Here is a 144,179-nt window from a genome sequence, read left to right on the forward strand (position 1 = left end):
AAAAAATGTTGCCTGAATAGTACAAATAGTGTTATTTAGGTTAAAAATAGGTATAAAATTGTAAAATAATAAGTTAAAAAGTTGTAAAAATATCTTTGCGAGTCCAAAATTTAATAAAACATGTTGCCTGAATAGTACAAACAGTGTTATTTTTGTAAAAATAAGGATAAGCTGTGAAAATGTTTGGCATAAAGTCAAAGTTTGGTAAAAAATAAACTCAAAATTAAGTTAAATAGCACACAGTAACATACATTTACTACCTAAATCAATAATCAAAGGGTCCTAGGTTCGTTACCCCGTGATAAAAGTGTTGTGCCTTGGAGGCAAACCTGAGCGGAATATTAATTGGCGGCGGAAACCGGTTCTACAAGCGACGCATAGCTTCAGAGATTTGACCCTTGCTGCGCATTCTCAGACATTCTTTGTTGTCTGGTTGAATCCCTCCCCTGCCCTACAGTATTGCATAGCTTTCCCCTGTTCTTGCGTACTGGTTAACCTTGGAAAAACCGGTTCTGAAAACCTACCGACGCGTTCTCTGATTGGTCAATCAGGTTCTTCCTTTGTTCTGACGTTCTGACGTCATTTGACCTTGAACGCACACTCCCTAAATTCCTTTCTCCTCTACCTGCGCGGAATATTAATTCATTCTCTCTGTCTACCTTCACAGCCGAGTCGAGATTCGGAGACAGTATTCTGTCTAGCGTGTTGCACCACCGTGTTTCATAATATAATGCAATTATTACATAGTACTAATTAATAACGTTGCATATCGCGGGTTCGAGTACCGAGACCGTTTTCTTTCGTACCATTACCAGCGTTCATAGCGGTTCATAAACCATAAACTCTTATTTTCAATATTATAAACATTAATATTATCGATTCCTACATTACATACTTTGCAGTAATGAATATAAAAACATATGCATAGCGTTTAGTACCTCTAATTACCTTCTATATACATATTTTTCATAAAATAAATAAATATATATTCATAAAAAGTTATAAACATGCAAATACATAAATGTAAAGTATTCTAAGTACTTGCAAATGAATTCTAAGTACGTGCAAATTAGTTCTAAGTACGTGCAAATTAATTATAAGTACATACAAATGAATTGCGAATATTAAATAGCGACAGCCACTAGCGGGGTCAGATACTACTATTAATATTAAAAATGCAGTTTCTTGGTTACTGATTGCTATATATCTTATGAAATCTACCTTGTGTTTTTTCTCGCTTCCATACAACTGTCTATCCTTTTGAAATGTTTTCCCCTAGACCATCTTTCTATCTGAATGTCGAACTTTCGTGCACTATGAAAATTTACCTTTTTCTTTAAATTCTAAATTATTATTATTATTACATGACATGTTACAAAGACGGTACAAGAATAGTAATATAACAGCACGAATTTTAGCTAATATCTAGCTTACGTGTACTTAAGATCGCCAAAATTTGCATAAAAACAGCTGTCCTAGCAAGGAAATTAATGTAAAAGAAGGTGATGAATTGAATATTTGCTGAATAACAAAAAGGGATGTTAAATCCAGTTGACGAAAAAAAAAGTTCCTAATTAATATTTCTGTACATAAATCTTCATTGATACTGTCATGCAAAGCCGTATGGTTGCAATAGAGTCCTTGTTCGGCAGGAATAAGTAACCCTCGATTATGCTAAACAAATATCTTTTTTGTTAAGCTAGAGCAAGACCCCATGCGGATGCAAGAAACCGTTTCTGCAAAAGTGTATGTTTTACGAAGCGAAGAAACGTGACAAAACCACCACGTATGGAAGGCAAACCTGCATTTATTTTATATTGCACATTTTCAGATCCGTGTCTCCTGAAGTTACAAAAATCCAAACTTCAATGACTTTTTTAGACATGCTATAGTTGAAAAAAATATGTTTCGATGCACCAAAAGTGCATAATTATTAGATTATGCATGTAACGTGTTATTGGGTTATTGGAATCAACCTATTTGTGTAAATTAGATGCCTCCCCGATGGCGTAGTAATAAAGCCGAGGTCTTGTAATTAAGAGTCCTCGCGTTTGATACCCAATGGAGGCACAAAGTGGACCGGATCGCACTTTAAACTGAAGGTCGGTTCGCAATTTAGAGTATTTGTAAATCAAGTGGACTTAAAAAAATACAATATCAACGTTAAGAATATTAGAATCCACTAATTCACCCGCAAGTAAGTCAAATTTCACATATTCCTCTTCATCCTTGTTCATAGACTTCCTGCAATACTCTTGTGCATGTGTGTTGCATCCCACCAGGTGCGAGAAATGTGAAGTGTTATTCTTTCCCTGTACTGCGTTCTCTCTTTTTATAACAGTAAGGCTAAATTCTCGTTTTATCTGAACTTTTAAAAAACGTGCAAAATACAACCACCCTTTCTCATGTATGTGTAAAATAATCCCACACTGTCTCAGAAAACCTCTTCCTATGATCAAATGGCGGAAACAACTCTCAAGTCTCAACAATTATAAATTTATGCTTAAATTTCCTATCATTTATACAAACAGTAGCACATATCATGTCCTTTGGTGCAACACTGTCAACAGGTAATATTACTTTACTCGTCCTAATAAATTTACTTCCAACCAGTGACGCCGCCAGGGAAATGTGACGGGGGAGGGGGGGCGGAAGGGGGCAACAAAATATTGTTGGGGTGCAGTCACATTAAAACGCCCGAAAACACTACATATGTAACATATATATATAATAATAGTTATAATAATTATTATTATTATTATATGCATGTATGATGTTTTGTGTTTGTCCCTTGTTTAGAGTGGACGTTTACTGCCTAAATTTTCTTGATTACGAGTTTATCTCCATATGATTCTATTTAATAAAGGCATTAATTCTTTTTTATTCGTAAGTTGCGTTGTCTCGAGTGGCCTATTTCAGTATTGGAAGACATTCATAATTTTATAATTCATCGTCTTTCATGAGATGAAACTAATGATATAAATATTCAAGTTATAAAGATAATAATAAAAATGACGAAAAAATGTGCTTCGAAGAGTTTAATTTCTTGCAAAATGAACGTGACGTTGGAAGAAATTAATCTTCTTAAGTATTAGAAACAATGAAAGTGACTCAGTGAAGTGCAATTCTCCTGTAGGAGAATTCTGCTGAATGTGCTTTGGAGAACACATTGCCCACCTTTGGTACGTCCAGGACTTGACATTTCTTCTGAATGCCAAGGACAGACAAATGATGCAGTTTGCATCCAGCATTCTGTTTCGAGCCTTTTCAAAGATTTTAAGGACGAGAAGGTTCTTTCACATTCACACGCTGCATTGGAAACTGGAATTGTTACAGAGAATACAACTATGTGAAATGTGAAATGTGAAATGCCAATTTATATTTTCCTAGGATTTCAAAGAAATCCATTAAGTGGAGTATTTTAGTGCCATCTTCGTAACGCAGAAGAGTTTTGGGCAAAATTTGTGTTTCTCATTTCAGGGAAATGTTATCACGGGATAAAAAATCTGAAAAAGAAATATTCTGACCCTGGCATTACTTACTCTTCCTCTACCACTCCAACGTATGTCTGTGCTACACAATTGCAGGCCCCTATGGAGTTCGTGGGAAGAAGTTCTTCGACTTTAATATGTACGAGAAAGAGCGAACCTGCCCGCGATGTGTTTTGAGAATTTTAAGTGTAATTTGCATTTTAAGTTTCAAGTTCAACACATTTCCGAATAACATCCCATTATTTTGAAATTAACTTCAAGAGTATCGAAGAAATTCCCTTTGTTAAGGTTTGCCTCAGGCTCATCATCTCGAAATTCAAGTCCCTGAATAGTAAGAAACCGCGACGAATCCACAACAACTGACATGTAGTGTCGGTTTTTCTCCGATCACCTTTGGTCCCGGGTTCGATACCCAGTGGAGGCACTTTAAACTGCAGGTCCAGTCCCGATTAGCCATACTGTGCATAAAGTGGACTTAAAACAACAAATCAACCAACCAGCCAAACCTTATATCATCTTTCAATGTATTTTACTAATTAGCGTTGTCACTAACGACCCACGATTAGAATAATCTGCCCGTACTACAGATGATGTTTTGTGGTCCTCAAAATATCCGTGATATTTTAAAACCACCCACATTCAACGCTTTCTCCCAGTTCTTAAAACTGTTTAAAACTTAGGTTAATCGCGACGATTACAGGACGTAAATGAATGAGAAATCACCTATGCCCAGGTAAGCGCTGGAATCTTGAACGAAAGTCGCACACACACATTCGAATATATACTAAAACAAATTTAGTCAAATTGGTATTATAAGCAGGAAAGTGATATCATGCAGAATACACCACTTTGAAAAGGTGAAAATTGTCATACTCTTATAAATGAACTCTCTTATTATTCGATATTTAATTATCTTCAGTTGGGGGCACGGGGGGCGAAGTGTCTGACTTGGGGCGCCCCCCCTTTGGCGTCGTCACTGCTTCCAACCCTCTAATAACTTCACTGCTGATAGCCTCAACTTCGAAATGGAAGCTTGCGTGTCGGCGAATAATACAAAGGACTTGTTTATCTTACAAGGGATTCACTGTCCTTCTTTCATTCAAAGTCTGCCGTTTTCCATTTCTCTCAGCTTTTCCTAGCAGCTGAAAATAATCCTATATAAGTGTCCCTCGTATTATTGTTCCTGCAAAACTTCCTGTCGGTAAGCAAAGCAAATTACAGAATTTTTATTGCCCCTCCTTTGCATTAACCTTCTCCTGCGTCTGGATTTATGGCACTTACCCGCTACTGCTTGTCAACCTCGCCCCTGAAGCAACGGTGTCCATTGTTCAAAGCGAAACCTCTGTCAGTGCTGAGCGGCGAAAAATAGTCTCGGAATACACCCTGACCGTAACCAGGCAGGGGGTGCGCTGAGCTCCCCCCCCTTCCTGGCATTGCTGTCAGCTTCCCACTGAAGCTTGATGAAAAACTATTTTGTGAAATTTGTTTGGTAACGAGTGAAAATGTAGACAGTAGATACTACATGTATTTTGCTCAAAAACTTGGCTAAATTCTCAGAATAAAAAGAACAGATACAACATTCGTTCATCTGATTTACAGAAAGGCTAATCGGGACTGGACCCACAGTTTAAAGTGGGATCCAAATCACTATATGCCTTCACCGGGTATCATACCCGGGACCCCTTGATTACAAGGCAACGACGCTATTACTGTACCATCGGGGAGTCCCCTCATTGAACAAAGTTTCCTCCTACGACAATTATACAGAACTTAGTTATCTTCCTTCACTTGAAATCTATTCTATTGTATTTCAGCCTCAGTATTTCGTTATTATAATCCAAGGAATAGTATTCTCCTTAAATAAAAATAAAAGCATTGGAAATAATCTTCAAACGGACATAAAATAATCGAATCCAACCACCTGTGGAATGCCTGAGGGAAACAACAATAATTTTCTCAACAAAAACATTTCCGAAATTTCCATAACATTCTAATAATTTGCAACCCGTGCAAATAATGTGTTAAAATCTTGTCGTGGTTCCCTGTAAACACTAAAATCACCAAATTAGTTCTTTCCAAATTTCCCGTATTTTCTCCTCCTCTTTTGCTCTGAGCTGCTCGGAGTGGGATAATGCAAGATTATGTGTCCCTAATTATCTCCTTCTCTTAGTCTTGCCAGTATCTTGGACTCCCTAAAAACTTTCCCAACAACTCCTCATCAATTTGTACTGCCATGTTTGCTACAATACTCGAAGGTAGAATTCTGTGTACGGTGTCAAGTGGATACCGTGACAGAGAAACGAAAATCGGAAGCGGAGGTAAAGCAAGGATGTGTTCTGTCACCCCTGCTCTTCACTCTCTATATATATTATATAGTGGCGTATAGAGAGAGTGAACAAGCAGATACCCCCAAGATGGGGACGACAAGGGTACCGGCGCTCCTGTTCGCAGATGACATGGTTCTGATCTCGGAGACAAATGCCGGCCTACAAAGGGCTCTGGACGGGTTGGAAAAATGCAGCAGAGAATTTAAACTGCAATTAAATCTCACAAAAACAAAAATTATGTTGTTCAAAAAGGGATATGTATATGGAAAAGACGAAAGGTGGACTTTCAGAAAGCAAGAAGTGGAAAGGATAAAAAGAATAAAATACTTGGGACTAGTTTTCACTATGGCAGGGACATGGACAAGACATATGCAAACGGTACAAGGAAAGACTGGTGTAATAACAAATGAAATAATTCGGACAGTATGGAAGTTGGAGAAATACGATATACATTGTGTGGAAAAACTGTATCGTACATTATTAATAGGGTCAATAGGGTACGGGAGGGAGATATGGGGAGCAAAGGGGGGCCATGTACTAAAAAGAATCCAATGCACATTTTACAAGAGGGCTTTGCATATCAGCATGGGCACTGCAAACTGCGGCGTACTACGGGAACTTGGACTGGTCAGGGAGCATACGTGGGATATGTTGAGAAGGGTTAAATACTGGGCGACATTAATATCGAGAAATGAGAACTCGGTAAAAGGGCAAGCGCTGATGGAACAGGTACATACAAGGGGAGGAAATGGGAACATGGGCGAAAGAGATCAGAGGCAAACTATACGAAATTGGACTGGGATGGATATGGGAAGGGGGATACGTCGACCAGGGGACATTGCAATTAGTGAAACAAAGATTAGAGGATATAGATAGGCAGGAAATAATAGCGGAACGTGAAACTAAGAGATCGCCCGAACTCCAAAGAAGGGGAGTTCCGGGAATGGGGACAAGTAGCGTACATCAAGAAGGTGAGCATGGTGGCAAGAAAGTGGTTGACATGGATGAGGCTGGGGGGATGGAGACACAATACAGTAAAAAAACTAGGAAGGGAGATATAAATGCGTATTACGCAATGGTAATGATATGCCAGAACATTTATTCTCATGTCAGGATACGCGCGTTCTGCAGGAGGAGAAGCTACGCAACATATGCTTGGAGAGAGTGTTCGAATCAATTGTAGTGCAAAGGAACATGGAACTATTGGAAAAAGTGGGGGTGTATTTACAAACACTTAGGGGGAAAAGAAGTGCTGTAAAGAGAAGGGATAAGGAAGAGGAATAAGTGTTAATTTACCAGAACTGCTATGTTAACATCTATACGGAATGTAACGGATAGTGTAGTCTGTAGGGAATCATAGTTATGTAATAAGAATATATGTAGTACGCACAGCCTATGGCTCGCTCACGAGATGAGCAATAAATAATTATACAATGTTTTCCTATTTCCTAATAACATTCACTTCTGTACAAACTTTGGTGTAAAAATTAAATAATAATAATAATAATAAACCCTATCCGTCGGTCCGTTTATCTTTCCAACCTATAGAGCTGAGACTATGTTTACAAGATAAATCTCGGACTCGGATACTCCACGATGTTTTGGCCCCTCCTTCCACCTTCTCTACCTGCCCTTTTACTTGATGTTATTCAGAATTGTTTTAGTATCTGGAGTGCCATCGTAACATAAAATTATTAATCTGGAATATTTTTTTTAAAAAAAAATGGGTAGTATTGCTGTGTTTCGAAAGAGTATTGAAGATAAGTTTAGGTATTCAATTCATTCATTACTCTCTCTAGAATAGTTTTCTTTTGACTTAATACGCGCTTATCAACGTTTCTAATTTAAAAAAATTATTCCAAGCAAACAAGTATTTGCAACTGATTAAATATTTAGCTTTTATTTTTTCGAGACATTCGAGACAGGCATTCCGTCTCGTCCCGTCTCGAATTTCAAAACGTTTGTCCCGTCCCGTGAGCAACACTAGTGACGATATGATGAAATTGATTTATGAACACTCACAAGTCCATGCCCAGGTCAGGATTCCAACGTGGGACGCCTGGTGTCGTAGCGCGATGTGATAACTAACCACTCTGCCACTGGGACCGGCATCTATTTTCGAAGCTTGGGTAATAAATTAAGAGATTATTGTGTTCGTTCATTTTTTCTGGTCACTCCAACATAGTAGTGGTATTTACGGTAGGGACAGCGCCGGAAAGTATGAACCCCCTCTCATGCAGATTTGCTACACTTAAAACAAGCTCAACATGCCCATATGAGCTTTTTGCTCAAGTGTGGAACCCCGTCTAATCCAAGATTTTTGTAAAAAATGCCTTCGAAAATTTTTCGGAAAGTATGAGAGGGTTCATACTTTCTGAAAAATTCTCAACATGCCTATTGCTCAAGTGTGGAACCCCGTCTAATCCAAGATTTTTGTAAAAAATACCCTTCGGAAAGTATGAATCCCCTTAGATTGATTTGTTTACACTTACAAAAGGCACTTCTGAGAGATTGTTGTCCATAAATTTGTTAAAAATATGCCCCTCTTGGGGCCACACTTAAAACTAGACCACCCACACACACATACCCACACACACACACACACACACACACACACACACACACACACACACACACACACACACACACACACACACACACACACACACACACATATTTATTTCCAGTTTAAGTTTAATTGATACCAGCTTCAATTTTAGAGATATTCCAAATTTGATAAGCAACAGCAACAGTGCCATCTATGTGCAAATGTCTGAACTCGGTGAACACTTGGGAACAAGTCAATTTTTTTCATTATGTCAATATTTTTAACTCTTTTTGCCAGTAATAGGGAAATGGTAGCAAGCATTAGACAAAGTACTTTGGAGCCGAATATATCTTTCTTAAGACGTCGTATATTACTAAAATATCTTTAATTCACATATTTCTCATACCGCTGTATCTTGTTCTATTAGGTTTGTTCAATAAAATTGCCTCTTCAAGAAAATTGCTCAAGGGCAAAAGAGGTACCAATAGGGCAAGCATACAATGATATGGGGATATGTGAATTGTTGGTTTCTTCGATTCAGATAAATGGATTGAATTGAAACTGGGATATTTTGCATTTGTTACATCCAGCTTGTTTGTTGTAATCTGTTCATATATAAAATCAAGCACCGAGAGGGTATAAGATCAATACTTGAACAATCTGTGCGCATGACGGCCCCAAAGCAATGGGATCGATACTTGGCACGGGAGTTCTATTGCCTGTAAATTCTCCCTATCAACTGATCGCCGCGGCGCGGTTCTCCCTATTGACATCGATTAGTTCCAGACAATTCCGCTTCCCCGGCGCTGAGGCATGGCGCTGCGGTATGGATTGCATGTACGCTCAGCAGAGAAACGGGATGTACGCTCAGAAGAAAGTACTTCAGCAAAAATATTAGAGAAGAGCTCATGTTTCTGAATGCACCCCCAACACACCCCCATACCTACCCACCCACATCCATACATATTTACTTCCCGATCCACTTCTATTGTATTATGTTGTGCAATATTAATTGATTAAATGGTTATGACATAATGTGATTATGTGGTGTTTTCTGATTGGTTGCTTATGACATAATGTGATTATGTATTACGTTTAAATAAGCAGTGTTTCTATTGGCTCTGTAAATCTATATAAGCCAGGGCACAGTGCAGATTCCTCACCTTTGCTGGATCGGCAGAGGAACCCACATCGCGGGGGATAGAACCTGAACAGGCTCCACCAAAGTATAGGAGACTTGAAGCATATAATTTGGCGGAATAACCCAAGTAAGGTCATAGAGACAATATACACTGATGCAATTTGGCAGGGGGGCCCCAAGAAATTGTATATAAATACCAAAGCCAAAAATATTAACACACATACACACCTACACACATACACACACACACAAAGCACAGTGCTGAACCCAACTGATCCAGCATAGAATTTTGAATTGAATCCCAGGAAATTGTATATAATAAACAACAACAAAAATGCCGAATCAAAAACATTGTAATCAATGCAATAAGAATATATCCAGCCCCAATTGGGCCAAACACCAAAAGATTTGTAACCCGGACAAATGCAGAACTCCCACAATAATTTGCCCCAAATGCCATGGAAAATACAGCATGCAATACTTCACATATACACATAAAGATACTTGCTCTGTACAGTCATCAACACAACCATCCACATCTGGTCTGAAAAGAAAGCACGAAGCACCTCTTAATGCCAGATCAGCAAAGCAGCCACGCTATGAACCCATCCGTAGCAGTTTTAAAGGCCAATTAAGAGATCACCAGTTTGTATCAGCGCCAAGATGTGGCATTGAGAATTTCTTGAACAGTAAAAAACCTGATCTGCAGGCAATTCTTAATGCACAAAATGGCTCTTATAAACTGTCCCTCAAATTGTATACACAATATAAGAAGCCAAATGGCACAAAATTTACACAGCCCCACATAACAGAAACTGTACCTGTATATTCAAATGCAAATTCAGACAAAATAATAAGCAGGTTGATAAATCAATTGAATATTAAACACTCTGAATTTGCGGCAAAAGAGTCCGGATGGAGCCTATGTGGCTCATCACACAAGTTATATGTCAATATTTCTGAATTCTGCCCATTACAAGGATCTACATATGTGCCATTACCTGCTAATATTAAAAACAGAAGAGCCGTGGTTAATATAAAAAATGCCGACCAGAAATGCTTTTTGTGGTGTATATTAGCTGCTTTGTATCCAGTTTCAAGGGATCCTCAGAGAATAACTTATTACAAGCAACATGAACATCTTTTTGACGATGCAATGGAGGGTTTGGAATATCCAATGTCTGTTCAGAATATTGATAAATTTGAAAAAAGGGCCAGGCACATCAATGGCAAGCAATTATCTATTAATGTATTTATTTGTTCCACTGGCAATTGCTTGATAGCACCTCTCAGAATCAGTATACTTGATGATGAATCTTCTGTTCCGATTGATCTGCTCTTAATTGAGGGGGATGGCACTTATCATTATACTCTGATACATAATCTTCAAGCTTTAGTGAGAACACAACTAGACAAAACTCATACAATATTTAAGTTGTGCAGAAGATGTTTAACTGTATTTGATGGTCAAAAAATGGTGAAAGGGGTTCGGGAAGAAAATGCAGAAATTGCCAAAAACAAATTAATTGAGCATCTGAAATACTGTGGCAACCATAAACCTGTTCATATGGTGATGCCCAATCCAAGTGAAAATTGCAAATTCAAAAAGTTTGAAGCCTTGTTGGAACACCCAGTATTTATTGTCTATGATTTTGAATCGAACCTCAAATCTCTTGCATTCTGCAATCCAGATCCTGAAGAATCCTCAATTACACCATACCAGTTACATGAACCTTCCAGCTTTTATTATATGGTTGTACAGGGTGGTGTAGCTAGTGAGCTGTGCTTATACATGGGACCAAATGCCGTCAAAGAATTTGCACATAGAATAGAAAATGAGTGCCGTGACATAGCATCTAACATCTTATTAAAATCAAAACCCATGTTGCCTTTAACAGAGGAACAGATTGAGGATTTCAACAATGCAGAAAAATGCCCGGTATGTGATTCTGAATTTTCAGATACAAATATCAAGGTGAAACACCATTCTCATACAGATGGTAAATTCTTAATGGCCCTGTGTAAAAGCTGCAATATTCAGATCAAGAGACCAAGATTTATCCCCATATTTTGCCATGGAGCATCCAATTATGATTTCCATCATCTGATCAGGTACGAAGGGTTTGACAAGCAGAATTTAAATATTTTAGCTGAAAATGATGAAAAATATATTGCCATTACCAAAATAATTAAAGTTAATGGTGTTTCTATTCAATTAAGATTTCTTGATTCTTACAGATTTTTATCTGCTAGCCTGCCCACACTGGCCAGTCAATTACCTGATGATCAATTCAAAATCACACGTGCTTCGTTTCCAAATCAGGACCTGAAATTAATTAGGCGGAAGGGTGTATATCCATATGACTATGTTACAGATTTTTCTAAATTTGATGAGTGTTCCCTGCCACCGCAAGAAGAGTTTTACAGCAAAATCAGAGGATCTGGAATCACTGATGAAGATTATGACCATGCTCAATTGTCGTGGAACAATTTAAATTGCAAGACATTTGGTGATTATCACATGGCATATTCGAAACTTGATGTGACCCTCATAGCTGATATAATACAGGCATTCAGAAAATCTTCTATGCAAAATTATGGACTGGACCCAGTGTATTTTTTCAGTGCCCCGGGCCTAGCATGGGCTGCAATGTTTTTCAATACCAAAAAGCAATTGGATCTGATCCACAATCAAGATATGTATCTGTTTATGGAGAAATGTATAAGAGGAGGCATGGTGCAATGTTCCCAGAGATATGCCAGAGCAAATAACAAGCATATGCCTGATTATGATCCAGCACGGCCATCAAATTATATACTGTATGTAGATGCCAACAGCCTCTATGGTCATGCCATGATGCAAAAACTGCCATATGCAGGGCTTGAATGGGTTGAAGATTTTAATATTGAAGATCTTAAGAATTTTGATGACCGTGAACATGGCCTCATCTTAGAGGTTGATCTGACAATTCCTGAAGATTTGCACAATAAATTTTCTGATCTGCCCCCAATTCCCGAGGTTCAGTGCTCACCCGGCTCCAAACAGAAGAAGCTCATGATGACTCTGGAGCCAAAACAGGGATATGTCACATATTACAAAAACCTCCAGTTCCTGATGAGTCATGGTGTTCAAGTGACCAAAGTTGGCAAAGTCTTAAGGTTCAGGCACTCAGAATGGTTGAAACCATACATTGATACAAATACAGAGCTTCGAACATCTGCAAAGAGCCAATTTGATAAGGGCTTGTTTAAATTGATGGTCAATTCTGTTTATGGCAAAACTATTGAAAATGTCAGGAAACATACCGATGTTAAAATAATTACTGACCCCAGCCTGAGCAAAAAATTGGTTGCAAAACCCAACTTCAATTACAGAAGAATTTATGATGAGCACATGGCACTTTTCAACATGAAGAAAACAAAGATTAAGTTTGATAAACCTATTTATGTAGGGGCTGTGATATTGGAAAGGTCCAAATTACATATGTTAACATTGTATTATGATGTGTTGAAACCTTTTTATGGTGATCGTGTAAAATTATTGTACATGGACACGGATAGTTTTATTCTTGATATTCAAACAGAAGATGTTTATCAAGATATGTCACAGCCTGAATTGTTTCAATACTTTGATACCAGTGAACATACAAAAATTCAACACCACCACAACAAAAAGGTGCCTGGCAAGTTAAAAGATGAGACGCTTGGTGATGTTATTGTGAAATTTGCTGGGTTAAGTGCCAAGATGTACACTTTTAAAACATGTAGTGCTGTTGTCAAAAAAGCCAAGGGCATTGGCAGAGTGACTGTTGACAAAGAGCTTAAATTTGAAGATTATGAAAATTGCCTCAAATCCCAGAGTTCAATCAAAACATCAGAATGCAGAATTCAGAGTGTGGATCACTTGTTGACTTCAAATATTGTAAGAAAAGTGGCTCTGGACCCACATGATGACAAGAGATGCATTTTATCATGTGGCATACATACTCTACCATGGGGGCATTGTGATTTGAAAAATGGCAAACAATGCCCAATTACAGAGCATGATTTGAAATAAATAAACATGCCTATGAACTTATTTGGGTTCAAAAAACAGGCTATTATGGAGCTACCAACACCACAACCCTCTTCTGATATGCTGTCTAAACTGAGTGGCTTGTTAATTATTCATATGAACAGCATACTTACAGATGTTGATGATGAAACAGGTAAAATATTGTACATATTTAACAATAATTTAAATCATTACCAATTACCTGTAGGTGGTCAATTGCAATTTATTACAACCCCTGAGGGTGATGTCAAGATTTCAGTAGGGAGAAATATTTATAGAATTAAGCACTCAAACATGGTTTCTGGCACTGTATATACTGTTTCTGCTGGTGACTGCTTATATATTGAGGTCCCGGGATCATATGACAAGCTTATACCCTTTTTTATAGAATTAAGAATCAGATACTCTATAATAAATAACCAGTAAAACAAAATGCCTAATGATATATTTGGCCATACAAGGCATGAAGATCACAGTGATGAGATTTTGATGCTTGATGTCAGAGTCAAGAAATTAAGAAGTGATTTACAAGCTTTACAAACCACACTCAATGCCAGTCTTCAATTAGAAATTACAAATCTGCAATCACAATGCATGGACCCTCTCCTTAAAATTGATTCTGAACTCAAGTTGTTGCTTCAGAAATATACTGATCTGGCAACATTAGATAATTTTCAAAGTTTAGAAGAAGCTGTAGCAGCTCTTCAAGCCAAATTTAAGACCCAGGCTACCAATTCTGAGCAATTGAAACAGCAATTGGAAGAGCAGATAAATAATGTCCAGGCACAGCTCCAAACAATTGTCAAAAGCATAAAATCACAGGAAGATTTTGATCTAGTGATTTCCACTCTAAAAGAACAGGTTCAATCACTCCAAATACCTAATCTGGACCCTCTGAACAATGCCATAGCCGAGGTTAAAGAAAAAATTGAGACACTTGAAAATTTTATGAACAACTTGCCATCTTCTGATGCTTTGAATGCAATAACTCGGAGTGTTGCAAATATTAAGCTGCAACTTGAAACATATGAAGATTTTGGAAAAATTCAAAGTTCCATAACCCATCTTGAAGGTACAATAGCAGCAGTGCAAAGTGATTTGTCAAATGTACTAGAATCCAGATTGCCCGGTATTGTAGACACACTTGTCAGTGTCCAGCAAAAAATCACAAAGCTTGAAAACCTCAACACTGAATCTGAACTATCTCATTTTCATCACTTGATTGATGATATCCAAACAAAGCTTGAAATTTTACAACAATCAACACCCTCTCAGGCAGATATAGCCCTGCTCCAAAATGCTATGCAAAATGTGGCTGATGCTTCTGAATTAAACAATGTGAAATTGGCACTTGAATTTTTGCAAAATACAGTATCAAATCTCCCTACATCACAGGAACTTAAAAATATTAAGAAAGCTGTGAATAGGATATTGAAATCAGAAGATATGAAGAATATCCAGACAGAGATCAAACATCTCACTCAGACAGTTGCCACTCTACCAACCAATCAACATATTAATGAACTGCATGCCCTGTTTGAGGATATCAGAAGACAGGTCCATGATCTTACTGCTCAAAATTCAAAATTGGCAGTTGTTGAAAATTTGCAACAAATTGTAGCTAATATCAAGCAACAGCTAGGGACCATGGAATCCAATCAAGCAAATGCTCTGTCTGTTTTTGCCACCCAGCTTCAAGAGATTGTGCAACAATACAAGAAAGTTATTGTGGACATAAAAATTAAGCCAGGCTATGATGATGTTGTTAGGACCATCAATGAGCACCTTGAATCTGTAACAAGCAGATTGCTTACAGCAGAAAAAGAAATAACAGGCATAATCGAGAATCCAAAACATACAGTAATTCTTGAATTGTACAGCATCCCCAACAAAGAATACGATTCACCATTTACACCAGGTGGCAAAATATATATGCTGTCCCCTGCACAATTTTATTACCAGTTTTTTGTTGGGGGCACATTGAGACCAATCAAGATCAAATATTGGCATCAACCACAGGCACACCACTACCCCACCTTATCAATAACAAATGCTGAGAACAAAGTGAAAATCACCAGTGTAGAGTTAGAGGATTTTACAGACCCCAATACATTAGAAACAGCCTATACTGAAGATGATGGCACTTTGGAATTTAAAATACAAATAGGAGACAAATTATATTTAGAAAATCCTGCAGTATCAGCTGCTGAACACCCCATAGTTGCAATATTCTTGTTTTCATATTATGTCTAGAGAAATTATTGTTGATGAATTACACAGACAGGCCAGACATAATTTTAAGAGACTCCCAGTAGTCACAAAGGGCATAGATGATTTATGGCAGAGCGACTTGATTGAGTTGTCAAGTGGACAGCTGAAGAACTTAGACAAAATCAACAAGGGCTACAAGTATCTACTCACTGTGATAGACACATTTTCAAAATTTGCCTGGGCTCTGCCACTCAAATCCAAGACTGGAAAATGTGTTACAGAAGCCCTCAGGACAATCATCAATCAGAGTGGAAGATCCCCGCGCTATTTGCAAACAGATAATGGCAAAGAATTTTATAATTCTGTGTTTCAACAATTTATTAAAAGCCAGTCAATACAACATTATTCGAGTTACAGTGACCTGAAAGCCTCAATTGTAGAGAGATTCAACAGAACCTTAAAAAATCTTATGTATAAACAATTTACACTTCAAGGTAATTATAAATGGATTAATATTCTTCCAGAACTTCTACATAAATATAACAACTCAGTCCATTCCACAATCAACATGAAACCCTCTGAAGTAACTTCATCTGATGAGCAAAAATTGATCAGGACTGTTTATTATCCTAGATACCAGCCAACAACAAGAAAGGCCAAATACAGGGTGGGTGATCAAGTAAGAATCAGCAAATATAAGCACTTATTCAAAAGAGGCTTTACAAGAAACTGGAGCACTGAATTATTTACAGTGGTTCAAGTTAAACCTGGGACCCTTAACACATATATAATAAAAGACCACCGAGGAGAAATTCTCAAAGGCAGGTTCTATGAACAAGAGCTCAGCAAAACTAAACAGCCTGACACATATCTCATAGAAAAAATCATCCGCAGAAAAGGCAACAAGTTATTTGTCAAATGGCTGGGTCATCCGGAAAACAGCTGGATCGATGCAAACAAAATAATAATATGAGCACCTGGGATGTTATAAAAAGGCTGCCAGAACCTGAACAGCAGAATAAGAGAAATGGCAAATTACTACCTGATAATATTAGGTGTCTTATTGTTGGGCCATCTGCTTGTGGTAAAACTACACTAATGGTTGATAATTTTTTATTGGCACCCAACTGGTTAGACTGGAAAAACAGGCACTTGTATGTCTTCTCTAAGAGCTTGGAACAATTAAAATATCAGCAGCTGATGAAGCTATATGATGGATTAGATATTGCCACTTTTGAACCAGATGTTAAGCCACTCCATGAATGTCTCGATAATTCTGTTGTTGTGTTTGATGACATTATACTGGATAATCAAAACAAGGTTAGAAATTTCTTTACACAGGGCCGACACAAAAACATTGATTGCTTCTACCTGGCACAGACTTTTTCAAAAATACCGAAGCAACTGATCCGAGACAACAGCAATTTTATATGTGTGTTTCATCAAGATCATACCAACCTCAAACACATACATGATGAATATGTAGGTGGGGACTTGAGCTACAATGATTTTTCCAAGTTTTGCAGCAGGTGCTGGAACCAGGACAGTTATGGGTTTGTCACAATTGATATGACAAGAACACCTAATACTGGAAAATACAGAAATAAAATCAACGATTTTCTAGACGTTGAAACATATATAAATAACCATGAAAAGGCCAATTATTGATGATCTTAAGTTAAGAGATTATCTTGTAAAAAGATTTAAGGGATGGAAATCAGAGAACCGGGGAATTTATGAAAAACACAAACAAACAGAACAGCCTGTAATTGATGCTATTAATAATTTAGGTAAAAATATCAAAACTGTTACAGAGCAAAATCAAGATTTGATCACAGAGCTTGTGCCTGTAGCTGCTAGGAACATATTAGATTATCCATTCACCCCACTTTCCAGTATTCATACACCTAGTCCTGTTGCTCCTAGAAGAATTGAAGCTACACAGGATCCTATTGAATTGGGTCTTCTTGCTCAAAAATATTTAACCACACCTAAAGACAATAAAGATGAGGTGTTTGGCTTATATGCTGACACAGAGCTTGATGGGAGCATCATACATAGAATTGGCAATTTCAGAGTAACATTTATGGGAGATGATATAATTGTATATTCAGAATCTCATCTTGGACAAAAAGGTGGTTTTGTTAAGTACCCCGGAACACCTGGATTGTGGGAACTGATGACTAGGAAAAGGCCTGGCAGCTATACAGATCAAGACTATGAGCACTACAAAGAAATATTAATAAAATCAGATGCTCTATACCAGAACAATGATCCCACACAAAAAAGGGTTAAGTCTAGCAGTGGAGCAAAATACAACAATTTAATCAAGCCCATATGGTCACAAATTAAGACTGGCAGTGGAATCAAACAATACAACACCCTGCCTAAAGAATTTGTATGGGTTGATGATGTCAGGAAACTTGTGGATAGGTTATTGGTGATAGCTGGGGAGGAAAATGCTGGCAACCACAATTTTTACAATGAAAAGGTTGGAATTATGGACATGATAAGCACAAAATTGTCTAATTTTATAGTGAATGACCCTAAGGGGATTGGATATCTCATAAAAATTATTAATACTCTACCACCTAAATTTTGGAATATTTCTGAGGGTCGGGGGCTGGTTAATGACATTATAAACAAGCTGCCATTTGAACTACACATTCCAGGCTATCAGTATTGTGGTCCAGGTACAAAATTGGATCATAGATTAAACAGAGGGGATCCTGGTGTAAATCCCCTAGATGCTGCTTGCAGAGACCATGACATAGCATACAACACACTTTCTGATCTTGACAAAAGACATGTTGCAGACAAGAAATTAGAAGAGGCTGCATTTGGTAGATTTGTAAGCAAAGATGCTTCTTTGAGTGAAAAAATAGCAGCATTGGGAACCACCATAGCTATGAGCACCAAACAAAAACTGGGGTGGGGGCTGTGAATATGTATATAATAAACCTACAATGAAGGCCAAGGGTGTTATGTATCAAATACCTTATGCAGGTCTTAAATCTCTTAAAACTATTGATAGCCTTTTGACCAAAAAGCAGCGCAAGAAAAAAAATTCTTGTATTGCAAAGGGACATGGTATGAAATTGTTGCTTAGTACCCCCCAATTAAAAAAATTACAACAATCAAGAAAAAAATCACATGTGGGGGGATTTATATTTACCATCCCTGCCATCTTAGCTGCTCTCGGGGCTGTTGGGAGCTTGGCCGGGGGATCAGCTGCCATAGCAAAAACAGTAATAGATGCCAAGAAAAATAGGGCAGAATTAGATGAGCAGAGGCGCCATAACCTGGCCATGGAGAAAAAAGGCAAAGGTGTTAAGAGAGCCATGAGTAAGTTTAAAAAAAACAAGAGCCGCTTACAAACCAAGATATTGAAGCTTTAATCAAGCCACTGGGCATCAAAAATTTTAGAGGTGTGTACATGTCTGATTCTTTACCAGAACAACCACTCAACAAAGAGTGTGGCATTGTTAATTTGGATGAGTACAAAAATCAGGGCACTCACTGGATCTGTTATCTTAAATATTTAAAAGATGAGGCATTTGTGTTTGATTCATTTGGAGGTGTTCCACCTGAAAATTTAGTAAAATATCTAAAATCAGCTAATCTTTATTACAATAATGCCCGTGTTCAAAACTTCAAAGATGTTAATTGCGGACATTTGTGTTTATATGTTCTCAGATATATGTCTCAAATAAATAAACCATCAATTGAAAATTTTCAAAAGGCCCTGTGGTATTTAAAACATCATGGGGGTATTCCATCTCACCAGCCAAAATTCAATATTGAAACTCAAATTGCATGATGATATAGTGTATCCCAAAACAATAGCTCTCAGAGCATTTTACGGCATGTACCTGATCCCTAATATTACACACCACAACAACACAATTGCAGTAGGGGATCAAAAAATTGTCATCACTCCAGGGCAATATAATCTATCCACTCTAAATGCTCAATTACCCAGAGGTGTAGTGTTAAGTCAAAATTCTGTCACTCACAGAGTAGAGATTGTATCTGCTACAGAAACAGTGGATCTGGGTACTATAGGAGAGCTGTTAGGATTTGAGAACAACACGAAACTTGAACCGGCCATCAAACACACTGCTATGAATATACCCAAATTCTTAGCCATAGAGACTCTGAATATTCACTGTAATGTGGCCGAGGGTATGATCACCAAATCAAATGGTATAGGCACTCACAAACAAACCGGCATCATTGCAACATTCAAACCTAATTCCGAATTTATGGAGCCGATCATCTACAATCCATCCCCAACATTATATTTTCCTGTGTGCCATAATAGAATAGATTATATTGAATTGATGGTCACTAATGAAAAAGAAGAATTAGTTGATTTTGCTGGAGCCACAACAACTGCTATCATAGAGATTAACATTTAAATAAAAATACATACAATGGAAAATATTGAGAGTTATGAGCTACAATCATTCCCTCCAAACAGGAGGACATTTGCAAATTTAAATCAACCCAACACAGAGATTGAGGTTGATCTTGATGTAGGGGATGGCTTTATACACCCCCACAGAGCAGATCTATACATCAAGTTTGATGTTGTAAAGCTCGATGGAACAGATTATCCGGCAAATTCAAATATAAGATTGGTAGACAATTTTGTGCCGCATCTGTTCTCTGAAATTGAGATCAGAAAGCATGGCGTTGTTATAAACAGAGTGGATTATCCCGGCATTACCTCCACAGCTTTGGCCACATTAAAATTATCCAAAACCGAGGCATCATACTACAAAATAGGCGGATTTGAGGCTGGTGATAAGATATTATCTAAAAATCATACAGTGCTGTTCCCTATGCGCCTGTTGCCAGGATTCTTCTCGGATTACAAAGATATTATGTGGAAGGGCGGGTTAAGAATTACATTTAGAAGAGCTGCAAATGATAATAATGCATTGATGAGGTACAGCACATTAAACTCTACAGGAGAAGCTCTGCCTAATACCTTACCAGATGCAGGCAAGTGCATTATTCAGACTATGGAGTTAAGAATCCCGGTTGTTGAATATGAGGCCAGTTATGCTCTGAAATACAAAGCTGATATAATAAAAAATCCACAGATTCCTCTGCAATTTTACACATATCAATGCGTACAGAAGCCCGCATCTGGCACATATTATGAGTTTGATGCTACAAATTCATTCTCCAGTATTCAATATGACATGCCTGATTTTGTGGTGGTACTGTTTCAGACTGGGAGACACAACAATCAGGAAAAAAATTCAAGTAAATTTGATAACTGCAACATCAAGAACATATATCTTAAAAATGGCAGAAATGAGGTCTTTCCTAGAGAAAATTACAATTTAGACATGTCCAAGGATGATTTTCTCAAATTATTTGAGGCTTTTTCGGCTTTCAAGAGGGTCACTACAGGCAATACTGACATGTATTACACGCCAGATGAATTCAAAGCACGGAGACCCATGTTTGTAATTAACACTTCAAAAAGAAAACAGGTTGTGGTTAATGACAGAACAAACATTAAAATTATCTGTGAATTCCACGAGGCATTACCCGACGACACCATATGTAGTGTCATTCTCATAGGTGAAAAATCATATGTTTATGATGTAAGAAATGAGAGAGTCACGGAGCAATTCTAGAGGTCCGATTCAAACACAGAAACCCCTTGATTACAAAGCAATAATACCAACACTTTGCTGTCAGAGAGGTCCCAGACACTCTACCAGCTTTGAAACCTCAACTGTATTATCAGCTAGCAGTGAATATCTTATGTGTGGGCAGTTGTATATATTTCAATCTTATATCAGGACTCAAACCCAAAGCCCCTGATTACAATGCAACAATATTAACACTTCTCAATATGGAATATGCCCACATTTTACTGGGTTCTGAGACCCTTATACAGACAAAATTGGATTTTGAACTGCCATAATATTTTCTAAGTCTTTGCCTAGGCTCATATTATCAGAATAGAATTGCTTTCAGCATGAAGGGGGTGCAGTTCATTGCCACTGTGTGAAAATATGTATTTTTATCTCAATAATCTTTGTTACACTTTTACATGTTGCAGACATGTTACACTTTTTCCCCTGTCGCACAGAAAGATTAATGGCCCCTTCAGTGAATCGTACAGAAAAATCATTAATGCTCCCTTCTAGCGTGTAGATTTTATCTCTTGCGTGCCGGCAAGGCATGGAGGCAATTAATTATGCTTACCCGCTCTTCTCATATTGTATTGAGCAAGTGGTTATAAAACATGAGAAAATAAGAAAACTGAGAAATTCAGTTTTTGTACAATATATTGTTGTAAAACACTTTTTACCAGGTTTAAGATCTGGGAGTTGTATATCAACTAGGAATAATTATTCTCAAAATCTCACGTGTGGAGATATTATTTTGCAACATGTATTTCAATCTATCAGGACTCGAACCCAGAGCCCCTTGTTTATCAATTAAACTTAAACTGGAAATAAATATGTGTGTGTGTGTGTGTGTGTGTGTGTGTGTGTGTGTGTGTGTGTGTGTGTGTGTGTGTGGGTATGTGTGTGTGGGTGGTCTAGTTTTAAGTGTGGCCCCAAGAGGGGCATATTTTTAACAAATTTATGGACAACAATCTCTCAGAAGTGCCTTTTGTAAGTGTAAACAAATCAATCTAAGGGGATTCATACTTTCCGAAGGGTATTTTTTACAAAAATCTTGGATTAGACGGGGTTCCACACTTGAGCAATAGGCATGTTGAGAATTTTTCAGAAAGTATGAACCCTCTCATACTTTCCGAAAAATTTTCGAAGGCATTTTTTACAAAAATCTTGGATTAGACGGGGTTCCACACTTGAGCAAAAAGCTCATATGGGCATGTTGAGCTTGTTTTAAGTGTAGCAAATCTGCATGAGAGGGGGTTCATACTTTCCGGCGCTGTCCCTACCGTAAATACCACTACTCAACATTCGTCCTTATCGTTGAAAGTAAACAAGAGGGATATAATATGGTGGTAAAAATAGAAAAGTTACCACACATGCCTGCCACGTGCCGAAAGAAACGACCTTCTTTGCTCGTTTTCTTTTTATATTTGTTTTAGAGCTAATGACAAAACAGAGAAAAGAAACGAAAAAATGAACAACCTATTTTCGTTCATGAAGGAAATAAATCGCCAGTTCAGAACCTGATTTCTTGAGAGCTCAAAATGGACAACAAATATTTTTTCAAGGCCGAATGACCGCAGAAAGAAACGCTGTGCTAATTCCTTGATGACTCATGGCTAACATTGCTCTTCTGACAACTGTGCAGCTCTTCCTTATCTTGGATAGAGTTTCGGCATTGACGCTGCAGTGTTTCCAATTCAATATCGGTTTTTGATTTTTTGTAAAAGGTGATGCCTCAGTGAGGCCTTACTAAATTTTTACACTGTACAAGTGTTATATATTAACATTAACTGACATCTAAATATATATTTGGTGTGCGAGAGTTAGCAAGGTTTACGTTAAATTTCATTACAATTACATAACATTACAAGAGAGAATTACAAATGGGCCAATGAACCACACACGTTACATCAACATTTTGAAGGCGCACCTATCCAACTTGTTGAAGATTATCGGGCTTACTGGTGGCTACATGTTCACCCTGGACAATGACCCGAAACTTTCAGCTCTCAACACCAAGCTGTGGTTATTGTACAACTCCCCACGCTTGATGCAAACAGCTCCCCAATAGCAAGACATTAATCCTATCGAGAATGTATGGCATATTTTACAAGAAAGAATCCAAGAACACCACATTTTCAACAAAACGACCTCAAGCGCGTTTTGTTGGACGAATGGGGGCAGATTACCCGACAAACAACAGATACCTTGGTGAAATCAGTCTCACAACGGTTGCAGGAAATCATCAAGAGGAAAGGGGGTCCAAACAGGTATTAAGGATGTCACACACACCAAATATTGTATGCCGCAAGTATTGCAGTTGAATACTTTTTTGAGCTCCAATTACGCATCTTGTCTTTCATTTTTTGCACTCCTTCTGTCAATTACTAAATGTGTTTCTTTTCTGTGTAGTTTGTACCTCAATAGTATGCACTAAACTTCTGTGCACAACTACTTCCATGTTCGTTCCTTTTCTGCTTGTTGTACGTGTTTCCATGGGAGGCCTGTGGTGAGTTGAATACTTTTTGAGTCACTGTATACTATATATCGAAAGCTAGAACAAATATAACTGTAACACTACTTACACCCTTGCAAGCTGTACTAATATATCAAAATTTATTCACGTAAATATGTTTTCCCCTATCTTTATTCCGTGCTTGAAATTTTCTCGTGCCCGTTGCTTGTCACTGTTTAGGATACCAATGTACCGTTACTGCCTTTTCTTGTTTCCTACCACACCATGTGTAGAACCGCGGCAGTGACCGCGCCTTCTCGAAAGAGGTAACCAATCACGTACTTCCATCTGCATGACGTGTAGGCACTTGCTTAGAGGCTAGCTACCCTCGTAGGGTTAATCCAGAGTTTCGTGACTCGCTATGTTCTTCGCACTTGCCATTTTGAGGCAAAAGAAGATGATCGTTACTCGAGGATTACCCTGACTCACGGATCCCAGAAGAGTCAACCCAGAAGTGTTCGTGACTGTAAATGGTTGGTTCTCCGGCATAAGCCCGTACGGTTCAAACGGCCTTGCGTCCCTCTCCAGCAGATGGCAGGCACGTTGATGCCGTTGTGGAGCTTTGCACCTGCACCACTAGTGCAGTTCAGGTGAAACAGATACGTCTGCTACATACAAAGAAAGCAGCCTTCCGAAGAGAAGCAGCGGCAGCTTTGAAAGCTGATCAGGGAGACTTACAGCTTAAAGTGAGATCAGGGGCGCGTCAAGTATCTGAGCGCTCAGCGAGGAACGTGATCGCTCAGCTACTTGACGGCCACATATGCGTTGCTCCGCGAGCGCTGCTCACTTAGTTGCTGAGCGAACTTGAACTATGCTCGCCACAGGTTTGAGCCACAGAATATAGCGTTCTTGTGTTTCGATCTCGTGAGGCAAAGGGAAGAAGAGGAAAACTGTATGAGGATGGCGGGCTGGAGACCATTGAGAAAATATTTATGATGAACGGCTTGCGATATGGCATAATAGAGAGGAAGTTCAAGTAACAGAAGGTGATGTAATATTCCAGTTTTTGTAATTATATTAAAATGAAAGTGTTGTTTATTCCAAATAATAAATATTAATAAATATACACCGTAGTTTTGGAAAGTTGTGAAAGGGTGTGAAAATTAAAATTTCGACAGTTTTGTTCACATCTACTATTCTATTTCCATAATTAACAGCTTTTGAAGCACCGAAATCTTGTCCACTCGACGCAGCCACATTGATCACAGATTATTCAAAGGCAATTGTATTTTGATCAATGAGTGAACAGTGTCAAATAAATTATCTGTCTGCTCAACGAGCTAAAATCTTGCTCAGCGAGCGTCGCTCAGATACTTGACGGGCCCCAGGACAGGACCGGTTCTAGATCCTTACGACTCGATCTGCTACAACTGAAAAAGCGCGCTCAGATTCCTTTGGACATGGTACGTCACGTCAAGTTATGCAGGATGTACCTAGACAACTGCAGAAATGCAGAAATGGTTGTCATCCAATGAACGTCATCTTCAAGTCATAAACCTACACATTTCTTCAACGGTGTAACGTATGTAATGATGATGACATCCTCTGTGCTATTCATTTCCATGATGGAATCTCTTGCAACAAAATTTATCTTCTACATGCTTAACTAACTAGCTAGCTAACTCTCTAACCTTCTTAAACGCGAAGGTTTATGACTGCAGCAACATAAGCCTTCATCTGTCCCTATCTTGTGCAAGATCAATCCAATCTTTTTCATTCTTACTGATTTTATTTAGGTCCATCTCAACATTATACCTCAATCTTCGTCTTGGCCTACCTTCTGGTCTCTTACCATCAGGTTTCCCAACAAGAATCCCATAAACTCTTCTTTCCTCTCCCATTCGTGGCATGTGGCCTGCGCACCTACGTCTTTTAGATATCATTATTATAATAATATCTGGACATGAATACAAATTATGAAGTTCTGAATTATGTAACCTTTTCCACTCACCTGTCTCTTCCTCCCATTTAGATCCAAATGTTTCTGAGGATTCTATTTTCAAATACTCTTGACTTATGTTTCTCCGTTTCAAAATTTTCCGTCTCTTTTAGGTACCTTTCATGTCATATACACACACACTAAAATATCGTTCATGACAAACTTGCAATACCAAATCTCCCCATAACAATTTTTGTTCATTATAAGAGCGAATCTTACAAAAATTAACTAGAACGAAATTGGTGTAAATCTCCTCATGAGCTCAAGATAAACGTTTGCCTATAGTTTTTGTACAACCCTCGCATATTAAGTTCTTGACGTGACCGCTTAAAGTTGTGATCGATGTTAAGTGGGTATTGTTTAGCTCCTTCTGTCGGAGCTTTGCTATTCGTATGCCACTGAAGATTTTAGTATCAGAAATGTTATTCCTTGCCGGATAGAAAAAGTGACACTTGTCCAACATGAGCAAATTGTATTGGGAAATTCTTGAAGCCGTCAATCCAAGGTGTCTCAGCAGTCAATAATTCCATAACTCTATATCTCTTCAGTACCGATATCGTGTGTCGAAAGTTCATGGCTTTTGTGGAGGGAAGATGATATCGTTGATTGAGAAAAATACAAACCATGTTATAGGTAACTAGATTGACAGCTTCTTACGACTGCCGGGATGAAAAGAAAACAGTTGTTCTCTTCATCTATCCTCCCTTCTCTCTCTCTCTCTCTCTCTCTATCTCTCTCTCTCTCTCTCTCTCTCTCTCTGAGTGTGTGTGTGTACTCCCACCAATTCGGTTCTTTCCGTTTTTCTTCCCTTTCTATTGTACTTTGTCCCTCCCGGTCTTTTTCTTTCTCTTTCTCTTCTTGAGTCTCTTCTCCTCTCTCTCTCTCTCTCTCTCTCTCTCTCCCTTTCTCTCTCTCTCTCTAACTTTCCATCTCTTTCTCTATCCACTGTTGTTCACTCTCTTCTTTCCTTCCTCTCTTTGTCTTTTTACGGCTATTTTATATTTCCATCGCCTTCTCTATACTTCTCTTCCTGTCCCCCTTTCACTTTCTTCTCTTTTGCCTCCCCGATGGCGCAGTGGTAGTGTCCTTGCCTTGTAATCGAAATGTTCCGGGTTCGACACCCGGTGGAGGCACATTGTGGTTCGGATCCCACGTTAAATTGTAGGTCCAGTCCTGATTAGCCTTAGACTTTAAACACCAACTCAATCAATTTATCTTCCCTTGCCTTCTCAATCTTTCACTTCCCTTTTCCTCTTCCCCTCCCTTTCTTTCTCCATCTCTTCCTCTTCTCTTTTCGCTCCCTTTTTCATTCTCTTCAACAACATACAATAACAATTTTTCAAACCTTATTACACGTTGCTTTAAGTGAAGAATTTTTACGAGATTTTTTTTCTATTTTCACCATTCCAAATTTTAGAACCTGGCGGATAGTTCTCACAAGCCCTCACGTTACCTAACAGCAACCCTGCCCCAATATTTCCAATAAATAAATACATGAAATAAATAATACATATATCACAACCGATATACAAGCATAGTGATTGATCAGTGTCGGGGCCAAAAAGAAAGCAGAGGTTCCCCCCTTCGATTAGGCAGCCCTTTTATCTTTCCCTCTACGACAAAAGGGGAAACTAGATGATTAGTTAATAGCTTTTAGATCAAATATGCATTTTCTCGGGCATATTACATGTGATTGCCCCAGTAAATATTTCCCATGCATTTTCAAAGACGTCATTTTGACTGATTGGTTCAAGATCTCTATTCGATCTGATTTGATATAATTTAGTTTATGTGATGTAATATTTCTGCCAGTTTTGGCTAATCGCAACGATGGAAATGAATAGTGATAAGATGGGATGAATAAGGAGACAATCAGAAACACAGACAGATGGACGACAAAACAGAAAGTCACAAAGGAATATACTGGCCGTGAGTTTAGACGCCAGATCCCTCTAGCCTGCAAAATGCAGTCCACGGTGTACTACGTGGAAATGAGGCCGATATTTGGGTGCTTGTGAGATAGCCGCTCTTTCTGGGTTCAAATTTAGACCAATGGGATATCTTGCTCTCTTTATCATCCATTTTATCTAATCATGACTCATCGTCGCGATTATCTTAAAGAAGTCAGAGAGGTTACGTAATCAAAATCCCAAACATTAAAGATACATCAAAATAAAAATTACCAACAGCACTGCTTGTGCAAGAAAAGCATAACATCGGAATGCAGTCCGCTAACACAAAGCCAAACTTCTTTAATGTCCCCATTGCGAAAAATACTCCCACGTACTATAAATTGAATTAGGCCCTGCCTGAATTTCAAACCGTTTCAGCCTCAAACTAAAAAAAAAAATGAACATCCAGTAGACGAAAATAGTTTCCGACTCCCCCGCCAGCACTTGAGTTGGTGCTGCAGACTCCTCGATTCCGCTATTTTGGTGAAGGGTCCGGTTTTGTAAGACACCTGATTACGGAATTGCATCCCAACGTATGAATAAGACATAATTTGGTTTTCCGCCGTATCTTGTTAGAGCTGTTAGTCGCCTTCTTTCCGCCTAGTAATCACAAGGAAAAGCCTGCTTTTCTTTCCGACACGCACTGTTGCCAGCGGCAATCATTCACTGTTTCCAATCTATCCTGTAAATCTTCGGTGGTTGAATTTTTGGGCGTGGTAATTAACAAGATTTGAATTTCTCGCTTGGGAACATCTCGACGTCGCGCTTCTTTGCGGTGAAAATGGTGGAAAGGGGGGGGGGGTGAGGATTCTCAAATTTAGAGAAGACGGGGTTGCCAGTATGTCTTCTAAAGGGAAACCGATAAATGTAATGAAGGGGAAAAAATACGATATCGGTCGAATTCTCTCTCTCTCTCTTACAGAATGATTGCCTTTAATTACATAAAGAAGAGAAATAATTGGTTTAGAGTTTTGTTTGTGATTGTGCTTAAGTAAATGCATACAAAACACACACACACACACAACGTTTCACCTTTCAGGGAAAGTTAATAGACACGACGTAAGGATTCAGGGAACTGCTAACCCCCATGAGTTTGTGGAACACCAACGCGATTTTTCCAGAGTGAATGCCTTTTCTGCCATTTCCCATGAAAAGATTTATGCGCCCTCTTTCTTCCATGAACGTACTGTGACAGGATTTGTTTTCGTTGATATGCTGCAACTATGGCTCCTTCCACAGTTTGCAGAGGATAGCGCAGATTTCATTCTCCAATTGGATGATGCCCCTGCGCATTAGCATGGCAGCGTTCGGGACCATCTCAATGGGGCATTGGAACAACGTTGGATAGGCCGTGCATCTCCGGAGGATCGACCTCTCTTTCATTGGCCACCTCGTTCCCCCGACTTGACCCATGTGATTTCTTCATGTGGGGTTTTGTCAAGGATCATGTTTACGTACCACCACTTCCAACAACATTGGATGACCTGCGTTTCCCGCATCACAGCAGCCATTGCTGATATTGACCGCAACATGCTACACAAGGTTTGGCAGGACATAGACTATCGGCTTGATGTGTGCCATGTTACGCGAGGTACTCACATAGAACACTTGTGATTTGTTTGAAAAAAACTTTGACAGTTTACCTTTCTTAGCACATGTCTCACAATAACATTTGTTTATTATATTTCACAGAATAAATGTCTGAAATCGGGTCCATCATTTTTACTTACCTTGTATATAGGATGTCATTTTATTGGCGCCCACGGACTACGGAAACGTATAGAGGACATCAAACCAAACAACTTTTCTCAGTAACATTTTTCTCGTTGGTGCATCGTTTCAGTGCTACAGTCGTTCAAAAAAGACCGTTTTGCCGCCTGAATGCTGGCAACCACACACAACATTTGATTGAATTTGACACGTCATATCCCGTCGTGAAGCTATGCGTTCCAGGGTTGCCAGGAACATACATATTCTATGAAAAATGTCATAGCTACAATCAGCCATATTATGTACCGTAAAACAAAACGAGAAAACACGTTCTGTAACCTAACAGGAAATAAACAAACGATAGGAAAAATGGTAGAGAGGAAATAGAATTCAAGTGGAAGTGGCTATATTGAATTTTGTCTCGGTTTAGATATCAAATATTTGCAAATCTCGTTACTAAGTTGGCATCTACAATTTAGTCTATCCAATTCGTCCTTCTGATACTAGTTGTCTGTGACACACTGAAAAGGTAAGCAACACATAATACAATGTATATTCAGGGCATTATGAGGAAAGAGGCAAAAATTGTTGAAAATACAGTAAAACAAGCTCTCCAACGACAGTGTTTATCTACGCACCGGATACACATGTAATAGTTTGCAACTCTGAGCAGGACAGTATATTCGCTACTGATTCATCATTACATTGTTAATGTGGTTGTACGTGTTTAGTCGTAATGTAACAATGTGAACTTTGGGTACTTCCGCTATCAGCACAAAAGTACCACAAGGCATCTGGACACAAACCTGCAGATATCAACCTTGCAACGAGATTTGCAAATATTTGACATGTAGCTGTATGTCCAATAAAATTTCTTGTTGTTGATATTTGATATGTAGGCTGAGACAAAATCCGATATTGACACTTCATTTTGAATACGTTTTTTTACCATTCTCATATCGTTGGTTCACTTCTCCCTTCCCCGGAGATGACTGCTGATCTTCTGGCTGGTAGGCTATGATGTTCGGTCTTCTGGACCCGTTTCTCGCTTTCGTATACAAACAATGTGGTTGGTAGTTTGTAATTTTTCACAAAATTTGCGTGTTACTTGTAACCCTGCCGTGTTCTCTTTCGCCGCAGGAAATGACGTCACAGATACGATCAAATGTTGTGTTGGGTTGCCAGCATTCAGGCGGCAAAACGGTCTTTTATGAACGGCTGTAGCGTCGAATCGACGCACCAACGAGAAAAATGTTACTGAGAAATTATTTTTTTATGTCCTCTATACGAATCTGTGGTCCGTTGGCGCCATTAAAATGACACCCTGTGTATACACATACACACACACACATACGTTTGACATATATGTAACATGGTAATATTTCAGGGGTTAAAAAGACAGAAAGAACAATTCACAGAAATATAGAGAACGTAACTGAAATAGAGGAAGAAAGAGTGAAACAGAAAAAGAATGAAAGAGATAAACAGAGGAAGAAGAGATAAGAATGAAATAAAGAGATAGAGAAACAGAAAGAATGCGATAAAGAAAGTAACAACAGATGGGAATTTAAAGAAAGAGATAAATAAGAGAAAGAAAATATAAAGACAGGAATAACTGATGGGAATTAAAGGAAAGAGATGGAGAAACAGGAAAGAGAGGGTAAAGGAACAGAAAAAAGAGTGAAAGAAACAGAAATAAGGTAGAGACAACTAGACACAGAAATATAGTATAAACAAATAGATTAAGAGAAAAGGAACCTTAACACGATACGATTTGGGAGAAGCTTGGCATCCAGCCTGATTTCTTTGACTCCCCCTTGCCTTTATTCCCCCAAATTTTATCCTTAGCTCGCATGGTTAGATTTTGGTTTGCACCATCCAACATTCAAACTCTTTGGTGCCACATGCATTGGTGATTGGGCATATTGGGATTGTTGTCTTAAGTTCACTTTATGCACATATATGCTAATCGGGACTGGATCTACAATTTAGAATAGGTTTAATTATTTTTTTATTGATTTGCATTATTTTAATTCGCTTTTTGTGAATTTTTTGGCTAATTTGCGAAGACGGGGATGAGTGATGATATGATGAATGGACACTCACGAACATCCATGCCCAGGCCGGGATTCGAACCCGGGACCCCTGGCGTCGTAGCGCGACGTGCTAACCACTCCGCCATTGGGGTGGGCCAGTTTAGAGCGGGGTCCGAGCCACTGTGCAATGTACCTCCACCAGGTATCGAACCTGGGACTCCGACTGGCCATATTGGTGCCAGGACATTTTCAAATATATGTTTGTCTAGAGTAGGGTGCAACCATAAATAATGGTGCAAGAGTCCTTTCATTTTATAGTTATATATTACTCATAATTTCTCTCGTATAATCTGAGAAGAACGAATAATATTCTGTTGCAAAAATTATATTCCATATTGAAGCTCTTTTCTCTTGTTACCGGTTACCAGTGGCAGCGATTGGTTCCACCAAAAGTGGGGAAAAACTGCCCCCCAAGCCCCCTGATCGGCGCCACTGGTGGTTACTATGGTGATTTTAGTTAAATGATAAATGCAGTGTTATGTTAAGGGACATTTATTTATTTCTTTTTGTGTAACATACATACTACTTAAATTATTGAATTCCCATTTATTTAATATACATATTTAGTATGCATTTCTGTGATAAGGAAAAGTAACTTCAATCAGTATTTATAGTCACTGAAAAGTGAAAGTGAATGACAGAGGTCAGAGTTGAAAGGGGGTGTAAAAGAGAAAGACGTAAAATGTTGAGCACCAAAATCAGTGGCGAAGCTGAAGGCAAGCAATGCAGTGGGCATACTAGGCATACCTGTTTCATGATGAATCTTCCAAATTTTGTTCCTATTTAGTGAATCAAAAGCTTTTTCGTAGTCGATGAAGGCTGTATATAATGTTCTTCCCCATTCTGCAGATTGTTCCAGTATAATTCGGAGAGTATTAGATGATTCACACATTATCTATTGGAACGGAATCCTGCCTGTTCCTATCTTATAGCTTCTTCTATTGGTTTCTTAATTCCATTTAATAATATCCTTCAACTACATTATTCGGTATTGATAAGAAGGTTATTCCTCTCCAGTTACTACATTTTGTAAGATCTCATTTCTTTGGCAATTTAATCAATCCTGTTTTCCATTCTTCTGGATATCTCTCTGTTGTTCAGGGATATTAAGGGATATAAGAGTGCTGCTAAAGTTTCTATATCCGCCAACAAAATATCCTGTGGTATTCCATCTTTGCCTGCAGCTTTACCTTTCTTTAATTGTTTAATTGCTAGTTTAATCTCATCTAATTAGGAGTATTTTTGTTTACCTTCTTCAAGCCTTCAATCTCATACTTCTAGATTTTGATTTGTAGTTTCTTCTTGATGTTCCCTGTTTTAAAATTCTTGGAAGTAATGTTTCCATCTTTTCATTTGTTCTTTGTCTGATGTAAGCAACTTCCCATTAAGATCTTTCATTGGTTTGTTCTGCTGAATTTTCTTCCTTGCTAATTGTCTTGTTATATCGTATAGTTTTTTTAAGTTATTTCTGATTCCAGATTCTTCTTCATCTGCTAGTTCATCTACCCATTTCCTTTTATCCTGTCGATTACTTCTTTTAATATCTTGATATTTTTGTTTGTATGAGTTTGCTATTTCTTGTTGTTGTTGTCTTGTCCTGGCGTTGTTAAGTCTTTGTTAAGTTACCTGAAATCCAGTCCTTCCTTTGGGGATATCTGTAGCCTATTAGTTCTTGAGTTGTTGTTTTTAGTATTTTAGCTGTTCTCTCCCAACGATCCTCTGGGTTTTGTATTTAATCTGTTTGTAGTCATTCATATCCATTTCTGAGTTCTATTGTAAACTGTTGTTTTACTTGTGGTATTTTAAATTTACCTACATCATACCTAAGTGTTTTTGTTGTATTTTTTTACATGCTGCTTTAATTTTGAACTTTACGTGTCATATAAGAATGTGATGGTCACTGTAAATATCAGTGATTCACATATTTCTTAAGTCTTGTAGACTTCATCGCCATCTTCTACTTATTATGATATGATCTATTTGATTTTCTGTTTCTGAATCTGGAGAAACCCACGTAGCCTTATGACAATTTTATGTGGGAATTTTTAAGTCGTGGCTTTCACAAAATTCTGCTAGTAATTTCCCGTTCTCATTCATTTTTCCTAATCCATGTTTTCCCCTTACATTTTCCAATCCTGAATTATAATCGCCTACCTTAGCATTGAGATCTCTCGTTATCATTTGTATGTCTTTTTATGTATTTTGCTATGGGTGTCCTTCATTGCTTTATAAATGTTTTCTTTATCTGCTTCACTTGCTTCTTCCGTGGGAGCATAACATTGAATAGCACATATGGGTCTTATTTTAGAATCGTATCGAGCATATCGAATTCACATACCTTTGAATTTCTTATTCAAAATTGTTATGCAGAAATCGTATTTAGTTGAGCATTACACCTGTTAAGTTTCCTTTACCTTAACTATGTCGTTACTGAGATATTTACATCTGTAATGATATCACATTTTTTTGAAACACACTGTACTTTCATCCATATATTTAATACAAAAACAACCCAAAGTTAATAAAAGCATGGTCTCCATTTAACGTTTCACGAAAGTTAGCCTATATCCTGTGAAAATTCTGGTACCACAGCACTAGCTAAACGTGGAATTGAGTGATTAACTGCTTTTGTGGTTTCGAGAAGTCAGAACTAGAACAGATTGGCATATGGAGGAGTATGATATGTATCTTTAGCTTCGTCCGTGGTTTCCCTGACAAAAGTATTCCTTGTGTTTTGACGCTGCATATCAGATATTATATTCTACTTTTCCTCTATATCTATGTTTCCCTGTTGTTTTTTTATCTTTCTCTCACTGGAGAGATAAAGAGAAAGAGAAGAGAGAGAGAGGGGGGGAGAGAGAGAGAGAGAGGAGCATGGTAGCTAGGTCTCTTTCCTTCAAACACACTGTTTAACCAAGGAACGGAAAACAATGCCTGATGCTCCTTCTCAGGGACCAAGAAGTAATTACAATTCACAACAGATGGCAGCACCGAACTAGTAAATGATAAAAGCCCTCCTTTTTAACGTAAATCAGACAGAATGCTCAAGATCACAAATGTATGAAATCTGGTTTATACTGTATGTTTCTTTAGCTCATACTTGTCCTTGTAATTAAGTAATTAAAAGATAGAACACGGACGTTAAAATAACCAACTTAGAAAGTACACATAATTCACATGATATTAGCTTTGGCTTTCAGTCAACGTTAATGTGAATTATAACAACAGTTTCTTCTTATTATTACAAATACAGTATACGATTTTCGAGAAGAGTTCTTATGCTGTTTATAAAGGATACCGTGTTGAGTTAAGAATACTGAATTCAAACGCTGTCGCTAACGTATTTTATTACTAGAGTAAAGTACTAAAAAAATTGAAAATAGGCAGGTAAAAAGATTTAAATATCTACAAAGTAGGCCCTAAAATGTTACTAGCAAATTAAACACATCTTTCAATCATGTTATATTTAAATTAAGACATCATACCTGAATGGACTTTAATATAACGGAACCGAATCCAAATAAAACGTTACATGCTTGACATTCTGATTAGAGCACTATATCTCTGTCAGCATACAATAGTCCGTGGCAGTCATTAAGAAGCAGTCATTCATTGCACATGACAACAAAGATACTTCAAATTTTCGACATTTTGCTTTCCATCCATCCCCTTTTTCAGTACCGTACTCTTCACGTCTAATGGCGTCAATGGAACATATTTAAACAGCGCTACGGTGCTTGCATCAAGATAGTTGAAACATTCCTATGTCTTTTAACCCATGACCATCAGAAAGAACTCGCTCAAATTTTAATCGCACCGTTTGGTCTGCAACATGTAGAACCTCTTGAATTTTCTTCAGAAAGTCGTCCATGACATGCAGTGAATTTACCAGTGTTTTGTTATTTCTCCCTTCAAGACAAGATCGCATCTGCTAATACAGAATGGTTGGCAGCAATGAAATCTCCACGTATACTATGGTTCGGCTCTCTCTGGAGTAAGGTCGCGCATAACGGCAGAGAAGGGGAGGAAATCGTGTGGACAGACCGAAGCAGTTCACGCTGCTGCGAGGGCTGGTAACTGCAGTTTCTTTCCCCTCCTCCACGCAATCCCATTCCCTCTCACGTGTTCATTGGTGGAGTTGTCTCCCGTCACTACTTACGCAGAGACTTGTTTTCGTTCGCTTGCTCCAGATATAAGCGGGATAGAGTATAGTTAATATTGCTGGGGAGTTACCATAAGACTAATTCGGGGGCAGTTGAATAAAATAAGATGATTTAAAGCTTAAAGAGGGAAAGGGAGTGTTGATGGCACCGCTTACTGTAACTTAAATAGGCGACTAACCGTGAAAGCCACATATCTGGAAAAACACATACTTCCAGAAATAAGTTTTGGGTGGCTGAAAACTTAAGTGATAATATATTTTTTACCATACGGAAAGTATATAGCGTCCAGAAACTATTGCAATGGAAAGCTAATTTCGTAAATCTGGTAAATAGTATACCAGACAGGAAGTGATGAATTGAGTAAGGAAATGTAACAATGCATACTACCAACTAAGCCAGACCATTTTTGAAAAAGGGAAATAAACACTAAAACTAAACTACAAGTGTATAAGTCAGTAGTGGAACCAATTCTGCTATACGGAAGTGAAAGCTGGCCAGTAAGAGGAAAAGAAGTAAGACAAATAACGACAGTTGAGATGAAATACTTCCGTAGAATAGGTGGTAAGACGAGAAGAGATAGAGTACGTAATGCAAGAATCAGAGAAGAATTAAATCAGAAGCCAATAGAAGAAAAACTGACACAAAGACGATTAAAATGGTTCAGACATGTGGTAAGAATGGACGAAGATAGAAAAGCAAAACAATTTAAGGAAGCAAGAACAGAGGGAAGGAGAACAAGAGGTAGACCCCGGCAGACATTCGAAAAAGAAATAGAAGAAATAGGGCAAAAGAAAGGAAAATAAATAAGAGAATTGAAGAGGATGGCAAAGGAACGGGAGAGTTGGAAGGAGTGGATAGAGGCAACCCCGACGCTATGAGGCAAAAGGGGAAAGAGGAAGAAGAACAAGGGTAAATAAATATTATGCACGAAAATAGGCATCCTTCTCGGAAATAGACAAACGCTAATACGAAACCCTTATACATACATATTATGACAACTGTAACTCACATCCAGTATACATGCCTCGACTTTTCTATCAAGACGCTATACAGCTGCAAATAAGTGGATTTAGATCATAAATAACAATCAGACATAAAATTAAAGGCAAATGCTCATAATGTTAGTGCTAGTCATAGGTTAGAATCCAAAATAAGGTTGCGTTTGTTCCTACATCTCTAATTAATTAACCAATAGAATTGAATGTAGCATTTGAAAAGCAACGTTAAGTAAACAAAAAAAAGTTGCAAAAAAACTTCTTAGAACATATTGCATATCTTTTTTAAAAAAAAGGCCAAAAACATTGTTGGTGCACATTAAAATTATTTATAATATCATTATGGAGTGTAATTATATTGGAATCAAAATTATCGATATTGGAGATGACGAAAATATATCAAAGCTCGTGTTTTCACGATAGTAACGAATATATTATAAAAATACCGATTATCAAAATATTAGAGGGCCTATCACACCCTTAACGCATATTAACTTATGTACAAAACACTATTTGTGAAAAATTGGAAATACAAACAGTTTAATTGATGCAACTGGAAGTCTGCGGAATATAATATTGCAAGAAGCCAGATGTAACATTTGGAAAGTAAAAATGAATTACAATCAGGAAATTTTGTTTGTATTTTGGATTTTGGATTTCGTGACGATGAGGGGTGATAAGATGGTTGGACGCTCTTGGACGACATCACAAGCCCCACATAAGATTATCCTGGTTGAAAGTTTAGGCGCCAGAGACTAGTCAGCCTGGAAAAATGCCACCCAGGGTGTACTACGTGGAAGAGAGTTTGATATTTGAGTACCTTCAGAGAATGTCACCCCTTACACCTCGTAATTATTTTTGGAACACCTTGTGTACAATTAGAAGCAGCTGTTACGCTGGAACTAACAGATGACGTCATCGTGCTGTCCAATCAGGTAGCTTAAAAATTCCGAATGCAGCCCTGTCTGATTTCCTTTATTGTCGGTGCGCGCTCTTCGGTATTCACAGAGCACGTGTTTGCAATGAGGATAGTTTGCATTCGTGGCCGTCTGCATTAAAATGCGATGCATTTGGAAACCAAAGCACGCACGTTCAAACACACCTTGGACACGCCAGTAACAACGTGTTTCCTCTCATCATCAACACGTGAGTCAAATTGCTGCTTTTGTTATTTCGAATGCGCGGTCAGTGGCGCCAAACTATATGGGCCTGTGGGGCTCAAGCCCACCCAATAATATGCCTGTTATTATATTTTATTTTAGAAAATAGAGTCCCCACGCTTAAGTAAAACAAATGCTTAATCATTTAAAAAATTCTCACAACTTATTACTGACTGTTACTAAAATATTTCATTTAAAAAATGGGACATCATATTTTTCTGTGTCCTACATTTTTACACTGTTTGTGGTCACATCATTTTTAGGAAAGTAAGGAAAATAACTTATAACCAGGATGAGAACTGGTGTAGACACTAGAACATTTTGGTGGTAACTTTGGTGCCAGAAGTTTTTGGTGCTAGGTAATTTTGGTGTCACACACTTTGGTGCTTAATATTTGGTACTGCCTTCTGACATTCACTTTTCAGTGTCTTTAAATACTGAATGTGAGTTACTTCCTCATGACTTGGAAAATTGATTCCTTAGTGAATAGCTCTCATGGGGAAAAGGAACTAATTCATGATGGATTTTCGCACTTAAACTCTTTTAATTTACATTACTGTGTTATGTCACTTTAAAATTCATCAGGTTTTTCTGACCCATCCTGTATTTCGGAGTAACACCAGCCTAGAAATTAACAAGAATTCTTGAAGATGATTTGCAGTTGGGAAATTTATGGTTGAAACTACTTTATTTTATCAGTTGCTTGCAATCAATATGCAGATAGAGAGCTCGGTACTTCTAGCGTTATACGTTTAGAAAGCAAACATATGATAAACATATGATGGCAAACGTAGGATAGGATAAACATATTATACAGGGTGAAGCAGTCAAACGGGAAGATATAAAAAAACTACCAACAAAACTATCCGAGATTTTGTAATACGCCTTTACGGCAAACGCACGTTACACACTCGAACAACGCTCGATCGCTACTGAAGCTTCCCCGGCTGTCTAGACGTCCAAGGTCATGTCCCCCCCCCCACAATCTCATAACCCCTAACCACGTCCACCAACGTTCCTGAAATCTTCCCGTTTGACTGCCTCTCGCAACGTCATGGGCGGATTTACTCTGAGACTCCAACAATGTGTGCAACACCAAGGACGCCATCTTACTGACACCATATTCAAAAAATGAACCTTTTTCAGGTACACTAGTAATTTCAACTCATGTACAGTACATTCATGTTCAAAAATTAACTAATATTTGCTCTCTCTATTTTTTGTGATTTTTTAAAAAATCTTCCCGTTTGACTGCCTCACCCTGTATATGGCTGCATATAATAGGACACACATCGTTCGCTACATACGAGGTGTTGCCCGTAACTTTTCCACGTAACGTAAGGGTGTATACCGAAATTACAAATCCAAAATTCTTGTCTTTTCTTCTTTTTCTTGACGTTTCTTTAATTTTTCTTGGCCTTTTTATTTAACATTTATTTAATCGCCCCAACTTAGGTATAGTTGGGAATTAAGAAAATAGATATTTTTAACTAACTAACTAACTCTCTAGCTTTCTTAAACCCGAAGGTTCATGGCTGCAGCAACACAGCCCTATCACTGTCCCTCATCTTGAGCAAGATCTATATACTCTTTTCCATTCCTTTTACCGATTTCCTATAAATCCATCTCAACGTTGTCCCTCCATCTTCGTCTTGGCCTTCCTATAGGTCTCTTACCATCACGTTTCCCAACAAGAATCCTGTGAACTATTCTTTCCTCGCCCATTCGTGCCACATGGCCTGCCCACCTAAGTCTTCTTGATTTAATTATTCTAATAATATCTGGACATGAATACAAATTATGTACTTCTGAATTATGTAACCTTCTCCACTCACCTGTCTCCTCATCCCTTTTAGGTCCAAAGATTTTCCTAAGGATCTTACTTTCAAATACACTCAATTTGTGTTCCTCTCCCAAGTTTCACACCCATATAATACTACAGGCAATATTACTGTTTTGTATATTTTAACTTTTAGTTTCTTAGATATTAAACGAGAAGACAAAAGTTTATGAAGAGAGAAGTAACATGCATTTCCTGAATGAAGCCTACTTTTTATTTCCTCTTTAATATAATTTTCATTTGTTAATATTACTCCTAAGTATTTGAATTTGGAAACTGGTTCAAACGAGTTGTTATCAATTTAGATTTTGATTATTACCTAACACTTGGTTTTGGCCTGTAAGCATATACTTAGATTTCTCTTTGTTAACTTCCAAACCTATCTCTTTAGCTGCTTTGAAAAATATTTTAGCATTATTCTTAATTCTATTTATATCATCCCCTAATAAGTCTACATCATCTGCATATGCTAACAACTGAGTCATACCATTTAATTTTAGTCCTTTGTTAATTTCTTTTAGCTTCCTAACAGCATATTGTAAGGTAAAAGTAAAGAGCAATGGAGATAATGCATCTCCTTGTTTTAACCCATCATGCATTGTAAATTTGTCAGACACATTAATACCCACACGTATTTTACTTTCTGTTTCACTGGTGCATACTTTTATCATACTAACAAGCTTCTTAGGTATTCCAAACTCTACTAATATATTATATCATTTATCTCTTTTGACCGAATCATATGCTTTTTTGAAATCAATGAATAGCTGATGAACATTTTGATTATATTCCCACTTTTTTTTCAAGTGTCTGTCTGATGTGAAATATTTGATCTGTAGTTGATCTGTTACGTTTAAATCCACATTGATAATCACCTATAATTTCATTAGCATATGGGGTTAGTCTTGTTAAAATAATGTTTAATAATATTTTATATGTTGTTGAGAGTAGAGAAATTCCACGGTAATTATTGCAGTTCATTTTATCACCTTTTTTAAACACAGGAACAATTATGGATTCTTTCCACTGTTGAGGGATTTCTTCTTTATTCCATATTAAACAAATGAATTTATGAATTTCACATATTAACGAATTTCCACCATATTTAATTAACTCAGCTGGTATTAAATCAATGCCAGGTGCTTTGTTATTCTTAAGCCTTTTAATAGAATCTTTAACTTCAGTCAAGTTAGGTTCTGGAACTAAAGGTTCTGCTGTGTGTACTTCATTTACTTCTGATTTATCTCCTACATGAACATTTAAAAGGTCATTAGAGTAGATCTTCCATCTATTTAGAATATCGCTTGGGTCAGCTAGAAAATCACCGTCTTTATCTTTTAACAAGTTTACTTTAGGTTGCCACCCCTTTCTAAACTCATTTACACCTTTATATAAATCTCTGATATTTTTGTTTTTGCTGTTTGTTTCAATTTCGTTAATTTTGCTTTTCAAGTAATCTCTTTTTTTACTTCTAAACGTGCGGTTAACTTCTCGCTTTATTCTATTATAATTGCTTAGATTTGTATCATCAGAGTTATTTAACCACCTAAGTCTAGCCTGATTTCTTATTTCTATTAGATTATGACATTCATTATCAAACCATGGCTTACTTTTTCTTGGTTTATGGTATCCTATACTTTCTTTAGCTGCTGATTATATTGCATTACGTATGTGCTCCCAATTCTTATTTACGTCTGTTTCATTTATATTTTCATCATCATTTAAATCCTGCAAAACATCAAATCTATTTGACAGTTTAATTTGGTAATCTTTCTTAATTCCTTCATCAGCAAATTTTCCTGTATTAAATTTTGGAACATTTAGTTTTTGTAGCTTATGATTTATCACTGAGAGTCTTTCTCTTAATTTAGCAATTACTAAATAATGGTCACTGGCACAGTGAATGATGCAATGATGCATGTAAAAATTAATGCTTCAAACTTCATCCTGGATGGGGAATGGCCACATTATTAATATTTTTTCAAAACTTCACGCTTACAAGAATGCAATTCTTAAGAAACAAAGTGAACAAATGTTAATAACAACTCAATACAATTTTAGATTTCGAAATATTCAATTTTACCAAATCTAAGTTACGTAAATTCACTATATTGTAAAAAATAAGAAAAATTCTTTACCAAAAGCATAATTTCTTGACTTTATCTCGACTTCCTTGACCTTCAGGTTGATTTCTTGACTTGTAGACACCCTGTTGTATGTAAGGGACGTAGTAAGAATAATACATTCAAAAGAACGTTAATTTGATATTGTACGCAAGGTTTCATGTTGCATGCACCAAAATGTCCTGGCAAAAAAGTCCTAGTACCAAAACGTCCACACCAAAATGTCCGACTCCCCTCTCAAAATAGGCAAAAAGCACGAAAAATACAAAATAGGCACAATGATTGATATACATCGACAAATATTTCTTAATTTCTCCGGATTAGGTACTGAAAACTCAGTTATCTTCGAAATTGCCACTTGCGACAAAAATAGGCAAATACAGCCAGCGACTATAAAATTCGTGTATTCCTCTAAATCTGGTCTGAAATTGTTCTTAAGTGTAAAAGCCTACATTTTCTGGCCAAAATAGAAATATACACTTTTGGGAAAATCCTTAGCCTACTTATGGCATATTATTGCATAGAATTATGCAATATGGATATGAGTCAGGCTTTGGGTTCGGGCTACAGGACGCTCGCAGGTTCAAGCTTAACAACTTTTCCCCTGAGATTTCGGCCAGTGCGTGGGACCGGTGGCCAATCGTGAGAATATTGGGGAGCTACGAACGTGTAGCGTAACCCGGTCATGGAAAACTACAACAACGACTGGAGGTTCGTCGTGGTGACCACACGTCTTCCCGTAACTGGTTGATGATCATCCACCTCTGCTGAGGCATGTGATAATGGAGCCGACAGTCCGTAGGTAAGCCTTGTCTCTTACGGGCTGTTGCGCCGCGGGTTATTATATTATTATATAGGTGGGTTTCATGTGACGTCAGAATTCGCACTGCCGCCATGTTTGCGGCCGAGTTGTTTGTCGTCTGCAAGGAAATACTCACCACATTGGAGAATGGAATCCATTCTCTTTGCACGTAGCGTTCGTGCGTTTGCGTTCTCGGTAACATTGCATGCAATTAATGAGAATGTTGTGCCATCTAGAAATTGCGATAATTTTTCGTGTTCAAGCTCTTTGCGCAGTCGATAGAAAACGATATGAAGAGAAGGCGAAGTATTGCGGTGTAGATCCATATGAACTGGACGATAACAAGATGAAAAGGGGCCTAAAACTTTGGTCAACTCTAGTTCACGTGTTTTTAATTACTTGACCCAGCTACCTGGAATCAATTCGTTTTCGTATTTATTAGTGCTTCGGATTCTTCTTGAAATATTTACATCCAGTACAGATTTACTAATATTTCCAAGGCTCTGCCATTATCGTCTCTGTTTCACTTTAAGGTTTGTTCAAGCGCTGTAACTTAAAATGTTGAGTTGCTCAGACAGTAATTTCACTCCTTGCTTTAATAATTTTGGATATGCTGGTCCCGGGTTCGAATCCCGGCCTGGGCATGAGTTTTCTTTGTGAGTGTCCCTTAATCAATTTCATCGTATCATCACTCAGCCTCGTCTTCACGATTAGCCAAAACTGGCAGAAAAGCGAAGTAAGATAAACCAAATCAATTTGGGATACTTTGATGTATCATTAATATATTTTAACCAAGCAGTACTTTTTTTCTGACAGTACGCAAAGCCTACTACCGGTACCTTTTCTCATGGATTGGCTAAAAATTAATAATAGTTTGTGTTAATGAACGAAATGTAAATAATCAAGTACAAACGTAAAATTATCAAGATGAATTTAACGTTGAATGTTATCCATTATTTCGTCAAATTTATCGGAAGTATCAGCACCTTCCTACCAAACGTAAACAAAGAAACACTCTATGTAAGAGGAAATGTTCACTCCACAGTCTGTAATGTTTGCTTTGTTCATTAATGTTTGCACAATTCTCGGCAAACTTCTGACCAAGAAATATCGAGTTATGTGAAGTGAAGGGCACCTTCTTTTCTTTCTCGGAAAATTGGAGGATAAACGTGATTTTCTGTTAAACGACCTAACAGTGCACAATGAACCATCGTAAACAAGAATCAACTCTCCCGCCTGCCAGCTTGAATTCCGTATGCTTACAAGAACCGGCCTCAATCATGGTTGCTCGATCGCACACCTATATAATGTCTACCTCCGTGACTTACCACAGCGCGCAACGACGCCAGGAGTTCCTGGTTAGAATCCCGGCCAGGGCATGGATGTTCTTTACGAGTATCCCTTAAATAATTTCATCATATCATCAGTCGTCACCATTTGCAAACCTGACAGAAAATAGGCTCTAAATAACAAAAATGCACACTCTATACATACAGCTATACAGGGTGGTTCAATGAAAGCTTGCAAAAATGAAACAGGAAATAGGGGATGTACCACTAAAACAATTTGAGATATGGAACCAGGATCGGAGAAAGCGAACCGAGATACGGAGCACTGTCTCACTTCAATGTGGATGTTCGTAACCATCTGGATATTTCCTATCCTGTTCGCTGAATTGCATGGGTAAACTATACCCTTGCCTGCGAGGTCACTCGACCTGAACCTACTCGTCTTGGGATATCACAAATCACTTGTTTATGAGATTTAAGTGGACACGGACATGGAATTAGTTGTTAGGATTGTTCCTGCTTGTTATATGATTTGTAACAATCCAGGAACATTGTAAAGGATGTGGTAGAGCCTTGCACACTGCTGGTTGGCCGTTGTCATTTTGAATAAATGTTGTGAGGTACAACATAGTTCGTTGTTAGTACCTGTTTGCCAGTACAAGTTTCCAAACCTCAAGCATGTAGCTCATATGCGTAAATTAATGTCAATAAATGTCGCTACTCACTGTACGTCAGCAATGTCCATACATGTCACAGATTTGTGATTCCTGAGAGGGACAGTAGATCTCGAAATGTTTCAGCTCATATCTCGTTACGGTGTTTTTGCCTTTCTCGAATCGTTCAGTGGTGCATCACCTATTAACTGTTTCATTTTTGCACGTTTTCACTGAATCATCCTGTATATGGGAGGGAGAGAAGAGAAGCACCAGGTTAAATCCTCTTACTTCCAAATCGAAATCCTAGGCACGTTGCCGATTTTCGGTACCACTAAAGCACCCAAATCACGGAAATGAAATTTTGTCTGGCGCAGGGGAATACTCAAGGCTCACACTCGTATTGAGCAGGACACGAGCAAAAAATATTGCTCCTCTGGGATATGAAGAACATCTCGGTAACTCTCACATTAAAGTCAATGGAAACGCCTCCTCTTTCGTTTCGACCCCCGTCCCTGCTTTTCAACATTATTCTCCCAGACACAATTTAAAAGTGTGACGTCAGTAACCGAAAAATGTAATTACAAAACACCGGCCCGAGTCGTTATAAACCCACCTCAGAAAAACTGCTGTTTTATATACTGTAATGAAATGCAAATTACCAGTAAATCCACTCCCATGATGCTATGGGTGAAGATAATCTTATTCGTTCGACGTGTTGTTCCCTCTAAAGCGCCTTGTTGAGGCAATAAGCTCGGAGGGAGTAAAAAGAGGTAGAACTCTGTAACATCTCTTTGACTATATTGCACCGAACCAGCTGCATGTTCGCGTTTATTGCTTGTGCATCCAGCGACAAACGGGTTGCATCCAGCGCCCTCACTCTGTCCCAACGGAGGAAATATTTTGCAGCGGTGGTGGAAAGCTCTCGAAGATAGCAGCAGTTTGAACCAATGGGCTTTCCGAGCGTCGTAACTCACAGGATTATGGGTAACTTGTCTCTTCCCTTGATGTATCCGCGAACTCAGAGTTTGATTGACGACCTTGCGGACGTGTTAGTTGAAGATTCCTCAATCGGATGTGCTGTGCTTGGTTAGATCCTCAAAATTGCCCTCGGGTAAGCTTACAATTTCCCTTTCCCGACAAAAAATCCCTTCAAGAAATCCCCTTGTATCCTGAAACATTGGCCGTTAACGGGAGAGTCACAGGGGCACCTCCCTCTAAAAAAAGTGACAAAGTATTATAGAAAGTACAGCGAACAAAATGCAATCCTTTACCAGATAGGAAAATATTAAAAGAAAGTGTAGTGCAAATCCATTATCCGGGACTACATTTATTAGACGCTTAAATTTGTCGATACCGGAAATCTAATACAGGACTTCTTGGTTACAAGATAATGTAGCTGATGGACAGAAAGCAAGCATTCTAAGTCAAATAATTTCCATGTTTGTGAGTTCGGCGTGAGGAAATGAATTTTGAACCTTTCTCTTTCTTAATGTAATCATTGTTAATACAAATTACGTATAACAACTTCTATTTCATAAAATCTACTAACAAACACCTTATAATCAAAGGGTCCTGAGTTCGTTTCCTATGGAAGCTTTGAGTATCCTTTATGTTTGAAGTCCACTTTATAAATATATAGGCTAATCAGGATTGGTCCTACAGTTTAAACTAGGATTCGAACCACTATGTGTCTCCACCGGGTATCGATCAAGGAACGACAAGCGGCGACAACGTAACACTACGACATCGGGGAGACACTTAGGGAAGGTACAGTGGTTCGGATCCCTCTCTGTATATATACATACAGACTGCTCATGTATGTTCATGGTTACATCAATCATATGCTTACAGCATATTTGATGCCCCTTCCACCAACAAAAATTCTTGGTCCTCCTATGCCTTCAAAGTTAATTTACAACCACGTAGGTTAAACCTTCATTTCAAATTGAATACGAGTCGCTGTGCAATGATCGTCTATCGTGATTACAAGGCGACAATGTTAAGTACTACGCTATGGAAAGACCCATCCTTTTACATTCAAGAAATGTTATTTTTCAAGGAATTCTTATTTTCCTTTACAAGCAATTCTGTTTTCCCTTAGGACAATTTCTATTCTATGAAAAATGTCGTTAACGCTTCAAGAGAATACTTTTATTCTGCCAGAAATACTTTTTTACACAAAACTTAAATTTTTCCTTTACCTTACAATAAATTCACTTTTTTCTTCAAGATAACTATTTTAATCCCTAAAGTCAGTTTTGTATTCAAGCATCTACTTTTAAAGTTCAAGAAATTCCCTTTATACGTACCTCAAGAAATTCACCTTTTATTACCCAATTTCAATTCAATGGACATTTCCACTCATTTTTTTTACAACAATTTTAAAAACTACACCCTGGAAAAATTACCCCTGCAAGTTCTCGCGTTTCTCTGCTTCCAGTTTAAGGCAGAAACGAGACTTCCAAAGTTGCGAGGTTAACGTTGCGCTGAAAACACGCCGCCGCCACGTTAATACGTCACGCCTTAGAGAGGGCTCATTTGTCGTCTGCTTCGAGCGTCCAGTTTACTGCGAGTAGCCCACGGTGAGCAAACATGTGCAGCAGTTTTACAAATCTGTACAGATTTAAATAATGGAAGAAGGAGCGATAGTGGAAAGGAAAGCTATGCTTTGTAATGATCATTCTTCCATGAAATATCGCTGCTGCTCACGTGCAAGATAAATGAAAGGGTTCTGCTGCGTGTGTGTTCTCAGGTCATGCGAAAAATATTGCTTGTAAAATTGGTTGCTGACCAAACTATCAAAAATATATATATTTTAAAATTATATTTATCGAAATTTACCGTACCCTATGTAGTGCAAAATAAGAATTTTTACATTCTTCACTTTATTGATAAAGCCTATTTTACTTTATTTTCCATAAAGCAATTTCAGTTTGTGTTTCATTTCTGTTGCGCAAGTTATGATCAAATATTTTTGGGCAATTAAGAGAAAATACACAGAGAAGCTTACATCAGTTGCACAGTACATATTAATACTTAGTTTATGTATAATTATTACAAGGAAATAATGTGTATAACCAAGGGCGTATATAAGGGGTTTCAACGGGTCCACCCCCTTTGGTTCAGTAAAATTGCCAGAGTTACCTGTTCATCCGCTTGATCATAAAAATTTCTTCGGACTTATTTTATTCTCTTAAATTAGAGACGTAAGACGGGATACGGATGGGAAGGAAATTACGTAATTCCACACACCAGATGGGACTGCAGACCAAATGTCTGCAATTTCCTAATAGTTTCGGAATTTCTGCGATAAGAAACTGCATTGAGACTGTCAAATCAGTTATTTTTTTCCCTCGAGTCATCTTAAAGATATTTGGTTTTTTAAAACGCAGTGACACAAGATGAACAGAAAAGTATCAATACTAGCGTGACTTCGTGACTACGTACAAACAACTTTGTCGGGTCCAGCACCCCCGCTCCCCAACAAGTTTCCGGCCAGCAGTGTCCTGGATTTTCACTTACGAAATAAAGCAACCCTAATCATACCAAAAGTTGATCCACTCCCCCCCCCCCACGTGAATTTATATACGCCCACGTGCATAACAATATCCCATACTGAAATGGTACGATATATTTTGAATTTTGTACTGCGAAAAAAGCCGCCTCATCTCGTTACCCCGAACGCATTAATTGGTTGGTTCACAACTTCACCACTAAGGATCCTATCGAGACGAGACATGGCAGCCTTGGTCTCGTTCTCGTTGAGAGTTGTAAATGTCTGCCTCGTGTTTATTTGTAAATGTCTCATTGGCAGTCTCGTCTCAATTTATAAACATCCGTCTCGGTCTGGGAGGGCAATTCTCGTTCTCGTCTCAAGTCTAGAAAAATATAGAATTAACAACGTATGCAGAGGCTTATCATTAGGGCTCGGAAGTTGAAGACCTATAAATTGCCAAAAAGGAGCTATGAAAATACCTAAAAATACCAAAAAAAGTACCTAAAAACGGAAAAAGGACTAATAAATGTGATCCAAATTAATTAATAACTTCAGTTTTAATTACATATTTAATGAATAAAGAAAATACAAAATTCTGGTGGTATGGAACACACAGTGCGAAAAAACTATATGAATGAAATGCATCTTCTTCCAGACATTACATATTTTTTAGATTAACATAATTTGAAAAATCATATTTGAAGAATCATATTTGGCCTAACCACACTAGGTTTTACAGAAACAGAAATTCGGATCCTATTTCAGTCGTCCAAAAATGTTTTTCTCTCGTTTCAGGGATGGTTCAAATATATTTCTTTCTTTCTTTTTTATTTCTTTACTACAGAAAGGACATTGAAGAGGTGATGAACTGATGATGATTCGAATTGAGAATGTGCAGTAAAAACGTAGTCGAAAGAAGGTAAAGTTGCAAAAAAAAAGCCGTTAAGAAGTAAAAAAAGACTAGAAATGGACCAATAAGCCAAAAACGCCGAAAAAGGTGAAAAAGGACAAATAAAACCCACCTTTTTTGGCCTACAATGACCCAAAATGAGTTGGGTCTCGTCTTCGGACACTAGGAAAGAAGAGGATTTTTCCTAACTTCCGAGCCCTACTTATCATTATAAATACAAAAAACAAAAACTTTCTTAATATATATATTTTTTGACTCCTCGTTTTAACGGTACGAGCCCTCGAAAACTGAATATTATCCTGCTTATATATGCAAACCAAACCGCAGATTCAGAATTACCAGAAATGAACTGTCGTTGTAATTATTATACACGTACACAAAATTCATGATTTATCTGAGGAAGTCGCATGTTCCAGGTTTGACTCTCGACCTGGGCATGACTGTTCCCTTGTGAGTGACATTTCATTGAACTGGAAATTGTTACATGGGAGGATGTGTGCTCGAGACTTTCAGGACAATTAGGGGGATGCTTCTATTCTTAATGTTAGTGTTGTACACGAGACGAGGCATGTTCCGTCTCGTCTCATAAAAGGAGATGGGACAAGTGAATGATTTCGAAATGAGATGGGACAGAAGAAAAACTTCGTCTCTTATCGTGGCAGGTTGGGTGATACTTAGATTGTGCAGTTGGTGGTAGTGTGTGTGTGGGGGGGGGGTGTACTCCTGCAACCCGACTTCGAATGCTGCGTGTAGTTATTCATATTCATTGTAGCGATAAGCCAAACGTGGGAAGAAATGTGATGTTAGAGATGATACATAATAAATTAACCATGCGTTCTCATCGTTGCGGTTAAACAAAGTGAACGGAAAAGCGACGTAAAAGTAGGTTAAATACAAAAATTTGCAATATATATTAACTGAAGAAAATGTCATTTACTGCAGGAAATTTAAAAACTCACCGTACCTTTTTATACCGTATCACCTCTTAAATTGCAGAAATTGGCGTGTAAACCAGAGTGTTCTGAAAGTATTATCTTAAAATTTGTGAAGGAAATATTATGACGAAAATAATTGTAATTCCAGAAAAGGTATTCCTATAACATTAAGTTCTTGCCAGTCAGAACTAACCTATGTATTCGCAATGAACAAGGCTGTTCACGTGTTCAGCCATTGACTGTTACAAGGTTTGCTTTGTCACCCTAATGGGAAAACCCTCTACCGAGTGGCTGAATTATAGTAAATACTACTATACTGCTAGGGTATAATTCATCTCCAAGAAATGGAACACAGATTTTTGCACTGGAAGTTGCAAGATACTTGTTTTACACAGTAACAAGTGAATTTTCTGTCGCTTCCGCGGCTCATGCCAAGTTGACGGGACGAGCAGAAGCCCCGCCTGCACGTATTTCTAAGTGATGACGTCAGAGGACCTCCTGTCTGTGGAGAGGACGTTTTCAAATCCGTGACGTAGTAGGTGAATTTCAGCGCTGTTTGAAGGCGTGTTTCTCGAGAACCGAAACAAATATGGCCGAGATATTTTGCACATCTCATGTTTGTGTCATTATATGTAAAATGAATGGATTTAAAACGTTTTTCATGTCAAAGTGGAAATGTCCATTATTATTCGATAAATTCAGTGGCGGTCCCTCCATGGAACAGAGGGAACAGGCTGTTCCCTCCTACTTACTGCGTTTTGGGCTATTTAAATTATTTATATTAACATAATAAGAACACTTCTTTCTCCCGAAATCAACGTTTCCAAAAGTAACACTGAAGAAAATCTTTCACCGTGGCTGGACGTTTTTTGACGTCATCTACCCCCAACGCATCATGGTTCTCATCCCATGCTCTACCATGGTCTCTTAGTATCATGCCATCTACTGTCTGAAGCCGAGTATTTCCGACCACGCGCGAAGGTAAACGATTCCCACGGCACCACGGAAGCTGAACACTCTAGCTGTTCCCTCAGAGAGATATTGCGGATTCGCTTTTCTTCCAGTTTTTGCTATGTGCTGAAGTTTAATCGCGTCATAAGTGATACTTTTGAGTGTAGAAAGTCCATAACTTCCTAATCTCGTTGAGAACTTGCGTCTGACATTCATAACGAACTGAAAAAATCTTCTACAGTCTAAGCGTCTGCTAAATGCCTTGGCTAAACGCTGCGAAATAGCTTCCGAGGGAACAGCTCACATCCACCTGTTCCACCAACCCCAAGACCAAAGTTCCAAGGCACGCAGCTGCAGGACAAGAAAGCGAATGTTGCGAGTGTTGTATGATCGACCGGCTGAGTACGAAAGCCTGTAGTTCATTGAACTTTGCAGAAAATACAACAAACCAACACACATCCTAACTGAATTAAAAACTAAAACGAAATCATACACAAGGCATTTTCAAACGAGTTACTACAACTCTGTAAAATGATTAACTGGATATTCTACCAGTGGCAAATTATATTGTTGTCCTTGTTTAATCATGAGAAGGGAGTCTGGAACAGGTCGGGTCTTGTCACATTAACAACTTCTACTAACAGGGTGGCTACTCACCGGGAATTTCTTGAATTCCGGGAATTATGCGTGAATTATTGGCTCCGGGAATTGTGCGTGAATTCTGCTTGAAATTTTCTCTGTAGACACGACTTTTTAAAATCCCAATTCCATTGAATTTATACATATTTATTAATGACCTGAAACAAGTTTTTCACAGTTTAGATTTTACTTTTATCAAGAAAAGAAAGCTGCGTGGAAAATAAAACAGAATTCTCTCAATCCGCTTGCTTTGTTAGTGTTCTTTGCGGAACAATCCATCTGATGGACGGAAGATTATTGCAAGATAAAATATCTGGAAGTTGATTAGGTAAATTTAAAATTCTTATAGAATTAACAATTTTTCGTAGATTACTATTTCCCGTAACATTTGTGACTTGTGTTTGTAGATGTATTTATAGTCCCGAGTAGCAGTGGCGTGCCCAGGATTTTTGTAAGGGAGGGGTTACCTAAACTTTTTCTTGGTAGTCCGCCCTCATTTTGTCATATTTTCCTACCATTGACGTTCTTTTTTTAGATATTGGGCGAAAGGGGGGGTATAACCCCCTACCAACCCCCCCCTTGGGCACGCCACTGTCTAGTAGCTATGTGAAATGACAAATGTAAACTCCGCGCCTTAAATTATATATATGTACCGTCAAAGTGGATTAGAATTATTGGATTCATTGGAATCGCACAAACCATATATTGTTAATATAAGTATTTGTTGGTGTGTATGTGTGTGGGTGGTGAGAGACTGTAAAACCTTAGTTTGAAATAGATAAAACATCTGCTTGAATTTTTGTAAAGTTCGCCTTGAAAACCGGGAATTATACTTGAATTTTATTATGGTCCTACAGTAGCCACCCTGACTAATCTAGCGAACGTCATGAAAAAACTCAACCATCTGTGTGCCATTATTGCATTGAGGACGTTTGAATTACAAGAATACTCAACTCTATGAAAAACGTCAACTTAATCTACGAATAAAGAGATGAAACAGGTCACGACAAAATATTATTTTCTTTCTCTGATGACTCATAAATTTATATTATCAATTTTTTTTTTTTGCTCATCAACAATTTTATTTTTAATGTTTTCTTTATATTATATCACATTTGCTTTAAAATTATTATTGTCATATAATTTTAACGTGCCTCATGTTTTTCACTTCTGACATTTCAATAAGGGTTGAATTTTACTTGATCTATTGTATTATATTAAGACACCCATGCGAGGGGTAGCAAGTGCAGGTGACCTTTTCCCCTGCCTGATTTATCACCGCACGCCACTGGATAAATTCCCTTTTGACAGAAGAAATCCTTATTTCCCCACAACAAAATCCCTTTTCTCTGAATGGTATGCCACTACAGGAATCCATTTTGATAGCAAATGCAACAAATATTCATTCGATTTCAAAAGGGAAGAATTTCACAACCGAAGTGAGCACCTTCCAGAAATATGGTGATTTTGAAATTTTTTAAAGAATCAATCCTCGGCTTCTACCTTAAAGGATCACGTTCATTTCCCGTGTACCTTACAAATTTTTACATGAAATGCAGTATTTGAACCGTATTTCTGCATCTTTTTGTTGTTAATTGGTTGACTTGGTTTATTGTATTTCGCTTTTCTGCCACTTTTTGGTTAATTCCGAAGATAAAGATGGTGATGATACAATGAAATTGACGAAGGGACCTTCACAAAGAACGTCCATGTGCAGGCCGGGTTTCGAATCCGGAACCTCTGGCGCCGTAGCGTTCCTTCTAACCACTCCGACACGAAGGTCGGCTTTTCTGGTTTTTCATTGAGTAAGGAGCTATAATTGTGGGACACACATTAAAACTGATTTCTCCAAAAATCTGGTAATTTTTATTTGATTGTGGCACATCTATCTGTCACCTTACTTTTGCTTCATGTCAATTAAGCCGCGAATTCATATTGAAGATGACTTTGTTCTTCGCTGCTGCTGGTCTTTCAAATAGTGTCTGTTGTCATTGACGTTATCAATTCATCGGTAATTCAGCACACTACAATTTCATCATTTCAAGATATGGTCTAAAAAATATAATAATATTGAGAAATTAACTGAATATCATTACATTTTTTATTTCCAGCGAACTAGAAAAGCACAGAAATCTGAAATAATGTGCACATTAGATATTTTAATATTCATACATATTTCAGTATATTTACATATTTCTTTACATATTTCAGCAATTTTCCTACATATTCTTGTACATATTTCGCATGCTTTGGTTACATAAATATCCTGGCCCTATACATCATACACTGCTACACTGTTCACGAATGCTATAAAAAACACAATGTACATCCGTAGAATTGCTCGATTCAGCTGTCCCAAATTTTTTCCGTTGCCAGGGTAAGTCAAATGACGACAATAATGAAGAGGAATATAAATGACTTGCGTCATATTAATGAAACGCCATACGTCATAGAACAGAGTGGCATGAGACGAGGTAAGCTTGTATCACTAAATTAAACCTGACACTGCAAAAGAAACGCTCTGCCTGTGCCATTCCACATTTTAGTATGCTGCATATTGCAAGCAAGCAGAAATCTCATAGTATAACCGTCAGTAAGAAATTATATTTGGGAGAGAGGGGGCAGTAAAGAAAATATTTTGCTAATATAGCTCTGTGTTTTTAGTAAAAGCGCCATTCGTTATCAAAGTATTGGTAATTTTTCTGGCGAAGCAGAGGGCAGAAAGCTAAGTAGGCTGGTAGCCCGAGTAACGCCCTACAATCGAAGATGGAGCCCAACCACACATGAAAAGGGAAAAAGGAAGAGAGGAAAAAAACAGTACCTGAGAGAAAGGAAGAGGAGGAGAGCGAAAGTACAGTGAGTAACAGACTGTGTGAGTGAGGAAATGGAAGATAAAAGGAAGAAGGGAAAGAAGGATCGAAGTTTCTAAAAGAAAGGTTAAAGAGAGAAGATAGTTGCACACTGAAGTAGAATAGTGAGTAAAACAAAGAGAAATACGTAGCTGTGAATCAGACAATAACAGATAGTAGGGAAGTCCCATAGAGAGAAAGGGAGACAGTGACAAAGAGCGAAAAGAGATATTGGAGAGGTGGAAACACCAGCGGTCAATAGAGTAAGACGGGGAGAAGAGAGCGAGAGACAAGAGACTAGTGTTGGGCGATATAACGTCCAGACGATAAAGAAGAGGAGAAAGAGCGCAGAGAGGGAAACAGAGGAGAGGGATTAGTGAAGCGATAAAGCACAGAAGTAAGTGGGATGAGACATTGGAGACTGAGAGAAGGGAGCAGTGTCTGAGAGGGAACAGAAGGGGAAAAGTAAATTCGAAACGTAGGATATACGAGGGTAAGTCAAAATAGAGAATGAACGAAAAAGGACATGAATAAAAGTCAAAGAGGGAGATATGTAATTCTGAAATAGTCTCAATAGTATAGAGAGGAGGCAGAAGAAGGGAAGAGTAGATAGTGAGAAAGAGAAGATAGGAGACAAAGAGATTGTGTTTGTACAATGATAGAAGCAAGAATTTTTAAGGAAAAAGTATTAGAGCTGTAGGACAGAATAGAACAGGCAAGCTAGAAACCTTTAAATTCACGATTAGAGTATTTATTCTATTTCATAATTATTTCTCCTCATGTGTGGTTTATTCATTTTATTTTCATGTGCGTTTTTAGTATAACGTAACAACTATCTTAATGCAATAATGATGAGGAATAAAAAGGAAAAAAAACTATTTATTTCGAAATCGAACCGAGAATCGCTGATTTATAAGGTAACGCAATAGAAAATTGCCATGCCATATTCGTTCATTGGATACGTAAATAATGGCGCACGTCGAGGGGTGCTGGTGGGGCTACATCCACCTCCGAAATGTTGAGAAAATCAATATTTTCAAATAAAAGCAGCGAAGAACTCGGGAAAAATCAGAGTTGTAAATGCATACCTCCCTTAAATGACCCGGATTGATATTTTTGCAAAGTTCTAAAAATATGAAACATAATATTGATTATGCCGCCCCCCTATAGAATGCAGCTATGTATGCACCTGTACAATTACAGCCCCTTCGGAGGGGGGGAAATCCTGCGTACGTCAGTGGCTCTAATTAGATTTGAAAAACAAAAAAAAAACGGCATTTTAAATGATAAGATGTTTTTCCGAAAAATAACGGTAATTTTTATTTTTGCTAATTGCCGCTAACGTGTTTTCCTTGCAATGTCAGTTGAGAGTTTAGAGATTCATAATGCCATGTTTTGGAACTAGATAAATAATTTTACATAGTGTAGCAGCCGAGAGACAGATTCTGGCCACTGTTTCTAACTGTTGTGCTTACCCAATGAAATAATGGTAACCAGGGTGGATAACAATCATGTTTTTTATCTTAAAAATCATTTATGATTATATCTTTTATTTAAATCACGTGATGTGGTAATAAACACGCATAAAATTACTTCTTAAGTTTTTAGCACAGTACATAGGGGTTCAGAGCACAAGTGACGTAACTCCATTCAAAAAATAATAATTTCTATGTTTAGCTGTTGGAGCACAAATATAGTGGTGCTTCTATGAGCAAGAATTTGAAACGTAGGATATACGAGGGTAAGTCAAAAATGATATGCACTTTTGCCACACCTTTTCTCAGGTTGGCACACTGCTTTCAGCGCTTTTGTGATATAAGGTTATACTTTTCTGGTCATGTGGCCAAGGTTTGATCTTAAACGCTCCATTTTTCTTTCTTTTCTTACAGATTAAACATGGCCGATACACTGGCAGTATGCACCAAGGAAGAACAGCGATCAATGATCTGATTTCTCTGGTCTGAAGGTGTGTCAGGGGCTGAAATTCATCGCAGGCTTTCAGTACATCTGATGATGTCAGAATAATCTCTTTGGATGATGGGTGACCAACGGTTTGTCAAGCTTGTTGAATCTTCCCATCAGTGGTGGAGGTTGATGGGCATACTCCCGCTTCGTGTTTCACGCTTGTCCAGCCATTTTTAAACCTCTCTGTCAACTTATACACAATTCTACATGCTAAAGCGCTGTCCCTGTATTGTACTGTGATACGCACCCACTTAATGTATCATTTTCAGTGTTTAATAAGTTAAATGTCTATGACGTCATAATTTGTTTTGTTCAATTTGGTAGTCTGTTACAATGGTTATGGACTAACCTTAAGACATTTGAGTGTGGGTTGCTAGGTGAGATATGCCGAGCGTCTCAAAAGTCTTTCCCTGATTACAAACTTTATTCATATCCGCTATATGCAATGTAGAGTTGTGAAAGTGGTGCCAAAATATTGGAAAGCTAACCAAGTTTTTTTGTTCCAGGTTTCAGTAACGTGGCTGTAGTGTAGCAGTGTCAGTGCCCAGGAAACCGGAAATGTTCACAAATCAGGGACAAGATCAGTGTGTTCTCTGGTATCACGAGACCTGGTCACCAATAACAGTGCAGAGGAACTTTGAAACAACGTATGGAAAGATGCCGCCCGATGTCGAGAGCATTATGTCATGTTATGACAAGTTCAAGACCATAGAATCTGTTGGTGACTTCCCGAGAAGTGGCCGACCATCAACCATAGCGATTTAAAACAACGAAAAACATCAGCCAAAAAGTTATCTTCATGATATCTTACACAAACGTTTATTGTTTCGTGCATACAAAGTGCAAATTGTACAGGCTTTGTTGCCTAATGATACCAAGGGACACACTGAGATTTTTCCTGATTTGTGAACATTTCCGGTTTTCTGGGCACTGACACTGCTACACTACAGCCACGTTACTCAAACCTGCAACAAAAAAACTTGGTTAGCTTTCCAACATTTTGGCACCACTTTCACATTTCTACCTTGCATATAGAGGATATGAATAAAGTTCGTAATCAGGGAAAGACTTCTGGGATACCCTGTATTAGGAATGTTGATGGTTGATGTAAGTGATTTTGAAAAGTAAATGTGTTAATTTGTGTACTAGAAGAACAATTTTGATCCTAATACAGTTTTCTTTGTAATAAGAGATTTAATTTCGAGTGCAAGCGTGGTATATTAACATCAAATGACAGTTACAGGTATTTTAGTGTGTGAGAGTTAGTACATTTTACGTAAACATACCCGTACTTGTTTCCCACATCCTGAGGGTTTCATAGTAGGCTGATTAGTCTCATGTTCGCCGTAGTGGATTAATAGTAAGTAGATCAACTGAGTATAAAACGGGAACGTAACAACTGAAAAGCTGTGATGAATTTCAACCCCTGGGACACCTCCAGACCAGAGAAATCGGATCCCTGATCGCTGTTCTTCCTTGGTGCACACTGCCAGTGGACCGGCCATGTTTACTCTGTAACAAAAGAAAGAAACATGGAGCGATTAAGATCAAACCTCGGCCACATCACCACAAAAGTACCACCTTTTACCACACGGGCACTGAAGGCAGTGCGGCGAGCCTGAGGAAAATTACGGCGAAAGTGCATTTACTTTTTGACTTACCCTCGTAATTACTTCTAGCACTGAAATGTTGATGTTTCACAGTTCTAAGTTATACACTTGTCCTCTGAATTCCTCATACCATATACCGTATATATATATATATATCATGCGCGTGCACTCTGGTACAGCAAGGCCAGCAAAGGTGGCACACAGCATAACTGTTACAAATTACTTCTTTTGGCTTTTCATTATTTCTTCCGTGTTGCCTCAACAGAATCAACCTGCAAGCCTCCAAGGTTCGTCCTTTTACAATATGGGACCACCAACACCTTCTCGCGGCGTGTTGACAAAACATCTGCGTGACATCATCCTCGCCAGCCTGTCACCAAATCAACGAGCGACCTTGAAGGATCCAATGGGTACGTTGTGTGGAGGCAATTTTGTTTTCCCAATCGGCAAGGGCGGAAAGAAAGCCAGAGTGCCATCGCTTCAGTCTTTTGATGTCCTCAGTGTTGCGAACTGAATGATTTAGTGTCCAAGTGTACTGTATACTGTCAGCGATGTAGCATATCCACCAAGCTACTTCTAGTTTAAAATTTATATTCATAAATAAACTACGAGGGAGAATCAAATAAAAACCGCAAAAGTGTCATTAAAATATTTTTTTTCTTTATAGGCGTTTGGAAATTTGCAGACACAGTCCTTGACGTTTTTCCGAGCTGGTAGTACGAAGCAGTGTCGGTAGGTGGGGTTGGATGTGAGTAACAGCTGATTCAAGATGGCGGCACTACTACACAGTTGCACCAAGCAGGAACAGCGTGGAGTTATTCGATTTTTATGGTGTGAAGTTGTGAAACCGGTTGATATTCATCAGAAAATGCAGCCGAAGTATGGGGACGCCTGTCTGTCACAGCGGCAAGTCTACGACTGGTGCAAGAATTCGCAGAAGGTACGACTTTATTGACTGATGCTCCCCGTCCGGGTCAGGCTCAGTGAGTTGTGACAGAGGAGTCCATAGCCGCAGCAAATCGGCTTATTCAGGAAAACCGGCGTGTACAACACACAGTGCATGACGAACTCCGCTACAGAAAAGTGTTGGTTCTTCGACAGCTGACGCAGGGACTGAAAGTCCGTCGCGTTGACGCATGTCAAGAGCTGCTGGGGCGTTATGAAGAGGAGGGTGAGGATTTTCTAACTCACATTGTGACCGGGGACGAAAGTTGGGTGCACCAATTTCAACCGGAGACGAAACGTGCAAGCAAAGAATGGCGACATTCGTCTTCGCCGAAACCAAAGAAGTTTCGCAGCCAGCCCTCTGCAGGGAAAGTCATGTTGACTTTATTCTTGGATATGAAAGGTAATATTCTGGAACACTACATGCTCTCACGTACGACAGTGACTAGTGCCATCTACACTGACCTTCTCAAGAACCATTTGAGGCCAGCGATACGCACAAAGCGAAGGGGGTTGCTGAGCGCAGGTGTTTTGCTTCAACATGATAACGTCCATCCTCCTTCTGCTCGTGCAACCATGAAAACAATCGATGACCTACGCTTCAAGTGCCTACCACATCCGCCATACTCACTAGATTTGGCACCATCTGATTTCCACACCTTTGGTCCATTAAAGGAGCACCTTGGAGGGCAGAGGTTCAAGTCTGATGAAGACGTCCAATCGGCGGTACACGAGTGGCTACACAGTCAACCGATAAAAAAATTCTCACGCGGTATCGAAGCACTACCTATCCGATGGCGTAAGTGCATTGAACTGGGAGGGGACTATATAGAAAAATAATGTACAATTTAACATTATCCCTGCATTTCATTTGATTCTCCCTCGTATAAAGTTTCAAAATACAGGAAAACACAAAAATATGATTACTGACATACGTGTAAAGATAAACGGGGGAGGGGGAAGCAAAGCTCTTTCTGCGCTCCAAAATTCCTCAGAATTATTAATTCCTCATTGAACGTATTATATACGTTTACATGTCCAATCCAATATATATATAGCCCCAATCCCACCACTCACTCACTGACATAAATGTTCTCCATCCAATATATATATAGCCCCTATCCCACCACTCACTCACTGACATAAATGTTCTCCATGAAGGAAGCCCCGGAGGCGAAAAACGCCCGATTACGACCCCCCATGAAATCGTCCCAAAAGGCCGAGAAAATTCAAAAATCTCTCAATCGGCCCTTCCTTAAGGGTGAAAATGCCCTTTTCTCACGTCCTTAGCAACCGTTGCCACGGCATTTCTTTTGCACACATTGTTTCCTTCAATTCTTAATTGTCCAGCTACATTATATTTCTCACAGATAAGTAACACACAGATGAATCAACTCCTGGTTTTGAAAATGTGCCTGAAACAAGGGTGACATCTACATAATAAGGAGTTTCAGCCCAGATACAATTACGTATATATTGTTATACTCAATGCGTAAATATCTGCATCGTGCTTGTTTCAACTAAATGTTTAGGGGGTATAATGACATGCAATTCCTTAGAGCTTGCCGTGCCTGTTGCTGTCCATGGAAACGGACGTTGCTAGGGAACTTAAAGAAAGTTTATTTTCACCCCGAAAACTACTGTAAGGGAATTATGCTAGACTTTTCGAATTTCAAAATACGAGCATCAAAATTTATTACAGAGGCAAGGTAGGAATTTGAGGGGAATGACGGAAAACAGTTATTATCCAATTACGTTCAAAAATGTGAAAATAACAAAATACGTAAGTATTGCATTTTCAATTTAGTCGCTATTCAATTCGTTTATGAAAAACATCCAACTACTTATCTTGAAACGGTTATTACTTACTCAGTTCATTATTAAGAAAATAGACAATAATAGTTTCAATATTTGTACCTTATTAGAGCCCATACACACATAAAGTTACTTTCTAAACTTTTCAAATTAGCGAACTTGTACACATGTTCCCCATCATCCAATACAACATGCAGACATTTTCAAAGTCATTAAGATCATTGAGGAACCCCATGTAAAACATGATTGCGCCCACAACGTGGCCGAAGGTCACGCATGCGAGCGTACAAGACGTGGCCAAAGGCCACGTCGAAAGTACGCGAGTATATATGTATATATATATATATATATATATAGTATATATAGCCCCAATCCCACCACTCACTGACATAAATGTTCTCCATGAAGGAAGCCCCGGAGGCGAAAAATGCCCGATTACGACCCCCCATGAAATCGTCCCAAAAGTCCGAGAAAATAAAAAAATCGCTCAATCGGCCCTTCCTTAAGGATGAAAATGCCCTTTTTTCACGTCCTTAGCAACCGTTGCCACGGGCATTTCTTTTGCACACATTGTTTCCTTCAATTCTTAATTGTCTAGCTACATTATATTTCTCACAGATCACACACAGATGAATCAACTCCTGGCTTTGAAAAGGTGGCTCAAACAGGGGTGACATCTACATAATAAGGAGTTTCAGCCCAGATACAATTACGTATATATTGGTAAACTCAATGCGAAAATATTATCTACATCGTGGTTGTTTTAACTAAATGTTTATGGGGTATGATGACATGCAATTCCTTAGAGCTTGCTGTTCTTGTTGTTCACCATGGAAACGGACGTTGCTAGGCAACTTAAAGAAAGTTTATTTCACCCAGAAAACTACTGTAAGTGAATCATGCTAGACTTTTCGTACTTTAAAATACAAGCGTCAGAGGCAAGGTAGGAATTTTAGGGAAATGACGAAAAATAAATATTTTCTAATTACGTTTAAAAATTTGAAAATGACAAAAGACGTAAATATTGCATTTCCAATTTAGTGTCGCTATTGAATTCGTTTATGCAAGATATCAAACTAATTATCTTGAAACGGTTATTACTTACTCAGTTTATTGTTAAGAAAATATACAATAATATTCTGAATATTTGTACCTTATTAGAGACCATACACACATAAAGTTAGTTTTTAAACTTTTCAAATTAGCGAACTTATTCACTTGTCCCCCCTTCATCCAATACAACATGCAGATATTTTACCCCATCTATAATATGATTGCGCCCACAACGTGGCTGAAGGTCACGCATGTGAGCGTACAAGACGTGGCCAAAGGCCACGTCGAAAGCACGCGAGTATAAAATATAAACGGGAATGACTTCGGTTTCCATTACGAAGTTTGTTGTCACTTTTCTATACTCTTAGGAAAACCGTGACTAGAAAAATATAATGACAAATGAAATAAGGAAGTGTAGAATTGGAACCAAAAATGGATAAATCGAATTATTACAGTAAAACCTCGTTAATCCGGACTAATGGGGGATATAAGTTGAGTGGTTTAACGAAAGTCCGGATTAACTGAAATAACGTAAAAGAACAGTAGAAAGTGCATTAAAACCCATTTATAGCAACAAAACACGTTTATTATGGTGCATTTGAAGTGCATAGGCCTAAATACACTATGTCTGTGGAAACGGAATTTCATCAGTGGTTGACTGCCTTATCTTTGGGAAGTTCTCGTGTTGACTTCTAGCCACATTTAAAACCTTGCATTCTGCTTTTTTTTTTGACCCTTTGTCGGTCCGGATTAAGCGAAGTTCGGCTTATCGGGGTGCGGATTAATGAGGTTTTACTGTACTTCAAAAATTATCGTATTTCATGATTTCTTCGTGCAATAAATGCCGGGGCGACTCAAGGGCTGGACGACCTGTGTTCCGATCTTGATCACACCAAACCGAGGCGTCCCCGCTGAGTAGTGTCAAATTTCTGATTTATATAAGCGTAGCTATTTTTATCTGTTTTAAAAAGAGTTGGGTTTATTTTTATTTTTAATTAAATTTAATAAGTATATTGTAAAATCGTATAGCAATTAACGCTAAGAGTAAGAGATTACTTTTATTTTAATGTCATTAAGTAAGTATTAAATAAACACACACTTACAATAAACGTGTTCTTTAACAACAACAGTAAACCCGAAGGTTTATGACTGCAGCACACAAGCTTTCCATCTGACCCGATCCTAAGCAAGACCAATCCATTTTTGTCCATCTCAACGTTGTCCCTCCATCTTCGGCTTGGCCTTCTTACAAGCCTCTTCCCATCAGTTTTCCCAGCAAGAATCCTGTACACTCTTCTTTCCTCTCCCATTCCAAAAAGTGCGTGTACCTTCTTGTAGAAATCATTGTTTTTTTTTATTAGCAGAAAGATGGCCAAGTTTTAATTAATAAATAAATATATTTTTGTGAAAATTCCCTCCAATTTCCCTCCACAGAGGGATATTTTCCTCAACCAGCGATCACTACCGAACGCATATTTCATGGACATTCATACTCGAGTCACATATTTCGGGGGAAGAAAGCTGCCAACTTTGTTGTCAGAGATTCCTCCTCGTTCCTGGGCAAATGGCCTGTTGGGGAAATCACGTGACGGCGGATGACGGGAGTAACAAATCAGGATGAGACCAGGAGCCGAATATCCCTCTGGAAGAAATTCAGCTCATTCGCTGTTAGGTAGCGAAATTCTGACTCGAGAGAGGGAGTCAGTAAAAGATGACACTACCTCCCTTTAATTGTGGGATGAGTCAGTGGCGTTTTTAGAAGGGTTCTTGGACTTGAACCTACCCTAAATGTATTATCAGCCAAATATAGTTTCTGAGGCCTCCCCGATGGCGCAGTGGTAGCGTCGTCGCCTTGTAATCTGGTGCGACACCCGATGAAGACACTTAGTGGTTCTGATCCGGCTTTAAACTGTAGGTCCAGTTCCGATTAGCCTTTCTCTGTATAAAGTGGACTTAAAACTACACTCAATCAATCAAATATAGTTTCCATAACTGACTGATATTTTTAAAAGTCTTATTTTTAATTTGTTACTGAATCAAATACTTTGTACGTGTCCACAGATGGATTAATTGATTTGGTTAAGTCGCTTTCTCTATCACTTTTGGCTAATCGCGACGATGTGTATGAATAGTAATTAGGTCATGGGGTTCCCAAACGTTTTCGTTTCACGGCGCCCTTAGTGTTTCAAGATATTTCCGCAGCGCCCAAGTCACAATGTAGGCTTATCTAGCACTTGCAATGCTCAGTTAGTGCGGTTAGGTTGCTTGCCTTAACTTAAAAAATAAACACATATTTCAAATTCAGAAACATTTTACGCAAAATGCTCTAAACCCATGTGTAAACTAACAAGTAAGTGTGATTTCAATGAAAAAATTAGAACATTTCGTGGCGCCCCTGTAAGCCAGCCTCGGCGCCTCAGGGCCCCGTGGCGCACACTTTGGGAAACACTGCATTAGGTGATAATGAAGAAGTGACATTCACAAAAGATACCGATGCTCTGACAGGGGTTCGAACCCGGCAACTTCGGGGATTAGATCGAAATTCGACCACTTAATGTGTTCGGCGTCAGAAGGATCTCATCTCTTCGAAATGAATCATCAACAGTAATACAGTAAAAGCTGCATATACCGGAACCTCTATAAGAAGGAAACCTGTAAATACGGAAAAAAAAGTCCCCAGAACGGACCGATTTTATACATGAAAATGACCTGCTTGAGGCGGAAACCTCCTTAACGCGGAAACGGAACACCATTTAAAGACCAACGAGATGTTCTTATTCTCAGTAAGACGGAAATTTCATCCTTTTTTTTTCGCTCGCAAGAAAACAATGCAATACTGTAAGTGGAACACGCCTCTGTTGCCACTCGCTTATCGGTAACATTGTCGATATGAAAGAATGCGCTACAATACTCATAGCTGTTACGATTCCGTTTCTTTGTTTCATCTCTTACCCTCTTTCTCCACCTTTCTTTGTTTATTGCTCCTCTGTTCTTTCGTCTTCTTTCTATTTGTCTTGTTATCTCTATTTGTTTCTTTCTCTTTTCTTCACTTTTACCTCAATCTTTCTTCACCTCTCTTATTCCATCTTTCAATCTTTCTCTTTCCCTCTATGCACATCGCGCTACGACGACAGGGGTCCCGGGTTCGAAAAGATACATAAGTACGTCCTGTACGTTCTTACAATACTGTAAAAAGTGTACCAACATGTTGTGTAGTTACATAATTGTAATCTCTGCTATGCTTATTGCGACTGTATCGCATTTTTATTCATGTACGTACATGCATTAGTACTCTACATTATAAGTAATGCGAAATGTAAATCTGTCTTTCCATTATTTCCTGCAGCGCTCTATACTGTATTTAAAGTGAACCCTGTATAAGAAGGAAAACTGTTAAGACGGAAAATTTTGCTCGGAACCATCATGTTCCGGGATAGACAAGTTTTCTTGTATTATTATTAGTGTTCCGTACCGTGGCTGTGCTGTCAAGGGCTTCATGCTTTGGGTTCCGGCTACGGGACGCGCACAGGTTCGAGTCTCCTGGAGGAAGCGTAGCAACTTTTCTCCTGAGATTTCGGCCTGTGTATGGGAACGGTGGCCACCCACCATCGTGAGGAAGTTTGGAAGCTACGAATGAGTATTGCAACCCTGTCATGAAAACCTACAATAACGACTGGGGGTTCGTCTTGCTGAACCACACGTCACCCCGTAAATGGTTGGATGATCTCCCACCTCGTGTGAGTGAGTGAGTACGTAGAATCAGGTGAGAGTGAGGCCGGCATTCGGTAGGCAGGCCTTGGCCCTCAATGGGCTCTTGCGCCACGGGTTATTATTGTTGTTACTAGTACTATTTGTGAGACACTTGTTAGATGCTCTCAACCATCATGTTCCGGGATAGACAGGTTTTACTGTAATAATAATAATAACAAAAGTAACTAAGGGTATGTGAAAGTAAGTTTATTTTAATGCATTCTCGTACACTGCACTTAATGCGATTTGCTCCTCTATTTTCGGCCAACCTTTGTGGCGGAAGCCAGCGGTTCCGGGTTGAAATCCCTTCGTGGACCAGGGTGTTCCTTGTGGGCGTCCCTTCAATAACTTCATCATAACATCACTCATCCTCATCTTCGCGAAAGCGAAGTAAAATAAACCACACCGAAAAAACAATGAATACTCTCTTTTCTGGGCTATAGACACATTCAAAGTTCAATATATATAAAAAAATATAATAATTATTATATAACATAACATATTACTAGAATTGAAAAGAATTTTAAAACTGAAATGAACGTTTTTCTGTGGTCTATATTTTATGCTTTTACAAAATTATAATTATTATGCATTTTCTGAGTATGTTTCCATCTTGATACATATTTTGCTTCTTCAGAATTTAGTCAAGGGGTCTTGGGGTTCGATACCCGATGGAGGCAGATGGTATAGTGCCTCCATCCTACATCTTGATACAAACTAAAAATTCAAATATCGCCTTGTGTGTCACATATGTGAGGATTGTTATGAACGGTTGGTGAAGAATAAAGCTGTTCTCAAGAAGATTGGTTCTGATAAAAACCGTACTTTTGGCACTCCTCAACTTCAGCGTGGGACTAACATGAAAGGTTGGTCAGAAGGGAAGAGATAAACACTACGTAAGTCATACCGAGATTATAATAATGAATACTTTTCGACAACGTGCGATCATATTTCATTTATTGTTTTTTTGTGTATCATTTATGTGACCAATAACTTAATACATAATAATAATAATTAAAATACGTTAATAATAACAATAATTTTATTTATTTATTTACCACAGAATTCCAAATACAGCTTTGGCCATTTTACATTGGAATGTAATAACAATGGAAATAATAGAAAATAACAGTGGAAGTAACAATAAATAATAATAACATAAACTAAAATACATAATTTTTCCCTTCATACTTCACGTTTGTGCATACATGCATATGAGATAAAGTGGATTACATGTTGTTACACACTAGCTTTTTAAAACGTGACTGGTTTTCAAAAATATCAACTTGGTTTGGTAGTGTTGTATCGGCCGGGTAGTCTGTGGAAGAGAGAACGCTGTATTAGGCTTAATCTGGGTTTCTGATATGTGAAAAGCTGAGTGCTCCTTGTGGTGCGGGACGGTACTCGAAAGTGCCTAACCAATTTTTCAGGAGGGAAGGGAGGGGGGACTAAACCGACTTCCTTAGGATGTCCCGATTTTAGGTCAAAATATTATGGTCACCCTAGCAATATATGAAGATATGGCTGCAAACCCACCACGCTGGAAATAACGCTAATTCAAGAGTTTGTGCAAAACGTTCTAGTAAGAAGTGTGATACATAAAAAGAGGCGCTTTGGAGTATTTTCGAGTAGACAGGTAGAAAAAGCTCTAACAAGACTTTGTAGCTCAATGTAGCTTCAAAAATATTTTCTTTCAAAGTTTTTCATTTTTAGTATTATTAGCAGTATTATTAAAGTTATTAACTGTATACAAGCTGGCAATATTAGTAACCTATAAAATACTACTGCAGCCTTTACGTTTTAATGCAATCAATAGCTAACTTACGCGTTCGATTTTTTTTATTTTGAATATGCCTTCTCCACTGTTATATGCCTCTTTAATGTCAATATTCAGTATATTATCATCAGTGTTATACTATCAATGATATTTTTTTGTGGTAGAAGTTAAATGATTTCATAATTACTACATTATATTTAATGGAAAACCGTTTAACGAAACTTAGCGCATACCGTGTGAACATTTTCTGAGTATTGCACTACGACTCTTGCGTCTCGGTCAGTCCTACTGACTGAGCCAGAGTTCCTCTCTAACTTAATATGTACTAATTGACCTATACGTTCCCTGCACGTAACAAGTATACTATAACTTGACAAGTTTAAAAACAAGACGCTGCAATCCATTGTTTGCGCACCTCACATCACATTTCCCCACTCCATTGTCTGCGGCGACGTTCATTCGCAGAGTTGCAAACTGGAGGGAGCTGGATCCTCTGAGAATTTTCTCGAAATTTGAATGTGAAAGGCATGAATTAGTATCCCGTCATCTACGCTAGCTATTGATTGCGCTAAATTCTAAATACATTTTGATATTTTCCCTTTAAACCTTAAATAAATTAAGTTATATTAGGGATATTTCTTACCAGCATAAGAAATGTATGAAATAAAACGATAGAAAAATGAAAAATATATAAACGATAGAACTGAACTCACCTTCTAAATGTTTTCCAGTTCTCCTTCATCAGTTTCACTCTCCCACTCATCCGAGTCTGTGTCTACCGATGAATCTGTGTCCGTGTCTGAATCAGCTTCACCAAGTCTAATTATCAGTTCATCTACACGCTCGTCCATAAGTCCATCTCTTTCAAAGTAAGAATCTTGCAGCCAAGAGTAAAGTAACTAACTAACTAACTAACTCTCTAGCCTTCTTAAACCGGAAGGTTCATGGCTGCAGCAACACAGGCCTTCCATCTGTCCCTATCTTGAGCAAGATCTAAATACTCTTTTCCATCCCTACCGATTTCCCTTAGGTCCATCTCGACGTTGTCCCTCCATCTTCGTCTTGGCCTTCCTACTGGTCTCTTACCATCAGGTTTCCCAACAAGAATCCTGAAAACTCCTCTTTCCTCTCCCATTCGTGCCACATGGCCTGCCCACCTAAGTCTTCTTGATTTAATTATTCTAATAATGTCTGGACATGAATACAAATTATGTAGTTCTAAATTATGTAACCTTCTCCACTCACCTGTCTCCTCATCCCTTTTAGGTCCAAAGATTTTCCTAAGGATCCTATTTTCAAATACTCTCAATTTATGTTCCTCTTTCAATGTAAGGGACCAAGTTTCACACCCATATAATACTACAGGCAAAATTACGGTTTTGTATATTTTAACTTTTAGTTTCTTAGATATTAAACGAGAAGACAAAAGTTTATGAAGAGAGAAGTAACATGCATTTCCTGAATTAAGCCTACTTTTTATTTCCTCTTTAATATAATTTTCATTTGTTAATATTACTCCTAAGTATTTGAATTTGGAAACTGGTTCAAACGAGTTGTTATCAATAATTAGATTTTGATTATTACCTAACACTTGGTTTCGGCCTGTAAGCATATATTTAGTTTTCTCTTTGTTAACTTCCAAACCTATCTCTTTAGCAGTTTTGAAAAATATTTTAGCATTATTCTTAATTGTATTCACATCATCCCCCAGTAAGTCTACATCATCTGCATATGCTAACAACTGAGTCACACCATTTAATTTTAGTCCTTCTTTAGTTTCGTTTACCTTCCTAACAGCATATTCTAAGGCAAAATTAAAGAGCAATGGAGATAATGCATCTCCTTGTTTTAACCCATCATGAATTGTAAATTTGTCAGACATATTAATACCCACACGAATTTTACTTTCTGTTTCACTGGTGCATATTTTTATCATACTAACAAGCTTCTTAGGTATTCCAAACTCAACTAATATATTATATAATTTATCTCTTTTGACCGAATCATATGCTTTTTTGAAATCAATGAATAGCTGATGGACATTTTGATTATATTCCCACTTTTTTTCAAGTGTCTGTCTGATGTGAAAAATTTGATCTGTAGTTGATCTGTTGCGTTTAAATCCACATTGATAATCACCTATAATTTCATTAGCATATGGGGTTAGTCTTGTTAAAAGAATGTTAGATAATATTTTATATGTTGTTGAGAGTAGAGAAATTCCACGGTAATTATTGCAGTTCATTTTATCACCTTTTCTAAACACAGGAACAATTATGGATTCTTTCCACTGTTGAGGGATTTCTTCTTTATGCCATATTAAACATATTAATTTATGAATTTGACAAATTAATGAATTTCCACCATATTTAATTAACTCAGCTGGTATTAAATCAATGCCAGGTGCTTTGTTATTCTTTAGCCTTTTAATAGCATCTTTAACTTCAGTCAAGTTAGGTTCTGGGACTAAAGGTTCTGCTGTGTGTACTTCATTCACTTCTGATTTATCTCCTACATGGACATTTAAAAGGTCATTAAAGTAGTTCTTCCATCTATTTAGTATATCGCTTGGGTCAGCTAGAAAATCACCGTCTTTATCTTTTATCAAGTTTACTTTAGGTTGCCACCCCTTTCTAAATTCATTTACACCTTTATATAAATCTCTGATATTTTTATTTTTGCTGTTTGTTTCAATTTCGTTAATTTTGCTTTTCAAGTAATCTCTTTTTTTACTTCTAAACGTGCGGTTAACTTCTCGCTTTATTCTATTATAATTGTTTAGATTTGTATCATCAGAGTTATTTAAGCACCTAAGTCTAGCCTGATTTCTTATTTCTATTAGATTATGACATTCATTATCAAACCATGGCTTACTTTTTCTCGGTTTATGGTATCCTATACTTTCTTTAGCTGCTGATTCTATTGCATTACGTATGTGCTCCCAATTCTTATTTACGTCTGTTTCATTTATATTTTCATCATCATTTAAATCCTGCAAAACATCAAATCTATTTGACAGTTTAATTTGGTAATCTTTCTTAATTCTTTCATCAGTAAACTTTCCTGTATCAAATTTTAGAACTTTTAGATTTTGTTGCTTATGATTTATCACTGAGAGTAAAGAGTAAAGAGTAAGAAAATTTCAGTGCTTTAGAAAAGAACACAGGCAAGCGTGTTATCAGATTGCGTTCTCGTAGTGATTGTTGTACGATAAACAATCGAACCACCACCCATTAGTTAAAAAAAAAAAAGCCTGGCCACTGCTCGATGTCGCATTCAGAAAATGAAGTCATTCGCCCTGTAGTTTCTCTTCGTTATAAACCTTAACGCACGTGCGTAATACTACAGTTTACGATCGGCGCACCGCACGCATTTTCAAAGGCCGGATTAAATAAAATGAACCACTGATATAATAGGAGCCTGCATGCACCGTCACGCTAAACAGTGAAAATTGTTTGTCATATTTGTTTTAGCTTAATTTTGTTGAGTTAGCACCACTGGTACTCTCAACACCAGACCAGTGAGTAGAAGAGTGGTGGGGAGGATGACGTAATACGAAGTGCTCCGCAGCGATCTGCGCATATCGGGACTTAACTTGTCAGGCTAGCTATACACTAGACTCGCGATTACCCGAGTCCTGATTAACCGAGGGAGTGGTTGGAAAACATGGCCCTTCATACCCCACCCCCCCTGTTTCTTTATGGAGTCGTCACCGTCCGCGCTGCACGTGTTCGTTACATTGTCCGTGTATCCGATTGTTACGGTGGTGTTTAAGTCTGTGTAGGCCTATTCTAAGCGGAAAAAGTAATCTTCTCATTTATGTTGTACTAGTAATAAATAATTACTATACAGTTTTAAGTGTTGTTTTGTCATTTACGACCTCTTAGCACATTTTCTCCGTATTATCCGAGTTTTTCCTTATCCGAGGTAATCTTGAGTAGATAGTAAATATGACTCCCACTGCAACTCTGATTTCTTGACCAAACGACCTCAAAAACCTGAAAAACTCACTTTCTCTCCACGTTCCACGCCTCATTTATTGCGCTGACGATGTTTCACGGCGCAAAAAAAGCCGTGATGAGTGAAAGATGAGCTCTCATCCTCTCATCCTCTCATCCTCTCATCCTTGAAGGATGAATGCATCTTATTGTAATTTTCCAAGTCCCGGTCAAATGTTTGTATATCGTGACCTTTGTAAACCTCTCTCTCGAGGAGGGAACGATGTGCCACACACACGCACACACACGCGCGCGTGTGTATCACTTTCTCCCCACGTTCCGCGCCTTATTTATTGCGCTGACGATGTTTCACAGCGTAGAAAAGCAGTGATGAGTGAAATTCACTCTCTCATCCTCTCATCCTCTCATCCTCTCATCTTTTGAACGATGAGTGCACCTTATCGTAATTTTCCAAGTCCGGGACCAAAATGTTTATATATCGTGATCTTCGTAAACCTCTCTCTCGAGGAGAGAACGATATGCCACATACACACACGCGCGCGCGCGTGCGTATGCCTCTTATTATTTTCACTCTCTCATTCTCTCATTCTCTTATTCTCTCATCTTTTGAAGGATGAGTGCACCTTATCGTAATTTTCCAAGTCCGGGACCAAATGTTTATATATCGTGACCTTTGTAAACCTCTCTCTCGGGGAGGGAACGATGTGGCACATACACACACGCGCGCGCGTGCGTATGCCTCTCATTATTTTCACTCTCTCATTCTCTCATCCTCTCATTTTCTTATTCTCTTATTCTCTCATTCTCTTATTTTCTTATTCTCTCATCCTCTCATCTTTTGAAGGATGAGTGCACCTTATCGTAATTTTCCAAGTCCGGGACCAAATGTTTATATATCGTGACCTTTGTAAACCTCTCTCTCGGGGAGGGAACGATGTGCCACACACGCGCGCGCGCGTATGCCTCTCATTATTTTCTGTATTGTGACGCAAGCAAACAAATAATAATAATTGTTGTTTTTTTAGGATCCCTGGCCCCTATAACCTCGCCAGGGTGCGTGGTGCCCAACGAAAAAGTAAAAGGTTCTCTAACGGCTGCGGTTATAGATTACCACACCTCTATAGAATTTCACGTGTTTTTTTTTTCTCTCAAACTTCCATGAAACTCTACAGAGGACCTCCGTAATTGCATGCAACGTGTACTAACGACTCTAGTGTTATTTGATGTTGTAATTTTTGGATATAGAGTTTTATTGTGAGATAGATAAAAATTATGTTTATTATAATATTTTCTTGATGAAGATGGAGAATATGTGTGTGTGAGTGTGTGTGTTACAAATAAAGTTGCATGCTTTTTTTTCTAGTGTGTGTATGTGTATATGTTTTTGATGTTTGACAGCATCTGAAACGATAAAAAAGAAAGAATTTTATTGTTAAATTTCTCGTGTAAAAACAACAAAATATTTTGTGCAAAATTCTGATTGTCTTGTGCTATAGTGATGAAAAAAGATATTGTAACTGATAACTGATGAAATTGATATTGTAACTGATCTGTACTAGTGAAATTCGTATTGTGCCATTGTAACTGATTGTGCTAGTACTAAAAATTCCTTATTGTGCAAGAAAATAGATGTTAAAAACCTGTTAAAACTGTTCCGTGACCCTCTCGTTCTTCACGTCGTAGGCGAAAGACTTCTCTGCAATCAGGATGACGGTGCACACGGTGTCCTCGGGCAAGGCATCGTGGAACTCGCAGACGACCTTGATGTTGGTTCGATCGTTGACCACCACCTGCTTTCTTTTTGTGGTATTGATGACGGTCATGGGTCTGTGGGTTTTGAATTCGCTGGGCGTGTAGTACATGTCCATGCTTCCCTCGGTCACGCGTTTGTAAGCCGAGAACGCTTCGTAAAGTTTGAGATAATCATCTTTGGTCATGTCGAGGTTGTAATTCTCGCGCGGGAACACTTCGTTGCGTCCATTCTTGAGATAAACGTTCTTGATCTTGCAGTCGTCGAACTTGCTGGAATCTTTTTCCTGATTCTTGTCCCTCCCGGTCTGAAAAAGTACTACGACGAAATCTGGCATGTCGAACTGTATGTTGTTGAACTGCGTCGTCCCGTCGAATTCCATGTGACTTCCGGACGCCATCTTCTGCACGCACTGGTAACCGTGAAAGTAAATCGGGACCTGCGGACTTTTCAAGATCTCCGCTTTGTACTTGAGGGCGTAGTTCGTCTCGTATTCCACCACCGGCATTCTCAATTCCATGCTCCGGATGACGCACTTGGCTGCTTCGGGTAATGTGTTGGGCAGCGGCGTGATACCGTCCGGACCCAAAGTAGCGTATCGCATCAGTGCGTTGTTGTCGTTGGCCGCTCTTCGAAACGTGACTCTCAGTCCCCCCCTTCCACATGATCTCCTTGTAGTCCGAGAAGGATCCCGGAAGCAGACGCATGGGAAAGAGCACCGTGTGACTTGTCGTCGATATTTTGGTCCCCGCTTCGAATCCTCCCGCCTGATAGTATGCTGCGTCCGTTTTGGATAATTTCAAAGTTCCCACTGCCGTCGACGTGATGCCTGGATAATCTATTCTGTCGATGACGGTGTTGTGTTTCCTCACCTCCACCTGCGAGAACAGGTGAGGCACGAAGTTGTCCACGAGTATTAAATTTGCTGCTGCGGGAAACGCGTCTCCGCTTTCTTTCTTCACCACGTCGAATTGAAGGTAGAGGTCCGCTCTGTGAGGATGAACGAACCCGTCCCCTACGTCCACGTCGTATTCGATCTCCCGGTTCGCTTCGTTGAGATTGGCGAACGTGCGACGGTTGGGAGGAAAAGATTGCAACTCGTAACTTTCGATTTGCTCCATTTTACACTATGTGTGTTATTTATTATACGTTGATCTCCACGATGGCAGTAGTCGTTGCACCTGCGAAATCCACCACCTCTCCTTTCTCGTTCGTCACCACCAACTCTATGTCGTCTATGTGGTTGCGACATACTGGAAAATAGATCGGCGAAGAGGGTGTGTAGATGATCGGTTCCATGAATTCGGAACTTGGTTTGAAAGTGGCTATGATTCCCGTCTGCTTGTGACTTCCTAATCCGTCCGAGGATTTCGTGATCATTCCTTCCGCCACGTTGCAGTGAACGTTCAAAGTCTCTATGGCTAGAAATTTAGGAATGTTTGTTGCCGTGTGCTTGATGCCAGCTTCGAGTTTTGTGTTGTTCTCGAAACCTAAAAGTTCTCCTATGGTGCCCAGGTCCACGGTCTCCGTCGCCGACAGGATTTCCACTCTGTGCGTGACCGAATTTTGAGAAAGGTACGTGCCTTTGGGTAATTGAGCTTGCAAAGTATAAAGGTTGTATTGACCTGGCGTGACGACGATATGTTCGCTTCCTACGCTAATTTTGTTGTTGTGCTGCGTGACGTTAGGTATGAGGTACATGCTGTAGAATGCACGCAGAGCTATGGATTTAGGATAGACGATGTCATCGTGCAGCGTGAGTTTCAAGATCGAAGATTCGCTCGTGAGATGGAACACGCCCATCCTAGTGATGCTGTTTGAGGTTCCACAATGCTTTCTGGAAATCCTCGATCGTAGGGTTATTTATTTTAGAGAGAAACGCGAGCACGGAGAGGCAGAGATGACCGCAGTTCACGTCTCCGAAATTTTGAATGCGTTCGTCGTTGTAGTATATAGAGGTTTTGTTCGTTTTCAGATAATGAATTAAATTTGTAGGTGGAACACCTCCGAAAGAATCGAAAACGAATGCTTTATCATCATTTTTGTGGTAACATATCCAATGCGTGCCTGGATTTTCTTGACCGTCCAAGTTGACTACTCCGCACTCTCTTCTTTTAACGCTTGAAGGTAACGAGTCAGACATGAAAACTCCTCTGAAGTTTTTGATTTGTAACGGTTCGATCAGAGATTCAATGTCTCGGTTGGTGAGTGCTGTTGTTTCTTTTTTTTAAACTTTTTCATGACACCCTTCCCCCCTTTCTTCTCCATGGCCAGGTTGTGACGTTTCTGTTCTTCCAATTCCGCTTTGTTCTTCTTCGAGTCGATGACGGTTTTCGCGATGGCGGCACTTCCGCCGGCCAAACTTCCCACGGCCCCCAATGCTGCCAGGATGGCTGGGATGCTGAATATGAAACCTCCGATCTTTTGCTGTTTCCGCGAACGCTGCAAGCGTCTCAATTGAGGTGTGCTGAGAAGTAATTTCATTCCATGTCCTTTCGACAAGCAAGAACGTTTCTTCTCGCGTTGTTTCTTGGTGAGTAACCCATCGAGGGCACCTAGATTTTTTAGATTGGAGTATGGTATCTGGTACACGACACCCTTGGGCTTCATATTGATGCTCTATGTGTTATTTTCACGGTATGTTATTTATATATATATTCTGAGATTTTTTTTTGTGTAGTTTTTTTTACGGTATGTTATTTATATATAAATGTTCTGAGATTTTTTTTTTCACGACCTCGCAGTCGTTACACAAATTCTATTACGTGCTTTGTTTTCTTGCCAAGAAGTTCCTTTGTCCCCTTGTACACGATTCGAGTTTTGTTCTCGATTAAAATAGATAGCTTCTCGTCGGATAACATGCTAGCGTATCGATCTGGTAAAAATAGACTGTATTGTGCGTTGAGCAACAGGCGTACCTTGGGACCATACTGGGTAGAAACGATTGAACCGGAAGTTATTGTGTAAGGTTTGTCGACTTCCAATTCTTGAATTTTTACATACTCGACTGACAAATTTAGCATTTGTTTTAATGCTTGGAGATCACTCATTTTTTCAGTCGTCATATCGAAGAGAAAAAATTTCAGAGTGTTAGAGAGAAATTTAATTGTTTTTTTTCACAATGTGTGTTATTTATATATACCGAAGATTATTTTTTTTCACGATGTGTGTTATTTATATATTATTATTATTTTTTTAACAGAGGAAGAAAGTCCGTGCTTCGGAAAACGCGATGATGTGCGTAATGATATCTTCCGTCTCCTGCTTAGACTTACACCAATCGTCAGTGTACCGTCTTCTTCCCTGCCTTGCCTCGTGCAGTTCGTCCATTCTCTTGTTTAATTTTTCCCCTGCGCCCGAAAGAAGTGTGTCGAGATCACTGCACCTCAGGCCGCTGATCTCCCGAAGACGGTCCTTGACGGCCATTTCACACGGGAATCGAAATGCCGGCGTCGTTTTTGCTATGATCAAAAGTTTTCCTACATCTCCGTTTACTACCTTTTTGAATATTTTAGATAGTAGCTCGGGTGGCAAATCTGTTATAGAAGACATGTTGTGTTTTTACTGCATGTTATTTATTTATACACCCCATCCAAATTTTTGTTTTGTGTTCATGGCGATGGTGGTGCCCAGTGCTGCAACTCTTTCACCCAACGAAGCGTCTCTGCTGACGAATCTTTCGAAAGCGGCATGCTCTAACTTTCTGTCTGCTTCGTGACGTGCATCCAGATCCGTGCGAGTGGTGTTGTAAGCGATGTCGTGATCTTTGCATGCAGCGTCCAACGGATTCACACCCTTGTCTCCTCTCTCCAATCTTTTCTCGAGTTTGGTACCCGGTCCGCAGTACTGGTAGCCAGGTAGATGCATCTCGAAAGGTAACTTGTTGATTATCTCGTTTACGAGTCCCTTTCCTTCGGCCACGTTCCAGAATCTCGGAGGCAGCGTGTTGATGATTTTGATGAGGTAACCTATGCCCTTGTCGTCGTTCACGATGAAGTTGGAAAGTTTCGTGCTGATCATGTCCACGATGCCAACCTTCTCGTTGTAGAAATTACGGTTGCCTGCATTCTCTTCGCCGGCTATCACCAACAATCGGTCCACGAGCTTCCTCACGTCGTCCACCCAAACGAATTCTTTGGGTAACGTGTTGTAGCGTTTGACGCCGCTGCCTGTTTTGACCTGGTTCCAAATCGGTTTGATGAGATTCCTGTACTTCTCGCCGCTGCTCGATTTCACCCTATTCTGCGAGGCGTCGTTGTTTTGGTACAAGGCATCCGTCATGATCAGAATTTCCTTGTAACTCTGGTAATCTTCGTCGGTGTAATCTTTCGGCTGCTTTTTGGCGACGAGTTCCCACAGTCCCACCGTACCCGGATACCTGGTCCAACTATCCTTCTCGCCTAAATTAACTTTAATGTCGTTGCCTTCGAAGGTCACCTTCGATTTCCCAATCTTCCACACCACACCGCCGCCTTCGTTGCTCTCCATGCTGGGATACAATCCGAACACTTCATCCTTGTCGAACTTTCCCGTGCTCAGGTAGTCTCGTGCCAAAGGTCCCAACTCGATCTTATCCGAAGACGACGTGCTACTTATTATGGCTCGACGTCGTGCCGGTACTTCCTTCAGTTCGAACGGTGTCGAAGGAATGCTCGAAATGGGCGTGGGTACAGCGTAACTTTTAGCTGCGAGCGGCACGAGTTCGTTGATCAAATTTTTATTTTGTTCCGTGACACTTTTAATTTCTTTACCTAGACCGCTGATGGCATCGATCACAGGTTGATCTTGACGTTTCTTCTCTTCGTAGGATCCGCGATTCTCGGATTTCCAACCTTTGAATCGCTTCACGAGGTATTCTCGCAACTTGAGATTTTCGTCTTCGATTTTTCGTTTCGTCATAACGTTATTTATACACATCGTTTCTCACAACGTTGCAACGTTTAGAAAGTCGTTGATTTTGTTTCTGTATTTTCCGTCGTTGGGTTTCCTCGTCATGTCGATCGTCGCGAATCCGAAATCGTCACCGTTCCAGCAAGAAGAGCAGCAGCGTTCCGAAAATTCATTGTAGTTCATGTCTCCGCCTACGTAGTCATCGTACGCGTGCTTGAGGTTGGTGTGATCTTGACGAAACAAACATATGAAATTAGCGTTGTCGCGTACTAACTGTTTTGGAATTTTTTGGAAAACGTTTGAGCTAGGTAAAAGCAATCCATTCCTTTGTGACGACCTTGCGTGAAAAAGTTGCGAATTTCATTTTGATTTTCCAGGATCATGTCGTCGAACACAACGACTGAATTTTCACGACAATCGTCCAGTGGAATGATTTCAGATGCGAACTTTGCAATGTCCAGACCATCGTACAGTTTCATCAGTTGCTGGTATTTGGTTTGCTCCAAACTTTTCGAGAACACGTACAGCTGCCTGTTCTTCCAATCTAACCAATTCGGTGCGAGGAGAAAATTGTCCACGAGCAGTGTCGTCTTTCCGCACCCCGAAGGTCCTACGATCAGACACCGTATGCTGTCGGGGAGCAATTCACCGTTCCTTTTCTTCGTTTGACTCTCCGAATCAGGTAGACGTTTCACGACGTTCCACGTACTCATAGAATCACTTCGTTTGAATCGATCCAACTCGTTTCCGGAAGTCCCAGCCATTTGACAAACAGTTTGTCACCTCTCTTACGCAAAACTTTTTCGATAAGGTACGTGTCGGGGTATTTAGTTTTAGAGAGTTCCTCCTCGTAGAAGCGCCCCAATAAAATTTCACCGCCACTGTCCTTTATTATATACGTGTGACGGTTCCCGGGTAGAACTCGAACCACGGTAAAAAGTTCAGTGCTCCAGTTTCGTGTGAAACCCCTGTCGAACGTTCTCTTCAATTTACTGACCCTCACCTGGTCTCCAATTTTGTATTTAGGTTTCTTTGTCGTGGGTGTGTACTTTGGACAGTAAACGCTAGAAATTAAACGTTGCTCGTCAGACTTGGTAACGTCAGCTGGCTTCATGCCTATCGTTCCGTGCACCGTGTGATTATAGTCATTAACGAGTTCCGGAAGAATGGTGACCCACTTGTAGCTTCCCTGAAGCGTGAAGCGTGACCACATGCGCGATTTCAGAGTGCGATTGAATCTTTCCACGATGCTGGCCTTGACGTCACTGAAGGTCGAGTAATGTTGAACGTTGTGTTTCCGAATAAACTTTTGGAATACGGCATTGTAAAATTCCTTCCCTTTGTCCGTGTGCAGAAACCGAGGTCGTCTGCCGCCGCTTTCGCGAAAAATTGTTTTGAATGCTTCCGTGACGCACGTTCCTGTTTTAGCCTTCAAAGGTAGAGCCCATGCGAATTTCGAAAACGTGTCTATGACGGTGAGGAGGTACTTGTTGCCCTTGTTCAATTTATGTACGTTTTTTAACTTGCCGCTACTCATCTCCACGAGGTCGCTTTCCCAGAGGTCGTCGATTCCCTTGGTTACCACAGCCAAACGTTCGTAATTGCGACGTGCAGGTTTATGCAATTCTTGGACGATGGCTTGCCTAGACATGTTATTATTTTTAGAGATTACGTTTGAAGAGAAGCACCAGCGTGATGGGATTCAAAGAGGGTGGCACCTCGCTCGTGTTTTGAATGATCAGCTTATCGCCGGCACTCACGTCGAAAACGGTAAGATCTTCGTCTTCGTGTATTTCATATATGTTGCGCGTTTCGTTCCAACGTGCCAGAGGAATGTTTCCTGCTTTCTGGACACCGCGATTCGATATCAAAGTCATGGTGGGAACGCTAGCTTTTCTGCCGTGAGACCAGTACGAAAATTCGTTCACTTGAATCGTGCCATCGAGGAGAAACTTGTAGTACGGATGATAAGGATGCAACATGTACAGTTTGTTACCTTCAACGAACGTGGAGATTCTCTGCTGATGGGGTACGCTGTTGATTTCGATGGCTTGCAGAGAATGCAGTTTAGCGAATTTAGTATCGACGCTAACGAGGTTGCTGTGAAGCTGACCCAGTGTGTTTTGTACGGGCACCAAATGCTCGACTATGGTATCCGTTACGGTAGAAAATGACGGTTTGATTTTCACTTCCACGTTCAACTGCTTGTAGCTTTCGTTGAGTTCTTGCAACTTGGCACCGAAAGAGGCCAGCGTCGATTCCTGCGTTGATTCCAGCACTCCAACTTGATCTCTGATGTTGACGACGATGTTCTGAAGGTTCTCGACTTGATTCAATTTCGAGCTCTTCTCGGTAAGATCGTTCACGATGCTTCGCATCTCTGTAAACTGCGTGTGAAGGTCGGCGACGCTCTGCGAAGTGGGCAGCGTCGACACCAGCGAAGTAATTTCGTCTCGAATCTGTTCCACGTTCGCCGTTTCCGTTTCCAGTCGTTTCACCATACGTGATATGTTCCTTTTCAAAGCGTGTAATTCTTTGGAGGTGGGGAGATTGGCCACCCTACTCTCGAGATCGCTCAACGAACTTTTGATGTCACTCGAATCGGATAGCGCCGTCACCGCCGTTTTCAATTTTTCCAAATCTTCGCTCGAAGGTACGCTCGTCCGTAACGATTCCAAGTCACCCTGTATGTTGTCCAGTACGTGATGAAAATGAGCTAGATTGGATTCGACGTTCAAATTTTCTAAATATTGGATCTTCTGCTGAACCGTGCTTAACGTGTCTTGAATGCTCGTCAACGCTCTCGCTTCAGCGTGAATATTTTTAATTTCTTCGTTGATCAATTCCAGAGAAGCCTGAAGCGTAGCAATGGTGGTTTGAATGTGTTCGAAATCTTGATACGCCTCCAATTGAATTTTTATGTTCGCGACGCTTTTACCGATGACCTGCAGTTCGTCTGACGATGGTAGGTTCGTCATGGTATCTTCCAAAGTCTGTAACTTGGATTTGATTTCTTCCAAGGTGCCGGTGAATTCTTCTTGTAATTTGGAAACGACGACGTGCAAGCGTTCTACATCAATATCTTTGACGACGGTTTGAAGTTCAGAGAAATTCTTTTCTATTGCGGAAGTTCGTTCTTCGATTTTGAGTTTCAATTTTTCCAAATCTTCATTTTTCGATTGAAATTGCTGTAATTTGGCCAAATCATTTTGAAGCGAATCCACGCTCAATTGTATATTTTGAACGTTGTCGTAAGAAGGTACGTCAACATAATTTTTTATCAGCGTCTTCAGTTCGGAATCGATTTTCAGAATGGGATCGAGACATTGCGTTTGGAGCGTAGCGATCTCAGACTCTAAACTTTTGTTTAAGGTCTCCTGCAAAGCAATCAAATCAGTCCTCAACTTCTTAACTCGAACGTCCAGCATGAGAATCTCTTCTGCATGGTCTACACGCTTGGTGTTGCCGAAAATGTCGTTAGGCATTTTTGGTTAATAGTTATTTATAATAGAATAGACGATTCGTAATTCTACGAAGAGAGGAACGAGTTTGTCGTAATCCCCTAAGAGTTCCACGTAAAGATAATCTCCTGCAGACACATCGTACGACATGTTAGAAAGTACCTTGTCGTGCTTCATTCGAAAAATGTTCTTGCCGGTAGAAATTTTGATTTCGCCTGCGTTCTCCGGATTCACGGTGATTTGAAGTTTCCCCTCGATCGGAATTTCATAGAAATGTAAATTGTTATTGAAGACGTAAAACATCTTGCCCACATCGTCATTCATTTTCGTCCATATGCTGTTGAGGTGTACAATTAGTAGACCATTGAGTTTAGATAACACGGAAGGTAAGAGGTTATTGGAATTTGGTGATGCAGTGTCCATGTTGTTTTGTTTGCGGAAACCAAAGAGATTCATTGTCCTTGTTAGTTATTTAACACGATGTGCCTTTTGCCATTCTTCAAAACATACGGAGGAAAAGAGAAAAGGGAAGTCCGCAGGCGATGAAAAGTTGGAAGTTGTAATTATGTCATTAGATCATGATGAAGAAGAAAAAAAAGTAAGAGTTGAATTTAATGAGCCTCGGTTTGGAGCGGGCTTAACGACATAATAACAGCTTGCAACTTTTCATCGCCCGAGGGCTCCTCTTTTCCTCCGTATGTTTCGAAGAATGGCAAAAGACACAGCGGACTTCATGGCTATGGGGTTACAGTTAACACACGTCACATTTATCGCTTCCATTGCAGTGGCCCCACTCTCTGGTGTGGATTTGACAATCGAGAACACGTATCTTATTGTCTCTGGCATCCAGTGCTACTTTCGTTACACGCGTCGTGTACAAATCATGTAATTTATTCGCAATGCGATGATCTGTGCTCAGTTTTCTTTCACCTTGAAAGAGGCATTCTTTGTAGTCTTCCATGGTGAATTTAGCAGTACTTGTTCTTCCCACACCCTTCGCTTTCTTGATCTCTTTCTTATCTGCAATCTTGACGCAGTACATTTTGGCACGAAGCCCCGCAAATTCGCTGATGTAATTACCAGCCGCTTCGTCTTTGAACTATCCTATGGTCATTTTGTTTTCTGCTGAATGCAAGTGATGGCCTGATGGTAAGTTACTGAAATCAAACAGATGCTTCATCTTAGTCAGATCACGTTCGAGGCTTGGTGTTTGGATTAGAAAAATGAAGCTATCCGTGTCAATGTATCATATTTGGATGTCATCTCCATAAAAAGGTTGAAACTGATCGTAGTACGATTGGTACATGTGCAATTTTGATAGTTCAAGGACGGTGGCACCTATGGCAATCGGCTTGTTGAGCATCACTTGCTTCTTGTTCCTCTCGACGAATACAAGATTCTCGTCGAAAATGGTGAAGTTTTTGAAGTAGGGGGACGCGACAATCTTTTCGAATTTCTTTTCGTCCGTGACCAACGTTGCGTCGATGTAATTACGCACGTTCTCCATCGTCTTGCCGTAGATGGCGTTGTTGAACAGTTTGTACAGATCCTTGTCCGCAGGCGATGTCGATTGCGCTCTGCGTCGTGTGTTCTCGGCTATGTAGGGTTCCAGCCACCTACTCTGCCTAAATTTCAATCCTCTGTGTATTTTCTTCAACTGCAAGCCGTGACGCATGTAGAATTGGAGGAGTCGGTAGTGCACAACGTAATTCGTCTTGTTCTCCACGCTTAGTATGAGTTTTGGCTCCGATGATCCTCCAGGTGGTTTTTTTTTGGTGGGGGCCAGGGCCAATCCATGATGTTTCTCGTGCAGCGTTTCGGGATAATCAAGATCCACTTCCAAGAAACAGCCCCATTCGTTATCTTCGCTCCAGTTGAGAAAAAAATCCTCGCAGGAGAGTTCCTCTTCGGTCATCCACGCGTAGTCGCTGATGGGAAGACACTGGGACATGGAGTGGCCATACAGGTTGTTGACATCCCAGTAGACGATGTAGGTGTTGGGTTTCGATGCATCGTAACCAGGCGTATGAGGATTGTTTGCCTGAGCATGCCTTCGGGGACATTGGACGATGCCACCGCGTATCGCACTCTCCATGAAGGCATACTGCTCCTTCTCTGGAATGAGTCCCAGTTCCACGTTGGTGTATTTCATCATCGATTCCCAAGTCAATCCTGGCGTCGTGAAGAAATACGCAGGATCCAACTTGTAGATCGAGATGCATCTCTTGCGAAACGACTCGAAAATGTCCATGAGGAGAGTCACGTCCAATTTCAAATACAGATCGTGATAATCACGAAAAGTTTGGCAATTGAAGGCCGTCCACACACTACGAGCGTGTTCGTAGTCCTCTTCGGAACAGACGTCCTCCGTGAGATGAGAATAAAATGCCTCCCGGGGTGGATGTTCCGTCTCGTCAAATTTGTTGAAATCGTTGACGTACTCGTAGGGGTAGACGCCCTTGCGACGCAACAGATTCAAATTTTCATTTCACCCCGAAAAATATTTTTGCTTGGTGGCCACAAGATCTTCGTCGCAAAGTTGAGCTGCAAGGGTGGCGAGGCTGGAGGACAGGAAATTGTAGGAGTCCAGGATTCTAACTTCCACACTTCCTCCTTCTTCGAGAGGGATCCACACTCTCACCGCGATGTACTTCTCGCTCGTTCTCGGAATGATGCTGATTCGAGAAGTTATGTTGTAGAGCTCTTTAACGAAGAGATGCGTATCGTACTTCTCCGTGTAGTGCAGAAACACGGCAACGAAATGCGACTCCTTAATTTTAAGATTGCACGAATTACAGATCGTGTTCAGGAATAATCCATTCTGATGGTCATGGTGGACGACCTTGTGATTTTCGGGGGTGAAAGCCTGGTTACACTCCTCGCATCTTGTCGCCGCGTCATGTCTCCGTTGTTGTTCCGTCGTGAGAGCAGGTGGAGAAACGTAAGAGCCTCTCAGGCCGGGTGCAAGTTCTCTCGCGCATTCCGCTATCTTCTTAACAAAATGTTTTGCCGCATCAGGTCCGCAATACAAGATGACATCATTCAATTTTTCTCCGTAGATGGAGAAACTGCAAGGCTCGTGGTGAAAAATTTGGATCGTGCTTGAGGTAGAGGGATCAGGGTTGCAAGACGTCATGGGAACTTGGAAGCTTTCAAAGTCGGCATAAAGGACAGCGGGATGGTGGAGAAGAGCCTGGTGTTTCTGAAATTTCATCTTGGTTCCGGGTTCCGGCATGACATCTTCGGGTTCTGCATTCACGGAGCCAAAACACTTGTGCTGTTCTTTCATCTTCTTTCCCACGCGAAAAATTCTCAAGCATCGATCGCAAATTTCGATCTTATCGCGATTCTTGCTCATCTGTCTTCCTACTAATCGAGAAAAATTCCGTATCAAACTGTAACGGCCATCTACAAGCAAGAGTTGAAGTACATTATTCTGGCTTCTCGCAGGTCTTAACACACGAATATTGCCGGAATCGTCAACCCCAAACACAGAAATATCGATATCTTCTCCTTTTTCCTCTCTATAGTTTTTTAAAATTTGATTGATTTTATTCAGGGGCACAGGATAGGAAATTCCTCTCATCATATTCTCGTATCTTCCATCGTATCCTCTGTAATTGGACAGGCGTTCGGGGTTAACATTATTAGCTGGGTGTAATGCGGCGATGACAGACCATAGGAAACTCTTCTGATCATTACTTTCTATGTTCAACACTGCACTTTGCCTTTTTTTTGTTTTTGTTTTTTTTGAGCGCTGCGTAATGGTTTGAAATTGCAGACTCGAAGTTCTAACATGTGGCTGCGACCGCAAAGACTCCATCCACTTCCTCTACCTTCAAACTCTTCTTGTTTTTGTGTCAGGTGCTCAAATAGCCGTGTCACTATCTCGTCAAGATCCTCGTTATTGTCATCGTGTAAGCCTTCACACCCTACGTAAAAGCTGAAAGTGCTTGACTCGGACGAGACAACTTTCTCATACAGCAGGGTCAAGACGAGATGAATTTTAATTGCAACATTGACGAGGCAATCACGTAATTTATCGACTACCAGAGATTTCACATTGTCGAGGAAGGTGCTCGAGTCACACTTTTCATCGCTTCCAGATTTATACGTTATGATGCGTGCACTTTTATTCAAAGCACCGCCTTCATGCGCATCAATGCGAGATTTCTTTGCCGGCGGGACTACGACATCATGTTCCGGTAGACGACATTTTTTCAAATGTCTAGCAATGTTAGGTTTAGAAATCAACTTCCCACAGTTGCGACATGCCACTTTCCCCCAAAGACCGGAGGGACCTGGTTGCGGTTCCATTTTTTCTCTCTGTTATTTATATATATATACAGAGAAATTTTTTTTGGGGGGTTGTGATGGTGGTGGTGGTAGTGGAAAGCGCACTGAAACAGAAGGAAAAAAAGTTGAAAAATGCTAGACATTTTTTCCTTCCACATATATATTAGACGTGAACACTATGTATGTATGTGTGTGTGCACTGTTGTAGGAGGTAAAAAATATGCGACATGTAAGTGTGTGTCAATTTTTTATGACTCCTCTGAATATGTGTGTGTCAGACGCAAAACAAAAAATATTAATATATCATGAAAAAATAAAAACTTACCTTTCAAGAGAGATAGAGAGAGACTTCAAAATAAAAACTTGTAGCTCACTAAAACTTCCACGATGATATATATGTATACTGCCAGACAAACAATTAAGAATACTGAACTGCCACGATTGACGTTCACCTTTCAAGAGCGATAGAGAGACTTCAAAATAAAACTTGTAGCTCACTAAAACTTCCACGATGATATATATGTATACTGCCAGACAAACAAATTAAAGAATACTGAACTGCCACGATTAACGTTCACTATGATAATGATGTACAAAAGAAGAAACTGGTACGTTATATAGGAACCCCCACAACCCACGCGACCCCTCCTCTCCTTTGGTGAAAACACAATGAGCGCTATAGTCAATGTCCTAGCAATAAACCCCCCCCTCACTCATGCATGTGGTACAAACGAACAATGCTATACTTTTTTTTCAACAAAAGACTTTTCGATGCGCACAATATCCTGTGGGGAACAAATAGCAAATGAACAGGCGTTGACAGTTCCACCCATGCATGTGTTGTCGATCATTTCCTCGGTCTCTCTATTCCACACGCCCTGTCAGGGGGGGTGTGGTGTGTGAAACGGGCGATCCCCCACCAGCTCTGTGAGAACCAGCACACAAAAACTCAACCATGCCTGAAACGAAAACGGTGGACGCTTTGTTTCGTGCTTGTGATTCCATAAAAATAATACGCAAAAAAGTTGAAAAATTCCACGTGCAACAATACAGCTTTTGTTGTTGGTCGAGCATAATGTGGATAGATAAATTTCCAAAGCGGATGCTGTTGCTGTGCTCGCTTCCACCGCATCCGCTTCTGATTCGATTGTTATAGGGGGATGTGGTGGATTCTTCGTTCAGGACCGTGGGAAAGCTGAAAAAAATAGAATCTCTTTGGGCTGAAGAGGACCCTAGCGAGGTTATAGGGGCCAGGGATCCTAAAAAAACAACAATTATTATTATTTGTTTGCTTGCGTCACAATACAGAAAATAATGAGAGGCATACGCACGCGCGCGCGTGTGTGTATGTGCCACATCGTTCCCTCCCCGAGAGAGAGGTTTACAAAGGTCACGATATATAAACATTTGGTCCCGGACTTGGAAAATTACGATAAGGTGCACTCATCCTTCAAAAGATGAGAGAATAAGAGAATGAGAGAATGAGAGAGTGAAAATAATAAGAGGCATACGCACGCGCGCGCGCGTGTGTGTATGTGGCATATCGTTCTCTCCTCGAGAGAGAGGTTTACGAAGATCACGATATATAAACATTTTGGTCCCGGACTTGGAAAATTACGATAAGGTGCACTCATCGTTCAAAAGATGAGAGGATGAGAGGATGAGAGGATGAGAGAGTGAATTTCACTCATCACTGCTTTTCTACGCTGTGAAACATCGTCAGCGCAATAAATAAGGCGCGGAACGTGGGGAGAAAGTGATACACACGCGCGCGTGTGTGTGCGTGTGTGTGGCACATCGTTCCCTCCTCGAGAGAGAGGTTTACAAAGGTCACGATATACAAACATTTGACCGGGACTTGGAAAATTACAATAAGATGCATTCATCCTTCAAGGATGAGAGGATGAGAGGATGAGAGGATGAGAGCTCATCTTTCACTCATCACGGCTTTTTTTGCGCCGTGAAACATCGTCAGCGCAATAAATGAGGCGTGGAACGTGGAGAGAAAGTGAGTTTTTCAGGTTTTTGAGGTCGTTTGGTCAAGAAATCAGAGTTGCAGTGGGAGTCACATTTACTATCTACTATCTTGGTCCCAATTAGCTCGGATAATCCCGAGTCTACTGTATATTTAAAATAAAAAAAAATATCGGTCAAGAATGAAATCATTCGGAAAGCGAATCTTTCAGCTTTCACTTTTTCCGATAGATGGCAAGCTTTGTTCACTCTAATATATTTTATAGTATTTTTCTCGTCTCTCATAGCTGTAAAATTATTCACAATTTATTTTCTGAACAAATTTTTACCATAATTTCATAACATACAGAGCATAAATTAGTTCTCAAATTTCAAGAATTATAATATATATATATATATTTCTTCTCCCTCAGGTCATCTTTGCAGATAGGACCTCTTTAAGCAGTGCGAAAATAGAACAAAAGTTTGTAACTGTGAATAAGAAGTATTTTTGAAGGGTACGCAACGGCTTGTTTTGTACCTACTAAAAATATAAGAATGCCCGTTAAAATAGAATAAGCGATAATCGTTACTTTAATGTCACTTATTTCACCAGGTTCCGATTCACAGGTATAGCGCATGTGCTTTTGTGGGTTCACTTCATGCACAAATAGGTTAATCTCCCCTTGGCCTACCTCTACAGTTTAACACTGCAATGGCGGCGCTGAAAAAATGCATGTCGCGCGTATCACTATTGTGATCCATTATCCATTGAACATCATCGTTTTCGCCCATCATGTATAAAAAAAAATATCTGGTTTTGTAGCGAGAATGTCCTTTTTAAATAAAATTCTAGTTTGCTGCATTTTTCGACACTCGGTGTAGTGCAGTTGCATCCCGCTGTCATGCTGGTGGAGGGAAATGACGTTCAACCAAGTAGACGGATAGCGGTGTTGAAGTTCAGAAGATTCAACAAATGCCACTCTGTTGCTTTAAACGTTCATTTCATTAGTCACGCACAACGTGACCATACACCACAAATTACACCGTTCCATAACGTAGCTAACGGTAAAGACGCTACTTGACACCATATGAACGAAGTAGATCAGTGTTGGACCGTGTAACCATCTAGACGCGCGAATGCAGAGTCAAAAAGTGCAGCTATTCTGGTTCATCCAGGTTATCTTAGAATTTTACGTCTATTATCATTATTATTATCTTTCCATACAAGACCCACAAACAGGTATCTTGTGGTCTGGACACACCCACTTCATACATTAATAGCAGTAATATAATTAAGCCTTGTTTCCATATTATAAACAATAAATATTTTTATTTTTAGTTCTTCTTCTCAGGAAGGCCCTGATACAGGGTTGAAACGTTACTTGTTAAGTGTTTTCATTTCTTAAAAAACTGCCTTGGTCAGCAACTTATTGTTACTAATAACAGATTTTTAGAAACATGTATGATACAGTATATGAAAATGACACGTGTCCGATAACACGCCTGTCAATGGTCGCGCGAATCACTAATGTGATTGATTTATTTGGTGTTTTCAGTTCACTTTATGCACAAACAAGGCTAATAGGGACTAGACCTACAGTTAAATGTGGAATCCGAACCACTATGTGCCTCCACCGGGTATCGAACCCGGGGACCCTTCATTACAAGGCGACGACACTACCACTGCGTCATCGGGGAGAACTTTCAGTCGAAAGAGGAATGATGGTAGTTCAATATATCCACAAATGAGAGAAATCCATTGGAGGGTGTTTAGAGCTGTTCAAACTTCAAATTTGAACAAAGTGTTCAAATTGGACTGTTTCAAATATCGTTCATCTAGTAATATTCCACTGTCTTTCTTCTTTACAACGAGCTCAAAAGCGCTTCTGTATCTTCATTCATTCCCGACATCTACGCAATTGTTTGTGAAAAATGACTTCTTCATGTGATACGTAACAATCATATATCAGAAAAATCCTTTCACAGGTGTAAGCAATGGAAAGCTGTGTGTCAAATATCATGAAAATCGGTGGCTATGAGGGTCAACTCCTACCTCATTTGACATGGAATGACCTAGAGTTGTTTTTTATTGGAAAACTGCTGCATTGTATGAAATTAAGTAACAGAGCTGCTCATCAGAGTTAATTTTTCAACGTTTACCCCTATAGTGGAACGGAAAATTTCCAGTTGATAGTTAATTTCAAGATAATCGCTGTTCACCGTATAAGAAGCTATAGAAGAATAAAAACTTGTCCATTGCACCAAAAGAACTAACATTGAGATCCTCTGTACTATTTCAGTAAATGGGAAATAGCTGTTTCATTTCGTAATTGAGGTCTAGCAGTGTCCCAGTAAAAACAAAATAAAATTAGGGGAATCTTGAGAGTGACGCCCTGTATTTTTCTCTTATTTTATTTATTTATTTATTATTAAACACAACAGGCGAATGCCCAATTACAGTGTTCTACATTTCTTGCTTTGAGTTTGTAAATTTACAGTTTGATAAGAAATATTTTTTGTGCAGAAATGTAAATAAACATAAAACATGCCAATGCTAAATTATATGTGTATACAACAGTTAACAAACCGAGTTATAATAATACATGTTAATTGAAGAGAGTGGAATAAAATATCTAACTATTATCTACAAAAATAGCCTATGAATACAATATTTCAATTATTAAGTACAATGCACAACGTATTTATCTTTACACTCAGTATTTCAGATCTTTACCGCCATGTACAAAAAAGATATATTTATATATGTATATATAAGGAGATAAGTAGTACAGGTGGCCGGGTTCTAAAACCTCTATTGGGGCTCGAATCATCATGTGGGGCTCGCAGTGTTGCCAACTCCTTACCCGAAAAAATCACCAAGGTTTTTGGGGTAACCTAACCTAAAGCATGGAGCTGGCAATTTTTTTCTCGCAGTGTTGCCAACACTACGCCCGAAAGTAAAGCTCGGTGGGGCTCGCCTTGATGGTTTGCTCTTGTAAGGCATAAACCCCCCCTATTTTCGGACACAGTATTGCCAACATCTTACTCGAAAAAAATCACCAAGGTTTTTTTTTGTCTAACCTAACCTAAAGCAAGGAGCTGGCAACCTTGCTTGAGGCTTGTTTTACAGTGCATAAAGCAAGGTTGCCAACCTACTGGTACTTTTGCCATAGTCTTTTACAAAAAAAAAGAGAGAGGGGAGAGAGAGAGGGAAGAGTTAAACAACCGACAGCCTACCTACAGCTTTTTTTCCTTGGTCTAACCTAACCTAAAGCAAGGAGCTGGCAACTTTGCTTGAGGCTTGCTTTACAGTGCATAAAGCAATTTTTGCCAACCTACATATACTGGGCAAGGAGAGCCGGCAGTGCCGTAAAAGAGAGAGAGATGGATGGATGGCAACACTGCACGGGTTCAACATCATCAAATAAAAATCGCCTTAATGGTTTTCTCTTGTAAGGCATGTGCTTATTACTGTTGCCAGCTATAGGTTTTTCTCGCAGTGTTAAAGTAGAGACAATTGGAGAGTTCTAAATAATTTTTTGAGGCTCGAATCATCATTTGAGGCTCGTCGTAGCCTTTTATGATGTATATTTTGAGGGCACAGAGTTGGCAACACTGTGGGGGGCACTGTAGCCTTTTATGAGGGGGTCTATTGCCCTCTGTTTACATCTGGCAACACTACCGTAGATTTTTTGACAGTGTTGTTAACCTACTGGGTTTTTTTCACTGTAAATTTTCATCAAAGGGTCTGAGGGGTCCATGTATTTTTTTTATGTTTGCCAATACTGTTGGGGGCACAGAGTTGGCAACACTGTGGGTTTTTACTGTAGCCTTTTATGAGGGGGACCTATTGTCCCCTTTTTATATTTGGCAACTCTATTGGATGTTTTTTTTTTTGAGGCTTGGGTTTTACCAACCCATCCGAAGAAAATTCCACTATATGATCTTTTACTGCCTAAGCTAACCTACAAATAGAAATTGGCAACACCGACGAGTCTTGAATTATCATTTGAGGCTCGTCGGTGTTGCCTACCCACTCTACAAAAATTCCACTATATGATATTTTGAAGCTTTTCACGGTGTATGTTAACCTCACAAGCAGTGTTGCCAACTCGGGGCGAGGCGTAGCCTTTTATGGTGTATGTTAACCCTACCAGCAGTGTTTCCAACTCGTCGTAGCTTTTCACGGTGTATAATTTTTACACGCGCGCGCGTGTATTGTGACGAATGCACTAGTAGTACAGGTGGCCGGGTTCTGAAACCTCTATTGAGGCTCGAATCATCATTTGAGGCTCGTCGTAGCCTTTTATGATGTATATTTTGAGGGCAGAGTTGGCAACACTGTGGGGGGGGCACTGTAGCCTTTTATGAGGGGGGTCTATTGCCCTCTGTTTACATCTGGCAACACTACCGTAGATTTTTTGACAGTGTTGTTAACCTACTGGGTTTTTTTTTCACTGTCAATTTTCATCAAAGGCTCGTCGTAGCCTTTTATGATGTATATTTTGAGGGCACAGAGTTGGCAACACTGTAGCCTTTTATGAGGGGGTCTATTGCCCTCTGTTTACATCTGGCAATACTGCCGTAGATTCTTTGACAGTGTTGTTAACCTACTGGGTTTTTTTCACTGTAAATTTTCATCAAAGGACCTGAGGGGTCCAGGTATTTTTTATGTCTGGCAACACTGTTGGGGGGGCTAGTGTTGGCAACACTGTGGGTTTTTACTGTAGCCTTTTATGAGGGGCGTCTATTGTCCTTTTTTTATATTTGGCAACTCTATTGGATGTTTTTTTTTGAGGCTTGGGTTTTGCCAACCCATCCGAAGAAAATTCCACTATATGATCTTTTACTGGCTAAGCTAACCTACAAATAGGAATTGGCAACACCGACGAGCCTCAAATGATAATTCAAGGCTCGTCGGTGTTGCCTACCCACTCTACAAAAATTCCACTATATGATATTTTGAAACTTTTGAATGCAACTTATCGTAATTTTCCAACTGTGGGACCAAATGTTTATATATCGTGACCTTTGTAAACCTCTTTCGGGAACAATGTGTCGCACACACACACGCGCGCGCGCGTGCCTGTATTGTGACGCAAGCAAACAAAAAAAACAACTTTGCCTGTCATTACAAAAAAAACTTTGACCGTATTCTTAAATAACTAACAAGAACAATGAATCTTTTTGGCTTCCGCAAACAGATCAACATGGAGACTGCACCGCCAAATTTCAATAACCTTTTACCTTCCGTGTTATCTAAACTCAATGGTTTACTGATTGTTCATCTCAACAGCATTTGGACGAAACTGAATGACGATGTGGGCAAGATGTTTTATGTTTTTAATAACAATTTACATTTCTACGAAATTCCGATCGACGGGAAACTTCAAATCACCGTGAATCCGGAAAACGCAGGCGAAATCAAAATTTCTACCGGCAAGAATATTTTTCGAATCAAGCACGACAAGATGCTTTCTAATATTACGTACGATGTTTCTGCAGGAGATTATCTTTACATGGAACTTCTCGGAGATTACGACAAACTCATTCCTCTCTTTGTAGAATTACGAATCGTCTATCCTATTATAAATAACCGTTAACCAAAAATGCCTAACGACATTTTCGGCAACACCAAGCGTGTAGACCACGCAGAAGAGATTCTCATGTTGGACATTCGAGTTAAGAAGTTGAGGACCGATTTGATTGCTTTGCAGGAGACCTTAAACAAAAGTTTAGAGTCGGAAATCGCTACGCTCCAAACGCAATGTCTCGACCCCATTCTGAAAATCGATTCCGAACTGAAGACGCTGATAAAAAATTATGTCGACGTACCTTCTTACGACAACGTTCAAAATATACAGTTGAGCGTGGATTCGCTTCAAAATGATTTGGCCAAATTACAGCAATTTCAATCGAAAAATGAAGATTTGGAAAAATTGAAACTCGAAATCGAAGAACGAACTTCCGCAATAGAAAAGAATTTCTCTGAACTTCAAACCGTCGTGAACGACATAGATGCAGAACGCTTGCATGTCGTTGTTTCCAAATTACAAGAAGAATTCACCAGCACGTTGGAAGAAATTAAATCCAAGTTGCAGACTTTGGAAGATACAATGACGAACCTACCATCGTCGGACGAACTGCAGGTCATCGGTAAAAGCGTCGCGAACATAAAAATTCAATTGGAGGCCTATCAAGATTTCGAACACATTCAAACCACCATCGCTACGCTTCAGGCGTCCTTGGAATTGATCAACGAAGAAATTAAAAATATTCACGCTGAAGCAAGAGCGTTGACGAGCATTCAAGACACGTTAAGCACGGTTCAGCAGAAGATCGAATATTTAGAAAATTTGAACGTCGAAACGAATCTCGCTCATTTTCATCACGTACTCGACAACATACAGGGTGACTTGGAATCGTTACGGACGAGCGTGCCTTCGAGCGAAGATTTGGAAAAATTGAAAACGGCGGTGACGGCACTATCCGATTCGAACGACATCAAAAGTTCATTGAGCGATCTCGAGAGTAGGGTGGCCAATCTCCCCACCTCCAAAGAATTGCACGCTTTGAAAAGAAACATATCTCGAATGCTGAAACGACTAGAAACGGAAACGGCGAACGTGGAACAGATTCGAGACGAAATTAGTTCGCTGGTGTCGACGCTGCCCACTTCGCAGAGCGTCGCCGACCTTCACACGCAGTTTACAGAGATGCGAAGGATCGTGAACGATCTTACCGAGAAGAGCTCGAAATTGAATCAAGTCGAGAACCTTCAGAACATTTTCGTCAACATCAGAGATCAAGTTGGAGTGCTGGAATCCACGCAGGAATCGACGCTGGCCTCTTTCGGTGCCAAGTTGCAAGAACTCAACGAAAACTACAAGCAGTTGAACGTGGAAGTGAAAATTAAACCGTCGTTTTCTGCCGTAACGGATGCCATAATCGAGCATTTGCTGCCCATCGAAAATAAACTCGGACAAGTTCACAGTAATCTGCTCGGCGTCGACACTAAATTCGCCAAATTGTTCACCTTGCAAGCCATCGAAATCAACAGCGTTCCCAATCAACAGAGAATCTCCACGTTCGTCGAAGGTAACAAACTGTACATGTTGCATCCTTATCATCCGTACTACAAGTTTCTCCTCGATGGCACGATTCAGATAAACGAATTTTCGTACTGGTCTCACGGCAGAAAAGCTAGCGTTCCTACCATGACTTTGATATCGAATCGTGGTGTCCAGAAAGCAGGAAACATTCCTCTGGCACGTTGGAACGAAACGCGCAACATATATGAAATACACGAAGACGAAGATCTTACCGTTTTCGACGTGAGTGCCGGCGATAAGCTGATCATTCAAAACACGAGCGAAGTGCCACCCTCTTTGAATCCCATCACGCTTGTGCTTCTTTTGAAACGTAATCTCTAAAAAAATGTCTAGGCAAGCCATCGTCGAAGAATTGCATAAACCTGCACGCCGTAACTACGAACGTTTGGCTGTGGTAACCAAGGGCATCGACAACCTCTGGCAAAGCGACCTCGTGGAGATGAGTAGCGGCAATTTGAAAAACGTACATAAATTGAACAAGGGCAACAAGTACCTCCTCACCGTCATAGACGCATTTTCGAAATTCGCATGGGCTCTACCTTTGAAGGCGAAAACGGGAACATGCGTCACGGAAGCATTCAAATTAATTTTTCGCGAAAGCGGCGGCAGACAACCACGGTTTCTGCAAACGGACAACGGTAAAGAATTTTACAACACCGTATTCCAAAAGTTTATTCAAAAACACAAGATTCAACATTATTCGACCTTCAGTCACATCAAAGCCAGCATCGTGGAAAGATTCAATCGAACCTTGAAAACACACATGTGGAAACGATTCACGCTTCGGGGAAATTACAAATGGGTCGACATCCTGCCGGAACTCGTCGACACCTATAATGATACGGTACACAGAACAATAGGCATGAAGCCAGCCGACGTTACCAAGTCCGACGAGCAGCGTTTAATTTCTACAGTTTACTGTCCAAAGTACACACCCACGACAAAAAAAAGCTAAATACAAAATTGGAGACGAGGTGAGGATCAGCAAATTCAAACGCACCTTCGAGAAGGGATTCACAAAAAATTGGAGCACGGAACTTTTTACGGTGGTTCGAGTTCTACCCGGAAACCGACACACGTATATAATAAAAGATAGTAGCGGCGAGATTTTGAAAGGAAGATTTTACGAAGAGGAACTCTCTAAAACAAAACACCCCGACACGTACCTCATCGAGAAAGTATTGCGTAGGAAAGGTGACAAACTGTTTGTCAAATGGCTGGGACTTCCGGAAAAGAGTTGGATCGACGCGAACGAAGTGATCTTGTGAGTACGTGGAACGTGGTGAAGCGTCTACCGGATCCGGAAAGTCAAACAAGAAAAAAAAGAACGGCAAGTTGCTTCCCGACAGCATCCGCTGTCTGATCGTAGGTCCTTCGGGGTGTGGGAAAACGACACTGCTCGTGGACAATTTTCTCCTCGCACCGAATTGGTTAGATTGGAAGAACAGGCACCTGTACGTGTTCTCGAAAAGTTTGGAGCAATCCAAATACCAGCAACTGATGAAACTGTACGATGGTCTGGACATTGCAATGTTCGCCTCGGAAATAAAACCACTCGACGATTGTCGTGAAAATTCAGTCGTCGTGTTCGACGACGCCATCCTGGAAAATCAAAATGAAATTCGCAACTTTTTCACGCAAGGTCGTCACAAAGGAATGGATTGCTTTTACCTAGCTCAAACGTTTTCCAAAATTCCAAAACAGTTAGTACGCGACAACGCTAATTTCATATGTTTGTTTCGTCAAGATCACACCAACCTCAAGCACGCGTACGATGACTACGTAGGCGGAGACATGAACTACAATCAATTTTCGGAACGCTGCTGCTCTACTTGCTGGAACGGTGACGATTTCGGATTCGCGACGATCGACATGACGAGGAAACCCAACGACGGAAAATACAGAAACAAAATCAACGACTTTCTAAACGTTGCAACGTTGTGAGAAACGAAGTGTATAAATAACGTCATGACGAAACGAAAAATCGAAGACGAAAATCTCAAGCTTCGCGATTACCTCGCGAAACGCTTCAAAGGTTGGAAATCCGAGAATCGCGGATTCTACGAAGAGAAGAAACGTCAGGATCAACCCGTGATCGATGCCATCAGCGGTCTAGGTAAAGAAATTAAAAGTGTCACGGAACAAAATAAAAATTTGATCAACGAACTCGTACCGCTCGCAGCTAAAAGTTACGCCGTACCCACGCCTATTTCGAGCATTCCTTCGACGCCGTTCGAACTGAAGGATGCACCGGCACGACGTCGAGCCATAGGCAGCACGTCTTCGGATAAAATCGAGTTGGGACCTTTGGCACGAGACTACCTGAGCACGGGGAAATTCGACAAGGATGAAGTGTTCGGATTGTATCCCAGCATGGAAACCTGCGAAGGCGGCGGTGTGGTGTGGAAGATTGGGAAATCGAAGGTGACCTTCGAAGGCAACGACATTAAAGTCAATTTAGGCGACAAGGATAGTTGGAACAGGTATCCGGGTACGGTGGGACTGTGGGAACTCGTCGCCAAAAAGCAGCCGAAAGATTACACCGACGAAGATTACCAAAGTTACAAGGAAATTCTGATCATGACGGATGCCTTGTACCAGAACAACGACGCCTCGCAGAATAGGGTGAAATCGAGCAGCGGCGAGAAGTACAGGAATCTCATCAAACCGATTTGGAACCAGGTCAAAACAGGCAGCGGCGTCAAACGCTACAACACGTTACCCAAAGAATTCGTTTGGGTGGACGACGTTAGGAAGCTCGTGGACCGATTGTTGGTGATAGCCGGCGAAGAGAATGCAGGCAACCGTAATTTCTACAACGAGAAGGTTGGCATCGTGGACATGATCAGCACGAAACTTTCCAACTTCATCGTGAACGACGACAAGGGCATAGGTTACCTCATCAAAATCATCAACACGCTGCCTCCGAAATTTTGGAACGTGGCCGAAGGAAAGGGACTCGTGAACGACATCATCAACAAGTTACCTTTCGAGATGCATCTACCTGGCTACCAGTACTGCGGACCGGGTACCAAACTCGAGAAAAGATTGGAGAGAGGAGACAAGGGTGTGAATCCGTTGGACGCCGCATGCAAAGATCACGACATCGCTTACAACACCACGCAGACGGATCTGGATGCACGTCACGAAGCAGACAGAAAGTTAGAGCACGCAGCTTTCGAAAGGTTCGTGAGCAGAGACGCATCGCTGGGTGAACGGGTCGCCGCACTGGGTACCACCATCGCCATGAACACAAAACAAAAATTGGGGTGGGGTATATAAATAACATACAGTAAAAAAAACAACATGGCTTGCATAACTGATTTGCCGCACGAACTACTATCTAAAATATTCAAAAAGGTAGTTAACGGAGATGTTAATAAACTTGTGATCATAGCTAAAACGACGCCGGCATTTCACATGGGATGCGAAATAGTTCTCAAGGACCATCTTCGGGAGATCAGCGGCCTGAGGTGCGGTGATCTCAACATTCTGCTTTTGGCTGCAGGGGAAAAATTAAACGATAGGTTAGATGAATTGCACGAGGCAAGGCAGGGAAGAAGACGGTACACAGTAGATTGGCGCAAGTCTAAGAAGGAGACGGAAGATATCATTACGCACATCATCGCGTTTTCCGAAGCACGGACTTTCTTCCTCTGTTAAAAAAATAATAATATATATACGTGTCAAAAAAAAAAAAACTTGATATATAAATAACACACATCGTGAAAAAAAATAATCTTCGGTATATATAAATAACACACATCGTGAAAAAACAATTAAATTTCTCTCTAACACTCTGAAATTTTTTTTGATATGACGACTGAAAAAATGAGAGATCTCCAAGCATTAAAACAAATGCTAAATTTGTCAGTCGAGTATGTAAAAATTCGGGAATTGGAAGTCGACAAACCTTACACGATAACTTCCGGTTCAATCGTTTCTACCCAGTATGGTCCCAAGGTACGCCTCTTGCTCAACGCACAATACAGTCTATTTTTACCAGATCGATACGCTAACATGTTATCCGACGAGAAGTTATCTATTTTAATCGAAAACAAAACTCGAATCGTGTACAAGGGGACAAAGGAACTTCTTGGCAAGAAAACGAAGCACGTAATAGAATTTGTGTAACGACTGCGAGGCCTTGAAAAAAAATCCCAGAACATTCATATATAAATAACATACCGTAAAAAAAAAAACTACACAAGAAAAAATCTCAGAATATATATATAAATAACATACCGTGAAAATAACACATAGAGCATCAACATGAAGCCCAAGGGTGTCGTGTACCAGATACCATACTCCAATCTAAAAAATCTAGGTGCCCTCGATGGGTTACTCACCAAGAAACAACGCGAGAAGAAACGTTCTTGCTTGTCGAAAGGACACGGAATGAAATTACTGCTCAGCACACCTCAATTGAAAAGATTGCAGCGTTCGCGGAAACAGCAAAAGATCGGAGGTTTCATATTCAGCATCCCCGCCATCCTGGCAGCATTGGGGGCCGTGGGAAGTTTGGCCGGTGGAAGTGCCGCCATCGCGAAAACCGTCATCGACTCGAAGAAGAACAAGGCCGAGTTGGAAGAACAGAAACGTCACAACCTGGCCATGGAGAAGAAAGGGGGGAAGGGCGTGATGAAGAAGTTTAAAAAAAAGAAACAACAGCACTCACCAACCGAGACATTGAATCTCTGATCGGACCGTTACAAATCAAACACTTCAGAGGAGTTTTCATGTCCGACTCGTTACCTTCAAGCGTTAAAAGAAGAGAATGCGGAGTAGTCAACTTGGACGGTCAAGAAAATCCAGGCACGCATTGGATATGTTACCACAAAAATGATGATAAAGTATTCGTTTTCGATTCTTTCGGAGGTGTTCCACCTACAAATTTAATTTATTATCTAAAAACGAACAAAACCTCTATATACTACAACGACGAACGCATTCAAAATTTCGGAGACGTGAACTGCGGTCATCTCTGCCTCTCCGTGCTCGCGTTTCTCTCTAAAATAAATAACCCTACGATCGAGGATTTCCAGAAAGCATTGTGGAACCTCAAACAGCATCACTAGGATGGGCGTGTTCCATCTCACGAGCGAATCTTCAATCTTGAAACTCACGCTGCACGACGACATCGTCTATCCTAAATCCGTGGCTCTGCGTGCATTCTACAGCATGTACCTCATACCTAACGTCACGCAGCACAACAACAAAATTAGCGTCGGAAGCGAACACATCGTCGTCACGCCAGGACAATACAATCTTTCCACTTTGCAAGCTCAATTACCCAAAGGCACATACCTTTCTCAAAATTCGGTCACGCACAGAGTGGAAATCCTATCCGCGACGGAGACCGTGGACCTGGGCACCATGGGAGAACTTTTAGGTTTCGAGAACAACCACCCAAAACTCGAAGCTGGCATCAAGCACGTAGCAACCAACATTCCTAAATTCTTGGCCATAGAGACTCTGAACGTACACTGCAACGTGGCGGAAGGCATGATCACGAAATCTTCGGACGGATTATTAGGAAGTCACAAGCAGAGGGGAATCATAGCCACTTTCAAACCAAGTTCCGAGTTCATGGAACCGATCATCTACACGCCCTCTTCGCCGATCTATTTTCCAGTATGTCGCAACCGCATAGACGACATAGAGTTGGTGGTGACGAACGAGAAAGGAGACGTGGTGGATTTCGCAGGTGCCACTACGACGGCCATCGTGGAGATCAACGTATAATAAATAACCATACATGTAAAATGGAGCAAATCGAAAGTTACGAATTGCAATCTTTCCCTCCCAACCGTCGCACGTTCGCCAATCTGAACGAAGCGAACAGGGAGATCGAATACGACGTGGACGTAGGCGACGGGTTCATTCATCCTCACAGAGCGGACCTCTACCTTCAATTCGACGTGGTGAAGAAGGAAAGCGGAGACGCGTTTCCCGCAGCAGCAAACTTGATACTCGTGGACAACTTCGTGCCTCACCTGTTCTCGCAGGTGGAGGTGAGGAAACACAACACCGTCATCGACAGAATAGATTATCCAGGCATCACGTCGACGGCAGTGGGAACGTTGAAATTATCCAAAACGGACGCAGCGTACTACCAGGCCGGGGGATTCGAAGCCGGGACCAAAATATCGACGAGAAGTCACACGGTGATATTTCCCATGCGTCTGCTGCCTGGTTTCTTCTCGGACTACAAGGAGATCATGTGGAAGGGAGGACTGAGGATCACGCTTCGAAGAGCGGCCAACGACAACGACGCACTGATGCGATACGCTACTTTGGGTCCGGACGGCACCACGCCGATAGCCAACACTTTACCCGAAGCAGCGAAATGCGTCATCCGGAGCATGGAATTGAGAATGCCGGTGGTGGAATACGAAACGAACTACGCCCTCAAGTACAAAGCGGAGATCTTGAAAAGTCCGCAGGTGCCGATTCACTTTCACGGTTACCAGTGCGTGCAGAAGATGGCGTCGGGAAGTCACATGGAATTCGACGTGACGACACAGTTCAACAACATACAGTTCGACATGCCAGATTTCGTCGTAGTGCTTTTTCAGACAGGACGCGATAACGATCAGGAAAAAGATTCCAGCAAGTTCGACGACTGCAAGATCAAGAACGTTTATCTGAAGAACGGTAGGAACGAAGTGTTCCCGCGCGAGAATTACAACCTCGACATGACCAAAGACGATTACCTCAAACTTTACGAAGCTTACACGGCTTACAAACGCGTGACCGAAGGAAGCGTGGACATGTACTACGCGCCCAGCGAATTCAAAGCACGGAGACCCATGACCGTCATCAACACCACGAAAAGAAAGCAAGTGGTGGTCAACGATCGTACCAACATCAAGATTGTATGCGAGTTCCACGATGCCTTGCCTGCAGATACTCTGTGCAGTGTCATTCTTATTGCAGAGAAAACATTTGTGTATGACGTCAAGAATGAAAGAGTGACTGAACAGTTTTAAATAAATAAAAAAAATAGCACACAATAAGAAATGTGGAATTTTATATATATAAGTACAAATTGCAATTAGCAGTTTCCAGAAGTTTAATTTTGCTGTGCCATGCATGCATGTAATCGAGGAAGTGGAAGTAATTTAAAATTGTTTTTTTTTTTCGCATTGCCTATTACTTTTTGTTGCACTCTGGGCAGGCCTTACTAGTTTGGAGGCGATAGTGGCCCCACGGAAGTGTATGGACCCCACATTCAAGAATACACCTCTTGTCGTCGTGTGCATCCAGAGCAACTTTCCTGACAATATTAGTTGTAAGCACATGATCGACGCTTTGGATACGATGCTCTTTTTGTAGAATGGGCGATTTTGTTCTGAGGCACTCGAGGTAATCCTCAAACTTGAGGTGCTCCCGAACCACTTGCCTGCTTACACCCTTTGCCTTTTTTGTTACAGAACCCTCAGCCCGGATCGCATAGGCTTTGGCACGAAGTCCAGCAAACTCCACAATCACATCCCCGTCTTTCTCGTCCTTGAGTTTGCCGGGTATTTTTTTGTTCCGGGGCAGAATTCCATACCGGTTTAGCTGGGGATAGCCCGATGTGTCGAAGAGCTTGACAAGAGCTGGAACTTTGGCTATATCACCATACGCATCGGCCGTGCGAACATGGTACACCAAGCTGTCTGTGTCTGTGTAGAGGAGCGAGATATTGTGGTTGTAGTGTGCACGTAGTATGCCGTAATATGTCTCGAACATGCACAACTTGCTCAGATCCAAAACTGCAGCTCCCACATAGATGGGCTTGTTGAGTAGCACCTTGCCCCGGTTCATGTGAATCAGAGACATCTGTTCGTTGTAAATTGTTCGAGACCTGAACAGCGGGCTTGCAACAAGTCGACGACACTGTGTTTTCTTCGTCACCAACCTCACATCAACGCGATTTCGCACATTCTCCATGGTCTTCCCAAATACCGCATTGTTCATTAATTTGAAAAAATCGCGATCAAGTTCCGAAGTGGCAGCAGTGCGATGGTTGGTGTTCAGTTCGATGTACGGCTTCAACCATGGAGACTGCCTGAACAAGAGCACGTCGTAAACTGCTTTGACCGAGACCCCTTGCTGCATTAACCACTGGAGGTTCCGGTAGTGTAGCACATAACGCTTTTTGGGCTCCAAGTCCATGACGAGCTTCGGTTGATCCGAGCCAGGTGGACACTTGAATTCCGGAGCAGGCGAAAGGTCACAGAATGTATCCTGCAGCTTCTCGGGGAAGTCAAGGTCCACCTCGGCAAAAAACCCAAACTCGTCGCACTCTTTTTCGATGTCGTGGTATAAAGGATCAACCCACTCAAACTGTCCTGTTGGGAGTGGCTGCATCATGGAGTGCCCGTAAAGATTATTCATGTCAGTGTACATGATGTAGCTTGATGGTTGGGAGGGGTCGTAACCAGTGGCCATGTGGTGATTGTTGGCGTGTGCGAAGCGTTGCGACACTTGGACCATGCCGCCCCGGATAGCTCTCTCGATGAAAAGCATGATATCAGTATCGGAGATAAGTGAAAGTTTAATTTTAGTCAGCAGGAGCATGGCCGACCATGCCAGTCCAGGAAGGCTGTAAAAATATACAGGGTCCAGGTTGTAAATTTTTATCGCAGTCGCCCGAAACGCCTGGAACACATCGGCAAGAAGCGTCACATCAAGCTTCAGGTATGCATCGTGGTAATCACCAAAAGTTCGGCAACCCAACTTGACCCACATAGACTGAGCATGCTTGTACTCCTCGTCGGTAATACCTGAACCTCTCAGCTGGCTGTAGAACTTATCCTGGGGAGGCAGCAACTCTTCTTCGAACTTGGAAGGGTCTGTGACGTACTATTAGGGGTCACATCGCAGAAGCTGTCTGATGTTATGTCAAAGTCTTCTAATAAATGCTCAAACGCAAATCGGTCTGCCTTTTTCGCCAGCTTGACGCGTTTGGCAGGTGGCAATGCATCGAGGGAGGTTACTTCTACCTTTCGCTTGGAAGGTTGCGGTAGAGATGTTCCAGTGCTCTTGCAAGTAAGCTGGTGTCGCTTGAAGTTGGCAATAGTAATATTTATTCCACACTTAGAGCACAGTTTGGTCGCACATATTCGCTTTCCCGGCACACAAATACGACAGTGTCTTTGAAAATTTTTACTTGACACAGCAATTTGGCACGTAGGGCAATTTTTTTCAGAACGCATAATGCAGAGATTTTTTGGGGGTATGTTATTTAATATCCAATACTGTGCAATGCAAAATATAATTGTTAATTTTTTTTAAAAAAAAAATCTATTTTTGAAATATTCTCTATGGCCTTATTTGGGTTTTTTTTCGTCAAATTATATGCTTCTAGTCTCCTATACAATACAATATACGTACAATATTGTCAACAGTATCATATTTGAGCAGGTCGCTTGTCACCTAAACACTACAGCTCACAGGTTGGCAAAATCTGACATGAAAGCAGATAATACGCTTAAGTCTTATTTATATATAATTTTCACGGGCGTACAATATTGCCAACAGTATCATATTTGAGCAGGTCGCTTGTCACCTAAACACTACAGCTCACAGGTTGGCAAAATTTCACACGAAAGCAGATAATACGCTTAAGTCTTATTTATATATAATTTTCACAGGCGTACAATATTGTCAACAGTATCATATTTGAGCAGGTCGCTTGTCACCTAAACACTACAGCTCACAGGTTGGCAAAATCTGACATGAAAGCAGATAATACGCTTAAGTCTTATTTATATATAATTTTCACGGGCGTACAATATTGTCAAGAGTATAATATTTGAGCAGGTCGCTTGTCACCTAAACACTACAGCTCACAGGTTGGCAAAATCTGACATGAAAGCAGATAATACGCTTAAGTCTTATTTATATTTAATTTTCACGGGCGTACAATATTGTCAACAGTATTATATTTGAGCAGGTCGCTTGTCATCTAAACACTACAGCTCACAGGTTGGTAAAATCTGACATGAAAGCAGATAATACGCTTAAGTCTTATTTATATATAATTTTCACGAACGTACAATATTATCAACAGTATCATATTTGAGCAGGTCGCTTGTCACCTAAACACTACAGCTCACAGGTTGGCAAAATCTGACATGAAAGCAGATAATACGCTTAAGTCTTATTTATATATAATTTTCACGGACGTACAATATTGTTAAGAGCGTTAGTTTCCGTAGAGCTCTCTTTTTCCATCTTCCCTCTATACAGTGAAGCTGTAGAAGACACAATTAGCTAACCTAGCATACAACATACTTTCCTAATTAATATGGATATTGTCACATATTCCTCTTATTTTATACTGTTGTAAATGGAAAAGATTATGTACGGTAAATGTTTTGTACATTATAGGGAAAAAATGCAAAATATCCCCCAACTTTAATTCAATCCACCTCTGAATCGAATTTTTTACATATTTTCACGCCGCCATATGTTGTTCTATTTTGCTTCTTTTACTTGCCTTGCTTAATTAACTCTCGCTAATTAGCATTTTTTTGGAAGAAGTCAAATAGAACAACATATGGCGGTATGAGAAATATGCAAATTAAAGGATATTTTAGTAATATAAGGGCCCTAGCAATTAGCTTCGTCGACTAAGAGTACTCTTTTAAACGTCTTCAGCTAGATCGTATTACTACGCAAGGACGTTTAAAATTTTTGGGTGTTGAAAAAGTTTGACTTACTTTTTATTTCTATTGTTTGCTAATAGATGGCGCTAATAGTACCCCCTCCCCTCCCTCTCCCTCCTCCTCCTCCTCTGCTGTATGAAAATAGCACAAACATAAAAATCAAGATTTTGGAGAGCAAAACATAAAATTTGCATGCATCTGATGTCGAACTAGGAACTTTTATCTTTCGGGGAGTCAATATTATTTTTTTACTCAGTCGTCATATAACATGAACACACGCAAATATTCACATGTGCTTTTATTATTTTGTGTTCGGTAAGTACAAGTATATTCTTACATAAATTATTGTTTAATTTAATAAATTGTAAACTCGAAGCCTGCTATACTAACACTCCTTCTGTGTTTCATTATACTATTGAAAGCGAATGTTGCGTGCATACGGAAATAACACAGGAAAAAAAAAAGCGGATGGAAGTAATTTAAAATCAGTGGAGCAAGGAGTAGAGTAAATTTGTGACTCCCACCCCAACTCTGATTTCTTGACCAAACGACCACAAAAAGTTGAAAAACTCACTTTCTCTCCCTGTTCCGCGCCTCATTTATTATGCTGACGACGTTTCACGGGGGCAAAAAGGCAGTGATGAGTGAAAGATGAGCTCTCATCCCCTCATCCTCTCATCTTTCTCATTCTCTTTTTATTCTCTCATCTTCCTCTCATCCTCCTCTCATCCTCCCATCTTTCTCTTATTCTCTTATTTTTTTATTTTCTTATTTTCTTATTTTTTGAAAGATGAGTGCATCTTATCGTAATTTTCCAAGTCTGGGACCAAATGTTTATATATCATGACCTACGTAAACCTCTTTTCTTATTCTCTCATTCTCTCATTCTCTTATTTTTTGAAGGATGAGTGCACCTTATCGTAATTTTCCAAGTCCGGAGCCAAATGTTTATATATCGTGATCTTCGTAAACCTCTCTTCTCATCCTCTTATTCTCTCATCCTCTTATTCTCTCATTCTCTCATTCTCTCTACTTTTAGAATATTGTCGTCAACATTAGAGATGAAGTTGGAGTGCTGGAATCAACGGGGCCAAATGTTTATATATGGTGATCTTCGTAAACCTCTCTCTCGGGGGGAAGGATGTGGCATATACACACGCGCGCGCTCTCATCTTCTCATTTTCTTATTCTCTTATTCTCTTATTTTTGAAAGATGAGTGTATTTTATCGTAATTTTCCAAGTCCGGGACCAAATGTTTATATATTGCGACCTACGTAAACCTCTCCTCTCATCTTCTCATCTTCTCATTTTTGAAAAATGAGTGCACCTTATCGTAATTTTCCAAGTCCGGAGCCAAATGTTTATATATATCGTGACCTTCGTAAACCTCTCCTCTTACCCTCTTATTTTTTGAAAGATGAGTGTATTTTATCGTAATTTTCCAAGTCCGGGACCAAATGTTTATATATATTGCGACCTACGTAAACCTCTCTCTCGGGGAGGGAACGATGTGCCACACACATACGTGCGCGCGTGCGTATGCCTCTTATTATTTTCCGTATTGTGACGCAAGCAAACAAAATAATAATTGTTGTTTTTTTAGGATCCCTGGCCCCTATATAACCTCGCCGGGGGGTGCATGGTGGCGACGAAATCATCACGAGTTTAGATTTGTACTGCGAATGTTGTCAAAATTCAATCAACGTTGTTCGTTCTCAATGCTAGAATCTTATATAGATTATTCTCTAAAACGAAAATCGATAATCCTATGCCAAGCCCCCAAGGCATTCAGGCAATTTCTAATGTTCGCGTGGATAGCAACGCTCGGTAGAACTTTTCCCGTCCCCGTGGAGAAATTGTGTTTCCTCGCTCAATGTAACATTTTCATCACGGACCAAACTATCCACAGCAACCCCTCCCCGAACCCATTCACCTTGCATCCTCTTCCGCCCGAAGAGATTCTATTTTTTTTCAGCTTTCCCACGGTTCTGAATAAAGAATCCATCACATCCCCGATAACAATAGAATTAGAAGCGGATGCGGCGGAAGCGAATACAGCAGCATCTTCCGCTTTTGAGTTTTGTGCTGGGGTCGCCGCCCGTTTCACACACCACACCCTGACGGGGCGTGGAATAGAGGCCGAGGGGAAATAATCGAGAATACATGCATGGGTGGAACTATCAACGTCCCGTTTATTGTTATTTGTCCCCCACAGGATATTGTGCGCATCACAAAAGTTTTTTGTTGAAAAAAAATATAACATGAGTAAATCAGTCAACAAGGGTTTTATTTGCTAGGACATTGACTATAGCGCTTATTGTGTTTTCACCAAAGAGAGTCGCGTGGAGTAGGAAGGAGGGAAGGAGAAAAAAAGAGAGGAGTTTTTATATAACGTACCAGTTTCTTCTTTTGTACATCATTATCATAGTGAACGTCAATCGTGGCAGTTCAGTATTCTTAATTGTTTGTCTGGCAGTATACATATATATTATCGTGGAAGTTTTAGTGAGCTACAAGTTTTATTTTGAAGTTTCTCTATCTCTCTTGAAAGGTGAACGTCAATCGTGGCAGTTCAGTATTCTTAATTGTTTATCTAGCAGTATACATATATATCATCGTGGAAGTTTTAGTGAGCTACAAGTTTTTATTTTGAAGTCTCTCTCTCTATCTCTGTTGAAAGGTAAGTTTTTATTTTTTCATGATATATTAATATTTTTTGTTTTGCGTCTGACACACACATATTCAAAGGAGTCATAAAAAATTGACACACACTTACATGTCGTATATTTTTAACCCCCTACAACAGTGCACACACACATACATACATACATACATACTGTTCGCGTCTAATATATATGTGGAAGGAAAAAACATCTAGCATTTTTCAACTTTTTTTTCCTTCTGTTTCAGTGCGCTTTCCACTACCATCACCACAACCCCCCCCAAAAAATTTCTCTGTATATATATATAAATAACAGAGAGAAAAAATGGAATCGCAACCAGGTCCCTCCGGTCTTTGCGTTAAAGTGGCATGTCGCAACTGCGGAATATCAATTTCTAAACCTAATATTGCTAGGCATTTGAAAAAATGTCGTCGACCGGATCATGATGTCCTAGTCCCGCCGGCAAAGAAATCTCGCACTGATGGGCATGAATGCGGTGCTTTGAATAAAAGTGCACGCATCATGACCTATAAATCTGGAAGCGACGAAAAATGTGACTCGAGCATCTTCCTCGACAATGTGAAATCTCTGGTAGTCGATAAATTACGTGATTGCCTCGTCAATGTTGCAATTAAAATTCATCTCGTCTTGACCCTGCTGTATGAGAAAGTTGTCTCGTCCGAGTCAAGTACTTTTAGCTTTTACGTAGGGTGTGAAGCCTTACACGATGACAATAACGAGAATCTTGACGAGATAGTGACACGGCTATTTGAGCACCTGACACAAAAACAAGAAGAGTTTGAAGGTAGAGGAAGTGGGTGGAGTCTTTGCGGTCACAACCACATGTTAGAACTTCGAGTCTGCAATTTCAAACCATTACGCAGCACTCAAAAAAAAACAAAAAAACAAAAAAAGCAAAATGCAGTGTTGAACATAGAAAGTAATGATCAGAAGAGTTTCCTATGGTCTGTCATCGCCGCATTACACCCGTCTAATAATAATAACCCCCAACGCCTGTCCAATTACAGAGGATATGAGGGGATATACGAGAATATGATGAGAGGAATTTCCTATCCTGTGCCCCTGAATAAGATCAATCAATTTGAAAAAAACTATAGAGAGGAAAAAGGAAAAGATATCAATATTTCTGTTTTTGGGGTTGACGATTGCGACAATATTCGTGTGTTAAGACCTGTTAGAAGCCAGAATAATGTAATTCGACTCTTGCTTGTAGATGGCCGTTACAGTTTGATACGGAATTTCTCAGGATTAGTAGGAAGACAGATCAGCAAGAATCGCGATAAGATCGAAATTTGCGATCGATGTTTGAGAATTTTTCGCAGGGGTAAGAAGATGAGAGAACAGCACAAGTGTTTTGGCTCCGTGAATGCAGAACCCGAAGATGTCATGCCGGAACCCGGAACCAAGATGAAATTTCAGAAACACCAGGCTCTTCTCCACCATCCCGCTGTCCTTTATGCCGACTTTGAAAGCTTCCAAGTTCCCATGACGTCTTGCGACCCTGATCCCTCTACCTCAAGCACGACCCAAATTTTTCACCACGAGCCTTGCAGTTTCTCCATCTACGGAGAAAAATTGAATGATGTCATCTTGTATTGCGGACCCGATGCGGCAAAACATTTTGTTGAGAAGATAGCGGAATGCGCGAGAGAACTTGCACCCAGCCTGAAAGGCTCTTACGTTTCTCCACCTGCTCTCACAACAGAACAACAACAGAGACATGACGCGGCGACAAGATGCGAGGAGTGTAACCAGACTTTCACCGCCGAAAATTACAAGGTCGTCCACCATAACCACCAGAATGGATTATTTCTAAGCACCATCTGTAATTCGTGCAATCTCAAGATTAAGGAGTCGCATTTTGTTGCCGTGTTTCTGCACTACACGGAGAAGTACGACACGCATCTCTTCGTCAAAGAGCTCCACAACATAACTTCTCGAATCAGCATCATTCCGAGAACGAGCGAGAAGTATATTACAGTGAGAGTGTGGATCCCTCTCGAAGAAGGAAAAAGTGTGGAAGTGCGAATCCTGGACTCTTACAATTTCCTGTCCTCCAGCCTCGCAAGCCTTGCATCTCAACTTGGCAACGAAGATCTTGTGGCCACCAAGCAAAAATGTTTTTCGGGGAGAGATGAGAATTTGAATCTGTTGCGTCGCAAGGGCGTCTACCCCTACGAGTACGTCAACAATTTCGACAAATTTGACGAGACGGAACTTCCACCCCGGGAGGTATTTTATTCTTCTCTCACGGAGGACGTCTGTTCCGAAGAGGACTACGAACACGCTCGTAGTGTGTGGACGGCATTCAATTGCCAAACTTTTCGCGATTATCACGATCTTTATCTGAAATTGGACGTGACACTTCTGATGGATATTTTCGAATCGTTTCGTAAGAGATGCATCACGATATACAAGTTGGATCCTGCGTATTTCTTCACCACGCCGGGATTGACTTGGGAATCGATGATGAAATACACCAAGGTGGAACTGGGACTCATCGCAGAGAAGGAACAGTATGCTTTCATGGAGAGTGCGATACGCGGTGGCATCGTCCAATGTCCCCGACGCCATGCTCAGGCAAACAATCCTCATACGCCTGGTTACGATGCATCGAAGCCCAACACCTATATTGTCTACTGGGATGTCAACAACCTGTACGGCCACTCCATGTCCCAGTGTCTTCCCATCAGCGACTACGCGTGGATGACCGAAGAGGAACTCTCCTGCGAGGATTTTCTCAACTGGAGCGAAGATAACGAATGGGGCTGTTTCTTGGAAGTGGATCTCGATTATCCCGAAACACTTCACGAGAAACATCATGGATTGGCCCTGGCCCCCTCCAAAAAGAAGCCACCTGGAGGATCGGAGCCAAAACTCATACTAAGCATGGAGAACAAGCGGAATTACGTTCTGCACTACCGACTCCTCCAATTTTACATAAGTCACGGCTTGCAGTTGAAGAAAGTTCATAGAGGATTGAAGTTCCGACAGAGCAAGTGGCTCGAACCGTACATAGCCGAGAACACGCGACGCAGAGCGCAATCGACATCGCCTGCAGACAAGGATCTGTACAAACTGTTCAATAACGCCATCTACGGCAAGACGATGGAGAACGTGCGTAATTACATCGACGCAACGTTGGTCACGGATGAAAAGAAATTTGAAAAGATCGTCGCGTCACCCTACTTCAAAAACTTCACTATTTTCGACGAGAATCTAGTATTCGTCGAGAGGAACAAGAAGCAAGTGATGCTCAACAAGCCGATTGCCATAGGTGCCACTGTCCTTGAACTATCAAAATTGCACATGTACCAATCGTACTACGATCAGTTTCAACCTTTTTATGGAGATAACATCCAAATATGTTACATTGACACGGATAGCTTCATTTTTCTAATCCAAACACCAAGCCTCGAACATGATCTGACTAAGATGAAGCATCTGTTTGATTTTAGCAACTTACCATCAGGCCATCACTTGCATTCGGCAGAAAACAAAATGACGATTGGAAAGTTCAAAGATGAAGCGGCTGGTAATTACAGCAGCGAATTTGCGGGGCTTCGTGCCAAAATGTACTGTGTAAAGATTACAGAAGAAAAAGAGATCAAGAAGGCGAAGGGGGTGGGAAAAATAAGTACCAGCAAATTTAGCATGCAAGACTACAAAGAATGCCTTTTTCATGGTAAAAGGCAACTCAGCACCGATCATCGCATTGCAAGTAAATTGCATGATTTGTACACGACGCGCGTAACCAAAGTAGCATTGGATGCAACGGACAACAAGTTACGTGTTCTCGATTGTCAAATCCACACGCGAGAGTGGGGGCACTACAATAAAAGCGATAAATGTGACGTGTGTTAACCGTAACCTCATAGCCATGAAGTCCGCTGTGTTTTTGAAGAAGAATGGCATACGGAGGAAAAGAATGAAAGAGGGAGCCCTCGGGCGATGAAAAATAAGAGTTGAATTTAATGAGCCTCAGTTTGGAGCGGGCTTAACAACATAATAACAGGTTGCAACTTTTCATCGCCCGAGGGCTCCCTCTTTCATTCTTTTCCTCCGTATATTTTGAAGAATAGCAAAAAAGCACAATGTGTTAAATAACTAACAAGGACAATGAATCTCTTTGGTTTTCGCAAACAAAGCAAGATGGACACTCCATCAGCAAATTCTAATAACCTCTTACCTTCCGTGTTATCTAAACTCAATGGTCTACTAATTGTACATCTTAATAGTATATGGACGGAAATAAATAACGATGTGGGCAAGATGTTTTATGTTTTTAATAACAATTTACATTTCTATGAAATTCCGATCGACGGGAAACTTCAAATCACCGTGAATCCGGAAAACGCAGGCGAAATCAAAATTTCTACCGGCAAGAATATTTTTCGAATCAAGCACGACAAGATGCTTTCTAACATTACGTACGATGTGTCCGCAGGAGATTATTTTTACATAGAACTCCTCGGAGATTACGACAAACTCATTCCTCTCTTCGTAGAATTACGAATCGTCTATCCTATTATAAATAACCGTTAACCAAAAATGCCTAACGACATTTTCGGCAACACCAAGCGTGTAGACCACGCAGAAGAGATTCTCATGTTGGACATTCGAGTTAAGAAGTTGAGGACCGATTTGATTGCTTTGCAGGAAACCTTAAACAAAAGTTTAGAGTCGGAAATCGCTACGCTCCAAACGCAATGTCTCGACCCCATTCTGAAAATCGATTCCGAACTGAAGACGCTGATAAAAAATTATGTCGACGTACCTTCTTACGACAACGTTCAAAATATACAGTTGAGCGTGGATTCGCTTCAAAATGATTTGGCCAAATTACAGCAATTTCAATCGAAAAATGAAGATTTGGAAAAATTGAAACTCGAAATCGAAGAACGAACTTCCGCAATAGAAAAAAATTTCTCCGAACTTCAAACTGTGGTGAACGATATAGACGCAGAACGCTTGCATGTCGTCGTTTCCAAATTACAAGAAGAATTCACCAGCACGTTGGAAGAAATTAAATCCAAGTTGCAGACTTTGGAAGATACCATGACGAACCTACCATCGTCGGACGAACTGCAGGTCATCGGTAAAAGCGTCGCGAACATAAAAATTCAATTGGAGGCCTATCAAGATTTCGAACACATTCAAACCACCATCGCTACGCTTCAGGCGTCCTTGGAATTGATCAACGAAGAAATTAAAAATATTCACGCTGAAGCAAGAGCGTTGACGAGCATTCAAGACACGTTGAGCACGGTTCAGCAGAAGATCGAATATTTAGAAAATTTGAACGTCGAAACTAATCTCGCTCATTTTCATCACGTACTGGACAACATACAGGGTGACTTGGAATCGTTACGGACGAACGTCCCTTCGAGCGAAGATTTGGAAAAATTGAAAACGGCGGTGACGGCACTATCCGAATCGAGCGACATCAAAAATTCATTGAGCGATCTCGAGAGTAGGGTGGCCAATCTCCCCACCTCCAAAGAATTGCACGCTTTGAAAAGAAACATATCTCGAATGCTGAAACGACTAGAAACGGAAACGGCGAACGTGGAACAGATTCGAGACGAAATTAGTTCGCTGGTGTCGACGCTGCCCACTTCGCAGAGCGTCGCCGATCTTCACACGCAGTTTACAGAGATGCGAAGCATCGTGAGCGATCTTACCGAGAAGAGCTCGAAATTGAATCAAGTCGAGAACCTTCAGAACATCGTCGTCAACATCAGAGATCAAGTCGGAGTGCTGGAATCCACGCAGGAATCGACGCTGGCCTCTTTCGGTGCCAAGTTGCAAGAACTCAACGAAAACTACAAGCAGTTGAACGTGGAAGTGAAAATCAAACCGTCGTTTTCTACCGTAACGGATACCATAGTCGAGCATTTGCTGCCCGTACAAAACACACTGGGTCAGCTTCACAGCAACCTCGTTAGCGTCGATACTAAATTCGCTAAACTGCATTCTCTGCAAGCCATCGAAATCAACAGCGTACCCAATCAGCAGAGAATCTCCACGTTCGTCGAAGGTAACAAACTGTACATGTTGCATCCTTATCATCCGTACTACAAGTTTCTCCTCGATGGCACGATTCAGATAAACGAATTTTCGTACTGGTCTCACGGTAGAAAAGCTAGCGTTCCCACCATGACTTTGATATCGAATCGTGGTGTCCAGAAAGCAGGAAACATTCCTCTGGCACGTTGGAACGAAACGCGCAACATATATGAAATACACGAAGACGAAGATCTCACCGTTTTCGACGTGAGTGCCGGCGATAAGCTGATCGTTCAAAACACGAGCGAAGTACCACCCTCTTTGAATCCCATCACGCTTGTGCTTCTCTTCAAACGTAATCTCTAAAAATAATAAAAATGTCTAGGCAAGCTATCGTCCAAGAATTGCATAAACCTGCACGCCGCAACTACAAACGTTTGGCTGTGGTAACCAAGGGAATCGACGACCTCTGGGAAAGTGACCTCGTGGAGATGAGTAGCGGCAAGTTAAAAAACGTACATAAATTGAACAAGGGCAACAAGTACCTCCTCACCGTCATAGACACGTTTTCGAAATTCGCATGGGCTCTACCTTTGAAGGCGAAAACGGGAACATGCGTCACGGAAGCATTCAAGACAATTTTTCGCGAAAGCGGCGGCAGACAACCACGGTTTCTGCACACGGACAAAGGGAAGGAATTTTACAATGCCGTATTCCAAAAGTTTATTCAGAAACACAACGTTCAACATTACTCGACCTTCAGTGACGTCAAGGCCAGCATCGTGGAAAGATTCAATCGCACTCTGAAATCGCGCATGTGGTCACGCTTCACGCTTCAGGGAAGCTACAAGTGGGTCACTATTCTTCCGGAACTTGTTAACGACTATAATCACACACGGCACGCAACGATAGGCATGAAGCCAGCTGACGTTACCAGGTCTGACGAGCAACGTTTAATTTCTAGCGTTTACTGTCCAAAATACACGCCCACGACAAAAAAGGCTAAATACAAAATTGGAGAACAGGTGAGGGTCAGTAAATTGAAGCGAACGTTCGACAGGGGTTTCACACGAAACTGGAGCACCGAACTTTTTACCGTGGTTCGAGTTCTACCCGGGAACCGTCACACGTATATAATAAAGGACAGTTTCGGTGAAATTTTATTGGGGCGCTTCTATGAAGAGGAACTCTCTAAAACTAAATACCCTGACACGTACCTTATTGAAAAAGTTTTGCGCAAGAGAGGCAACAAACTTTTGGTGAAATGGCTGGGGCTTCCGGAAACAAGTTGGATCGATTCAAACGAAGTGATTCTATGAGTACGTGGAACGTTGTGAAACGTTTACCTAATTCGGAAAGTCAAACGAGAAAAAAAAAGAACGGCGAATTGCTTCCCGACAGCATCCGCTGTCTAATCGTAGGTCCTTCGGGGTGTGGGAAAACGACACTGCTCGTGGACAATTTTCTCCTCGCACCGAATTGGTTAGATTGGAAGAACAGGCACCTGTACGTGTTCTCGAAAAGTTTGGAGCAATCCAAATACCAGCAACTGATGAAACTGTACGATGGTCTGGACATTGCAACGTTCGCCTCGGAAATAAAACCACTTGACGATTGCCGTGAAAATTCAGTCGTTGTGTTCGACGACGCCATCCTGGAAAATCAAAATGAAATTCGCAACTTTTTCACGCAAGGTCGTCACAAAGGAATGGATTGCTTCTACCTAGCTCAAACGTTTTCCAAAATTCCAAAACAGTTAGTACGCGACAATGCTAATTTCATATGTTTGTTTCGTCAAGATCACACCAACCTCAAGCACGCATACGATGACTACGTAGGCGGAGACATGAACTACAATCAATTTTCGGAAGGCTGCTCTTCTTGCTGGAACGCTGACGATTTCGGATTCGTGACGATCGACATGACGAGGAAACCCAACGACGGAAAATACAGAAACAAAATCAACGACTTTCTAAACGTTGCAACGTTGTGAGAAACGACGTATATAAATAACGTCATGAGGAAACGAAAAATTGAAGACGAAAATCTCAAGCTTCGCGATTACCTCGCGAAACGCTTCAAAGGTTGGAAATCCGAGAATCGCGGATTCTACGAAGAGAAGAAACGTCAGGATCAACCTGTGATCGATGCCATCAGCGGTCTAGGTAAAGAAATTAAAAGTGTCACGGAACAAAATAAAAATTTGATTAATGAACTCGTACCGCTCGCAGCTAAAAGTTATGCTGTACCCACGCCCATTTCGAGCATTCCTTCGACACCGTTCGAACTGAAGGATGCACCGGTACGACGTCGAGCCATTGGTAGCACGTCGTCTTCGGATAAAATCGAGTTGGGACCTTTGGCACGAGACTACCTGAGCACGGGGAAGTTCGACAAGGATGAAGTGTTCGGATTGTATCCCAGCATGGAAACCAACGAAGGCGGCGGTGTGGTGTGGAAGATTGGGAAATCGAAGGTGACCTTCGAAGGCAACGACATTAAAGTCAATTTAGGCGACAAGGATAGTTGGACCAGGTATCCGGGTACGGTGGGACTGTGGGAACTCGTCGCCAAAAAGCAGCCGAAAGATTACACCGACGAAGATTACCAAAGTTACAAGGAAATTCTGATCATGACGGATGCCTTGTACCAGAACAACGACGCCTCGCAGAATAGGGTGAAATCGAGCAGCGGCGAGAAGTACAGGAATCTCATCAAACCGATTTGGAACCAGGTCAAAACAGGCAGCGGCGTCAAACGCTACAACACGTTACCCAAAGAATTCGTTTGGGTGGATGATGTGAGGAAACTCGTGGACCGATTGTTGGTGATAGCCGGCGAGGAGAATGCAGGCAACCGTAATTTCTACAACGAGAAGGTTGGCATCGTGGACATGATCAGCACGAAACTTTCCAACTTCATCGTGAACGACGACAAGGGCATAGGTTACCTGATCAAAATCATCAACACGCTGCCTCCTAAATTTTGGAACGTGGCCGAAGGAAAGGGGCTTGTGAACGACATCATCAACAAGTTACCTTTCGAGATGCATTTACCTGGCTACCAGTACTGCGGACCGGGTACCAAACTCGAGAAAAGATTGGAGAGAGGAGACAAGGGTGTGAATCCGTTGGACGCGGCATGCAAAGATCACGACATTGCTTATAACACCACGCAGACGGATCTGGATGCACGTCACGAAGCAGACAGAAAGTTAGAGCACGCAGCTTTCGAAAGATTCGTCAGCAGAGACGCATCGCTGGGTGAACGGGTTGCCGCACTGGGTACCACCATCGCCATGAACACGAAACAAAAATTGGGGTGGGGTATATAAATAACATACCGTAAAAAATAAACATGTCTCGTATAACTGATTTGCCACCCGAGCTACTATCTAAAATATTCAAAAAGATAGTAAACGGAGATGTTAATAAACTTCTAATCATAGCAAGAACAACGTCGGAATTTCGCATCCCTTGTGAAATGGTTCTCAAGAACCATCTTCGGGAGATCAGCGGCCTGAGGTGTGGTGATCTCAACATTCTGCTTTCGGCCGCGGGGGAGAAATTGAACGATAGGTCGGACGAACTGTACGAGGCAAGGCAGGGAAGAAGGCGGTATACTGATGATTGGTACAAGTCTATGCAGGAGACGGAAGATATCACTACGCACATCCTCGCGTTTTCCGAAGCACGAACTTTCTTCCTCTGTTAAAAAAATAATAATATATATACGTGTCAAAAAAACTTGATATATAAATAACACACATCGTAAAAAAAATAATCTTCGGTATATATAAATAACACACATCGTGAAAAAAACAATTAAATTTCTCTAACACACACACTGAAATTTTTCTCTTCTTCGATATGACAACTGAAAAAATGAGTGATCTCCAAGCATTAAAACAAATGCTAAATTTGTCAGTCGAGTATGTAAAAATTCGGGAATTGGAAGTCGACAAATCTTACACGATAACTTCCGGTTCAATCGTTTCTACCCAGTATGGCCCCAAGGTACGCCTGTTGCTCAACGCACAATACAGTTTATTTTTACCAGATCGATATGTTAATATGTTATCGGACGAGAAGCTATCTATTTTAATTGAGAACAAAACTCGAATCGTGTACAAGGGGACAAAGGAACTTTTTGGCAAGAAAACAAAGCACGTAATAGAATTTGTGTAGCGACTGCGGGGCCGTGAAAAAAAATCTTAGAATATTTATATATAAATAACATACCGTAAAAAAACTACACAAGAAAAAATCTCAGAATATATATAAATAACATACCGTGAAAATAACACATAGAGCATCAACATGAAGCCCAAGGGTGTCGTGTACCAGATACCATATTCGAATCTAAAAAATCTAGGTACCCTCGATGGGTTACTCACCAAGAAACAACGCGAGAAGAAACGTTCTTGCTTGTCGAAAGGACATGGAATGAAATTGCTGCTCAGCACACCTCAATTGAAAAGGTTGCAGCGTTCGCGGAAACAGCAAAAGATCGGAGGTTTCATATTCAGCATCCCGGCCATCCTGGCAGCATTGGGGGCCGTTGGAAGTTTGGCCGGCGGAAGTGCCGCCATTGCGAAAACCGTCATCGACTCGAAGAAGAACAAGGCGGAATTGGAAGAACAGAAACGTCACAACCTGGCCATGGAGAAGAAGGGGAAAGGTATAACCAAAAAAACAAAAAAGCAACCTCGATGCTTTGAAGAAATATAAAAAAAAGAAACAGAAGCACTCACCAACCGAGACATTGAATCTCTGATCGAACCGTTACAAATCAAACACTTCAGAGGAGTTTTCATGTCCGACTCGTTACCTTCAAGCGTGAAAAAAAGAGAATGTGGAGTAGTCAACTTGGACGGTCAAGAAAATCCAGGCACGCATTGGATATGTTACCACAATAACGATAATGATAAAGCATTCGTTTTCGATTCTTTCGGAGGTGTTCCACCTACAAATTTAGTTCATTATCTGAAAACAAGCAAAACCTCCATATACTACAACGACGAACGCATTCAAGATTTCGGAGACGTGAACTGCGGTCATCTCTGCCTCTCCGTGCTCGCGTTTCTCTCTAAAATAAATAACCCTACGATCGAGGATTTCCAGAAAGCATTGTGGAACCTCAAACAGCATCACTAGGATGGGCGTGTTCCATCTCACGAGCGAATCTTCAATCTTGAAACTCACGCTGCACGACGACATTGTCTATCCTAAATCCGTGGCTCTGCGTGCATTCTACAGCATGTACCTCATACCTAATGTTACGCAGCACAACAACAAAATTAGCGTCGGAAGCGAACACATCGTCGTCACGCCAGGACAATACAATCTTTCCACTTTGCAAGCTCAGTTACCCAAAGGCACGTACCTTTCTCAAAATTCGGTCACGCACAGAGTGGAAATCCTGTCGGCGACGGAGACCGTGGACCTGGGCACCATAGGAGAACTTTTAGGTTTCGAGAACAACACAAAACTCGAAGCTGGCATCAAGCACGTGGCAACAAACATTCCTAAATTTTTGGCCATAGAGACTCTGAACGTACACTGCAACGTGGCAGAAGGTATGATCACGAAATCCTCGGACGGATTGTTAGGAAGTCACAAGCAGACGGGAATCATAGCCACTTTCAAACCAAGTTCCGAGTTCATGGAACCGATCATCTACACGCCCTCTTCGCCGATCTATTTTCCAGTATGTCGCAACCGCATAGACGACATAGAGTTGGTGGTGACGAACGAGAAAGGAGACGTGGTGGATTTCGCAGGTGCCACTACGACGGCCATCGTGGAGATCAACGTATAATAAATAACCATACATGTAAAATGGAGCAAATCGAAAGTTACGAATTGCAATCTTTCCCTCCCAACCGTCGCACGTTCGCCAATCTGAACGAAGCGAACAGGGAGATCGAATACGACGTGGACGTAGGCGATGGGTTCATTCATCCTCACAGAGCAGACCTCTACCTTCAATTCGACGTGGTGAAGAAAGAAAGCGGAGACGCGTTTCCCGCAGCAGCAAACTTGATACTCGTGGACAACTTCGTGCCTCACCTGTTGTCGCAGGTGGAGGTGAGGAAACACAACACCGTCATCGACAGAATAGATTATCCAGGCATCACGTCGACGGCAGTGGGAACGTTGAAATTATCCAAAACGGACGCAGCGTACTATCAAGCGGGAGGATTCGAAGCCGGGACCAAAATATCGACGAGAAGTCACACGGTGCTCTTTCCCATGCGTCTGCTTCCAGGATTCTTCTCCGATTACAAGGAGATCATGTGGAAGGGAGGACTGAGAGTCACGTTTCGAAGAGCGGCCAACGACAACGACGCACTGATGCGATACGCTACTTTGGGCCCGGACGGCACCACGCCGATAGCCAACACTTTACCCGAAGCAGCGAAATGTGTCATCCAAAGCATGGAATTGAGAATGCCGGTGGTGGAATACGAAACGAACTACGCCCTCAAGTACAAAGCGGAGATCTTGAAAAGTCCGCAGGTACCGATTCACTTTCACGGTTACCAGTGCGTGCAGAAGATGGCGACGGGAAGTCACATGGAATTCGACGTGACGACGCAGTTCAACAACATACAGTTCGACATGCCAGATTTTGTCGTAGTGCTCTTTCAGACCGGGAGGGACAAGAATCAGGAAAAAGATTCCAGCAAGTTCGACGACTGCAAGATCAAGAACGTTTATCTGAAGAACGGACGCAATGAAGTGTTCCCGCGCGAGAATTACAATCTTGACGTGACCAAAAACGATTACCTCAAACTTTACGAAGCGTTTTCGGCTTACAAACGCGTGACCGAGGGAAGTGTGGACATGTACTACACGCCTAGCGAATTCAAAGCACGGAGACCCATGACCGTCATCAACACATCTAAGAGAAAGCAGTTGGTGGTCAACGATCGAACCAACATCAAGGTCGTCTGCGAGTTCCACGATGCCTTGCCCGAGGATACCCTATGCAGTGTCATCCTGATTGCAGAGAAGTCCTTCGCCTACGACGTGAAGAACGAGCGGGTCACAGAGCAGTTTTAACAAGTTTTTATCATCTATTTTCTTGCACAATAAGAAATTTTCTGCACTAGCACAATCAGTTACAATAGCACAATACGAATTTCACTAGTTCAGATCAGTTACAAATGTCAATTTCATTAGTTATCACTTACAATATTTTTTTGCACTATAGCACGAGACAATCAGAAAATTTGCACAAAAAAAATTTGTTGTTGTTTTTACACGTGAAAATTAACAATAAAATTTCTTTTTTATCGTTTCAGATGCTGTCGAAACATCAAAAACACATACACACACACACTAAAAAAATAAGCATGCAACTTTATTTGTAACACACACACATACATTCTCCATCTTCATCAAGAAAATATTATAATAAACATAATCATTTTTATCTATCTCATAATAAAACTCTATATCCAAAAAATATCACAACATCAAATAACACTAGAGTCGTTAGTACACGTTGCATGCATTACGGAGGTCCTCTGTAGGGTTTCATGGAAGTTTGGGGGAAAAAAAAAAACACGTGAAACTCTACAGAGGTGCGGTAATCTATAACCGCAGCCATTAGAAAACTTTTACATTTTTGGTTGGGCACCACGCACCCTGGCGAGGTTATAGGGGCCAGGCATCCTAAAAAACAACAATTATTATTTGTTTGTTTGTTTGTGTTACAATACATAAGCGCGCGCACGTATGTGTGTGGCACATCGTTCCCTCCCCGAGAGAGAGGTTTACGTAGGTCGCAATATATATAAACATTTGGTCCCGGACTTGGAAAATTACGATAAAATACACTCATCTTTCAAAAAATAAGAGGGTAAGAGGAGAGGTTTACGAAGGTCACGATATATATAAACATTTGGCTCCGGACTTGGAAAATTACGATAAGGTGCACTCATTTTTCAAAAATGAGAAGATGAGAAGATGAGAGGAGAGGTTTACGTAGGTCGCAATATATAAACATTTGGTCCCGGACTTGGAAAATTACGATAAAATACACTCATCTTTCAAAAATAAGAGAATAAGAGAATAAGAAAATGAGAAGATGAGAGCGCGCGCGTGTGTATATGCCACATCCTTCCCCCCGAGAGAGAGGTTTACGAAGATCACCATATATAAACATTTGGCCCCGTTGATTCCAGCACTCCAACTTCATCTCTAATGTTGACGACAATATTCTAAAAGTAGAGAGAATGAGAGAATGAGAGAATAAGAGGATGAGAGAATAAGAGGATGAGAAGAGAGGTTTACGAAGATCACGATATATAAACATTTGGCTCCGGACTTGGAAAATTACGATAAGGTGCACTCATCCTTCAAAAAATAAGAGAATGAGAGAATGAGAGAATAAGAAAAGAGGTTTACGTAGGTCATGATATATAAACATTTGGTCCCAGACTTGGAAAATTACGATAAGATGCACTCATCTTTCAAAAAATAAGAAAATAAGAAAATAAAAAAATAAGAGAATAAGAGAAAGATGGGAGGATGAGAGGAGGATGAGAGGAAGATGAGAGAATAAAAAGAGAATGAGAAAGATGAGAGGATGAGGGGATGAGAGCTCATCTTTCACTCATCACTGCCTTTTTGCCCCCGTGAAACGTCGTCAGCATAATAAATGAGGCGCGGAACAGGGAGAGAAAGTGAGTTTTTCAACTTTTTGTGGTCGTTTGGTCAAGAAATCAGAGTTGGGGTGGGAGTCACAAATTTACTCTACTGCAAGGTTAGTATTACGAGAGCGTAAAAACATGTGCTTTCATTCAACTTCGAAAAATAAGAATAAATGTGTGCATACAGAACACATATGCTTTCTTTTCACAGTTGTAAAATCATATAAATTGTACATGAAGTAAGTTACGGGAAGGCTCTCTCTTTTATGTCTGTGTATATGTTGTACAATTAGGTACAAGTATTGTACAATTAGGTACAAATTGTTGTACAATTATTTTCCCCAGTTGTCCAGTTGGAGTTGGGGGCATAACACTGGTACTATTTGTATCACAGTGCTTACTCATGTATTTTGTTTAATATTTTATTTCAAATTCACTGTCAGAAACTAGTGTTGCCAGTTCCTGGATGTAGGTTTACCTACTCTGTTGGTTGTCACTGTCAAGCTTCCAGTATTCGTACAGCATAAAAAGCTATAACCCCCCTCTCAAAATATATACATTGTATACGCCAAGATGCTCAATAGCCTAGCAACACATCATGAAAAAACATGCCAAGAGAACCCAGTGGGTTAGGTTAGGTTAGGTTAGGTTAGGTTAGGTTAGGTTATGTGTTAGGTTAGGTTAGGTTAGGTTAGGTTAGGTTAGGTTAGGTTAGGTTAGGTTATGTGTTAGGTTAGGTTAGGTTAGGTTAGGTTAGATTAGGTTAGGTTAGGTTAGGTTAGGTTAGGTTGTGTTAGGTTAGGTTAGGTTAGGTTATGTGTTAGGTTAGGTTAGGTTAGGTTAGGTTAGGTTATGTGTTAGGTTAGGTAAGGTTAGGTTAGGTTAGGTTAGGTTAGGTTAGGTTAGGTTAGGTTAGGTTAGGTTAGGTTAGGTTAGGTGAATTTAGGAATGTTGGTTGCTACGTGCTTGATGCCAGCTTCGAGTTTTGGGTGGTTGTTCTCGAAACCTAAAAGTTCTCCCATGGTGCCCAGGTCCACGGTCTCCGTCGCGGATAGGATATACATTGTATACGCCAAGATGCTCAATAGCCTAGCAACACATCATGAAAAAACATGCCAAGAGAACCCAGTGGGTTTATAAGTCAGTGCTGCCAACTCCTATTTGTAGGTTAGCTTAGCCTGTGAAAGATCATATAGTGGAATTTTTGTAGAGTGGGTAGGCAACACCGACGAGCCTTGAATTATCATTTGAGGCTCGTCGGTGTTGCCAATTCCTATTTGTAGGTTAGCTTAGCCAGTAAAAGATCATATAGTGGAATTTTCTTCGGATGGGTTGGCAAAACCCAAGCCTCAAAAAAAAAACATCCAATAGAGTTGGCAAATATAAAAAAAGGACAATAGACCCCCTCATAAAAGGCTACAGTAAAAACCCACAGTGTTGCCAACACTAGCCCCCCCAACAGTGTTGCCAGACATAAAAAATACGTGGACCCCTCAGGTCCTTTGATGAAAATTTACAGTGAAAAAAACCCAGTAGGTTAACAACACTGTCAAAGAATCTACGGCAGTATTGCCAGATGTAAACAGAGGGCAATAGACCCCCCTCATAAAAGGCTACAGTGTTGCCAACTCTGTGCCCTCAAAATATACATCATAAAAGGCTACGACGAGCCTTTGATGAAAATTTACAGTGAAAAAAAAACCCAGTAGGTTAACAACACTGTCAAAAATCTACGGTAGTGTTGCCAGATGTAAACAGAGGTCAATAGACCCCCCTCATAAAAGGCTACAGTGCCCCCCCACAGTGTTGCCAACTCTGCCCTCAAAATATACATCATAAAAGGCTACGACGAGCCTCAAATGATGATTCGAGCCTCAATAGAGGTTTCAGAACCCGGCCACCTGTACTACTTGCACTCTCTCATTCTTGAAGGATGAATGCATCTTATCGTAATTTTCCAACTGTGGGACCAAATGTTTATATATCGTGATCTTTGTAAACCTCTTTCGGGAACAATGTGTCGCACACACACACGCGCGTGCGCGTGCCTGTATTGTGACGCAAGCAAACAAAAAAAAACTTTGCCTGTCATTACAAGAAAAACTTTGACCGTATTCTTAAATAACTAACAAGGACAATGAATCTTTTTGGCTTCCGCAAACAGATCAACATGGAGACTACACCGCCAAATTTCAATAACCTCTTACCTTCCGTATTATCTAAACTCAATGGTTTACTGATTGTTCATCTCAACAGCATTTGGACGAAACTGAATGACGATGTGGGCAAGATGTTTTATGTTTTTAATAACAATTTACATTTCTACGAAATTCCGATCGACGGGAAACTTCAAATCACCGTGAATCCGGAAAACGCAGGCGAAATCAAAATTTCTACCGGCAAGAATATTTTTCGAATCAAGCACGACAAGATGCTTTCTAACATTACGTACGATGTTTCTGCAGGAGATTATCTTTACATGGAACTTCTCGGAGATTACGACAAACTCATTCCTCTTTTTGTAGAATTACGAATCGTCTATCCTATTATAAATAACCGTTAACCAAAAATGCCTAACGACATTTTCGGCAACACCAAGCGTGTAGACCACGCAGAAGAGATTCTCATGTTGGACATTCGAGTTAAGAAGTTGAGGACCGATTTGATTGCTTTGCAGGAGACCTTAAACAAAAGTTTAGAGTCGGAAATCGCTACGCTCCAAACGCAATGTCTCGACCCTATTCTGAAAATCGATTCCGAACTGAAGACGCTGATAAAAAATTATGTCGACGTACCTTCTTACGACAACGTTCAAAATATACAGTTGAGCGTGGATTCGCTTCAAAATGATTTGGCCAAATTACAGCAATTTCAATCGAAAAATGAAGATTTGGAAAAATTGAAACTCGAAATCGAAGAACGAACTTCCGCAATAGAAAAGAATTTCTCTGAACTTCAAACCGTCGTGAACGACATAGATGCAGAACGCTTGCATGTCGTTGTTTCCAAATTACAAGAAGAATTCACCAGCACGTTGGAAGAAATTAAATCCAAGTTGCAGACTTTGGAAGATACAATGACGAACCTACCATCGTCGGACGAACTGCAGGTCATCGGTAAAAGCGTCGCGAACATAAAAATTCAATTGGAGGCCTATCGAGATTTCGAACACATTCAAACCACCATCGCCACGCTTCAGGCGTCCTTGGAATTGATCAACGAAGAAATTAAAAATATTCACGCTGAAGCAAGAGCGTTGACGAGCATTCAAGACACGTTAAGCACGGTTCAGCAGAAGATCGAATATTTAGAAAATTTGAACGTCGAAACTAATCTCGCTCATTTTCATCACGTACTGGACAACATACAGGGTGACTTGGAATCGTTACGGACGAGCGTGCCTTCGAGCGAAGATTTGGAAAAATTGAAAACGGCGGTGACGGCACTATCCGATTCGAACGACATCAAAAGTTCATTGAGCGATCTCGAGAGTAGGGTGGCCAATCTCCCCACCTCCAAAGAATTGCACGCTTTGAAAAGAAACATATCTCGAATGCTGAAACGACTAGAAACGGAAACGGCGAACGTGGAACAGATTCGAGACGAAATTAGTTCGCTGGTGTCGACGCTGCCCACTTCGCAGAGCGTCGCCGACCTTCACACGCAGTTTACAGAGATGCGAAGGATCGTGGACGATCTTACTGAGAAGAGCTCGAAATTGAATCAAGTCGAGAACCTTCAGAACATTGTCGTCAACATCAGAGATCAAGTTGGAGTGCTGGAATCCACGCAGGAATCGACGCTGGCCTCTTTCGGTGCCAAGTTGCAAGAACTCAACGAAAACTACAAGCAGTTGAACGTGGAAGTGAAAATCAAACCGTCGTTTTCTGCCGTAACGGATACCATAGTCGAGCATTTGCTGCCCATCGAAAATAAACTCGGACAAGTTCACAGTAATCTGCTCGGCGTCGACACTAAATTCGCCAAATTGTTCACCTTGCAAGCCATCGAAATCAACAGCGTTCCCAATCAACAGAGAATCTCCACGTTCGTCGAAGGTAACAAACTGTACATGTTGCATCCTTATCATCCGTACTACAAGTTTCTCCTCGATGGCACGATTCAGATAAACGAATTTTCGTACTGGTCTCACGGCAGAAAAGCTAGCGTTCCTACCATGACTTTGATATCGAATCGTGGTGTCCAGAAAGCAGGAAACATTCCTCTGGCACGTTGGAACGAAACGCGCAACATATATGAAATACACGAAGACGAAGATCTTACCGTTTTCGACGTGAGTGCCGGCGATAAGCTGATCATTCAAAACACGAGCGAAGTGCCACCCTCTTTGAATCCCATCACGCTTGTGCTTCTCTTGAAACGTAATCTCTAAAAAAAATGTCTAGGCAAGCCATCGTCGAAGAATTGCATAAACCTGCACGCCGTAACTACGAACGTTTGGCTGTGGTAACCAAGGGCATCGACGACCTCTGGCAAAGCGACCTCGTGGAGATGAGTAGCGGCAATTTGAAAAACGTACATAAATTGAACAAGGGCAACAAGTACCTCCTCACCGTCATAGACACATTTTCGAAATTCGCATGGGCTCTACCTTTGAAGGCGAAAACGGGAACATGCGTCACGGAAGCATTCAAATTAATTTTTCGCGAAAGCGGCGGCAGACAACCACGGTTTCTGCAAACGGACAACGGTAAAGAATTTTACAACGCCGTATTCCAAAAGTTTATTCAAAAACACAAGATTCGACATTATTCGACCTTCAGTCACATCAAAGCCGGCATCGTGGAAAGATTCAATCGAACCTTGAAAACACACATGTGGAAACGATTCACGCTTCGGGGAAATTACAAATGGGTCGACATCCTGCCGGAACTCGTCGACACCTATAATGATACGGTACACAGAACGATAGGCATGAAGCCAGCTGACGTTACCAAGTCTGACGAGCAGCGTTTAATTTCTACAGTTTACTGTCCAAAGTACACACCCACGACAAAAAAAGCTAAATACAAAATTGGAGACCAGGTGAGGATCAGCAAATTCAAACGCACCTTCGAGAAGGGATTCACAAAAAATTGGAGCACGGAACTTTTTACGGTGGTTCGAGTTCTACCCGGAAACCGACACACGTATATAATAAAAGATAGTAGCGGCGAGATTTTGAAAGGAAGATTTTACGAAGAGGAACTCTCTAAAACAAAACACCCCGACACGTACCTCATCGAGAAAGTATTGCGTTGGAAAGGTGACAAACTGTTTGTCAAATGGCTGGGACTTCCGGAAAAGAGTTGGATCGACGCGAACGAAGTGATCTTGTGAGTACGTGGAACGTGGTGAAGCGTCTACCGGATCCGGAAAGTCAAACAAGAAAAAAAAAAGAACGGTAAGTTGCTTCCCGACAGCATCCGCTGTCTGATCGTAGGTCCTTCGGGGTGTGGGAAAACGACACTGCTCGTGGACAATTTTCTCCTCGCACCGAATTGGTTAGATTGGAAGAACAGGCACCTGTACGTGTTCTCGAAAAGTTTGGAGCAATCCAAATACCAGCAACTGATGAAACTGTACGATGGTCTGGACATTGCAACGTTCGCCTCGGAAATAAAACCACTCGACGATTGTCGTGAAAATTCAGTCGTTGTGTTCGACGACGCCATCCTGGAAAATCAAAATGAAATTCGCAACTTTTTCACGCAAGGTCGTCACAAAGGAATGGATTGCTTCAACCTAGCTCAAACGTTTTCCAAAATTCCAAAACAGTTAGTACGCGACAACGCTAATTTCATATGTTTGTTTCGTCAAGATCACACCAACCTCAAGCACGCGTACGATGACTACGTTGGCGGAGACATGAACTACAATCAATTTTCGGAACGCTGCTGCTCTACTTGCTGGAACGGTGACGATTTCGGATTCGCGACGATCGACATGACGAGGAAACCCAACGATGGAAAATACAGAAACAAAATCAACGACTTTCTAAACGTTGCAACGTTGTGAGAAACGATGTGTATAAATAACGTCATGACGAAACGAAAAATCGAAGACGAAAATCTCAAGCTTCGCGATTACCTCGCGAAACGCTTCAGAGGTTGGAAATCCGAGAATCGCGGATTCTACGAAGAGAAGAAACGTCAGGATCAACCCGTGATCGATGCCATCAGCGGTCTAGGTAAAGAAATTAAAAGTGTCACGGAACAAAATAAAAATTTGATCAACGAACTCGTACCGCTCGCAGCTAAAAGTTATGCCGTACCCACGCCCATTTCGAGCATTCCTTCGACGCCGTTGGAACTGAAGGATGCACCGGCACGACGTCGAGCCATAGGCAGCACATCGTCGTCTTCGGATAAGATCGAGTTGGGGCCTTTGGCACGAGACTACCTGAGTACGGGGAAATTCGACAAGGATGAAGTGTTCGGATTGTATCCTAGCATGGAAACCAACGAAGGCGGTGGTGTGGTGTGGAAGATTGGGAAATCGAAGGTGACCTTCGAAGGCAACGACATTAAAGTCAATTTAGGCGACAAGGATAGTTGGACCAGGTATCCGGGTACGGTGGGACTGTGGGAACTCGTCGCCAAAAAGCAGCCGAAAGATTACACCGACGAAGATTACCAAAGTTACAAGGAAATTCTGATCATGACGGATGCCTTGTACCAGAACAACGACGCCTCGCAGAATAGGGTGAAATCGAGCAGCGGCGAGAAGTACAGGAATCTCATCAAACCGATTTGGAACCAGGTCAAAACAGGCAGCGGCGTCAAACGCTACAACACGTTACCCAAAGAATTCGTTTGGGTGGACGACGTTAGGAAGCTCGTGGACCGATTGTTGGTGATAGCCGGCGAAGAGAATGCAGGCAACCGTAATTTCTACAACGAGAAGGTTGGCATCGTGGACATGATCAGCACGAAACTTTCCAACTTCATCGTGAACGACGACAAGGGCATAGGTTACCTGATCAAAATCATCAACACGCTGCCTCCGAAATTTTGGAACGTGGCCGAAGGAAAGGGACTCGTGAACGACATCATCAACAAGTTACCTTTCGAGATGCATCTACCTGGCTACCAGTACTGCGGACCAGGTACCAAACTCGAGAAAAGATTGGAGAGAGGAGACAAGGGTGTGAATCCGTTGGACGCCGCATGCAAAGATCACGACATCGCCTACAACACCACGCATACGGATCTGGACGCACGTCACGAAGCAGACAAAAAATTGGAACATGCAGCTTTCGAAAGGTTCGTGAGCAGAGACGCATCGCTGGGTGAACGGGTCGCCGCACTGGGTATCACCATCGCCATGAACACAAAACAAAAATTGGGGTGGGGTATATAAATAACATACAGTAAAAAAAACAACATGGCTTGCATATCTGATTTGCCGCACGAACTACTATCTAAAATATTCAAAAAGGTAGTTAACGGAGATGTTAATAAACTTGTGATCATAGCTAAAACGACGCCGGCATTTCACATGGGATGCGAAATAGTTCTCAAGGACCATCTTCGGGAGATCAGCGGCCTGAGGTGCGGTGATCTCAACATTCTGCTTTTGGCTGCAGGGGAAAAATTAAACAATAGGTTAGATGAATTGCACGAGGCAAGGCAGGGAAGAAGACGGTACACAGTAGATTGGCGCAAGTCTAAGCAGGAGACGGAAGATATCATTACGCACATCATCGCGTTTTCCGAAGCACGGACTTTCTTCCTCTGTTAAAAAAATAATAATATATATACGTGTCAAAAAAAAGAAAACTTGATATATAAATAACACACATCGTGAAAAAAAATAATCTTCGGTATATATAAATAACACACATCGTGAAAAAAACAATTAAATTTCTCTCTAACACTCTGAAATTTTTTTTGATATGACGACTGAAAAAATGAGTGATCTCCAAGCATTAAAACAAATGCTAAATTTGTCAGTCGAGTATGTAAAAATTCGGGAATTGGAAGTCGACAAACCTTACACGATAACTTCCGGTTCAATCGTTTCTACCCAGTATGGTCCCAAGGTACGCCTCTTGCTCAACGCACAATACAGTCTATTTTTACCAGATCGATACGCTAACATGTTATCCGACGAGAAGTTATCTATTTTAATCGAAAACAAAACTCGAATCGTGTACAAGGGGACAAAGGAACTTCTTGGCAAGAAAACGAAGCACGTAATAGAATTTGTGTAACGACTGCGAGGCCTTGAAAAAAAATCCCAGAACATTTATATATAAATAACATACCGTAAAAAAAAAAACTACACAAGAAAAAATCTCAGAATATATATATAAATAACATACCGTGAAAATAACACATAGAGCATCAACATGAAGCCCAAGGGTGTCGTGTACCAGATACCATACTCCAATCTAAAAAATCTAGGTGCCCTCGATGGGTTACTCACCAAGAAACAACGCGAGAAGAAACGTTCTTGCTTGTCGAAAGGACACGGAATGAAATTACTGCTCAGCACACCTCAATTGAAAAGATTGCAGCGTTCGCGGAAACAGCAAAAGATCGGAGGTTTCATATTCAGCATCCCAGCCATCCTGGCAGCATTGGGGGCCGTGGGAAGTTTGGCCGGTGGAAGTGCCGCCATCGCGAAAACCGTCATCGACTCGAAGAAGAACAAGGCCGAGTTGGAAGAACAGAAACGTCACAACCTGGCCATGGAGAAGAAAGGGGGGAAGGGCGTGATGAAGAAGTTTAAAAAAAAGAAACAACAGCACTCACCAACCGAGACATTGAATCTCTGATCGGACCGTTACAAATCAAACACTTCAGAGGAGTTTTCATGTCCGACTCGTTACCTTCAAGCGTTAAAAGAAGAGAATGCGGAGTAGTCAACTTGGACGGTCAAGAAAATCCAGGCACGCATTGGATATGTTACCACAAAAATGATGATAAAGTATTCGTTTTCGATTCTTTCGGAGGTGTTCCACCTACAAATTTAATTTATTATCTGAAAACGAACAAAACCTCTATATACTACAACGACGAACGCATTCAAAATTTCGGAGACGTGAACTGCGGTCATCTCTGCCTCTCCGTGCTCGCGTTTCTCTCTAAAATAAATAACCCTACGATCGAGGATTTCCAGAAAGCATTGTGGAACCTCAAACAGCATCACTAGGATGGGCGTGTTCCATCTCACGAGCGAATCTTCAATCTTGAAACTCACGCTGCACGACGACATCGTCTATCCTAAATCCGTGGCTCTGCGTGCATTCTACAGCATGTACCTCATACCTAACGTCACGCAGCACAACAACAAAATTAGCGTCGGAAGCGAACACATCGTCGTCACGCCAGGACAATACAATCTTTCCACTTTGCAAGCTCAATTACCCAAAGGCACATACCTTTCTCAAAATTCGGTCACGCACAGAGTGGAAATCCTATCCGCGACGGAGACCGTGGACTTGGGCACCATGGGAGAACTTTTAGGTTTCGAGAACAACCACCCAAAACTCGAAGCTGGCATCAAGCACGTAGCAACCAACATTCCTAAATTCTTGGCCATAGAGACTCTGAACGTACACTGCAACGTGGCGGAAGGCATGATCACGAAATCTTCGGACGGATTATTAGGAAGTCACAAGCAGACGGGAATCATAGCCACTTTCAAACCAAGTTCCGAGTTCATGGAACCGATCATCTACACGCCCTCTTCGCAGATCTATTTTCCAGTATGTCGCAACCGCATAGACGACATAGAGTTGGTGGTGACGAACGAGAAAGGAGACGTGGTGGATTTCGCAGGTGCCACTACGACGGCCATCGTGGAGATCAACGTATAATAAATAACCATACATGTAAAATGGAGCAAATCGAAAGTTACGAATTGCAATCTTTCCCTCCCAACCGTCGCACGTTCGCCAATCTGAACGAAGCGAACAGGGAGATCGAATACGACGTGGACGTAGGCGACGGGTTCATTCATCCTCACAGAGCAGACCTCTACCTTCAATTCGACGTGGTGAAGAAGGAAAGCGGAGACGCGTTTCCCGCAGCAGCAAACTTGATACTCGTGGACAACTTCGTGCCTCACCTGTTCTCGCAGGTGGAGGTGAGGAAACACAACACCATCATCGACAGAATAGATTATCCAGGCATCACGTCGACGGCAGTGGGAACGTTGAAATTATCCAAAACGGACGCAGCGTACTACCAGGCCGGGGGATTCGAAGCCGGGACCAAAATATCGACGAGAAGTCACACGGTGCTCTTTCCCATGCGTCTGCTGCCTGGTTTCTTCTCGGACTACAAGGAGATCATGTGGAAGGGAGGACTGAGGATCACGCTTCGAAGAGCGGCCAACGACAACGACGCACTGATGCGATACGCTACTTTGGGTCCGGACGGCACCACGCCGATAGCCAACACTTTACCCGAAGCAGCGAAATGCGTCATCCGGAGCATGGAATTGAGAATGCCGGTGGTGGAATACGAAACGAACTACGCCCTCAAGTACAAAGCGGAGATCTTGAAACGTCCGCAGGTGCCGATTCACTTTCACGGTTACCAGTGCGTGCAGAAGATGGCGTCGGGAAGTCACATGGAATTCGACGTGACGACACAGTTCAACAACATACAGTTCGACATGCCAGATTTCGTCGTAGTGCTTTTTCAGACAGGACGCGATAACGATCAGGAAAAAGATTCCAGCAAGTTCGACGACTGCAAGATCAAGAACGTTTATCTGAAGAACGGTAGGAACGAAGTGTTCCCGCGCGAGAATTACAACCTCGACATGACCAAAGACGATTACCTCAAACTTTACGAAGCTTACACGGCTTACAAACGCGTGACCGAAGGAAGCGTGGACATGTACTACGCGCCCAGCGAATTCAAAGCACGGAGACCCATGACCGTCATCAACACCACGAAAAGAAAGCAAGTGGTGGTCAACGATCGTACCAACATCAAGATTGTATGCGAGTTCCACGATGCCTTGCCTGCAGATACTCTGTGCAGTGTCATTCTTATTGCAGAGAAAACATTTGTGTATGACGTCAAGAATGAAAGAGTGACTGAACAGTTTTAAATAAATAAAAAAAATAGCACACAATAAGAAATGTGGAATTTTATATATATAAGTACAAATTGCAATTAGCAGTTTCCAGAAGTTTAATTTTGCTGTGCCATGCATGCATGTAATCGAGGAAGTGGAAGTAAATTAAAATTGTTTTTTTTTTCGCATTGCCTATTACTTTTTGTTGCACTCTGGGCAGGCCTTACTAGTTTGGAGGCGATAGTGGCCCCACGGAAGTGTATGGACCCCACATTCAAGAATACACCTCTTGTCGTCGTGTGCATCCAGAGCAACTTTCCTGACAATATTAGTTGTAAGCACATGATCGACGCTTTGGATACGATGCTCTTTTTGTAGAATGGGCGATTTTGTTCTGAGGCACTCGAGGTAATCCTCAAACTTGAGGTGCTCCCGAACCACTTGCCTGCTTACACCCTTTGCCTTTTTTGTTACAAAACCCTCAGCCCGGATCGCATAGGCTTTGGCACGAAGTCCAGCAAACTCCACAATCACATCCCCGTCTTTCTCGTCCTTGAGTTTGCCGGGTATTTTTTTGTTCCGGGGCAGAATTCCATACCGGTTTAGCTGGGGATAGCCCGATGTGTCGAAGAGCTTGACAAGAGCTGGAACTTTGGCTATATCACCATACGCATCGGCCGTGCGAACATGGTACACCAAGCTGTCTGTGTCTGTGTAGAGGAGCGAGATATTGTGGTTGTAGTGTGCACGTAGTATGCCGTAATATGTCTCGAACATGCACAACTTGCTCAGATCCAAAACTGCAGCTCCCACATAGATGGGCTTGTTGAGTAGCACCTTGCCCCGGTTCATGTGAATCAGAGACATCTGTTCGTTGTAAATTGTTCGAGACCTGAACAGCGGGCTTGCAACAAGTCGACGACACTGTGTTTTCTTCGTCACCAACCTCACATCAACGCGATTTCGCACATTCTCCATGGTCTTCCCAAATACCGCATTGTTCATTAATTTGAAAAAATCGCGATCAAGTTCCGAAGTGGCAGCAGTGCGATGGTTGGTGTTCAGTTCGATGTACGGCTTCAACCATGGAGACTGCCTGAACAAGAGCACGTCGTAAACTGCTTTGACCGAGACCCCTTGCTGCATTAACCACTGGAGGTTCCGGTAGTGTAGCACATAACGCTTTTTGGGCTCCAAGTCCATGACGAGCTTCGGTTGATCCGAGCCAGGTGGACACTTGAATTCCGGAGCAGGCGAAAGGTCACAGAATGTATCCTGCAGCTTCTCGGGGAAGTCAAGGTCCACCTCGGCAAAAAACCCAAACTCGTCGCACTCTTTTTTGATGTCGTGGTATAAAGGATCAACCCACTCAAACTGTCCTGTTGGGAGTGGCTGCATCATGGAGTGCCCGTAAAGATTATTCACGTCAGTGTACATGATGTAGCTTGATGGTTGGGAGGGGTCGCAACCAGTGGCCATGTGGTGATTGTTGGCGTGTGCGAAGCGTTGCGACACTTGGACCATGCCGCCCCGGATAGCTCTCTCGATGAAAAGCATGATATCAACATCGGAGATAAGTGAAAGTTTAACTTTAGTCAGCAGGAGCATGGCCGACCATGCCAGTCCAGGAAGGCTGTAAAAATATACAGGGTCCAGGTTGTAAATTTTTATCGCAGTCGCCCGAAACGCCTGGAACACATCGGCAAGAAGCGTCACATCAAGCTTCAGGTATGCATCGTGGTAATCACCGAAAGTTCGGCAACCCAACTTGACCCACATAGACTGAGCATGCTTGTACTCCTCGTCGGTAATACCTGAACCTCTCAGCTGGCTGTAGAACTTATCCTGGGGAGGCAGCAACTCTTCTTCGAACTTGGAAGGGTCTGTGACGTATTCGTAGGGGTAGACCCCTTTACGTCTGATGAGTGCGACATCTAAGTTCGGGAAACTTGATGTGGTAATGGCTAGTTGGTCGTCTCTGAGCTTCCCAGCAAGAGCATCGAGGCTTGCCTGGAGGAACCTCAGAGAGTCGAGGAACCGAAGCTCGATGCTGCTGCTTGAGTCGGGGATCGGCACCCACTTGCTGATGCTAATATAACGCTCCTCGTTCTGTGCCAGGACATTGATTCTCGCATTGTCGTACCCTAGATGTGTGAGCAAGTGATGGAAATCATATCCCGAGCCATTGTGAAAAAAGACCGGTATGAAGCGCGGGTCCCTGGCTCTCAAGTTACATCTGTTGCACCACGGGCCAATGTAGCTTCCGCTCCCATAATGGTCATGGTGGTGGACCTTTTTGTTATCGTCAGTGAAGACCGAGTTGCAAACAGGACAATTTAGAGCTATTTCGTGCTGATGCTTGTTTTTGGGAGACAGAGGCAGCATGGGCTTGGGGGCCAACAGCACCTTCCCTATCTTGATGGCTTCCTGTTGCATTCTCTCCAGGAAGTGTTTGACCGGGTCGGGACCGCGATACACATAGGGTTCGGAGGCAATATGTTGGTCTCGCCACACCACAACATAGGAGTAACTCGAGGCCTCGTGGATTTGGAAAGGAATGGTAGAGGATGTTTCGGGGTTGGGCTCGCAGTTAGACAGAGGTTGAAGAAAGGCCTCGAAGTCTGCTACAATATAAGCAGGATGCTTCACCATAGCACTGTGCATGCGAAAGCACTCTACTGCACCAGGTTCGGGCAGGATAGTTCGTGCAGGCTTGTTGGTACCACAGTAGAACATGTGGCGAGCTAGCTTCTCAGCAGCAATGTTGGGTCCTCTGATGCGCCGGTAATCCTGCTGTTCTCGATTATGAAATGTAGACAAGCACCTGCGACACACCTCGACGTGGGTTTTGTCTTTGCTCCGTTGGCTCGAAACAAGCCGAGAGAGGGAACGGATAAGGGTGTAATGGTGATGGGTCTCGTCCTTGATGAGCAGGAGGTTGATTTCTCGTACCTCGTTGTTGTTGCTCACGTTGCTCACCCGGATGGGGTGGACCTCATTTTTGTTCTCGGTGAGACCGTAAACATTGATGGCTAATTGCAGGCCCAACAAGTCACGAGCACGAACCTCAAACTTGTGAATATGCGAGACTTCTACAGGGTAGGCAATCCCGGCTATTGCATCCTCCAGTTCCGACTCATACTGCTTGTAGTGTGAAACACGGCGTGGACCGTTTTTCCAGTGAACAGGGTGCAATGCTGCCAGCACCGACCAGAGGAAGCATTTGGTGTCTTTGTTCTGAATATTGAGAACAGCTTTTCTTGCTTCAACCTCTGGTGGCAGGGCAATATAGCTAGACCCTGCCAGTGGCAGGGACTTGCTAAGTTTCAGACGAAGTTCGTGGGGGTCGCCACACAGCGAACCGCCCGAGCCTTCAGCCTGATGCTCCTTGTGCTTTGCCACAAGCTCCTCGACAAACTTGTCGTAGATGCTGTGGAGGTTAGTGACATCTGCCTGATGCAGTGTTTTTGCTTTTGTGGCATGGAAGAATTTATATATTTCATCAGACGGTTTCTTATACTTGCAGCATAGCACAGCATAGAATTTAGTGGAGTATGTAGCCAATGCATCGTTGAGGATGGATATTATCTTAGCTCGCTCGCTCTCCAGAAAACTACACACATCGCAGAAGCTGTCTGATGTTATGTCAAAGTCTTCTAATAAATGCTCAAACGCAAATCGGTCTGCTTTTTTCGCCAGCTTGACGCGTTTGGCAGGTGGCGATGCATCGAGGGAGGTTACTTCTACCTTTCGCTTGGAAGGTTGCGGTAGAGATGTTCCAGTGCTCTTGCAAGTAAGCTGGTGTCGCTTGAAGTTGGCAATAGTAATATTTATTCCACACTTAGAGCACAGTTTGGTCGCACATATTCGCTTTCCCGGCACACAAATACGACAGTGTCTTTGAAAATGTTTACTTGACATAGCAATTTGGCACGTAGGGCAATTTTTTTCAGAACGCATAATGCAGAGATTTTTTGGGGGTATGTTATTTAATATCCAATGCTGTGCAATGCAAAATATAATTGTTCACTTTTTTTTAACTATTCTCTATGACCTTATTTGGGTTTTTTTTTCGTCAAATTATATGCTTCTAGTCTCCTATACAATACAATATACGTACAATATTGTCAACAGTATCATATTTGAGCAGGTCGCTTGTCACCTAAACACTACAGCTCACAGGTTGGTAAAATCTGACATGAAAGCAGATAATACGCTTAAGTCTTATTTATATATAATTTTCACGGGCGTACAATATTATCAACAGTATCATATTTGAGCAGGTCGCTTGTCACCTAAACACTACAGCTCACAGGTTGGCAAAATCTGACATGAAAGCAGATAATACGCTTAAGTCTTATTTATATATAATTTTCACGGGCTTACAATATTGTCAACAGTATCATATTTGAGCAGGTCGCTTGTCACCTAAACACTACAGCTCACAGGTTGGTAAAATCTGACATGAAAGCAGATAATACGCTTAAGTCTTATTTATATCTAATTTTCACGGACGTACAATATTGTTAAGAGCGTCAGTTTCCGTAGAGCTCTCTTTTTCCATCTTCCCTCTATACAGTGAAGCTGTAGAAGACACAATTAGCTAACCTAGCATACAACATACTTTCCTAATTAATATGGATATTGTCACACATTCCTCTTATTTTATACTGTTGTAAATGGAAAAGATTATGTACGGTAAATGTTTTGTACATTATAGGGAAAAAATGCAAAATATCCCCCAACTTTAATTCGATCCACCTCTGAATCGAATTTTTTACATATTTTCACGCCGGCACATATGTTGTTCTATTTTGCTTCTTTTACTTGCCTTGCTTAATTAACTCTCGCCAATTAGCATTTTTTTGGAAGAAGTCAACTAGAACAACATATGGCGGTATGAGAAATATGCAAATTAAAGAATATTTTAGTAATATAAGGGCCCTAGCAATTAGCTTCGTCGACTAAGAGTACTCTTTTAAACGTCTTCAGCTAGATCGTATTACTACGCAAGGACGTTTAAAATGTTTGGGTGTTGAAAAAGTTTGACTAACTTTTTATTTCTATTGTTTGCTAATAGATGGCGCTAATAGTACCCCCTCCCCTCCCTCTCCCTCCTCCTCCTCCTCTGCTGTATGACAAATAGCACAAACATAAAAATCAAGATTTTGGAGAGCAAAACATAAAATTTGCATGCATCTGATGTCGAACTAGGAACTTTTATTTTTCGGGGAGTCAATATTATTTTTTTACTCAGTCGTCATATAACATGAACACACGCAAATATTCACATGTGCTTTTATTATTTTGTGTTCGGTAAGTACAAGTATATTCTTACATAAATTATTGTTTAATTTAATAAATTGTAAACTCGAAGCCTGCTATACTAACACTCCTTCTGTGTTTCATTATACTATTGAAAGCGAATGTTGCGTGCATACGGAAATAACTCAGGAAAAAAAAAAGCGGATGGAAGCAATTTAAAATCAGTGGAGCAAGGTTAGTATTACGAGAGCGTAAAAACATGTGCTTTCATTCAACTTCGAAAAATAAGAATAAATGTGTGCATACAGAACACATATGCTTTCTTTTCACAGTTGTAAAATCATATAAATTGTACATGAAGTAAGTTACGGGAAGGGTCTCTCTTTTATGTCTGTGTATATGTTGTACAATTAGGTACAAGTATTGTACAATTAGGTACAAATTGTTGTACAATTATTTTCCCCAGTTGCCCAGTTGGAGTTGGGGGCATAACACTGGTACTATTTGTAATCACAGTGCTTACTCATGTATTTTGTTTAATATTTTATTTCAAATTCACTGTCAGAAACTAGTGTTGCCAGTTCCTGGATGTAGGTTTACCTACTCTGTTGGTTGTCACTGTCAAGCTTCCAGTTTTCGTACAGCATAAAAAGCTATAACCCCCCTCTCAAAATATATACATTGTATACGCCAAGATGCTCAATAGCCTAGCAACACATCATGAAAAAACATGCCAAGAGAACCCAGTGGGTTAGGTTAGGTTAGGTTATGTTAGGTTAGGTTAGGTTAGGTTAGGTTATGTGTTAGGTTAGGTTAGGTTAGGTTAGGTTAGGTTAGGTTATGGGTTAGGTTAGGTTAGGTTAGGTTAGGTTAGGTTAGGTTAGGTTATGTGTTAGGTTAGGTTAGGTTAGGTTAGGTTAGGTTAGGTTATGTGTTAGGTTAGGTTAGGTTAGGTTAGCTTAGGTTAGCTTAGGTTAGCTTAGCTTAGGTTAGGTTAGGTTAGGTTAGCTTAGGTTAGGTTAGGTTATGTGTTAGGTTAGGTTAGGTTAGGTTAGGTTAGGTTAGGTTATGTGTTAGGTTAGGTTAGGTTAGGTTAGGTTAGGTTAGCTTAGGTTAGGTTAGCTTAGGTTAGGTTAGGTTAGGTTAGGTTAGCTTAGGTTAGGTTAGGTTAGGTTACACACACACGCACACACATACTGTGTTGCCATCCACCCATCTCTCTCTCTTTTACGGCACTGCCGGCTCTCCTTGCCCAGTATATGTAGGTTGGCAAAAATTGCTTTATGCACTGTAAGGCAAACCTCAAGCAAAGTTGCCAGCTCCTTGCTTTAGGTTAGGTTAGACCAAGGAAAAAAAGCTGTATGTAGGCTGTCGGTTGTTTAACTCTTCCCTCTCTCTCTCCCCTCTCTCTTTTTTTTTTGTAAAAGACTATGGCAAAAATACCAGTAGGTTGGCAACCTTGCTTTATGCACTGTAAGACAAGCCTCAAGCAAGGTTGCCAGCTCCTTGCTTTAGGTTAGGTTAGACAAAAAAAAACCTTGGTGATTTTTTCGAGTAAGATGTTGGCAATACTGTGTCCGAAAATAGGGGGGGTGTTTATGCCTTACAAGAGCAAACCATCAAGGCGAGCCCCACCGAGCTTTACTTTCGGGCATAGTGTTGGCAACACTGCGAGAAAAAGGTTGCCAGCTCCATGCTTTAGGTTAGGTTACCCCAAAAACCTTGGTGATTTTTTCGGGTAAGGAGTTGGCAACACTGCGAGCCCCACATGATGATTCGAGCCCCAATAGAGGTTTTAGAACCCGGCCACCTGTACTACTGAGATACTAATATAATATATCAGAAATTACATAAAATATGGAAATAAAATAAACACAGTATAAATCAAGGATAGAAGTTATTTACCTTTAAGAAATACATGAATTATGTGTGTAATAAAGGACCTGTAAATAATTGACACACTAGAAAGTACGTACATATATGTATTTGAGTATAAACTACGGAAGAAATATATATTTACAAAAATTGCGTTTATGTTTACATTGTTGACATTTATTCTTCCATTCCTTGCATAACTTTTTTGAATGTCCCAATAGGCATGTGAAATATATCTAATTTTGGTTCCCTTTCGGAACATCTGTTATGCAGTTCACACATTTTCCTGAACGGTTTTGTTTATCTGAGACGTGCTTAAGGGGAAAAATACTCAATGATAAGAAGCGAGGGGAATCAATCAACTATTGCGTGGAACATGTGGTTAGCCAAGCAATTTGAGAACACGCGACTATGATTGGCTTAAAACCCAGAGGCATTCCGGTTGTTCGTGTCAACGAAATATTTTTGCATATGTGCGTACATATAACCCGTTAGCAATGCAATTACAGATTTTATGCTATGTATATCTTTTGTATTCACTTAATATAGATCACTTACAAGTGAAAATCCGGGACACTGCTGACCTGAAGCTTGTTGGGGAGCAGGGGAGGAGGGGTGCTGGACCGACGAGGTTGTGTGTATGTACATAACCATTATCATATTCTTTACACTTCTTAAAAAGAAACACAAATCTACTTCGAAGTATATCATTGACATAGGCGTGCGCAGACTCTCTGATTTGATGGGGGGGGGGGGGCAAATCCTTGATGAAAGTTCAGCCTGTAAAGAAAAAAACTCATTTCATCTCACTCTTTTAGTTTTGTTGCACTGAGGGTGTGTGCGAATGTAATATTATATTATAATATCCATATTAATTTAATACATTACATAATCAATTCATCCTCCCCATAACAAATCAACAGCAAAAATTATATAAATTCCCTTTGGGATGTGAGCGCACCATTTCCTCCGAACAATTGTTCCTCTATTTAAGACAAAACTTTTTAGCAGCAACAGTCTGAAGTTGTTAGTTGTTCTTATTTCTCTCTCTCTCTCTCTCTACCCGGTGGAGGCACAAGTGGTTCGGATCCCACTTTAAACTGTAGGTCCAGTCCCAATTAGCCTTACTGTGCATAAAGTGGACTTAAAACAACATATCAATCAATATCAATATCTCTCTCTCTCTCGTTCTCTTCCTAGTAATTTACAATGTAGTATACAAAAGAATGAATTTGCCAAGCGAAGCGAGGAAGAAAATTTTCTGATCCAAATTTTAGCAAACTGAAAACAATATTGATTTAATTGGGCCCCAAAAAATCATGGGCGCCATGGCATTCTCTTTACATTTTCTTTCATTTACATTATTTGGCGCCGAGGGCCAACTCCTGATAAAATTTTAAATCGAGAGGGCAATTACCCCTCTGTGCCCCATTGCAAGTGCTCTTGACCGTCTGGAAGAAATAATGCAAGAAATACGTTAAAACTAATGCCATCTTGAGTGTTCTCTTGTCCCGCTACTCTTAGATTCTGCTAGTCTTCCTTTCTTTTACTTAAATGTTTGCCCCTCCCCCCCCCCCGAATTGATTTCCGTCCACTGTACCCCTTTACCCTGTAGTTGCTTTGAACTTTCATCAGCTTGAAACTACCTCATTTTCTTTGAGAGTATAATATAGTTTAATAACGGCAATAAGATTCCTCTACCCTAAATTTTTAGGTGAAAGTACAATATAGGGTAGAAGGGGACAAGGATGGGCACACTTCCCCCTTAGAAATCGAATGTTAATCTAAAAATATATATTTCACACGTATAATTTGATTTCAGTTACAGTAATTTACATTAATTATCAAGGTGGCCACTCTAGGATCGTGATAAAATTCAAGCAAAATTCTCGGTTTTCAAGGCGAACTTTCCAAAAATTCAAGGGTACAAGCAGATGTTTTCTCTATTTCAACCTTAGGTAATGTCGCCTCTCACCACTCGCACACATACACAATTATATTAACAATGTAAAGGGTCTGTGCGATTCTGATGTATCCAAAAATTCTACATATATTTAATTTGAGGTGCGAATGTTATATTTACCATTTCGCATACTCAGACTAGAAATTCATCTACAAACACAAGTCACAAATTTTACGGGATGTAGTAATCTACGGAAAATTGTTAATTGCATACAAATTTTAAATTTACCTAATCAACTTCAAGGTATCTTGCAATAATCTTCCGTCTGTCAGACAGATTGTTCTGCAAACAAAGCAAACTGATTCAGAGAGAATTTTGTTTTATTTTACACACAACTCCTTTTCTTTTTATTCCTCGATAAATATAAAAGCTAAACTGTAAGAAACTTGCCTCAGGGCATTAAAGAAATATGTATAAGTTGAATTGGATTTGGATTAATAAAAATTGTAATCTTTCACGTCTACGAAAAGAAATCAAGCAGAATTCACGCATAATTCCCGGTGCCAATAATTCACATACATGAGTAGCCACCCTGATTATTATAATGGGGATGTGGGAACGCAATAATTTCAAACTCAAGATTTTTTTTTTTTTTTTTGAAGGAGCAACACTATTATCGGGGTAATATGCCCCAAGGAAAAATACCTTGCTTGTCCCTCCTTGCAAAAAATCTGCGGACGTTCATGAAACTGAAGAGCTTGCTGATTTCTCTTCTACTTAACCCCCCCCCCACCCCACCCCCCATAGCGCTACAGCCCAATATTGGACCCTGGCCTGGCTTGCCTACCGACTGCTGGCCTCCCTCCCACGCGGGCCACCAGAGGCGTGGAGATCTGCAGCCAGACTAAGGGGACGGGTATTCGGCCCGACCGACCCCCAGCTGTTGTAGGACTTCGCGACCGGATTACGCTCACTCACTCGGAGCTCCCCAATTTCCTGGTTTGGTCTATGGTCTGTTCTACAAGTAAATTGTAAAGTCCATAAAGTTTCTACAATTAGTGAATACAATTCCACAAGTCAAGCTACTTAGTATTGATACTTTTCTGTTCGTCTTGTGTCAAACAACTTGAGAATGTTACGGTGTTTCCCTGGTTTTCTTGCACTGCATTTTTAAAAACCATATTCCTTTAAGAGGACTCGCAGAAAAAAATTATAATTGATTCGATAGTCCCAATGCAGTTTCTTATCGCAGAAATTTCAAAACTATCACGAAATTATAGACATTTGG

Source organism: Lepisma saccharinum, chromosome 19 (genome assembly GCF_977018435.1).
Source record: "Lepisma saccharinum chromosome 19, izLepSacc3.1, whole genome shotgun sequence".
In the NCBI taxonomy this organism is placed as follows: Eukaryota; Metazoa; Arthropoda; class Insecta; order Zygentoma; family Lepismatidae; genus Lepisma; species Lepisma saccharinum.